The following is a 143,188-nucleotide window of genomic DNA, read 5'->3' as shown; positions in this document are numbered from 1 at the left end:
AGAGAGAGTGATATGGATACTCTCGCTCTACTCTGGAGGATACTTAATGGCTCGTGACTGGTGTGTGTCCTCTGTCTGCTGCTTTTTATAGCCGCGAGAGAGGTTCTTTCCTCCTTATTTAATTTTATCTAGGTAGTAGGTAGAAATCACATAGCCTGGAATATTCAAAATATATTCGTCTGTCGATGGAATACGTCTACCGATAAAGTGTGAAGCCACATGAATTCACATGAAGTTGTCTTTTGTTCACTTCTGTCTGAGTATCTGCTTAAATGTCTTCACTTATTTATGTCTTCGTCTTCATATGAATGTCTCCGATTATTAGTATCTTTAGGTCTATCGTCTTCTACATTGCGTGCATGAATCTTCCGCACATCAATTATTAATATTACTTATCAATACATTCGTACATATATACTATTTTTTATTTTAGATTTTACCTATATCTGACAATATCCATTATATATTTATCTGAGAGTGGAATTTCAAATATTCCATCATCAGTTTTCTTCATTTCTTCAAGTTTATCATTCATCTCCTTTCTTAATTCTTTTAGAATTTTTTATTTCATTTTTATCTTCAATTATAGTAATATTGAGGAAGAAATTGTGCTACCACCTCTGTAAGGTAATCCTACATATGTAAATTTATATATATGTGTGTGTATATATATACATATATATACATAATATATACGTATATGTATCGCATCTGTTCCCACCTCCAATAGCATTACTGCATTATGCGACCACAGCACAACCTTATGGTTTTCGTGAATGAACTGTGATCGACTAATCGCAATTCTGATAAGCACTATATTTTTGTTGTTTATTTGTTTGCATGTACTATGAGCTTCAGTTTCTGCCTTTCTGGTGTTTCCAGACAAAACAACATTGCTGTACCTACGAGTAATCATATTCTGACACACAATTCACTTGTACCTACGAGTAATCTTGCAACTAGTTTCACACATCCACCACACTGCAACTGGCAAGCTAATCCATGAACCAAGAAACAAACGGCGAACCTTCTCCTGCGCGCGGCGAAGGCAGCGGCGACCTCGTGGTCGGCCGGCAGCGGCAGCGTCCCCGCCCCCTCCCGCCCTCTCCGTCGCCCTCCGCCTCCCACCGCGGCGCGCCACCGCTTCTCCACCACCGCGAACCGCCTTGTTAAATGAGTAAAAGGTGGGCTCGTGGGATCGCAAGGGCGGGCCAAACCCGAATCTCCACGCGGGGAAAAGCTCCGGGCTGAGGGTACCTGGAGAAGTCTACGCTGTCGTGCGGCGTGAGGATCCAGATGGCGCGGACGCTGCACCCGCCGCCGCCGCCAGACATCGGGGCTGGATGGGGAGGGGGAGATGCCGTGACGAAGCTGATGCTCCCTGCTGCGGGACGGAGGAAGACGTCTTTGATGGGCCCAGCTGAAGTGGCATAACGGCCCAATACTGCTTTTGTCCAGGCATCCGGCCCATGAGGCCCATCTGCGAGCCTACGCCTCCAGGGCTCCGTCGCTCTCGTTTTTTTAACACTTTTGTGGGTATTTTTCTTAACTTCATACGTTATAACAGAAACACAAATATTATACGTGGTAACATCAAGCTTAAATTTAAGGTATGAAGATGTAATATACTGGAGTATTGTTAAACGAATACGTCGGGAGCGATATCGTAGTTTCATTTTAGATGGGATCTTATAAAAAAATTATATGCTAATTTTTCTCATAATGTTTTTCATTTATTTTTATTAGTAAAATAAGTGACATATGCATAACCGATAATGAGGTGGTGAAGCTATAGGATGAGGGTGGATAGTAAAGGTGGATAAATTATTTGAATTTTATAAGTTTTTATTAGATGGAAAGAGTGCATGAAAAGAGAGTATGCAGGAACCAACTCGTATTTTATATAGTAGAGATTTTATTTTTATTTTTTAAAAATAATACATTATTTTAAAAAATAAAAAATAATCATCTATCATGCTACCACAGTGTAAAAATTAGGAATCAGACAGCGGTAGCACGAAAATAGGTATTTTCGCTCTCCTATAAGGCAAATAGTCTGGCAGTGACACATAGCTTAGTTGCACTGTGATACCACGACAAATTAATTGTCGCTCTTCCAATCCGCATCTTCTAAGATCATCTTCAAGGGATTCCCATCAGGGACCAAATTTCCTTTACGAATGGATTTTCTTTTCCTTTAGCGCTTCAACAGTTTTCCTTCACGGTTCCCGTCACGAAGGGATTCCTAAGGTCATTCTTTTTAGGATGGGATTCTCTCTCCTTTCCCTTCACGAATTTCTTTAAAAGAAAGCTGTTGAAGATGAGAAAAAATAAAAAAAATTAGAACATTAAAAGAAAATGGAATGAAAAAAATATAGTTAGAGATGATCTAAACTCCGGCTTACGAAACCCTTTCCCTTCCTCCAGTCCATTCGCCATTTCGCCCTCTCCTCCGTCCTATGTTGTCACTTTCAGGGTTCTGCATCTCCGGCCACCACTTTCTCCTCCTTCACCGTAAGCCAACTCGGATGACCATGCTTTCGCGGGCTTGCGGCACAAGATTTGGGTGGCTAACTGGCTATTTAGCTTCACTTCACACACATATAACAAAAATCTCCGCGTCATGACGGATTAGCACTCGATATTAGTGCAATCAATCAGCTAATCAGCCTTCGTGTACGTTAATGTAGGCTAATGAGAAACCAACATGTTTGTAGCGAAAGATAAGCGATCGCAGGGAGAAAGATAAGAGTTTTATGCGAATTAGGATCATGCAATGACATAAAAAGCTGGTTTGCCCGAGTGGTTAAGGGGGAAGACTTAAGATCTTCTGCACTGAAGTGCGCGTGGGTTCGAACCCCACAGCCAGCATTATTTATTCCCTTGCATTTTTTTGTTAAATACCCTTGCATTTTTTTGTTAAGCTTTTAAAGTTTCATCTGTTATGTTCTCACTAAATCTTTGATTTTTTTAAATTTGAAAGTGTTTTTTTGCATTGAGCGTAAGACACTGATAAATGCTGGCAGACCACTTTAAAATCAATATTTGGCTCGAGGAAACTATAAAATCAATGAGTGGTACGTGAAATGTCTAATTGTAATTTTCATAAAATTGTTCAAGAAATAAAAACTTCTTCCTCTCCACCCGTTACATGGACATTTCGGCAGAAGAAGGAAGACCGAAGAGAATGCAAGAGCTCCTGCCAGTTTTTTTTTAAAGTTATTTTGGATATATTTTCAATGTCGTTTCTCTAAGACTATAAAATAATATTTTAGTTGGGCTAGTGTGTCGTTGCAAGTTGCCAACATTTTGGAGTTTTCGTGAGGTAAATATCGGTAAATATTTTAGCAAATGTCAATAAACTGTCTTGTAGCAAAAAGTTACCAGTTTTTTTGGGCACTCAACGCCTCAACCTGTCATTCATGATATGTACGGAATGATATACAGCACCACTCTGTATGGTACCAATCACATAGTTATTAACTTCGCAATTGCTCTCTCCGTTACATATTAAATCAAAATATAAGGCGTACATGCGATTTAAATGGCCACTTGTTAGTTCCCAATTGATTATCAACAAATCAGCACCAATACAAGAGGAACTCTCCAATCTTAAGCACTGGATACATGTAGTAGGGGTATAAATTAGGGAGAGTTAGTGTTATAGATTGGGAAAAACATTTAGATTGGGAGGAAAAAGCAGGAGTTGGGAACGGACAAATCAGAGTATCGGGGAAGATAGCATGGGGAAGAAGAAAAGAGTCGTTCCGTGTTTCCTATTCATCGATATCATCTACGGCTGATGGTTGGCTTCTTTTGTAGCGCCCCTCTCCTGATGGCTTGGCCCACATGACCGTTCGGTTGGTCCACATGGCAACCTGGTCACAACCACTTCTCTTTCGCCGAAGTTATGCTCCCTTTCTATCATTTCTGAGTACATTTTTTAATGCACTGGTTTATTAGTGTTTTTATTTTCGGTTGGTATGGTCCAAAGTATTTGGGTGTGATAGCTTAGTAACACCTTAATAGTTTAGATAAGTTTGGTTCAGCTTACAAATTTTCACGCTCTAAATATACCATCTCCAAGTTAATCTTTTTACATGAAATGATAACGGAAATATAAAAGATGTGCTATACATATACAGGCTCGTCTCACAGGTGGGCTAAGCTATAAATGAATTTTGGAGGTGGAGTGTTATAGATAATATCAGAACTCTTGCTGCACAAATGCATGCGTGTCGGCCCGTGGATGGGACATGATATGATCATGACACCGAAGAGAAATCATATATTTGTATGTCGTGTACATGGTAAGCTGTCCAGAGCGTTAGCCCTGAAGTAGAGAATGTAATACCTCGATCTATTAGTGTTTCTGGTTTCAGAACGTAAGACGTAAGTGTTCTGATGTGATGGATTTAGTCTCACCTTGATAGTTTAAATAGATTAGAACCAATTTATAAGTATTCACACTCTTTTACATGTGATGTCTTATTTTTCGCGAGCGTTGTGTCAACGAGCGCGACGAGGACGACATCGTGTCGGCTCAGCCCCATGCTACCGGAAAACACGTGGAAGCACTCCAGCTCCGACGTCATCTCTGCCACGCTCCGCAGCTCCTCAACCATCCCCACTGCCACCATCAGCTCTGCCACCGCCAGCCTCGGAAACATCAGTGGAGAGGAGAGGCCCGTCCTCAGCAGCGTGATGACGAGCTCCACCACGAACGATCAGATCCGCAGCGCCTTGATCTAAGGGCAGGTGTACGTCGCCAGCACGCTGACCAGACGGTTGACTAGGTCGGCTTCGCTGACGCCCGCGCTAACTGTTGGAAAAAAATAGTACTTTTAGATTTAATTTAATTTAATTTTTAAATATAACATGAACCGAAATAGAGGCAAACAACACAAAGTATTAAATAGAGGCAAACAACACAAATACTTCGATGAGCTCCGACGAGTTTCGATGAAACCCGATTAGCTTTCTGAGAAAGATTCTGATAAGCCCTTTAAAATGTTATTGATTGCAGTGAACGTATCTAGAAGTAGCACAAGATGCAGATACCCTGTGATGACGATGTAGTAGATTACGATGAAGATGACATAGAGAATGCAAATCGCGATGTGCAGAGGAAGCAAATTATGAGTAGTCACGCTGAGCGCTTTCTAAAAATCTTATTCTCCCTCTCTCGGTACATGATCTTAAGAGAGATAGGTTCCAAATACCTGCTTCCCATTCGTCGGTGCATGCCAAAGCAGCAGGGTGGAATAGACTACGTGCGACTGCGTAGCAGAGAGAAAATAGGCAAAACTCTAATTGTGCATATGCTTTTGTGGAGATGAGTGACAACTATATAGAGATAATTGCGTGATTGAAACGTGTCACGATCAAACTCGGTTACACGCTACAATCATATTCTTAACCGACACAATGCTAGGCAAGTTCATGCCATAGTGCACTATGCATACAGGCGCTAAAGATCCTAGGTCCTAAAGGGGTCAAAACTGTTAAGGGAGATCAATGTGCAGCAGTCAAGTGCTACAAGAAGAGACTGGATATGGCTGAACACTTTTTTTGGACGGTGACTACCTCCAGGGGTACAGAGTCTAAGAGTCAGAAGCATCAAGCTGCCATCAAAGCCAAGGACTCCAAGCTCGTGAGCCTTGATGATGCATCCAAGTCCGATACCGCTGCTAAAAGTGAGACCAACGACGGTGCCAAGGACAAAAAAGCTGATGGTGGTGTCAAGGTAATGTCCCTCGACCCGTTTGAACCAGCCAAGACAGTGAACATAGGGGTCGACCTTGATCCTAAATAGGAACTCAAGCTCATTACTTTCCTCCGGGCAAACCAAGATATGTTTGTGTGGCAATCGTCTGATATGCCTAGCGTCCTTATGGAGGTGATCGAGCATCGACTAGTTGTGGAACCCGACGCCAAACTTGTGGTGCAGAAGCAGTGAAGATTCACAGAGGACAAAAAATAAGCCATTCAGGAGGAGGTCGGTAAACTCCTAAAGGCAGGCTTCATTCAAGAGGTTCGTCATCCCACATGACTCATGAATAATATCCTCATTAAGAAAGCCAATGAAAAGTGGAGAATATGTGTCGATTTCACTGACTTCAACAAAACTTGTCCCAAGTATCTCTTTCCTCATCCTCACATCGACCAAATTGTCTACTCTACGTCAGGTTATACATTGCTATATTTTCTATATGCCTATTCGGGGTATCACCAAATTAGCATGAGAATAGAGGATAAAGAAAAAGCTACTTCTATTACTCCCTTTGGTGATGCTACTTATCAACAGTATATTCAAAATTGCTTACAACCCCAAATTAGATGCAATGTTGAAGTTTATGTCAATGATATTGTAGTCAAATTTATAACTAAAGATGCATTGATTGATAACCTTAAGGAAACATTCGATAACCTTAGGAAGTATTGTATGATGCTTAACCCCAAGAAGTGCACATTCGCCATACCATCCGCCAATTTTATCGGTTTCCTATTGTCAAGTCGAGACATTAAGGCCAATCCGGGCAAAATCGAGGCTCTCAACCAGATGTAGTCACCTCGATACTGAAGGAAGTTTAAAAGATGATAGGATGCATAATAGCTCTTAGTCGATTCATCTTCAAGATGGGCGAGCAAGGGATGCTTTTCTTTAAGCTACTAAAGAAACAAGACCGATTCAAGTGGACGAAAGATGCAGCTACCCCACAAGTTGTAAGCACAGTCCTAGTGATCGAACGGGAATGTCCCAAGAAGAAGGCCAAGATCCAAAAAGCCGGTTTACTACGTGAGCGAAGTTTTACACGATGTTAAGCTACAATACCCGCAAGTGCAGAAGTTGTTGTATGCAGTCTTGATGTCTTCCCGGAAGCTATGACATTATTTTTAAGCACATAAGATCACTGTCATGACGACGTATCTGCTGAAGGGTGTTATACACAATAGGAAGACTACTGGATGATTCAAGCTCAATAAGTTTAATGTGGATTATGCACCACTTACAAGCATTAAATCAGTAGTACTAGCAGAATTCATTGCCGAGTGGACAAGTATTGAAGAAACAAAGCCAAACATATGAAGCATCTAGGCTCCTAATTTGAGTTTTAGTAATTAATGACAATATGTTATTTGTGGACTAACATGTTTAATTGAGTTATGAAAAGGTTAGTCCCAAGGATGTTGCAAAGCAAGAAGAAGCGTGTTTGGAAGATATGCAAATGGCTAGCTCAAGGCAAAAGTATAAAATTTAGGGAATTTTATTTTACCTATCAGTGGTAATTAGAAAAGAGAAATGACGAGATTGATAGAATAAATGTCGTACTATTAAGAATGATTGATGTACGATTTCTTGATATATCAAAAGTGCCACAATTGCTCAAGGATGCATTATATCTAGAATGAGGATTTTAGTTTGAGAAGAACCGAAGAAAAACTACCACTGAGAGTTTTTGTGTAGTGGCGGTCTCACCACCAGGTGTGGCTGATACGACCGCTATATTAACAAGGCAAATTTTTCCAAGTTCTTGAGTGGCAGACTGATTGACAGGTGTGGCCGGTCTGACCTCTGTATAAACAAGATAGAATCTTGAGAAGGACCTCAGTCCTAATCTGACTGAGGGTGTCCCAGTCTGATTGCCAAGGAACAGAGAGTTTTAGATTCTCTGCTCTGACTTGCGGTCTAACTACCGAGGCTAGCCGATCTAACCACCAGGGAACAGAGAGTTTTGGTACTCTATTCTAGGCTCGCGGTCTGACTGAAACAAGTGGTAGTCTCACCACCAGCTAAATTTTTCTCTGTTCTCAGAGTCATCATTACACCTTTTATAGTTGTTGTATTGGTGGCGGTCTGACTACCATATGAACTACGGTCTGACCGCCAGATGCCCAGAGTATTCAAACTTTGGGCAACGATCATATTTTGAGTTGTGGGCTATAAATAGACCCCTTGGTGGTTTAAAGAGGTAAGCAAGCACCTCATTTATGAACTCTTGAGCACTTGCCCTCCTCCTCCTCTCTCTCTCTTGTCTTAGTGGTTGCACATTTGAGAGTGTGAGAACATCCAGTGCGTTGCATTGTAGCAGTTGAGCTTTGTGGCACTAGTGATCCTTCAAGTAAGCATCGCCAACTTGTTACTCTTGAAGGTTGCCGCCTTCTAGACGGTTTGGAGGTGATTGCATCGTTGAGCCATTCAAATAAGTTTATAAAGGAGCTACGGTGGTAATTGTGAAAGGCTTTGAGCACGCCTTGTCAAATCGGTATAGTGCTACTCTAGTAAAATCTAGGTATCGAGTAGTTTATTATTCTATTCTGGCTTAAGATTAAATTACTCGGTGTGAGCCCTTTCTCGGTGTGAGAATTGCATACTTGATAGAAGAGCAGTTAGAAACTTGAATTCACCTCAATGTAGATTATGGGTGATCGGCAAATCACCGATACCACGGGATAAAATTCGGGTGTTATCTCTTGTGCTATTTATATTCATGCAAGTTATCTTATGCAATTTATTTTTCTAGAATATAAATTATTGAATGTCACCATAGGATTGTAAACCTTGACATAGTTCTTAGTTACTACATATTGCTCTAGTGATCTCTAGTTAAATTCCGTAAGTTTTATTGATCACTGAACAACTAGTTTTAAAACCAACTATCCACCACATCTAGTTGATATCCTAGATCCTACAAGTGGTATCAGAGCCCATGAATCTTTTTTATAGCGTATTTAACTATCCCAGAGTAAGATTATGGCTAGTGATACTCATGTCAATGTAGGAAAGCCACCGTTCTTTGAAAGGTCAAACTATGCCTATTGGAAGGCTGACCATCTATCTTAAGGTTATGTGTGGTAAGCTATTGGATAAGGATTTTGTAATTCTTGATCCTACTAATCTTACCGTTCAAGATAGGGATAATACTCTTGCAAACGTTCAAATTATGAATATTTTTTTATGATACTTTAGATCTTAATGAGTTTAATCATATTTACAAACTTGAGACCGCTCATGAAATTTGGAAAAGACTAAAAGAAATCCATGAAGAGACAATTATGGTTAATGATGCAAAACTCTTTGTTTACAAAGGTAAACTTGAGAAATTTACTATGTTACTAAATGAAAACATTATCGAATGTTCAATCGTTTGAACAACATAATAAATGAACTCAAAGGGCTTGGAATGAATGTAACCGATGTTGAATTATCTCATAAATTTCTCAGAGCTTTACTTAATAAATATGACACTATTGTGACTTTGATTGTGAGATCCAACTTGAAGGATACAAATCCAATGCAAATCTTGCTCCAATGCAGATGTTGAGTGAAATCCTCACTTATGACATTTTGTAGAAGTCATAAGAAGATCTTCATGACAATGCCACTGATGACAAGAAGAAAAATATTGTCTTCAAGGCTCAAGCATCAAGAGACAAAGATGATCATGAAGGGAGTGATGATGAAGATGGTGATAAAGAAATGGCTCTCTATGTGAAAAGATTTAAGAAATTCATGAAGAAGAAAAGATATCAAGATGGATATAGTGAAAAGGAACAATCTTCCAAAGGGAATCCCTTCTAAGAAAAAAGATATTTTGAATGTTATGAAAAGGGACACATTACCACACATTGCAAGAACAAAGAAGAAGAAAAATATACCAAGAAGAAAAAGGAGAGTGATGGCAAGAAGACATTCAAGAAATACTACAAAAATAATAAAGATAGCTAAGCATGTTATGCTGAGTAAGATTCGAATGCAAGCTCAAACTCCGACTCCGATGAAGAAAAGCTATCTCAAAAGAGTCTTGCCAGTATAGCCATCAAGGATCCACATTCACTCTTCTCCACACCTTATTGTCTCAGGGCAAAAGATGGCTCTAAGGTACTATGTGATGAATATGAATATTTATATGATGATCTAATTAAGCTAATAAATGGTTTTGATGACTTCATGAGCAAAGAAAGAACAAATTTTAAAGAATTGAAGAGAAACACACTTCTCTTTAAAAATTCTATGAGGAGCTAAAGACGTCTCATGTGGGTCTAAAAAAACTCATGAGATACTTAAGAAAGCTCATAACTCTCTTATTGCTCATGAAACCAACAAAACTAAAGTGAGTATATCTTACAATATTCTAGATGATATGTCTACCTTGCATGATGATTTGCTTACTTTGTCTAAAGCTATATCTTGCAATGATACTTTGGTTATTGATGAAAATAACAAGTTAAAAAAGTTTGAAAAACTAACCAATGACCTAGCAAAATGCTATGTTGGACAATCCAAAATTATACAAGTCTTGGATAGTCAAAGGTTTTCCATCAAGAATGAAGGATTTGGGTATATTTCCAAGAAGGGTAAGAAAGTATTCATCCATCACAAAACTATTTTTGTGAAGGGTGGTGGTTATTGCATAAAAATAAGAAAATCGGGCATGTTGAAAAAGATTGCAAAAACATTAAAGATAATTCATATGCATCTTTTGATTCATGCTATATTCTTAAGAGATATTCAAAGGTAGTGTTAAACCTAGATTTGTTGGCACTTCTATAATTGATGCTAAAGAAAATACCATTTGGATGCCTAAAGCCTTGGTAACTAACATTCAAGGATACAAACAAGTTTGTGTATCTAAAAGAGTTTAACTTTGTTTTGTAGGTAAACTACAAGTTTGATGGGAGACATTGGATACTAGATAGTGCATGCACTTAATACATAATCAGAATCAAAGGATGTTTATATCTATAAGCAATGATGGGTCGAAATATAACAAAATCATTTTTGGAGATAATAGCAAATGAAAGGTAAAATGAGTAGATAAAATAGTTATCTCAAATGATTTGTTTATTTCAAATGTTTTAATAGTTGAATCTCTAAAATTTAATTTACTATCCGTTGCTCAATTATGTTATATTTATCTTTCATGCACTTTTTCTCCAAATGATATAATAATATCTAGCATGAAGGATAATAGTGTAGTTTTCAAAGGCTTTAGATATGGAAATATTTATCATGTTGATTTCTCTTCTAATGATGCAAGCTTAAGCACATGTTTATTTACAAAGTCATTAAAATGTTAGCTTTGGTATAGAAGGTTTGATTATGTTGGTATGAATCAAATAAATCATTTGTTAAAGTATTATTTAGTAGTAGGGTTGAAGGATGTGAAATTTGAGAAAAATAAACGATGTAGCTCTTGTCAAGCCAGAAAGCAAGTAGGAAATTCACATTCGTATAAAAGCTATATATCAGCCTCAAGACCATTGGAATTATTACATGTGGATCTATTAGGCTCAACCACATATGTAAGTATTAAAGGTAATAGCTATTGTCTTGTCATTGTTGACGATTTTTCTAGATATACTTAAGTATTCTTTTTACATGATAATACTATTGTATTTAACACTTTTAAAAGTTTTGCTAAGAGGGCCGAAAATGAATTTGAGTTCAAAGTCAAGAAAGTGAGAAGTGATAATGACTCTAAATTCAAGAATACAAAGGTTGAGGATTTTTTTTGAAGGAAAGGGAATTAAACATGAATTCTCGGCTAAATACACTCCAAAGCAAAATGGAGTAGTTGAAAGGAAAAATTGGATTCTAATTGATATGACAATATCAATGCTTTCAGAATATAATGTTTCAGACAATTTTTAGGTTGAAGCCATTAATACCGCATGCCATTCATTAAATAGTTTATATTGTCACCGACTATTAAAGATGACTCTATATGAGCTCCTTATTGAAAGAAAACAAAATATCTCATATTTTCAGGTATTTGGATATAAATGCTACATTCTAAAAAATATTATTATTTATTAAAATTCCAAAGAAAGTGTGATAAAGGTTTCTTACTTGGTTATTCTTCTAATAGTAAAGTCAATCATGTCTAGAACAAAAACTTCGGTTTGGTTAAAGAGACACATGATGTTAAATTTAACGAAACTAATGGCACTCAAGAAGTGCAAGAAAATTTGGATGATGTAGGTAATGAAGGCTTAAGAAGAGCTATCAAGAATATGTCAATGTCAACCCAAAAGTTAAAGGTGAACAAGAAGATGATCTATCTACCTCAATTCAGGCCATTCCATCTACTTCCACAACAAATGATCAAGTTCAAACTCATAATGTGAAAGACGAGGAAGATCAATCACAATGAGCTACCACTTCATCAACTACATCACAAGAATCGACAGTTCATCCAAAAATTCACCATGATATTGCCAAGGATCACCCCATTGATCAAATTATTGGTGACATTAGTAAGGGTGCTCAAACTCATTCTTGTGTTGCATCATTTTATGAACATTATTCTTTTGTATCTTTTTTTGAGCCTAACTGTATAGAAGAAGCACTTAATGATCTAGATTGGGTGAATACAATGCATAAAGAGCTAAACAACTTCACCCGCAAAGATATATGAGAATTGGAAGAAAGACCCAATCCAAGAGATCAAAATATGATTGGCACAAAATAGGTCTTTCAAAATAAGCAAGATGAAGAAGAAATTATTGTAAGGAATAAAGCAAGATTGGTTGCACAAGGATAAACTCATGTCGAAGGTTTAGATTTCGGTGAAACTTTTGCTCCTGTAGCTAGACTTGAGGCTATTAGAATCTTGCTTGCATTTGCGTCATCTCATAGTCTTAAGTTACATCAAATGGATGTGAATAATACCTTTTTATATAGTAAAATTAGTGAACTCATGTTTGTTGAACAACCACCAGATTTTGAAAATCTTAAAAGACATAATCATATGTATAAACTCTCTAAAGCTCTCTATGGCATTAAACAAGCCCCACGTGTGTGGTATGAGAGACTTAGAGATTTTCTTTTTTCAGGAGGCTTCAAAATTGAGAAAGTTGATACTACTTTGATAATTAAATCTACTGCAAATGATTTCTTTGTATGTCAAATTTATGTTGATGACATCATTTTTTGTTCTACTAACCAAGATTTTTGTGAGAAATTTGGAGAAATGATATCTAGGGAATTTGAGATGTCTATGATAGGAGAATTGAGTTTCTTCCTAGGACTTCAAATCAAGCAACTAAAGGAAGTAACATTTATTCCTATAATTATGAAGTTGGAGAAGACGCATCGACAGTTCAGTGTTAGTCAAACTAAATATGCAAAAGATTTATTGACAAAGTTTGGCATAGAGGATGCAAAGCCTATCAAGAATCTTATGGCGACAAATATTCATCTTGATCTTGATGAGGGAGGTAAACTAGTAGATTTAAAGTTTTATAGATCTATCATAGGTAGTTTTTTTATCATACTACATTTATCATACTGCATTTAGAGTTGATATCATGTTTAGTTTATGCATGTGTGTAAGATTTCAAGCATCACCTAAAGAATATCATTTAATGGTTTTTAAGCATATTTTGAGATATTTGAAATATTCTCCTAGTATTGGGCTTTGTTATCCAAAATGTGCTAAATTTGAATTAATCAGATATTCAGATTCCGATTATGTGGGTTGTAAAGTAGATAGAAAAAGAACCTCTGAAAGTTGCTAATTTCCAGAAAGATCGCTAGTTTTATGGTCATTTACGAAACAAAACTCCATAGCTCTTTCTACCACCGAAGTGGCATATGTTTCTGCGGGTAGTTGTGCTCAATTGCTATGGATGAGACAAACTTTGTTAGATTATGTAGTTAAGTTTAAAATTGTGCCTCTTTTGTGTGATAATGAAAATGCCATGAAAATAGCTACAAATCTGGTCCAACACTCTAGAACTAAGCATATTGATATTCGACATCATTTTCTTAGAGACCATGTGAGAAAATGCGACACCCTAGTAGATAGTGTGAGGACCGATGATCAATTGGCGAATATCTTTACCAAATCTCTAGATGCGAGTCATTTTTGCAAATTGAGAAATAAACTTAATATCATTGACTTCTCAAATATTGCTTGAAACAATAGTCACATGATGTTTGTACATTTTTATGTTCTAGCATCATACCATCAATTACATGCTCATATTCTGTACGGTAATTTCTCTCTTGAACAAGCCAAATTGATGTACAATCTTGATTTGAGATACTCCATCTATGGTTATAATTGAGTTGTGTTGCTGGTGGAGCTATCTCTCAAAAGATCATATGTTATCTCAAAATCCTACTTCCTAGCTCAATCTTGAAAATTTGGAGTTCTCTGATTCCAGCGGTCTGACTGCCAGGTTGCCGGTCTGATCGATAGACTTATACATAGAGATTTCGGACTCTACTGCTCCAGCGGTCTGACCGCCCCAAGTCGCTGTCTGACCGCCAGTTCCTAATCTGACTGGGATCAACTCTTTTCTACATTGTCTCTTTCCTTCGGTCCCTATCCACTACAAAAAGTGCACGTGCTTTCTATAACCTGCTCTCTTGTGCGCTCGGTGCCAGATCCCACTCCTTCGTCCACGGTCAATTCAAGAGCATTCCTGGTCTCACCGCGAACTCCTCCGTCATGGCCTCTCGGTATTTTCTCCTTTCCTCTTCTTTTCTATGGATTTTAAGGCTATTCATGCTTAGGGTTTAAAAGAAAGGATCTATCTTTTGAGGCATGGATTTGAGATAAAATTGGTTGGGATGGGTTTGCTAGCATCTAAATTAGGCTATCTTCAAAGTTTGATCGGTCAAAACTTTGAATTCCTTCAAAGTACATCAATTTGGATCTGAAATGTGCTCAGGATTAGACCGCGGGATGTTCCGGTCTAACCACCAGCACGGATAGTAGAAGTTACCTTCGTCGTTTCATCGTTTATCATCATTTTTCTTTTTCTAATACCTTGTGATATCTCATATGATCTGTGGGAGTGGAATTGGTCAAAAATTTCACAAGATGTTGGCTAGCCATTCTAAGCCAAAGAGAAAATTGGTGGAATCAGATTCCGATGATGATCCTCAGGACTCCGACTGGATACCCCTACAAGGAAACATTGGTGAGGAATCCTCATCCTTTGTTGGGAATATTAGTGATCATGATATGGATGATGCTAGTGATGATGGTGTTGAAATCAATTATCAAGCTTATAGAGGCTATAGAAAAACTTGGATTGTTGCTGAGTATAATAGAGCTAGAATTTTTATCAATATGCTCTAGATAATGATGCAACTCAATCTTAATTTGATATTGTGGTTCAACAAGATGCTTTTTATGATCACATTCTGAAAAAGAACATCTATGAGCAAAAGTGGATTGATTGGAACTATGTGAGAGGACAACACAATATGAATGGTCTTGCTATGTATTTTCAGGAGTTAGGCCTTTATGAGTTTGTGAACTTCAAATGTGATTGGAATGCTACTATCGCAATTCTATACAACTGTTGAAATTTCACATGGAAGTCAGAAGATTGAATGGATGACTGGATCCTGGAAGTATGAAGCTTCATTTAGGGATTTTGCAAGTGCTGTACGAATACCCTATGATGTTGTATATGGATCCATTGATGTGAATCATGAAGATTGTTTGGTTGATGATGTGTGGAGCACTTACTACGAGTCACTAGGGGTTATTTCAAAAGTCAGGCACAATGATTGGGTTAAAAGTGTTACCTGCAACCATCAATAAGAATCACTTTTGCTCCTAAAAGTGGAAACAGTGATGCCATTTGTGATCACTGTTAGAACATCATCGATCATATTATGAACAGACGCAAGATAGATGTGATCAAATTTATTCTGAAGGCTATTGATGATACCACTATGAGCATCACACCAAATTTGTATTTCGCTCCATATATCATGTATCTTCTCATGAAGTCCAACTTTCACCAAACCTCTTGTGAGACAAAGCATATGGGCTATAGAAATTTCAAGGTGAATCCTAGTATTCTTCATAGAGGTCAGGGAAGTCAAGGTGTTCCTTCAGCTCAGGGAGATCAGTATAAGAAACATCTTCCTACTCAGAAACCGCCAGCTCCAGAGCCAGTTCCACCTCAGTGGACATCTCTAGTTGGATTCTTTGATCCCTACATGAAATCTATCCAGTAGGGCTTTCAGCAAAGCTTAGACTCTTTCCAAGCAAGCTTCCAACAGAACTACTATCATTCTTGCTCAGGAAGACATTGCAGCTCTCAGTACACAAAACCAGAGCAATAAAGTACCACTCTAGTGAAATTGAGGTATTGAGTAGTTTATTATTCTATTCCGTCTTAAGATCAAGTTGCTCGGTGTGAGCTCTTTCTCGGTGTGAGAATTGCATACTTGATAGAGGAGCGGTTAGAAACTTGAACTTACCTCAACGTGGATTAGCGGTGATTGGCAAATCACCGATACCACGAGATAAAATTCGAATATCATCTCTTATGCTATTTATATTCATGCAATTTACTTTATGCAATTTATTTTCCTAGAATATAAATTTTTGCATGTCACCCTAGGATTGCAAACCTTGACATAGTTCTTAGTTGCTACATATTGCTCTAGTGATCTCTAGTTAAATTCTGCAAGTTTTATTGATCGCTAAGCAATTAGTTTTAAAACCGCATATTCACTCCCACTCTAGTCGGTATTCTAGATCTTACAATGTGGCTGAGGATAATTGGATGCTCTTCTTTGATGGATCTCTCACTCTTCAAGGCTCGGGAGCTGGCATCATGCTCAAATTGACTACCAGCGACAAACTCAGGTACATCATTCAATTAGAATTCAAAGCTTCCAACAATGTTGCAGAATATGAAGGACTAGTAAACAGGCTTCGCATAGCTATGTCACTTGGAATCAGCAACTACTCGTGAAAGGGGACTCATAGCTAGTCATAAACTAAGTGCAAAAAGAGTAAAAGTGCTTAGACGGCAACATGACAGCTTACTTGAATGAGGTGTGAAAGCTCGAGAAAATGTTCGAATGATTGAAAGTCACGCATATTCGGAGAGGCGAGAACTCCACGCTGATGAACTTATCAGGCTCGCTTCATCTCATTCTCCAACACATGCGGGAGTCTTCATTGAGAAACTCCTCAAACCATATGTCCTGACAACCTTGAGTACAAATGCTACCCAATTTGACCAACTGTCTGGTTGGGTCAGCGAGGTAGAATCCATAGACATGGAAGCTGCACTACTCGGACGCTAACCAACTTGTACGACCCCATTCCGAGCCTATCTCAAAGGTCGAGAAATCCCTAACAATGATACGTCTACAGAGAAAATTGCTCATAAGTCCAAGCTATACGCTCTGGTAGATGGCAAGCTCTACCGAAAGGGTGGTAATAGAATCTTAATGTAGCGCATCACTCAGGAAAAGGGCAATAAAATATTTCTCAATATCCATGGAGACACGTGCGGTAATCATGCATTTTATCACACCTTGGTTGGAAAAGTTTTCCGTCAAGGATTCTATTGGTCGACTATCCTACAGGATGCTTCTAAGCTAGTTAAAAAGTGCGAAAGCTGCCAATTTTTTGGAAGACAGACCACTCGACCAACCCAAGCTCTGCAAATAATTTCTCTTTCTTGGCCTTTCTCCGTCTAAAGCTTGGATATCTTGGGACCGTTCCCAAGGACCCAAGGTGGTTTTAAATTCCTATTTGTATCTATTGACACATTCGCTTAGTGGATCGAGGCCGAACTCGTAGGAAAGACAACCGCAGAAGCGGCTAAAAAGTTCATGAGGAGCATAATTACTCGATACGACATCTCGCATCGGATATTACAGACAATGGTAGCTAGTTCAGAAGCAGAACTTTTATTGTATTCTGTGAAGAATTTGGCATCAAAACTTGTTTCGCTTCAGTAGCACACCCTCAAAGTAACGATCAGGTTGAGCACACCAATGGTATAGTCTTGAAGGGTATTGAGACTCGGGTCTTTGATAGGTTAAAAGCCTACTCAAAACGCTAGATGAAGGAACTTCCCTCAGCACTATGGACCGTTCGCACCTCAGCTAACAAAGCCACCGATGAAACTCCATTTTTCTTAGTCTATAAAGCAGAAGCAATGCTCCCGACTGAGTTGCAGTTCGGATCGCCTCGAGTGGGAGGTTACTCGAAAGAGGGGAAAGAGTAGTTGCAAGCGGATGATATCAATCTACTTGAGTAGTATTGTGATTGAGTGTCCATACAAGTGGCTAAGTACCAACAAGCGTTGCGTAGATCTCAAAGCCAGAAGATCCATCCCAGGAAACTCACTGCAGGGGACCTAGTCCTATATAAGGTGCATAAATAGGCTAGTCACCATTATCACCTAAGTCGGAAGGACCCTACATAGTAGTCGAAGTCACTCAACCTAGATCAATGCGGTTATCTACTCCAAACAGTGAAGTACTCGAAAATTTGTGGAATATCGACTAACTCCAACAATTTCATTTATATATAAGGTAACTTGAAGGTAAGTCGATTAAATTCAGTTAGATTACTAGTCTATTACATACTTTTTCTTTTCCTTCCGACCTGTGTGGCTAGTGCAAAGTTGATAGAAAGGATTCGTCTAGCTCTTGCACACAGTGAAGGTCCTACTTACCCTCGAACGAGTCGAGGAACCTTTTTTGCTCCTCCTTGGGGCGGCAGCTGATTGCCCTGCAGACCGACCGTTGACTAGCATAAGGGCCAGGGAGAGTGGCCGAGGCGAAGACCCTTCCCACGCTGGAGTTGTTGATCGGTGTTGGCGATGATGAAGGACCCTGCACGGGATGTGGAGACGATCTGGCAGTTATCGATGGAGATGACGATCATGCTTTCTTCACCATCGGAGGCTTGGGGCTCCATCATCGAAGACCTCAACGGCGGCATGGTCGATGATCTTGTGGAGATAACCACTGTCTTCATCTCCCTCCTACGAAAGCTTGCGTTGTTGGCTCCCGCATCGCTCGCTCCGTGACATCACATTGAGGAAGCACCGGAGGTGCCAGGTGAAGGGTCGAGGACCTTCGATGGATATTCTATTCCCTCTTCTCTTAGGTCTCTCACTTGATTCCTCCTTGTTTGAGGAAACAATGATGACTCTAGGCGGAACCATGGCCAGAGGTCTTGAGGTGAGAGATCCCACTTCTTCGGTTTCTGGACATTGCTCGGGAGACGACGGTATAGTGGAGGCCATGGTTGCAAGTTCCACGAGTACTACTAAGTAATGTGCAGGAAGAACGGGAGAAGATTGGGATGAAAGCGAACGACTTAGGTTCCCCCCTATTTATAGTCGTGGAATGGGTTGAACGGAATGGTTTGGAGCCGTCAAGATCCAATTACAATGGTTGATTTGGGATCGCCTCGGGTGCGCGTTGTTCAAAGCTAACGCGTCGGGCAGAAGCCGAGACGTCACCAAGGCATTATGGTGCATCCAATCTCTGTGTAGAGGGATGTTGCCTCATTATGGCAAGTCAAATCAAAGGTTACAGTGAAAATGAGTATGAAGGGGAATGGATTTTAATGTTCACCTACCCGACTATTTGACTTCGTTCGATGACCATGACCTAGTTGCAGCCATACGCTCGTAGGTTTACGCCTTCGAGCATATGGTCAAGAATAATGAGTTGATGCTTACGCTCTACTCTTTGTCTTGGTTATCACATCAAACAAACAGACGGAGGCTACATCACGCATTTTTATGCTTATGTTCTACTCTCCGTTCGATCCAGCCATCGAGCAGATAGTCGAGGGCTACATCATATATTTTCGATGCTTATGCTTCACTCTCTGTTTAATTATCATGTTAATCATAGGGCTAGAAGTTACATTGTTTAATGTTAGTGCTTATGCTCTATTTTCTACTTGATCCAGTTATTAAGCAAAGAGTTAGGGGCCACATCAGGTATTTTTTTATGCTACAAATCTACTATTTGTCTTGATTATCACATCAAACAGAGAGTCAACGAATACATCGTATACTTTCGATGATGCGACTTTACTCTCCAGTCGATCTAATCATCGAGCAGAGAGTCAGGGGTTACCTCATATATTTTCGATGGTGCATGTATATTCTTTCTTACTCTCAGATCGGGGAATCTTCTTCTCGACCAAAGAGTTGGGGGCTACATAGTAATACTATATTATGTAAATACATATTTTTTTGCAAAAGTTTATCTGGCTATGCATCGACTACATTAGATAGAACCTGTGGAGGCATGTGTTGGGTCGATGACGGACAACTACACCTCATAAGGCATAACGGCATCAAAGATTGTCAGACATCTCACGCCTAACAACCCACAAGGTTATGAAGTTCTAGTCGGTGCCATATTTGTTATGTATCAAGTTCATGCCTGCACTTTGGTTGAATACGCAAGTCGGTTAAAAGTTTGCAAAAAAATCATCATGCATCTCTTTTTCTTAGTTTTGCACTATCTTTTCCTTTCCTTATTCTTTCGGCTACTTCAAGTGCTTACTCGAGGTTCAATGCATCTAATAACTTGTCTAGTTGAGCTTTCAGGTATCAACAGATATTCAATCAGTAAATTTCAAGGATGGTTATAACACATACTATTCAGTATTGCGTCTACTTATGTTAACTCTATTTCATCAACAAGGGAATAGTGGTAAAAGCATACTAGACAAGCAAAATAATAGTAGTGTTTACAGACATCCCTAAACCATGGACCAAGATTCAAATGTTTCGAGTCAAGAATCTTAGAAAATCAGCTAGAGAGACTACCCTCACTTTTATCGTCAGGCAGTCTGAGCGTTAAGGACTCGACGAAGGCAGGGATCAAAAGTTTAACGCTTTGAATGATATTTTCTATCTCCTTTGTGGCACTCGAACCCCTCTAGCACCACCGACGTGTCGAGGTTGGGGTTGTAGCTCTTGAGGAGACCAAGCATCATCTCGGCATTGATGGAAGCTGGCTGATTCATGTGGTCGAGGTCTAGTCCCTCAGCTTCTGAAACGTTGTAACCGCAGTGTCCCATTCAACAGCCATAGCGTCTCGATTAGTTTTTGCTTTCTTCAAAGTGCTTATGAGATCTTCCAGATATTTATCCTTCTTCGTGATAACTTTCATTACGTCGTCAAGAACAACGTTTTTGTTCTTTAAGTAGGACTCGAGAGCTGGGAAAGCAAACAAAAATAATTTATCATCAGTTGCCCTATGTTTGAATCACATACTAGTGATCTACGAGAAAAATGATCGTTAATTGTTTCTTGGCAAGTGGCAAGTATGACATCCTTCTCTTCAAGGGCCTTCTGGTAGCCAGGGTAATCGATTGCTGACCGCTGATCTTTGGCGATCGCTACTTGAGCGCTAACCATTGTAAGCATACCAGTCCATGCCTCAATTTGCAACTTCATGGCCTTTGTCAAAGAAAAAGCAAAGTTAATGCGGTCGAGGAGTGAAGCATGAGTTGTATAATAAAGGCATAAAAGTTGATTACCTTGACTCGAGTCTCTATCGCTGCCCAAGGATCGACAACCGGTGGAGTCACAAGAGCCTCATTTGCCTTAAGCTTCGGGTTTAGCTTGGGTGCACTTGTAGGAGGTGGCCCTACTCGAGAAGGTGATGGTGGCTTGATGGGAGAAGTTGGAACTAGTTGACTGGCTGAACTACTTGCCGTTAGTTCCTCTGACTTCTCTAGGCATGACGGTCTGCAATCAACAGGATAAGGAAGGGAAAGGAAGCCGGCAAGTCAAGATAAGTGCTCAAGTCAAACCTTTTGGTGACTGGAATACTTGAAATGATGTTCGACTTCTTCCTCTTGGTTGATATTTCCTTCCTCATCATACCGGCAGTTGGATTTGGTTGTGTCAAAGAAGCGACATGGGGTTAGATGAAGTCAAGGTGATCATTGCTTGTAAAAAACCATCCCACAATGATTCATCATTATTCTAGACTTATCGAGCAAATACTTAGAAAGAATGACCAATGTAAGAAGGGCAACTTGTTCGAGTTACCTTTCTTACCGAGTCATCAAAGGAATTGTGGTTGTCTCCTGAAAAGAAAGGCCACACATATAAACCTAACGTCAAATGGTATGTACTTGATAACCAGAGTAGAAGATAAATAGGTGATCACTTGAAGACTTGATTTTTGTACCAGTTGACTTCTTGTTAGCATGCACTTGAGGGACGATGGGTCAGATGGCAGAGACAATTTCCTGGATCGAGGAGACCCTTTAGACTCTGGCTCGACTGACGCTTTCCCCTTGTCCTTAGCCTCTTCGTAGCAGCACTGGGTGCGGGGTGAGGGCTTCGTTTGTCGTTGGCACTAGAGGAGGAGGTATCCTCGAGAACAAGTACCTCAGTCGTTTGGATGTTGTCCTCTTGAGGGAAGGTTGGAACCTAGAACCATATAAGTCAATCAGGTTGAACAAGCAATAATCAACATTACATGCTTACTCAAGAAGATTCTCACCGATGGTTGAGGATTCATGAGGGAGTAGGGCTGAATCGAGCATGGTTGTGCTTCTTCAAAAAATAATTTGCTCAGTCGAGCTGTAATATCTTGCAGGGACAGGGTTGAAAAAGACAGAAGAAAGTGTCACTCGAAAGAGTTCGACGGCGACAATAGAAGCAGCAAATGCTATCTACATCTTACATCCGGTCGTTTCCCGAGAGCTCTAACTGTCTCCAGCATAATCCCATGCGAAATGATTCCGTGCTTTCAAAGGACACGACCTCTGACTAATGAAGTCTTTGGCCACATGCTACCTGGTTAAGCCACTTTATCTAAGTTCACCGATATTCTTGACATAATGGGCAGTGTGGTCAGACTCACGGTGCTTCATCGACCAGGACGAATTTGGTTTGGGGATGGAGGCCTTTAGAAACTAAGGGAGAATTGACTGGGTTGGGGTTAGAGATGTAAAACTAATGTTTTCCCAATCTTTTTGTCAGGAGGAGGTTAACGAAACTAGGATATAGGAATTCTTCATTCCATTCCGTAGCTGGAAACCACAGCCTCCAACACTTTTGTTCTCAGTATTCCTCTTCAGATGATAAAAGTACTAAAACAAATTCAAGCTCGGCGCGATACCGGCGAAGGCTTCACACAAGTGGACAAATGCACTAAGTATGGTGATCGAGTTCGGATTCAAATGGTGAAGCTCGATTTGGTAGTAGTCGAGTATGGTAAGAAGGAACTTGGAAGGGGGAATGTTGAAACCACATTGGAAAAGTGATTCAAAAATCACAATTTCATGATCGAATTGGCAGGATGGGAATTCCTCACCAGATGACGACCTCCAGTTGGCTAGCTTGCGAGGAGGAACGATTCCTTCGGCCTCTAGATTCTGGAGTTTTGATTCTTGCATAGTCAAAATTGACCAGATGTCAGTTAGGAGCCTCATCTCGTCCAATTGCTGGGGAGAAGCGTCGACGGCATTTGCGTCGAATTTCTTCTCAGGCGAGGAAGGAGTAGCACCTTCGCAGAGGGGTTGGAAGTCATGGAGCTAGGTTTCTTCGCGGCGGCGCATGTTTGGGCGGAGAAAGATGAGAGCTTGAAGAAGAAGGCTGGCGGCAAGAGGATGAAAGAATGGCTATAGTCCAAGTTCGTATTGATAAATAGCCTAGTACTTACCATTTCTTTGGCAACTACTCCCGTTACCGTGGCATCTCATTTGGTGTGAAAGGTGGGATGATGGCATTACACGAATCTTTGCACGTCCATCCGCATGCATTAATTGCGCTTATACCCAATGGTTCAATTTTTGGAGATTTCTTTTTAACTCTACTTAGAGTTGGGTGTCGATCAGTCGAGTTTTCAAGCCTTTCTTGAGGCTCGAGTGCAGACAATGGTAGGGTGCTCTACTTAATTGTGTTTCCACTCGATACTCAAAATATGACTTTCTTTGATCGATTCTTTCGACTACAAGCTTGATCCATCTTACTCGACCAAGCTTAGACTTGGCAGAACTAGAGTGGGCGCTTGTGGAAGCCCTCCCTGCTGAGCAGAGTTAGGGGGCTATTATCGAGTATCTAAATATATGATATGCACATATATACACATAAGGAGTACACCATATACAGATTGTGTACATCATACACATCTTTAACCAACTCCAAATGTTATAGACCTGAATCTACACGACCTGGTATACTTGGGGAAGAACCTATACTGGGAAGGTCTCAATCAGGTTAACCGACTCGAGTACAACTAGTATCCAGGATGGATTCGGCTGCCTTGCCTTGGCCAATAAGACAAATAACTCCCTATCGACTACGAATGGATCCAAGACAGCGCCAAAACCCTTAAATAAGGCGGGGACTCACACCCCAGGAAGAGGACGAATGCATACTCAACTCGACGCAAATAGCACCAAGACCATAGTCATCGAAGATACTCGACGACTTCAACCTTAGATTAATTTAGGATCCGGTCCATTGTAATAGGTTTAGCCACATTGCTTGTACTCGAGGTAGCTATATATACAACATCATCCACATATGACGTAAGGTATTACTCCGCACCGGGGTCTTGAACCTGTCTACATCGCGTATTTTATTTTCTGCTCGATCTTTGATCTCAAAGGTACCTAATTCAGTTATAAATATATTATCAGAAACTAATATTTAACATAGCTTTTAAAGTAAGAGTAGCGTTAGAACGACAATCTTCTGAAAGTGCTGTTAAGCTGGACTATAAACTTTGGAAATAGAACTGAAAGTTGCAGCAAGTTTTGTCAAAACGAAAAAAATGTTTTCAACAATTTTTCTGAAATCTCCAAGAATTTTTAAAGCCATTTACTATTTTTTTAAATTTTAAAATTACTTCATCCTTTGGGCCAGGTCACCGTGTCACCCAAAACCTAGAACCAAATTTGACTAGGGAACGATTTTAACTGTTAAGAACTGAAAAGTGAGCAGTTTTGTATACAAGGGTTGAAAATCAAACCGATCTCATAGTTGATGGCCGTTAAATGGTATTTTCCCTTGTTAAAATGGTATACTACGTTAAAACATTCTGCAATCTTTGTGACTGGATTTTTTTTTAAAGACCAGGTGACTGAAAATGTTGAAAAGGGTTTAAGTTACTGAAAAGAAGAGAAACCTAAAACCAAAAAAGTAGAAAAATGTATGATCGAGAAAACCAAGGAGAGAGGCCGACGGCGACCACTCGTAAGCAGCAGCCGTTCCCGGCCCCTCCGAAAACCCCAATCTTGTCGCCTTTTACGCGCCTCCCCCAATTCCATCTCCTAGCCAACCCAATCGCCTCCAAAACCCCAGGCAAAACCCTCCATTTCCGCATCTCCCCGCCGCCCCCCTTGCCCTTTCCCTGGCCGGTGGGGCTCCCTTGCCCTCCCGCTCTGTGCGTTCCTCGCTTCCTGCGCCGCGGCGGCGGCGGCGCTGCGCTTCTTTCGTTCTTGGGCTGCGGCCGGGGTTCATCCGGCTGTTTCTTGGGCTACGATCTCACCGTGGCTTGGTTTCGTGCGCCTTCTCCCTTTGCTGGTTGGCTTGTATGAGCCCCGGGTGGCGGCGGCCGCGGTGATTCTTGGAGGGGATGCAGGCCGCCACGGGGAGCGTCTCCTGGGTCGCCGCGCAGCCGTCCGTCCTCGGGCGGTTCGGCGGCGGCGGCGCGCCGTCCGATCCGGCTCGGGGGACGGCACACGGCGGAGGCAGGGTCCGGGGGGTCGGCGTGGCGCGGTGCTGCGTGCAGGAGAAGCGGCCGCCGCGGGTGCGGAAGACCAAGGAGGAGAGGAGGGAGTTGGTCGAGTCCTTCATCAACAGGTACTGAACCGATCTCTCTTGCGCTGTCGTTTATCTTTCATACTAGTGGCTACGTTTGTTGGCCTTGCGTAGCACACGCATTACCTCATGGTTGCTCTTCTTGCGTTTGGATTCCTGCGTATCTGCAGTGGATTATAGATCGACAACATTTTATTTGCATGCTCACTCCGATTGGTACTGAAATGAAGTAGCCAGTGTCTCCTATGGGCAGTAGGGGAAAACCACCGTGTTGGGACTCTCGTATCCAGAGTTGGTCTTCGTTGTGATACTGCATCGAGCCATTTTTACCTAAAACATAAAATCTTGATTAATTTGTTTTCTCTATACGAGTCGTGGGTTTCTGGAATGTAGAATTTCACTTTTGCCTGTCTGTATGTAATTACTTGTGCATATTTTTTTTTATTGGCGTGGTAACCCAATTGACATTGTTATTGTTCTGTTCCAGCTACCGAGTTTCAAATGATGGAAAATTCCCGTCAGTTAACCTTACACATAAGGAAGTTGGAGGTTCATATTATATAGTTCGTGAGATTGTGAGAGATATCATCCAAGAGAACAGAGTTCTTGGTCCTGGTGGTTTGAATGCTACGACGCTGAGTTTTGAAGATTGCACTGCTTCTTCGGAGTTATCCATGAAGCATGAATTGGGCCAAGACAATGTAGCGATCTTAGATACTTCTGATGGTAATCAAGCTGGGAAGGATTCTGTGTCCAAAATATCCAACAGTGAGGAATTAATTTCATTGCAAAGGAATGCCATCAGCGCTCAAACACTGCTGGGATCATCTAATATAATAGAGACTGGTGTTCTGAATGGTGCTGTCCTAACTGGAAATGCAGCAGGTACGACATGCTTGCATACAAGCCTTGAGGAACAAGATGAAGTTTCATGGGAGAATTCAAGAGAGATGGACCTGAACAGTTCTGAAGAGCAAGCCCCTTCATTTTCTCATGTTTCTGATTCAGATAAAGACATTGTGCTAGACAGTCTGGGGGATGCTCATGAGGGGACAGCCAGTAGTGTTGCTGATGGAGTTATTCTTTCCCCAGAACCTTGTGCTATTTATGAAACAAATGGTGCACTTTTAAGAGAGCATGGGACATTACCTAATGATAGTCATGGTGTCACAACTGATAGTGACGTTAGTGAAGAACACCTCCTGGCGGAAACCAATGGTGTTCTTCAAACAAGTGTATCCAGTGACAATGCCCAGATCATAGACGACCAGTTCAGTTCTACAATATCTGCTGATCCAATGGATGGTTTTAACTCGAGTACAAATAGTCCAGAGACTGAAGACACAACCAAAACTGTTGAACTGTCTAAAGTACACAGGTTGCAAGATGACTTTGAGCAATCATTGCTTGATGCCAGCCTTCATGAGCAAGAAAACTTAGAAAGTCCTGACTCTCATCCATCATTGGGTACAGAGGTTAGTATGTCGTTTTTCTTTGAGAATTTTGCAATATGCAACATCTATATTTCAAACAACATGTTATCTCTCTGCGCCCATCATGTTTGTTGCAATATGCAATAGCACCAAATGGCAGAATTACAGAAGTGATTGGTTTGATGTGCTTGTGGCAGCATAACTTGTTGGTGCGTCACATTACAACCCACAACTGGATTTGTGCCCTTCCATTCATGTGTAGATAGCTTCTCGTGATGGAATCTGCTGTTAACTGATGTACAATGCATTCCTCACTACACAGCATGTAGAGCATGGGCATAGAGATTTTTATAGAGCTATTTGTCACATGCAGCATGCATAACTTAGTTATGTTGAAATCTGGAAATTTGGTTCTTGTCCACCTTTTTAAGCTGTTTTAGAGCAAGTAGCTCAATATTAAATCCCCCCATTTGCTGCTAGAGTTTGCCAGAAATGGTAAAGTTATTCAACGGAAATGCATAGTACGCGTATATTTTTTGGGGTACTTTTTGTCTTCACCCCGGCCCCTCAGTGACAGGTGTGAGAGAATTTAAACAACTCTTGTATGGTGTTCGTTGTGAGAGAAATTTTGTTAGACATTGGCTGGTTATATACTCTATTTACTTGATTTCAACATATCCACCTCATACTATTCTGCTTCTCTATAGGGATTGTTGCAAATGGAAGACAAGAACAGTGTTTTACAGGTAGATGAAAGTGAATTGAAGAAATCAACGTCTGGGTTCACAAAGGAGGAGGTCGAGGCAAGCGATGCAAGTCATGAACAAGAAACAAGCACCACGATCAGCAGGCATGCACTTTGCCTTCTAACTTTGCGTTGCATACTTACTGTTTATAATTTCCTTCATACATCACAACCGGCCACAGTATATTAGGTTAGTCAATGTTTCCCCATGTTTTCTTCACAGTGCTTATACATTAAAGTTAGAGACATACATCATTACACCCTGTAGAGGTATTGTTGGAACCATTACATAGAATTTGAACTGATTTGTAACTCTGTTCCTCATGAGTGCACCCCAGAACATTGTAGTGTTATATATCATGTAGTTCATTCCACAACCATTCTTAGTTTAAGCAATGTGGGCTTCGGGGCAACATGTTGAAGATCCAAATTTAGCCCGAAGTAATTACAAAATGACATGCCAGCAGGTGCTCCATTATTGTTAATTGAACTGAGCTCAGGCGGGTCTGCATTTCCTGTAAGATCATTTGTTAACCTTTTAGTTGGTGCATTGTTTGGAGGCATTACGGTCTTTAGGACCAAATTCACAATTTTATATTTCACCTTAGGTGGTGGAATTGAAACTCATATCTGTGTATCAAGAACCTAGAAGTATTTCTTTTTAGTTCGGTACATTTGAGTAGATGGCACTTTTTTAATGTTTGAATATGCTGTTCCTCATTCTGGCCTGCAGGAGAACTTCGAAGGCGCAGCAGAAGAAAGAGGAAAACCTATTTTGGCTTGTCCTTAGAGCGTTTGTTATTGCTGTATCCAAACTCTGGACAAAATGAGTGCGCGGAAGATGCTCCTTCATGTGGATTTGTTGCCTGAGAAGCATCCGCCTTACTGGAAAACGAGAAGCTTGCCGTGAAACTCCTTTTTTTTACGGGATGCATATAGTTGCTGTTATTTTGCTGCAGATTAGGTTGCTTGTTAGAGACTTGTTGCTCGAGTTCTGTAGCTTGTAGTAGCTTTCTATTGTAGGCGTTATCATTTGGTCAACTCGCGGTGCTGTGTGAAGTCTAAATTGTACCAGCAGTTATGGCGTCTTTTTGTAAAAGAGTTGAGATCTGTGTTCCTTCTCTGAAACTGGTAGTGCTATTCGTCCGCTTGCTTACTGAGTTTCATTCCAGTGAAATTTTAGTGGGGATTTGCCTTTCATTTGGCTGGTGGTGAACTTCTGTGACTCCCTTGCATCTGATCTTCGTGTCAACGCTTATGAGTCATGAAGCAATGCTGATGCGAATTAGTGCTGTTGACCGACGTTGAATTCACAATGGAATCACAAACTCCAGAAATGAAATGAGCATCCTTTGGCAATCCTTGGGATCTCAATGTCCTGCTTGTGCAGTTTGTTAGGAAGTGCTGAGCAGCGCCTAAAAAGTTAAACAGGACGCCAACTACAACGAAATTTGACCGTGTTAACTTAGGTGTTGAATCATCTGAAGGCAGAATGGCTAACTATTGTGGAAGTAACGCGGAGCCTACGGACTTGCCACTTCTTAGACAGAACAATACACTCACTGTGCAATTTTTACAACTAGAAACTACACATGTGTTATACACGTGAAATCAATCTAGTATATAGCAATCTGAAAAAAAGAAAAATGATAGAAGATTAAATATATTTTTAAAATGTATGAAAGATAGGTATTTGATGTTTAACATAGAAGGAAAATAATAGTAGATTAAATATATTTCTGAAAGGAGAAACGTGATTCAATTTTACATTGTGACTGTTTGATTAACTCGGGTGGATAGTGAAAACCATCCAGACTTGTCGTAACTAGTGAATTATATAGGAGTATCAATCCAGTATATAGCAATTAAAAAAAGTATATAAGATAAATAATAAAAGATTAAATGTATTTTTGGTATGTATTGAAGATAAATATTAGACATTTAGGTATAGAATGCCAATAATAGAAGATTAAATGTACTTCAGAAAGGAGAAATGTGATCCAACTTTGTACAGTGACTGTTTGATCAACTCGGATAGATAGTGAAGATCATCTAGATCTGTCGCAACTGGTGAATTATATAGGAGTATCAATCCAGTATATAGCAATTCAAAAAAGTATGTAAGATAAATAATAAAAGATTAAATGTATTTTTATAATGTATTGAAGATAAATATTAGACGTTTAGGTATAGAATACCAATAATAGAAGATTAAATGTACTTCAGAAAGGAGAAACGGGATCCAACTTTGTGCGGTGACTGTTTGGTCAACTCGGGTGGATAGTGAAGATTAGCCGGATCCGTCACAACTGGTAAATTATATAAGAATATAAATATATAATTGTCATAGGGTTTTTGAAACAACAATACATTTGCAGGGATTTTGTTGGGATTGAAACTTTTTCTATGAAGCGTTCCGAATTGCAGGAATGTTTGAAGAAATTCTGTGCTAAAATCGTCCGCTATCCTGAAATTACTGTTGTTTGCTGTCAGGATGCCCTTTTTGAGACAGAACAATCCAGTCGTTCCCTATCCTTTTCATTTACCCAGGAATGCAAACACTACACCCAGCGTTTGCTTGCTATTTGCATTGTACTTAAAAACTGCAAACACACTAGAGCAAAATTCACATCGCATCCTGAAACATTCCTTCAACTACTAACACACCTCAAGGCATCAATGTTGAAACCTCACCGATTGGGTAATTGCTTGTCAATCTCAACAATCTCCTTGTTTCCTCATCCATCGCCACCTTATCCTGCTCCATCCGCTCATCAATTATCAGGGGCATCAGCTCAGCTTTTGCGTAAGTGCGCAGGACCGAGTTATATATCTCAGTCGTGACATACCCCGCATCCCGAAACATGACCAGGAACTTCTCTGCATCTTCAATGTCACCTGTCTTCTCAACCTCAGAAAAGATTGTCGTGGCGAGCTGATGGTTAGGCTCCCATTTCTGCAAGCTTGACAGGGCATTCTTCAGGCATTCAAAGACTTTGTCCATCCTGTCATGGCTGAGATAACCCCAAACAAATAACTCCCAGGTGCTATAGCTGGGCTTGACTCCTTTTTGCACAATATGATCAAGAAAACTCTCGGCCTTTTGTATCATGCAATTCTTGATGTAATATGAAAGGATTGTGTTTGGTATCCTCGAGTCACGTGTCCCCGAAGCCGATTCCCATTCCCTGTAAACACTCTCTGCTGCTGTGATATCGCCAAACCTCGTGAGTGAAGTAAGCATGCACTTGTATTCGGTGTCGCTGAACTTCCTGAAGATTTCTCTCATCGTGTTCCATACCCTGTCCAAGTTACCTCTATCCGACAGATTTGCATACAGGGTGAGGAGCGACGAGTATGCGGCTCGCTCTTTCCTGGAGGCCCTCTTCTCCATCTCCACCAGTGCATCTCTCCCTTTGACATGAAGCCCAGCGTTGATGTAAATGCTCGCCAGCATGCTGAAGGTCATCCAGTCAGGAACAACCTTGTCACCCATCATTAGATCAAACACCTTCTCCGCGCTCTTCACGCTGTTCTTCTTCGAGCAGTAGGTCAGCCATATGTTGTATGTGACGAGGTCTGGGACGGTGTACCTCCTGAGCTCCTTGATCATCTCCGGCACCCTCTCGAGTTCGCCGCTCACCATGTAGAGCGACATCATGTGGTTGAACGGGAGCGCGCAGGTCAGGTACCCGGCCTCGGCCATCTCTGCTAGCATGGCCTCAGCCTTGTCCCGCGCGCCATGCTGCACGTACGTGTGCAGCAGCGCGTTGCAGGTGGACGGCGCCTTGGCCCGCTCGGGCATGTCCTCGAAGAACTTCTCGGCGCTGGCGAGGCCCCGGACCTTGGCGACCAGGTCCAGGTGCACCGCGTGGTCTCCCGGGAGAAGACGCATCTCCGGCTGCGTCCGCATCCACTCGCAGATCTGCATTTCGGCATGGATGCAGTCAGGTTGGCAATACATCGAGCAGGTGGTGGGCGGGAGCAGGAGCTACGGCGAGCGGCGGTGGCGAGGTGCGGGTGGGTATACCTCGAGAGCATGCTTGAAGCGGCCGTACTTTCGTAGCTCCCGGACGACGCGGTTGAGCTGGTACTTCTGCACGGTGCGGCCCTCCTCCGCCCACCGCCGCAGCACCACCACCGCACTCCGCTTCGGGTAGATGAGCTTCAGCAGCCGCTTACCCAGCGTGTCCCCCCTTCCTGACGCGGGGCCCGCGCCTCCTCCTCCGCCGCCGACAGAGGAGGTCACTGGGGCCGCCGTGGAGAGCAGCCTCGCGGCGGCAGGGGGCGCGAGCCGGCGGGCGAGCATGGCTTGGTCGGCTGAGGCTTCCTTGCTTCTGGAGCGCTAACGGGACGGGAGGGCCCATATCCTCCTAACGCCATTAATGGGCCAAGGCCCACTAAAGCCCAAATCTTAAGGCTCATAAAGTTGCGGAGGCCCAACTCAATCTCGGCCCATCCAAAATAGAAGTGGAATCAGTATAAGATCCGACAATAGTTTTCAGCTCTTAGATTGATTATATAAAATTAATTCTTTAAAATAAACTAGATACTAAAAATAAAAAAATCAATTTTCCTTAATTCGCTTCATTTATATAATTATCTCCTCCGTATGGTTTATCTTACAGAATGACTTTTAACTATAAAATTATTTTTTATAAAGAATCATTAAAAAAAATTTAAATAAGAGAAGCTCTACCCTGGCCTGTAGGCGGCGAAGCCCTTCCTCTCAAAAAGGACGGCTAAGCCTTTACCCGAAATCCGCAAATTGTCCAGGGCTTTTGCGTAAAAGCTCCCACAGCTGTACTCCACAGCGCCCAGGACTACAGGCCCGTCGAGTACAAAATCCTTTTCTCCCAGGGACCCAACCGCAAAAGTCCCACCACCATCCTCCTCGCCCGCCGTGCTCCTCGCCCGCCCAGGCTCCACGACCCCCCGCGCCTCCAAATCCAAACCCAAATCCCACCAAATCAGCTCCGAATCCTTCCCAAATTTCCCCAAACCGCGGCCAAACCCCACCGCACCCACCCCCCGAATTCGCCTCGAATCAGACCGACGCAGCCCATCTGGGCTTACGCCTCCTCCTCCCATGGCGTTTCACGTCGCGTGCCCCATCACTTGGTAAGCGCTCACACCCCTGCCCCCCCTCTCTCTCTCTAACACTCTCTGGCTCGCGGGCTGACGAGCGGGCGGCTTCTCTCTCTCTCCTCTCTCTCTCTCTCTGCAGCAGGAGGGTGTGCGACTGCGAGCTAGGGTTCGGCGCGGCGTCGGCGAGGAAGCGGGGGGTTGCCCCCGCGGCAGCATGGGCGGACGCGGCGGCGACGCTCGAGGGGTTCCTCGCGGATCCGTGGTTGCTGCGCCCGGTCGGGGCCGCGGCGGAGGGGGAGGCATATGGATCGGCGGCAGCGGCGACGGTGCAGGTGGAGGTGCCGCCTTTAGAGCCGCCGCCGGATGAGGGGGAGGACGAGGCGTGCCGGGCGGCGGCGCAGCGCGGCGCGGCCGCGGCCGAGGACCTCGCCAGGCGGTTGGAGGGCGGCGCCTTCGGATCGCCGGTGAGCGGATCTCTCTTCGTCTCCTCTCCTCGCGCGTGGCTGCTTTGCCTTCCGGTCTAGGGTTTGCACTGAACTGCTTGCTGTCGTGGGTGAATTTCGTTGCGAATCAGCGTGGTTGCGTCTCGGGCTTTTTAGCCTGTGCAGCATTGCGCGGATGTGGAGGTAAACCGTGACGTTTTGTTGTGGATTCGTTGGAATTCTGGACTGGGATGCGAGGAAGGTATCTGATGTGCGCAGAAATCATGGGCTGTTGTACAAGTTTTCTACTTTTTGTTTTGAGGTTAATAGGACTGTGTACTCAATGCAAGAATGTTTCTTTTCGGGAGTTCTGGGCAGGGTTTAGAGCTGGGATTGGTTCATGTGGGCAAACAGCACCATCAGTGGTTATTCGTGTGTTCATGCTCATGCACATTGTGGATGCCCATGCTAATGCCATTTCTGGTGTGGCCGTGCAGTTGTGTTCACTATTACAGGCAGAATCGACGATACCATTTGGGTTATCCATGAGTCGGGCCGCTTATAATGTGTAGTTCTGTGAGTTTGTCATTGGTCTGCGAATTTTAGGGTTTTGGGTTTAACGGTCAAGTTGGTAACGTGTTACGTTTTTTGCGTTACGGATTTACGAGGATATATGAAGCTAGTTTTTAGTGCCTGTTGAGCTTTCTGGTTTTCTAGATGATTTTAGGCTTCCTACACTATTAAATACAAGGTGATAGTGTGAATATTTCCAAACGGTTACATGCATGGTGACACGTGGAATGAAAAAAGTGTTGTGCTTGAATCATGTGCTCGAATGCATGCACGCGTTTGTGCTGTTGTATTGTTGTGCATGGTGCTGCTCTTAGACATTACCTGGGCCTGCATATCAGGAACGGTGGAAGAAGTGCTTCTGGAGAGTCGTGGAGTAATATAGCCATGTAGGATTTTGTGCTACAAATAACCGTGTATGTTGCTATAAATGAACCTAAGCTTTAGAAATGGACCCGTGTCTCGCGGAGCTTCTCATGTACACTACTCATGCTGTATGCCTTGATGGCTGTATATAAGACTTTCCTTGCAGTTACACAGATAGTTCCTCTGTTAGACACATGAGTACATGAGTTAATAACTTATTCCCTCCGTCCCAAAATATAGGGCGTATTAGGATTTGGAAAAGTCAAACTTTGTAAATTTTGACTAACAATTAGTCAAATTATACACATATTTTAATGTACAAAGGTTGTATCAATATATCCGTATTTCACCTTTTAATACGATATTAATTTTGTAGCAATTGATAATATATTGCAAAATAAATTAATGGTCAAAATATACTTTCAAAGACTTATCCAAATCCTAATACGCCCTATCTCCAAAATTCACAAATAAATTGGTTTAGGACTAGTAAATCGTATTAATAAGAGCGTAAAGGCTTTCATTCTAGAATTTTTTCTAAAATACAAAATTCTTTGTATTTATTGATGAAATTCTAATGTTCCTAAATTCTTTTGGAAGGAGGGAGTAACATACAAGTAGTTTGTTATTTTCTAGCTCCACTTTTTATAAGGTCTTAATGATGGCTTTAATTAAGTCAGTAATGAGGCAGTATCTTATCGGTATCTGCATATAGACTGTTGTTGTATCATTTTTTTTTGTCTCATCAAATGAAGCAGTTATGCTTAATCCTTGGATACTACTGCCTCCAATCGTCTTGGCAAGTTCCAGTGCCACATAAATTTAGTAGCCAATAAGATCTTTTAGGTTTTGGTATTTGCATCTTTAGTTGATGCCAATAATGAATGCTACACTTTCCATGCTGCTGTATGTTTTGTTTCCATCTCCTAATATGAGAAGGTCCTCGCCCTTGCCCCAGGAGGCAGAAGGAGATGAAGAAGATTGGGACTGCAGATATCAAGGCAATGCTTCTGTCAAGGTTATGTGCCGTTTATGCTTTTCAGGAGAAAATGAGGGCAGCACAAAAGCTGCGAAAATGCTTCCATGTAAACTCTGCAACAAAAGATACCATAGGAATTGCTTGAAAAGCTGGGGGGAACATAGAGGTAACACAGAATTTCTCCTAGTACTTTCTCTTCAGCACATACTTTCTTGTATATCCTCTAATAAATTTATGTTCCATCTAGATCTTTTTCACTGGAGCTCATGGGTCTGCCCCTCTTGCCGCAGCTGTGAGGTCTGCTCTCTCTCTCTCTCTCTCTCTCTCTCTCTCTCTCTCTCTCTTTCTCCATCAGAATTATCCTTACCTTATACTCTCGTAGTAAAGAATTAGTGTTATTGAAGAATGTGCACCAAACTATTTTACCTTTGATAAATAATCCAAGGGTATGTAGATCAACCGTATGAAAAAACATGATTAGTTTTGTCTAATTTAAGATACAGTACCTCTCCGAATGGTTGTTATCTTATCCCATAATCCCATATTGGGTGCAAGTAACCTTTAAAACTTTAACAGCTAATATCCAGAAGAATATCGAGATCTGTCACATGAAAATAATATTGACAGATTCATCATCAAAAGTAGTTCTTTGTATATGGTATCTTCAACATTTAACTTACAATTACAGAAAGTAATGGCCAAAAGTGTGTGTTAGAGACCATATGTCCATATCAATGTCCAAACTGGCTAGTACTCTAGTCACAAAAAAGTGATGTTTTGGGCATGAACATGCCCCCCAAGACACAATGTTTTGACTACTAATTTCTGTTATAATATATTTACAAATCATAGCAAAATTATATGATTATGAAACTATTTTGTGAGACAAATCTACTCATAGCCTTTTCAAATGTTCAATCTCATTATAGACAAATTATTGATGATCAAAGTTCTGATAAGGTGACTGCACACAACCCAAAACATCGTTCTTTTTGTGATTGGAGGGAATACAAGAGAATGGATGTAGTGAAATAATTGAACTAGTCTGTCAAAGACTGTTAGTGTCCAAAATGGCATTCAATTGTTACTGATGAGTATGTATGCATGTACAAACTTGGAATTCTTTGGACACCAGAACCATTGCAAGAAGTATTGGTTAATATTCTGTTTCATTTATGTGCTACTGGTCAATTGAAGTTGACATACCTTTTGAGTTGAGGTTAGTTGCTGCAAAAATGTAATGGCTATTTTACCAATATTTAAAAAGGGGGGAGGGGGTGGCATCAACTATGGTTATGTTTGCCGTGGACTCCTAAGATCAGGAATATGCTTGATCTGATCATGTTAACTTCAAAGTGCTCTTCACCCCTCTTCTTTATACACATGCTCTGTTCTTTTTCATGTTATATTTAAATTTGCATCTTCAACTAGCTGTTTGGTGGTGCGTTTATGTGCTTTAGGCCTGGACCTGGTTGGTCCCCTCTTCCTTTGTCCTTCTCTTTTTTTACGTTTTTGGGGGGTGCGCGTCGTGTTCTGGCGATGTACTTTGGTTCGTTTTTGACTCCTTAATATAATGATGGGCAGCTCTCTTGCTGGTTCAAGAAAAAAAAAATTGCTTCTTCAAAGCATAGTACTTTTGTTACACAATAACTGCCACCCGCTTCTGTACCTGTTTTCATGTAACATGAATACTTGCCATCTATATAGGTGTGCCGACGGCCTGGTGATCCCAATAAGTTGATGTTTTGTAGAAGGTGTGATTGTGCTTATCACTGCTACTGTCAGCAACCATCACACAAGGTACAACTACTGTGTACTTTCCCCCCTCCGCCACCACCCTATGTCTACAGATTGCATCTACGTCTGTTTAGTTAACATGAACATTGCAGAATGTTACCAATGGACCATATTTATGTCCAAAACATACGAGGTGTCACAGCTGTGGATCTGGTGTGCCTGGGAGTGGCCATAGCACAAGGTATTGATTCAAAGATTGATCTTCTTAACAGGCATTTACACCTGATGTCGTATGCTCTTCTATAACACTATGAATTCGGATCTGCAGGTGGTTTTTGGGGTACACGTGTTGTGATGCTTGTGGACGATTGTTTGTGAAAGGAAACTACTGTCCGGTTTGCCTAAAGGTAGCACCGTTTCCTATTACCTTTTTCCAGGCATAAGTACTTTGTTTTCTGCAGTGAAAGAATTTATCTTTAGCTTGTGTAATTTATCATGTACTGTTCACTCTCAGGACATTAGAATTTTATTGTTTAAGGGCATAATGGTTTTATGCATGAGATAGTAAAGTAAGTTATTTGCTTATAGTTCGAAGTCCCTTTGACTGAGACTTGGTTTCTGTTTTTAAGCGAGAATAAATGAAGCAGTCATGGTTCATATATACCATAATATGTTGCATACTTTTTCATTTTATTGACTTATGTTTATATGCTATTTTCTGTTTGGGTTCCCTCCCTTTTCAGGTTTATAGAGACTCTGAAGTAATACCTATGGTTTGTTGTGATGTTTGTGAAAAGTGGGTGCATATTGAGTGTGATGGCATCAGGTCTGTATGAATGTGAACCCATGTGTTTGTTTGAATAATTACTCATGTTTGTTGCCTTCTGTGTTTCTACTGCATGCATTACCATTTTTTCCCTTCTGTTCTCGGGTGGATGACTTACCGTCGTTCCATATATTTATGCAGCGAGGAAAAGTACCAACAGTTCCAAGCTGACCAAAACCTCCAGTATACATGTGCAGCATGTCGTGGGGAATGCTCCCAGGTGTTAATTACTTCTGTCATCCTCTCTCATTGCTATATTGTGTGCTATCTAACACACCCATTTTGCTATCTTTCAGATTAGGGACACTGAAGATGCAATTCGGGAACTCTGGAAGAGGAGGGACATTGTTGACCAAGATCTTATGGTTAGTTTACGGGCTGCTGCTGCACTGCCTTCTCTGGAAGATGTCTCACCATCTCATCCAAACTCGGATGATGAAAGGCTTGGTGCATATGTATTGAAAAATGATGGAAGAAATACTCTAAAATTTTCATTGAAAAGCAGCAGTAGTAAGCCTCCATCAGATTCACCTGAGCCAGAGAAGGTTGTTCTCAAGAGCCCTGGGTCGAATAAGAAACATTCCAAAAAGAAAGGCTGTCAGGGTAATAAAACAGTTGATGGCCAAGATGAAATATTTTTGGAGAGAAGGAAATCAAATAGCCATTTGGGAGATAAAAAAACAGATGCTAATCATGCTATGATTTCTTTTAAGAATGATGGCAATGCGTATATTTCATCTTCAACTCGAAGTTCAGAGAAGAACTCTAAATCATCATTCACTAAAGCTGTTGTAGACAATACTGATATGGTACCCAAAGTCAAGATTAAAGGAAGTAAGGTTCCAAGTTTGCATTTCAAGGATGCAGGCGAGGAAACTACTCCCAAGAGTGACACAGGGAAAGGTACCAAGTTGGTTATCCATCTTAGTTCGCGACACAAAAGTAGGAGTGGCTCTCCCAAGTCTGAACTGTCCAATTCTCAAAGAGAGCAAGAGCTGGGTTCAACGCATGGTATGTGCCCATTTTGTTGTAGTTTGTGATTTACCGTTTTTGTTTGCCGGCCATAATACATTTGTTGGCATGCACAACCTTAAATTTCAGGGGCTAGTACTTTCAGCTGCTTACAAAGGTGTCATGTGGGGTTTTAAATAAATTATAATGACCTTTGTGCCACTTTTATGACTTGCATATGGGCAACTGTAGAACTAAAGCAATTTTGTGGGAATTCCGTGGTTTCCTTTGGAATGTGTTTCTTCTATTGTTTTGATTCAACTTCACAATGCATTACGGTTTTGATTCTCAGTAAATTATCACGAGGAAAAAAAAGCAATTACAAGGATCCACAAAGTTGAGTCTTAAATACCAGCATCTTTTTAATAAACACAACGAATAGCTTCTGTTAGTCCATAAGTGGTATGCAGGGGGGCTGTTGCATGACTTCATCTATTAGACTAATAAATCTCCGTTCTTAAAGATGCTGCCATGCTGGGCCACATGGTGAGCCATATCATTGACAGAATGTTAGTGGTTTGATCATTCCAACCTATGTGCTTGATAATCTGATTGGGTGCTTCTACCCATTTGACGTGTTGGTGGGCATAGGTTTTTTCACCACAGCCTAAGATCTTTTCCCTCCCTTGTGTGCAAGATTTTTCACCACAGCCTAAGATCTTTTCCCTCGTGGCGGTGCAGCAGTAGTTTTAAACCCTCATTGCGTAACATGTGTTTCATGTCTCTTATGCACTGTAAGTTTAGGTAGTATTGCTGTCTTCCTGTAACCGTGCTGTTCCCATTTCTGATTTATTTTCTACCTGTCTCTTCACCTGGTTTTATCTTCTGTTTGTACCTGTGGTGTCCTTTCTTTTTAAATTCTGTATTGAATATTGATTCCACTTTAAATTAGTAAGTTAAATCCTTGCTTGATGGTCGGTATGCTAATAAATTCTGTATTGAATATTGATTACATTTTAAATTAGTAAGTTAAATCCTTGCTTGATGGTTGATAGGCTAAGAATTCTCTTAGTTTGGTTTGAACTTGTTCCCTTGATTCTGTGTTGAGGATTAAATTACTTAACCACAATTGCCTCTTTCAGGAGGGAAAGTTGATGTGACAAGCCAGCTGAAAAGCTCAAAGAGTGAGATAAAAGAAAAAAGTGTAATGAAGCTAGTTAGAGAGACTGGGGTGCAGCAAAGAAATAGCCTTTTGGCAGATCTTGGTACCTCAAAAAGGCATGCAACTGGAAAAAGGAGCAATGCTATGATTTCTGGAATGGAAAATGCAAATGAAAGCGGTATGAGAAACAGATCATTTGGACATAAACAATCTCTTGCTAGTCAGCTGAACGAGAACCAGGGAGCTGCTGCTTCATTTCCATCCGGCTCTCCTGATAACTTGAAGCCATCATTGCTCAAACTTAAATTTAAGCGTCCCCATTTCGAGCAGCCAAACACCAAGGCCTCTCAACCAGAGGGGCTAACCACTTGGGCTTCTCAGCAAGAGGAGCCGTTAAATGTTTCTAAAGGCCAGAGATCAAAGAGGAAGAGACCTTCGATGGATAAGGTGGATGGTTCGGACGGCAAGTCCACCAAGAGGCATCAACAGAGCGCAGATGATGAAGCAATGGATGCAAACTGGATACTGTGCAAGTTGGGAAAGGATGCGATCGGAAAGAGGATTGAGGTCCATCTAGCTTCTGATGGCAAATGGTTAGTTCTCCCTCTGACCTATTTTCTTATTATACTTTTAACATTATCCTGGCTAAGCCTATGTACATTTGGTTCAGTAGTAATTCTTAACTTCATCTTGAGCTTATCAACAGAAATGGCATGCCTCAGTCACCTGTACTGCTTGCTGAAGTATTTGCATTGCTTTGGCCTTAGGCCCTGTATATCTCCAGTAACACAAATTAGTTTTTGTTTTCTTATAACCATTCTGAGTAAAATCTTTATATCCCTCGATTATGGAACTTGCATAGCGGAACAGTATTGCTTAGCGCACTACATGCTATGTATATCTGATTGTGTTATTGCTGATGATTGAAAAGGAGAAACAGATGACTGAAAACTATTCTTCATCTGGGCAGGCATCAAGGGGTGGTGTCGAATGTCATCAATGGCATGCTTTGTGTTCAATTAGATAATGGCAGATCTGAGAATGTGGAGCTGGGAAAGCATGCCATTCGCTTGATAGCTCAAAGATCAAAGGGCGGAAAGCGATGAAACCTTTTCCATATGAAGCATAGACCTGTTCTCAACTCGTTGGCATGAATGTGGCAGGCAGAGTCCTCCAGGTTGGCATGTGAAGTGCAGCAGTGCGACCACTGCTGTCCATGGGGGGCTCTCTGCCCCGCCGCCTTTGCTGACTGGACGAGGCATGGAGCGCAACGTCACTGGTTTTTTCATGTTCGTTGTGTTTGAAGCCCATTGGCTTCCATTAGATTCTGTTAGCGTAGAGAGACCGATAAGGTTTTAGGGTACCATGGATGTAAAAGAAGCGGGTAGCATGTCAGGATTGTCGAGTGTACACGTAGCTGTCAAATGAGTTTCAGAATAATTCGTTCGTGATAATGTGTGGTGTTATTGCTTGACCAGTTTGTCCGAGATTTTGTTATCATGTTACATAGTGAGTTGTTGCTAACTACAACCCAGAGGCTCTGTTCGTGAATCTAGAAAGGTGACTCACGCGGTTTTCTGGGGATTTACACATTTTCCAAATGGAATTTTTCGAAATGATGTTTTCTGGTAGGCCTCGTCACATTCTGCACACTGAAAACTGGTTCGGTCTTTTCCCCACTCTTGGGATATGATTTTAGCGATGTATTAAAACACACCCGGAGCTCTCTGGGCACACGGGGATATCGCTGATCAGGATGTGAACAAGTCGCGTACACGTTCAATCTAGACAGTTCGGATGTGAATAGTGTGGCAATTGAGCTTACAATCTATCTCCTTTATGGGGCAAATTGCAGCAAACTAGTAAAGATGACTAAAGATGACAATGTGTCTAAGACGTGGCGCCGGGCTACACCTCACATTCCTTTTGTTTTAATTTACATATATTAATTTTTTTGATTCCTTTTGTTTTAATTTACATATATTAATGGATCAGATTATATCCCAATCGTCTTCAATCTCTATCTAACGGGCCCTGCACGTTTCTTCCTCCGACAGCATCGACAACAGCTCTCTTCTCCAAGCGCGCAAGCTCGTTGTCATGCCCCTGTCTACCCCCACTTCCTCTTAGTCCCCGGTGGCTTCCCCACCATCAGATCTGCCTCCACCGCCTCCACCGCACTAACCGGTCTATTTTTGAGCTCCCAGCCGCCACCACTACCCATCGGTCATCCTTTACCACCTGCAACTGGCAGCACCCCTCCTCACCGCTCCGCTCGCCATCCATCAACCACCTCCCAGGGCCTCCCTTCTAAGCCCGGGAAACACAACCCTGATCCGGCAACCCTCCTCCCCTAACTCAACATGCGAAGAAGCTCACCGGCGCCGATGTTCAAGCCGTCGATTTCAGTGGACTGAAGCCTAGTAAATACGTATATTATAATATTTGTGATGGCTGTTTACTCATCTTAAAGTCACGAAACAAATTGCATTACTTCTGAAACTTACCATCGCTTTCATTATTCCTCCGAGAAACAAACATCACGAACTACTACAACTTACGAGAAAGCTATATATACCAGCAAAACACCCAGGAAAGACAAGCCATACTAAATTATGAACTAACTCTGCGTTTTCTTATCCGGCGTCCACTCATAGATTTTAACGTTTCGCTGTCGCTGGGTCTCCACTCACACAACGCATTTGGCCATTGCCCTCTCTCGCAAGGGATGCTGCAGTCGTAGCTTCTTGCCGCCGTACAACTCCACGGTCATGCTCTCGAGCACAGGCACCGGCGGAGCTTCATTGGGGCCATGGAGGGCCATGGCTCCCTCTATTCTTTAAAATTTGTCAAATAAATACTTAATGTTACTAATCAAACTCAAGTAAATACTGATGTATCTCCTTTTATTTGAGCATGTGCTGTTAGATTGGTCCCCTCTTGAATCTCATCGAAGCTCTGCCACTGAGCACAGGCGCTCCGGCGATCTCATAAGCCGGACCAGGCTTATTAGGTGGTGCTCCGATGGCCGGAAGCCGGTGATCTTCGCCTCTCAAAGGTGCTCCAGAGAGATGATCTCGTCACCCCAGCCATCTTCCCGGTGGCATAAGCAATTACCATTGGAGCATGGAACGCGCTACAAGTAAGATCAATGCAAACAAGAAGGTTAAGGATTTGACTGAAAAAAGAACTGAGTATATTGGCATATGTTGATATTTGATAGTTTATGATTTCTAGCCTGCGATGGCTGTCTTATCTTAGGATAGACTTTTTGTCTTCCAAACCTTGCACTCTATTTAATCCGTCCTTGAGACTTAAGTAAAATATCCAACACATTACATAAATCTCTCTCGTTTACATGGTATAACAACATGTTTCGGTCCTAGCCTCCACTGCACGTTTCCGCATCGCGCCGCCCCTGAGAAGATCAATCCTATGATCTTTGCCGAGGGTAGCACCACCCATAGTTGGGGTTCGCACCGTCGATCATGTTGATCGGCCTCTCCTCTGGATAGTTTTTCTTTCAATATGTTGATTGGTTTTTCTCTCTCGCTGGTTGCATGATCAATGCTTTCTTTTTGGTTTTTGATTCAAGATCAGTTTGAGTCGTCCACCGCCACACGTCGTCCTAGCGCGCCTTCATGCGCCACTATCCGGCTGCCCTATCCGCTCGCCTCCATGCGAGCTCATCATCTTCACCACTATTTGGGATGTCCTCAACACTGTTGCCACCACGTACACGATGTTGCCCGATCCTCAAGGGTTAGACGATTTTGATCTGCACAACATCGTCCATGACCGTCATGTCCTTTGCGCCCCTTGGTCTGATCAACCGATCGAGCGCACGATGACACGGATGGTCCCTCCTAGGATGCCCATCCATGAGCATTCGTGCTACGCAATGGAGCACCAAGACTGCTACTGCGAGTCCCTTTGGACCACAGTATTGCCACATGTGGTCAATGCCATCTGACTGCCGTGCAAACCTTCCTAGCCATGGCACCACAACTGATGGCTCCCACCGCTGCATCATCTTCATCTCCGTTCCCGCTCATCGATGACTCCATTGGCTTTTGCTGTCTCGCCTCCTCAGACGCAACATCACCATCGTCGTTGGCACCGGTCTTCATCACACCGCTTGGGTTCTTCTCCGCCTACGTCGAGCACCATCGCGGTTCTTCTTCAGGTTACCGGCTTTTCCACTTCAGGCCGTTGGTTCCACCATACCTTCAGTCTCCGCCGACCACAACTTTGTCGCTAGAGTCACAGTCTCTTCCCCGACTATACTTTGTCTACTCCAACAGCGTGGGATGCACGGGCACACCCCTCTTCACCGCTCTATGCGTCGCAACTGTCCCGAAGGCCTCTCTGCTAGCCGCTCCGACATTGGCGTATGGTTTGTGATGGATCCTTTCTTTGCACGTTCGGTACTGGTAACACTGATGTGTGTGTTCATCCCCGACACGTCACTGGGCCTGAAAAACGCTATGGGACGCCTCGTCTTCAACTACATCGACCTTGGCATCCACATCTCCCTTAGTGGCGATTGCGTCACTATCTTCTTCCCTGGTGCATTCTGGTGCATTCTTGTGCCCCAGTTACATGGCTAAACAGTTTGCTGAACGAGATTACCAAAATACCGAAGAAATTAAGGTTGGTTGACATCAGCAAAAGTATAAGCATGTGATTTATGTTGTGTGTTTTTTTTTTTGAGAAATCATACTAAACAGGACAAGGTTTGGCACAAGGCTCATCAGCTCCTCACTACCGTCCCCATCTTTTGGGTGGAGCTTACACTTTGATCAATGCTATGCGGTAATAAATTAGATTTGATACGTAAAAATAATTTTAATTGATTCACCATTGAAAATACTCTGATACCGTTTCAAACTTAATACTAAACAACAAGCAAATTGGAGCAGAGACATAAGAACAACGTTGATCAAGCCTCTAAGCATATATTAATTAAGAGCTTTTTTACTGTCCATTAGAGAGGAAGCATGTTAGCTACTGTTAATTATACTCCATACATTTCTTTTTATAGGACATATTAAGATTTGGAAAAGTCATTCAATGTATATTTTGACTATAATTTTTTTCAATATATTATCAATTGCTATAGAACTGATACTTACTAAATGATACGTAAAATACGAATCTATTAATACATCTTGTGTACACTAAATATATACCTAATTTGTCTAATTGGAGATCAAATTTTATAAAATTTATTTTTTTAATGTTAGTACGCCTTATATTTTAAAATAGAGGGGGTAGCACATTCGCACCTACTCGTAGAAAACGAGGTGCTGATAGTAGGATTAGGAGATGTCGTTGGTATAAAATTTAGTACCTCCAAAGACCGTCTGTTAACTAACTGGTGTCTGGTGAAGGCATGCATACCTGATACGGCGCCATCTTCACTTCGAGGCTGAGATCCTCGCCGCCGCGTCATCGTTCACCACCTGAAGCAGTTCGCGACGTGCAGCGCCTGGAGCCCCGGCGCGTCCAGCGTCGCCAGGCCGCCAAGGTGATCCACCAGGAGCTCCTCGAGAGTGGCAGCGATGACGAGGCGGAGTCAGTGTTACTTAACACCCGTGTTTAAATTATTTTGCCGAATTGGAAACTCTGAATCCGAGTCGGATTCTGACACCCATATCAGATTCTAAATTGTATTTTATGTGTCTATTTTTTTTGCTGAATCGGATACATGAGTTCGAGTCGTATTCTGATACCCATGTTTGTGTCCAGATAACACTGGAAACAGTGCACTATGTGCCGAGCCCGCGATCGATGTGCTCGAGCCGGAGGTGTCACATACACGTGCAGCAGGAGGTGGGCAGCAGCCAGCAAGTGACCGAGGTTTCGCTTGCCGGCGCTACCAGGTTCGATCCAGACTTGGCTGAGGAGTAGGTTGTGGAGCACGCGGAAGGCCCCAGCACTGGCGGCGCGGATAGTAAGGCTGCCATTGCCCAAGGATAGGCTCATCGACCCGGCCCTCTCGGAGAGGCAGGAAGCTCGTCATCCTCCTCCTCTCGGTGTTGGAGACTCAGAGCCGGTGCGACAACAGATGGAGCTCCTTGATGCGCTGGACGCTAGTTGTGCCTTCGAAGAACATCCACTCCGCACGACACATGTGGTCGCACCCCCAACACTTCCAGTAGTGGCGCCGAGATCCTCATCGAGGAGATTTCGTAGCATGCCTTGGCGCCAAGCACGCGGAGGCCGGGCGCGTCCATGTCCAGCGATTGTTGGTGTTGATCTCAGCAGACATAAACCGCGAGTTAAGGGGGATCCCGAGAAAATAATCCTATAAGACCTGATCTAATATATTTGAGGGTTTGACTCAATTTATTGTGTGACACGGGTATTTTATTTCTTTCTTTGTTATCCCATCTGTGATTTTCTCCGACTCATCCATATGTTTTATTATAACTTATGCCACATGTCGTACTATGAATTAAATCTAGCCCTTAAATACATTAGACCACGTCTAGTAGGATTATTTTGCCCACCTAGGTGCCTTGATTGGAGGTGGAACCAACAATTGCAAAGCAACAACATAAAAGGGGGAGCTGGCACCTCACTGAACCAACATCATCTGAGGTTTGCCTCACCCCTGTCAACAAAAACTCTAACCGATCTAAGGAGGCATGAACGATGGAGCGAAGACCGCTGCCGCTTCATCAACCCCGTCGACTTTAACACTGTTGTCACCACGAGCATGTCCACACTGATGAGGATGTCTTCACTGCCGGTCATCGCACATGCTACACACCATGTCGTTGCTCTACCCCGATGGATCTTCAAACCTAATGGCATCTTCTAACTCGGGCTAGCTCTAGATTGAACCCAATTAGCCCTTGGGTCTGATTGATTAGCACTAGCTAATGTCAATTAAGCACTAATTAGTCATGTTTAAGCTCTAATTGCTCACAGTTTAGTGCTAATTCTTCTCGGTTTAGTCTTTTTTCATGATTAAGCTAAGGTTAAGGCTACGGAAGTTTGGCTTGGATTAGCATGTAGAAGGAGGGTATTAGGCGATTTTATGAAACCATAAAAAATCCAAAATCCCCGAAACCTTAGATTCAAAATCTCGAACCCCGAAACTCTAGGTCAAAGCGGTGGTGGTTTACTTATATTTTTTGAGCTTTCCTTGTCACTGACGATGGCATTTCCATCAACAACAAACACACCTCCTTGAGTCCTCATGGACATCGTGCTTGCGCACAACATCACCGCAGCAGACTTCCTCAGCTTCTCACATGTGCGCCATCACAAGTGCCACTGTGGATCCGTTCGATGGGGCCATGTGTGATTTCGGGTCACATGTGCATGTCGGCAAGAGGGCCCGCGGCAACGCTGCCTTGCCGCCACTTCACTCCAATGCTCTCCCTCTCTCATTGCCAGCTGCACATCTATCAGAGGTAGGGAGGGAGAAATGGTTAGGGTTAGGGTTTCAGGGGTGCGACGAAGGGGTTTTGTTTGAGAGATTAATGTTGGCCATTGATCTTCATCAGACAGCTGGCATTGTCGCACACTTCTACGGGCCAAGATGAGCTTCATGGGTTGTGCTCACGTTAGACCGGGCTGACACTATAACAAACACTCCACGAACTTCATACTGATGAACTCGAATGCTCAAGATGGAAGTTATGCTCACTTGCTCTTAATCTTCCTATCTTTCAACCCAACTCACTTTTCTTCTTAAATCACTCACTAAATTGGAGTGGGAAAGAGTTCTTTTAGCTCTAAAATGATTTTCTTTTGTGCCCCGTGCCCCCAGCAACATCAACAAAGGATGGGATGGGTGAGGGGTATAAATACCTAACCCCAAAAAACTAGCTGTTACACATATGAAAATGTGGACTCTCCACAAAAATGTAGAGTCTCCGCAAAAATTTTCGGACCCACCGGACTTTAACACAAGAAGCCATTATTTCTAAAAAAACTAGCCGTTAGACCTGGAATTTGCAAACCCACTACAAAAATGCGGACTCTCCGTTAAAAAAGTGCGGAGTCTCTGCAGTTTAACAAAACAGCTCAGGTCACCGAAGGGAAAATGCCATAACTTTTGATCCCGAAGTCCGATTTCGACGATTTCAGACTCTATGGAAAGCTTATTCAGAGGACTACACATCCCAACTGAATTCATGATATTAATCTCATAGGATAAAACTAGGAACTCTATGAAATCCAATTCGGATACTTCCACACTTTCCACACTAGACTCCTAAAGCAAACTCTCACTTTGGGCATGGTTAGAAACTCTTGAGCACTAAGATATGAAAATTAGCTCTATGTTGCATCCCTCTTAATAGTGCGGCATACATATACTCAAATTAAAAGATAAAACTCGTTAGAATCACATTTGAGCCTTTAAATACCTTCGAGTACCGCTTCTTTCTTCAAACTTTGAGGGTTCCCAACTTTCATATAATTTTTACTCCATCTCTTATTGATTCTTCATATGATTGATGAGAATCATTCATAGCTTTCTATAGCCTCACATGGTCCATTGGCGCAAAGCCTTCACTAGATCTTCACCACCACCTTGATCCTTCGATGCCAAACCATTTGCTTGCCCTTTGCCACCGAATGGTCCATCGCAACCAAGTCTTACTTGCCCTTTACGTCTTTCCATAGAAAACTATTTTGTATATGATATTTTCAATAAATTCAATTTATCATATATGGAGTCCAATCTTATTCTTCTCTCTAGGCATATATTAAATACATTCTTATGGATCCTAATCCCAACTCACCCTCAACTATAAAGCACATGGATTAGTCTATAAAAACTAATTAACAATAGCATACCTTTAGTTACTTGATCTCCATAAGTAACTTAGCCTTCATACTTCAAGCTTCTTCTTCTTATGAGCATCACTAAGATCTTAATGACTTTGATGCAATTCTTTGAACTCATGACAATTCTTAACTAATCCATACTTCTTCATTTATGCCTCTCGTATGGAATAACCTAATAGTAATTCTCAACATAATTGTTAGTTCATATGTATTATCGTTAACTTACCCGAGCATCACTTAGAGCTCATTCATCTTGATACATATCTGTTCTCCATGCATCATCTATTGAACAACCTACTAATAAATCTCAACACAATTGTTAGTCCATAGGTATTATCATTAATTACCAAAACCACGTATAAGGACTAGATGCACTTTCAGTCATCAATAGTAAATATTACGTAATAAATAGATTTCTAGTGTAAAAATAATTCTAAAATAATAATAATCAGGAAATTATTTTCTGATAATATTTAATAATGTTTATATGTTTATTTAATTTGGTTTAATAGTTTTAAATAGTTTTATAATTCAAAAAAATGCTAAAAAAAATCCAGAAAATCATATATGGCTTTTGTAAAATTCTAGAAAATTTCTAGCAATATAATTTCATATGTAGTTAATTTTGTTAGTCTAGTTTTCATCTTTAGAAAATCATAACTTGTTCAATGTAGCTCTGTTTTGACCCGTTCTTTTGCTGGACTATCCAAAAAAGTGTGATCTTGTATGTAATGATGTTGTTGTGTGATTTTTGGTTCTTTTGGATCTTGATGTTTATGTGTTGTTGTTTTTCCGTGTATGTTGCGAGTAGATACCAACGTTCAAGAGGAGCTAAAGGGTCTGCAGGATCAGGATTTTGAAGACCCAACTGAGTTCAGTGAAGCTAAGTTGTGTTCTTGATCATATTTATCCTAGTTTTTTTAAAAAGTTTTATTTTATAAATATGCATTCTAATAATATGTTGGGAATCCCATGAGTTAGGTTTTACCCTAGTTTTTCCCTTATCATCCTTGTCGCTATAGTGTGGTTTTGGGTTTGGAAGGATAGATGATGCTTAGCCTTACTTTGGGATGGAAGTCATGATAATTGTTCCACAAACATGATGATAGTCCTATGAAACAATGATTAAATATGATGGAATAATTTTTGTAGCAACTTCGTATAGGGATTTGAGCATGTGTTATGATCGGTAGGTGATGTACGGTTGGGAAAAGTGGTAGTCTTGCTCAAATCTAAGGATCGGTTCGTGTGGTGACCTTTCTGTGTTTACAGTATAACCACAAATATGGTATGGGACGGGGCTAAAAAAAGTAATTTGATTTACTCTTAGCATAATGTAGACCATTTATTGGTACGGAGAATGGAAGGGGTGGACTTCCTTTGATCCGTAAGGCGCAAGAGGGGGCTTCCGTTGTTGAGGTGGAATCACACAGAAACCTTAGTGGGTAGACACGTGCTGAGAGGGGCACTATAAAGGCTTTGTAGTGGATTCCTAGCGCACACCTTGGTAGTGTGTAAGAGTTTTTCGTTGGCCAACGGATCATCGGCAGAATGGGAAGAAATAACTTGTGGGTAAAGTACAACCTTTGCAGAGTTAAAACTAAATATTCAGTCATGCTCACGGTCACGAGGGGCACTAGAAACCTACCATGATTATAACTTGATGTTTGGTTAGTCTGGTCAACTGTGATGGTGGAATCATAGTTGAGGGTTATCAGTCATAGTAGTGGGAACTATGATTGAGGCGTTCAACTTTAGTAAATGGAACTTTAGTTGAGGTGGTCAGTTGTTGGTTAAGTCAATATGGATGGAATCTTGAGGTGGTTTGTCATTCACTTTATTGTTATTGTTTTTCAAATATTTTTACTTAAATGTTGTTTCATGCAAAAGAGTCATTTAGCCATATTCTTATTAAATCCTTCATATGCATATTGTTTCCTTCACAACTTGCTGAGTACGATAAGTGCTCACTCTTGCTATCACCAAACACTCAGTTAAAGAAGGTATCAAGGAGTACGCTGAAGGTAGATCGTTCTAAGATGCTTTCTATGTCGATAATGCTTATGGAAGAGTCGTAAAGGATTAGAGTCTTCATAGTTTGTTTAGTTCTGCTGTAGTTTATTTGGTTCTTCAACCCTTGAAGGTCATTCGTGTAAGACCGTTTAATTCAATTAAGTATGGATATTGTATTGATTATCATCAATGAAGTAAATATGTGTTGGAGTTGATTCCTAGGCTCAGCACATAGATGAGATTGGTTTGTTTCTTGAAGCAGTCTCGATGATGGAAAACGAAACCGACCTAGATCCAGATCTGACAGGTGGACTCATCAAAATTTTGAGCACCGAATGATCCACTATTGACATGAATGAACGTTGGATAGATCGTCGGACTAAAGTCCAGAGGATGTGAAATTGAGCCGATTTAAAGATATGAGTAGCGGATGGTCTAGTGTAGGACCGTGATGAACGCTAGACCATTTTGGGAAAAGCACTGAGTTATACACGTCGGATGTTCTGACGATGAGAAAAAGAATATGCCGGATGATTGCATAGAGATAAGAGAAAGGTTGAAGGATCTCTGCATGCAAGATGTTCTGGTGATGATAAGTTTGAGAACATCGGACTATTCGGTGAAGAGAGAAATATTTTGCTGAACTAAAATCTCTCACATAGTCCAAACTTCAAATAAAACACCCAACAAAAACACATATTTGGACCAGATTTGAGTGAAAAACTTACCCTCTCAAACACTCATTTGAAAATATTTGCCAAAAGGCTAATGTATACATAGATTTCGTAATAGGCAATAAGAAGCAATAAGGAGGGGAGGGAAAAACTCCAAGGAAATGTATGATCCATATTGCCTATGAACTTAAAGATTGAGTCTTTAAATTCTCTAGGACATTACCCAATTGACATTAAGCATAAACATTGATTTAAGTAATAGATTTGTATGTTCACATTGAGAGCGAACAACATTTTCAAAGAGTGATATTCTTCTTTATGATCTTTCTACCGCAAATGCACATGCAATTCAAAACAAATGCATAAACGTATACATGAGTGCAAGCTATGTGATAAGTGAATGCATAACATAAAGCAAATATATCTTGTCATATTACTTCCTTTCTCAAGCTCATTCATGATGAACCCAACTACATGCCTTGAGTGAAACTAGGGGGCCACTAACTCAAGCAAAACCTATGTTCACCATTATTTTGAAAAGGTTAGACAAGCACCTAGCAACTATACAAATGAAATGCATCTATATGACAAGGTATCACATGATGTTAGTAGCATCTATCACATTTAGTTCACTTCGCAACCTACAAAATGTAGCTTCATCTAGTGGTTTTGTGAAGATATCTGCTAATTGATCTTCCATCCTTACCCCACTAAGAGAGATATCATTCTTAGCCACATGATCTCTAAGTGATGGCGGATATCGATGTACTTTGTGCGAGAGTATTGAACATGATTGTTTGCAAGTTTTACGGCACTCTCGTTATCACAAAGGAGTGGGACCTTCTCTAGACAAATACCAAAGTCCAACAAGGTTTGCTTTATATAGAGGATTTGAGCACAACATGCTCCAGCGGCTATGTATTCTGCCTCTATAGTGGACAAGGCCACAGAGTTTTGCTTCTTCGAACACCATGAAACTATAGAACACCCTAGAAAATGGCACCCACCCGATGTACTGTTATGATCCACACGATATCTGGCAAAGTCCAAATCCGAGTATCCTAAGAGTAAGAAACTAGCGCCTTTTGGATACCATAAGCCTATACTAGGTGTATATTTTAGGTATCTAAGGATCCTCTTAACCGCGCTAAGATGATACTCCTTAGGATTACCTTAAAAATGAGCCGACATAAATACATTAAATATAATATTAGGCCTAGATGCGATAAGGTAAAGAAGTGACCCAATCATAAAATGATAAAACTTTTGGTCAACCGGTTTACCCTTTTCATCCATGTTTAGATGTCCATTTGTAGGCATGGAAGTCTTGATTGGCTTGCAATCATCCATCATTAACTTCTTGAGGATGTCCTTCGTGTATTTTTCTTGATGGATGGATGTCCCTTCCTTCAATTACTTGATTTGAAACCGAAGGAAGTAGTTGAGCTCACCAATCATCGACATCTTGAATTCCTTAGACATCATGTCACTAAATTCTTTGCACAACTCATTGTTAGTTGAACCAAATATTATATCATCAACATCACTAAATAAGCATGTGAAGCCTAAATCACATAGTTAAGCTATGGAAAGCAAATTAAAACTAAGAGACTCTACTAAGAGCATATTAGAGATAGAAAGATCGTTGGAGATTGCAACATTACCCAAAACTACTACATTTGCCTTTGAGTTATCACCAAATTTGATTTTTTTTATGATCACATATTTCATCTTCTAGTAAGGTGAACCTCTTTACATTACCGGTCATATATTGTGTTCATCCACTATCAAGCACCCAATGCTTGCCACCGGCTTTGTAGTTCACCTACACATAAAAAATTAAGTTTGTTGTTTAGGTATTCAAACAAGTTTGGTACCCTTGGTGTGAGACATAAGAGTTTTAGGCACTCAAAATTACCTAGGAAGCTTGCCCTTAGCTTGAGTGCCAATAAACTTTGCCATAAATTTTCCACTCTTAAGATTATGCAACAATAAATGATTTTCATTGAAATTGGAGTTGTAGATAGGAGGCAAAGTAGGGAGGGGTTGAGTAGAAATTGGACACTCCCTTATGTGGTGTCCGGTGACCGCATAATGTTTGCAATATGAAATAACTTCCTTGATGAAGCAATTCTTGATTTTCGGTGACTGGTGATGTTTTCCACTAGGTTGGGGAAGCACCCAAGATCTCTCTTATTGAAGTACATCGCATTATTCATGAGGATTTCCTTGTTCTTATATTCTCCCTTAGTCAACTGGACCACACACGAATTGAGACTTGTAATCTCATCTATAAGCTCTTACTTTCTTGCATGGTTAGTCTTAGAAGATGCAATAATCATGAAGAAGAGCTTGATAAATCAAGAATATCTTTACAAGAAGTAGATGGATTGACCTTAACAATATCAATGTTAGCCAACTCATTAGTGCTACGATCAATGGCAACATAAGCAAACTCAAGCTCTTGGTATTTGCACTTCAAATCAACATGCTCAAGTTTAAGCTTCTTGTTGCTTTATTAAAGTGACTTGCTAGATGCAACTACTTCATCATATTTTTTGAGCAAATCATTGTACTTAGCAAGTAACTCATCATGGCTAGAACTAAGCTTAGCATGCATATTTTCTAGGGAATTGAGTTTAGCTTTTTGCTTCTTGATGATAGTAGTATAGTTATTTATGAGCTTGGATAGATTGTTAGGTGAAAGACCATCATCATTACTACTACTATCATGTTCCTCGCTACTCACATTATTGTTAAATTTTGCCATGAAACATATAGTGGTGAAGGAAGTGGTGGATGCTCATTGGTGATGGAGAGGCCCGCGAATTTCTTGTCTTTATCATTACTTGAATCATTACTTGAGCTCTCACTGGATACCCATTCACCAACAATGTAGACTTTGCGGTCTTCACTATTCTTGTTGAATAGCTTGCAAGAATGTAAATGCTCAAAGTAAATGCGGAAAAGTAAAGTGATAGACAAGAAGACAATGGATTTTTTTCCCGAGATATCGAGTAGTTGGCACTCCCTCATAATCTTTGTTGGAACATCCACTAAGGATATCGCTCTCACTTGAGTCACCAAGTCTCAAGCACTCCCTAGTGATAGCCGCTTCTCCATCTCCAGATTGGTGAGCTTCAAACCAAGCACAAAGCTTCTCCTTGGGGTTCCCACAAGAACTCCAAGAGCTCACCAAGACACTTCCAATCACCAAGACTGGCTAGGTGTTGCTAACCACCAAGAGTAACAAGCCAATAGCTTCACTTAACCCAAATTAAGTCTAGACTATAGTTAGATGCACACTTGGTACTCTCCTTGCACTAATGATATCCTTAATCTTCAATTAAGAACTTTGCAAATCACTTTAGTGCACTCCTTTGCATATTTATCACATACTAAGTGTTTCAGCTCTTCTGAATGGCAAGGTTACCCAACTGAGATGAAATGAGGGGATATTTATAGTCTAGAGGTCCAAAACTAGCCGTTGCCTAACCACCCATATTTTTCGTGAACACCAGATGATCCGGCGTGCATAGGCTCCAAACACCGGATCATCTGATATGTATCGTCCACCCAAACTAGCCATTACCGTACAAAATCCTCCGGTGAAGCCTCCGATACATACACCGGACCATCTAGCATGTATAAGATCATCTTCCAGTGCACCGAAGGAAATCCCTCTAGACTTTACTCCGATGAAACATCCGATGTATACGCCGGACCATCTGGCGTGTACAAGCATGAAGACCATCTTCTGAAAAATATTCCGGTATAGCCAACTTTACACTGTCGAATTATCCGGTGTGTACAAAAGCACCAAGACAAAAGCTTCGACGTGTATAAATACCTCAGCACCGGACCATCTGACATGTAGAGTTTTTCCAGAACTTGTCCAATTCAAACTTCATTAAGTCCTATCTTCACTTCAACTCATCCATGGACTTCTCTGACCTACCTAGTGATTAAATTTTATGAGTGCGCATCCAATCAAATATAGATTCAACTAGGTCAAACTACTAATCTTAGCCCTCTTTATAGTACAGTCAAAGAACAAAGAAAGAGAGCATATACTACTCTAAGTGTTCATCATCTCCTTGTGACACTTAGAACTAGAATGTCCTTAATCTTGACGTACACATTCTTTGATCGTTCATTCAATCAATGAAGGGACCAAGATCACCTAGCACCATTGTGAACTAATTTTTTAATTACCCTTCAAAGAAAATAAGTTAGTCACAATGATATGGTTGTTCTTAATCACTGAAACACTTACCACTTACCTAGGGGCCTAGATGTTACACTAGTGTCTGTGATGGGGCGATTAACGTGATCGAGGGGCGTGGCTGAATGGGACCTGCAGCTAGCGATCCTGATAACCTTGTGGACCTATCGAAAGATATGGTTGAACGTCATGCTCAACTCACTCCTAGAATTGTGGAGCCCACTGTCCAAATGCTCCTGGTTCATCCATGCCTAGACCCCCTATCTAATTTAGTATGTCCTTCTATGAACAAAAAGGTTCATTGGATTAGACACATTTTTGTAACCTAAAATTGCAGTAAAAGAAGAGTTGCATTATCAAGAACGTACCTCTAATGAACGTGCCTGGTCTCTATGCACTGGGTACGTGTCATGCACGTGCACATGTGGGACGGAGGCTAGGTCGGTGTGTATGTGACTTGGATCCATGTGCGAGCCACAAACCAAGTCAGGTACTCAGCGTAAACCTTGTTAGAGTGCTACCGGTCCTTATCCATGATGTCTTCTAATGCCTACTCCCATTTTGGGACCATCGGTTGCACACATGCAAATGTGCTTGTGGAATGAACCCCCTTGCGTGTCAACCTGCATAAACATAATCACATGACATATGGTTCGACAACGATGAAGTTGAAGAGGTAGTTACAGCGTACGTGCCTGTTGTAGGATCAAGGATACCGACTAAAGGGGGGCAAATAGGCAGTTTTAAAAACTAATTGCTAAGCGATCAGAAAAACTTGCGAAAACAAACTAAGGATCACTAGAGCAATAAGTAGAACAACTAAGAGCTATGTTGAGGTTTGCAAACCTAGGGTGACATGCAACAATTTATAATCTAGGAAGATATATTACATGATGTAAATTGAATGAAAGTAAATAGCTCAAAAATAAAGTAAATAGCTCAAAGATGATACAAGAGATTTTCCCATGGTATCAGTGATTTGCCGATCACCCCTAATCCACATTGAGGTGAGTTCAAGCTTCAAACCGCTTCTCTATCAAATATTCAATTCTCACACGAGAAAGAGCTCATTCTGAGCAACTTGACCTTAAGCCGAAATTGAACAAGAACTATTCAAAACCTCGATTCCACTAGCTAAGCTCTTTACCGCTCCGGCAAGGCGTGCTCAAACCTCTCACAATCATCATCGCGGCTCCTTCACAATCTTCCTTGAAGGGCTCGACAGTGCCACAACCTTCAAGCCGTCTGGGAGGCGGCAACCTCCAAGAGTAATAAGCCAATGATGCTTGCTTGAAAGATCACAAGTGCCTAATTGCTCAAACTCTTTGAAATTATGCACTAGTTTCTCTCAACCTCTCAAATATGCAATCACTAAGCCAATGGAGAGGGAGAGCAAGGGCAAGAGCTCATGGTGTTATATTTATGTGCTAGAGTCAAGAGAGGCATTCAATGAACCAGCCATGCCCTTATTTATACCCTTCTACACAAAAACTGATCGTTACTGTGGTTCTCACAGTTTTGCGCAAGTGGTGGTCAGACCGTAGCACAAATGGTGGTCAGACCGCCCCAGTACAACGGCTACAGACAATGGTCGAGTTTAATTCTGACACAGGCTGACGGTCAGACCGCCGCCCTTCTCGGTTAGACCGCTAACACAAAAACCTTCTGTACGCGCACGGTTGGACCGGCAAGATACCGACAGCCAGACCGTCACAATCTTGGCGGTCAGACCGCCTGACCCCGCGATCAGACCGCCCATCGAGTAGAAGTGTTCCAGAGCCTCTGTTCCTTGGTGGTTAGACTGTGAGATAATCTGGTTAGACCGGGCAAGAGAACAAATCTAAAAGCTACCAAAGTAATACAGCGGTTAGACCGCCTGAAGGGCTGGTCAGTCCGCCACTCTCAAGAAAGAGCATGACTGCTCTGATTCATATACAGAGGTTAGACCACCAGCACTCAGAAGCTCCCAAGGTAGTCTTTTCGTCGGATTTTCTCAAACTATAATTTTCACCTCTATGTGAAATGCAAGTTTGAGTAATTTTGGCACCACAGAAATCTTAAGTAAACACACATCAAACCCTCTTAATAGTACAGCATTTATCCTATAAATTCGGTCAATTTTCTTCTCTAAACACCTTTGACCGGCAAAACAAAAATCCCCTATAGTATACCTTTGCCTTGAGCTAGCCATTTTCATGATCTCCACTCATACATCTTCTAGCTCCGCAGCGTCTTTGTAGCCAACCTTTTTATAACTCAACCAAACAAGTTAGTCCAGAAAGATATATTGTTATTAATTACCAAAACACGAATTAGGGGTCTAGATACTTTTAATCTCTCCCTTTTTGGTAATTGAGGACAATAACTCAAAGAAGTGATGTGAATAAGGTTTTGAGCCTACTTTTAGCACAAGGCATAAAGAAGACTCGATGATGAATTTCTATAGCAAGATTTTCAAGAGAATGAATTTTGAAAGAAATCTATTCTATTAAAAAACTTATGTTAAGGTAAGCTTCCCCTACATATGTGTCCATAAGATTAAGGAGAAGATAAATGGCACAAGATAGAGATTTTAATGCAATTTTAGCGGAGTTCACCTTGCTTTCTTGGATCCGAGGAAGAGAATATAACCAAAGACATTTCCAATATAAACATATTATTTCAACTCATTCTCCTCGAGATATCCAACAGAGTTAGAACGTATGATCACAACAATTAAACATAGTTCAACATGGTACTAATACAAACAAAAATAAAGAAGTACATAGTTCATCATGCAACCAAAATAAAACACTTCACTTCCAACACTTCTTCTCCCCCTTTGGCATCAAATACCAAAAAGGTCTACTCATCCCGTGGAGGAGGTGGAGGAGGTCTTGGATAGACATTATAAAAGTGCTCAGAGAAGTTGTCAAAGCGGCTAGAGAGGGTGTCAAACTGATGATGCAGATTCTGCCGTCCAAGAGATATGTTGTTATACATGGCAGTCAACTCTTGGTTCTGAGTGTTCAATGCTACAATATCTTCACGAGCAAGAGCAATAGCATTCTGAGTGGCATTAATGATTGGCTGATAGAAAGACTGGGGAGGATTAGCCTTAAAAGAGGCAAACTACTGCTGAATGCTCTACTAGATGTTGTGCTGAATGGAGGCCATATATGGATCAAAGAACCCTGCCGGAGGTACCCACTGAGGGGGAACTAGTTCTGGAGTAGGCTGAGGTGGAGGAACATAGTGCTGAGGCTCATCATGCTGTCCTCCCTGAGCTGCATCCTGACCTCTACGCAGAATACTTGGGTTTACTTTGAAAGGCCGGTATCCCAAATGCTTACAATCACACGAAGATTTCCGAAACTTTGTCTTCATAAGAATAAGGGACATAATGTATGGAGCATAATAAAGATTCAGAGTTATGCTCACCGTAATATCATCAATGGCTTTGAGCATAAACCTGATCACTTTAATCTTTCTCCTGTTCATGATATGGTTAATGATATTCCAATAAAGGTCCCTAATAGCATCACTGTTACCACTCTTTGGAGCAAAGGTGGCTCTTGCAATTTTGTTGATTGTAGCAGGGAGCACCTTTAAGCCTGTAACCATCCCAAGAGTGACTTTAGGGACAACCCTCATTGGTTCATAAAAGGCACTCTAAACTTCCTCTGTCAAGCATTCTTCATTATTGATATCGATAGTGTCATAGACAGTATCAAAAGGAATCCTGATGGCATGAGCAAAATCCCTGAATGAAGCTTCATATCTCCTAGATCTAGTCATCCACTCAATTTTTTGAGAATTGTGAGAGATCTCAACAGTAGTATAGAACTGTTGAATGATTGTTGTATTCCAATCACACTTGAAATTGACAAACTCATAAAGGCCTAGCTCTTGAAAGATATTAGTTAAAACAGTCATGCTAGATTGATTTCTCACATAAGCCCAATCAATCCATTTATGATAAAATTTGTTCTTGCGTAGGATATGGCCATAAAAAGCAACATGTTATGTCATGGTATAAAAATGAGGTAGAGTTGCATCATTATCAAGACCATACTAATATATATTTCAGGCCCTAGTATATTCAATTGAATTCCAATTTTTCTTATGCCAAACATAAGCCTAATAGTTTATCTCAATATCCTCATCACTAGCATCATCCATATTGAAATCAACATTACCAGCATAGGATGAAGCTTCCTCACCAATATCTTGTGATGGCATCCAATCAGAATCACCATGATCACCCTCTGACTCTGAATTTACTAATCTTCTTTTACCCTTGCCCCGACCAGCCAACAACTTTTTCATCTTCCTTCTAAGATCACTTCCTCCTCCACTGATCATATGATATATCACAATACATTAGTTAAAGTAAAAGATTGACACAAGATGAAAAACAGAGGAAATCTGGCTCTGCTGCTGCTGGCGATCAAACCGATGAAGGCTGCGGTCAGACTGTCGGTAGGCAGACAACCCTCCTTTGATCAATTTCATGAATATTTGAGGCAAATTGAATTTCCAACCCACCAAACCTTGAGAATAGCATAACAGAGATGCTAGCAACAAATTCCAATAGAATTCATCTCAAATCCATGCCTCAAATTATAGATCACACCCTTCAAACCCTAAGCACTAAAAGCCTTGAAAAAGATGGTAAAAAGGGGTAGGGATCCAAAGATTACCAAGAGGCCATGAGAGAGGATTCCGTGGTTAGATCGAAGAAACTCTCGGATCGACCGGGGACCAAAGATTTTGTCTTCCTTGAGTTTCCTACCGAGAGCACATTTTTGTTGAGAGAGAAAAGAAGATGCTCGGTGGAAGAAAAAGATGGGGATCGAAAGAGATAAGGTCGACCTGGACAAAACCTTTGGTGGTAGTTAGACCAGGACACGGGGCGGTCAGACCGCCAGAGTCCAGAGATACCAAACCTCTCTGTGTAGATCGACGGTCAGACCGGAGAGAGAGCTGTGGTCAGACTGCTGGAACATGAACTTTTTGATCTTTTGGGGATTGAGCTTTAAAGAGAGATGCGAGATAACATATGAAATTTTGAGATGGAAAAAGAGAAAGAAACAAATGTAACAAGTCATAACCAAGATTATTGAAATATAAACTTGAATTTAAATATACAACAAATTTACATATTAAAAAAGAAATAAACATGAACAAGATGAGCATGTAAAGCAGTGAGAACAAATGCTAGATCACGAAAATGCATAAACATCATGTGTCTAATGTTTCAAGCAACATTTGAGAAGTCGATGACATTAAGCTTATTTCTCAATTTGCAAAAATAACTCTCATCTAAGGGTTCAGTGAAGATATCCGCTAGTTGGTCTTCGGTCCGAACATTGTCTACTAGTATATCGTCTTTGCTTACATGATCTCTAAGGAAATGATGGCGAATATCTATATACTTGGTTCTAGAGTGCTGAACTGGATTTGTGGCTATTTTCACGTCACTCTTGTTGTCACACAAAAGAGGCACTATTTCAAAAATAACACAATAATCTAACAAAGTTTGTCTCATCCATAGCAATTGAGCACAACAACTACCCACGGAAATATATTCCGCTTCGACGGTAGAAAGTGCTACGGAGTTTTGTTTCTTGAATGACCATGAAACTAGCGAACTATCAAGAAATTGGCAACTACCGGAGGTGCTTTTCCTATCAACTTTGCTACCTGCATAATCGGAATCCGAATATCCGATTAGCTCAAACTTAGCACATTTAGAATACCAAAGCCCTATACTAGGAGAGAATTTTAAATACCTCAAAATGCGCTTAACGACCATCAAATGACACTTTGAGAGATGTTTGAAACCTTGCACATATGCATACACTAAGCATGATATCGGGCCTAGATGTGGTAGGATAAAGTAAACTGCCTATCATGGATCTATAAAGCTTTAAATCTACCAGTTTACCTCCCTTATCAAGATCAAGATGACCATTTATTCCCATAGGAGTCTTGATAGGTTTTGCATCTTTCATACCAAACTTTTTCAATAAATCCTTCAAATACTTTGATTGGCTAAAAAAAGTTCCATCATTCAGTTGCTTGATTTGAAGTACGAGAAAGAAACTCAATTCACCAATCATAAACATTTCGAATTCTTTAGACATAATTTCTCCAAATTCCTCACAAAAATCCTTGTTAGTAGATCAAAAAATGTATCATCAACATAAATTTGACAAACAAAGAAACCATTGCCCATAGATTTGGTGAACAAAGTAGTATCAACTTTCCCAATTTTAAACCCTTTGAAATAAGAAAATCTCTAAGTCTCTCATACCACACACGTGGGGCTTGTTTAATACCATAGAGAGCTTTAGAGAGTTTATAAACATGATTGGGCCTCTTAGGATCTTCAAAACCGGGAGGTTGTTCAACAAAGGTAAGTTCACTAATTCTACCATTTAAAAAGGCACTTTTCACATCCATTTGATATAACTTGATATTATAAGATGAATCAAAAGCAAGCAAGATTCTAATAGCCTCAAGTCTAACTACGGGAGCAAAAGTTTAACACTCAAAATAATTATGAGTATAAAATACTCAGCAAGATAAAGACATTGCATGTATAAATAAACTTGAATTATTCTAATATCAAATTTTTATTATTTATTTAACTCTGCAGAGACTGTCTAATCACTAATATCACGTCGAGCTGTACCACGACGGGGCCTGAGCTTTTCCTATGAACAGTTTCAAATGATACTTTCAATGCACGTGCCGCACCATACAGGTGAATAATATAGTCCCGGCTACATGACTAGATCTTTCACTAGGCACTCCCAGTAACTCAAAATGTATTGACTATCCACGTCAGTATCCACTCTACCATTAGTGATTGAGAACAGTATCAATAATTGATTGAACATATGCATTTCTATTCTAGAAATACAAACATTAATTAAAATGTAACATCAAACTGCAATATTAATAGATAATAATTCATAATAACGGGAAATGCAATATTAAAATATAAAAAGACAGTAATTCTGATATAAATATGTTACTTTAAGAGGGTGTGAATGCAGCTTGCAGATAAAAGTATAATAATAATAGAGTATGGTGCCAACGCAGCTTGCTAATAAAAGCACGATATAAATAAGACGGGTGTTAACGTAGCTTGCTAATAAAATCACGATATAAATAAGACGGGTGTTAACGCAGCTTGTATATAAAAGCATGATATAAATAAGATGGGTGTTAACACAGCTTACCTCTTACTAGAAAACCAATATATAGCGCATTTGCCCTGATATGAAATTTTGGCAGAACCGACACTTGAAAACCGATGTTCATATATATCGATGGAAAATCCGAACTATAACTTGACAGAATATCTGAACTATAGTTATCTATAGGCTATAGCACCATAATGGTATACTAATAATCTTGACTAATACTAATATGTAAGTGCAAGAGTGTTGTATTAAGAAGATTTGAGTGGATGTGTGAGTGTTGAAAGGAGACTTGCTTGTGTGTATGCATGGCAGTAGTAGGTGACTTGCTGTATTTATAGGTGTAGTTGGCTTGGCCTTACGGAAGCTCAAACATTAGTTAAATCTCTCCATCCTGATCCTTGGCTTTTGATTGGCCCTCACGTCAAGTAAGTAGTGCTGGTGGAAAGTGAAATTCTGTGGCTCATTGACATGGCCCCCACATGGAAGTGGCTAAAGTTGGCTATCCGACATAGCAAAATTCAAAGGGTAGCTGGCTGATACAATGAGTTGTGTTGGAATTGAATACAAGACACTAGTTTGGTAAACTATTCTACAAGAGATATGCCTTTCCTATGGCTACTAGTAGTTTTGCATGCAGAATCTTGTGAGTTGGTGTACTGTTGCTGATGTGGATGATAAGTGAGAGTGAAATTACAATGTGCTGGCTCATGTGGAAATATATAGCTTGAGCATTATCTGTATGAGAAAAACAATGAGTGCGTTGTATGGTTTATGTTTGGGCCCTCCATGTAAAAAAATCTGAAGTACTACATTCAACCTTATCCAATATGATTGTAGATTATTTCTAATATGCATGTCAGATGGGCCATATATAGAATTTTGCTTCCATCGGCTGCAATCCTTCCTAAGTACTAAGTTAATATATGGATCAACTCAAGTATCATAATTAATTAGCTAAACATCTCATTTTATTGTATCTAATTATGTTGTTCCTCATACATGTCAACAGCCACCACATCACAATACAACACATTAGGGTTTTGCCCCTCTCTCTCTGCGGCAGCGTCTGTGATACTCAATTGTTGCTCTTAAGATAGGGGCTTTTGGCGTGAGTTTTTCGGACATAAGTGTGCGTGAGTCTTCAGACAACGGGCTCAAGCTACCTCTATGAGGCGATTTCTTTGGAGCTTCCTCTGTGGTGTGATTTCTTTGGGGCTTCCTCTACAACGTGAGCTTCCTCTGTTGGAATCCTAAGAGGTTAGTATTTACCTTCTTTAGCTCCAAATTTGTAGATTCACAACATCATTGCTTCAAAAAATTTGAGCTTATGTTTGAGATTCTTTATATATGCATTTGACGATTGTGTAATTGTGATTTTTTGCTCTCTTTTTCACAGATTTATTTGGCTTAGAAAGAGAATTCTGCAAATTTGACAAAGCATCAATTTGTTGTCATTTTATAGGTCAAAACCATTCCTTCAAAATTTTTGACTTAATTTGGAAATCGCAGATGACCGACCGAAGTTGGATGTACCTAAAGAATCCTACTTGTGATGAGTTTCTTAATGGCATATATGGATTCATATGTGTTGCCAAGGCAGATATATTGAACAAGAAAGAAAAATTTATGTCTTGTCTATGCATTGATTGCAAAAATGAGAGTTTCAAAAGTCATAGAATATACATGCACACTTGATTCTGCGTGGATTCATAGAGAACTATACATGTTGGACCAAGCATGAAGAAGAAGGCATGAATGACACTGATGGTGATATGTATGAAGTTAGTGTTCCTAAGTATGATGTGTATGAATTTATTCTTGGAAGTTACGTCAAAGATATTGTTGATGACTTCATAGACCAATGTGATGATATTCTTGATAATTTAGAGTAGATGGTCCATAATATCGAGGGGGATGATGAATACAATAATGGAGAGTTTGCTAGATTTCAAGAATTTATGCGGCAGTCCAAGGAATCATTATATCCAGACTATGAGGAGCAATACACATTGTTGTATGTGCTACTCCTACTTTTAAAATTGAAGGCAAGCAATAGTTGATCTGATAAGAGTTTTACAGCATTATTACGTCTGTTAGCAGCATTGCTTCTCAAAGGGAATCTGCTATCCACATTCATGTATGAAGCAAGGAATATAATTTGCCCTTTAGAATTGGAAGTGGAAAGAATTCATGTTTGCAAGAAAGACTGTATTATTTAACGTTGAGAGTATGCAGACTTGCACGAGTGCCATGTTTGTGGAACCCTCGATAAAAATATCATAATGATGGGGGTGATGCATGTATGAACAAATGACCTCCTACAAAAGTGATGTAGTATCTTCCTATAATTTCTCATTTAAAGCGTTTGTTTGCCAACCAAAAAAAGATGCTAAATTGCTTTTCTGGCACAAAGAGGGCCATAAGAATGATTCAAATCTATAACACCCTGCTGATTGTGTGTAGTGGCAAAACATATATATGTGTAGAAGAAGAGAGGAACATTAGGTTTGCTTTGAGCACGAATATAATTAATTCATTTGGTAACATGAGAAGCAAACATAGCACCTAGGCAGTAGTTTTGTGCCTGTACAATCTTCCTACTTTGCTCTGTTAGAAGAGAAAGTGCCTTCTGATGTCAATTTTAATCTGAGGTCCTAAGCAACGTAGCAACATCGATGTGTACCTCAGACCATTGGTGGATGGATTTAAAATACTCTGACCAGAAGGTGTCGATGTTTGGGATGACCGACGACAGACGAGTAGAGAGAACTTGTCGACGCGTGGCCATTGGAGAGCGTGAAGCGGAGGGGCTTGACTCGATGACACGTCGATGGTGAGCAAAGACTGGAGGTAGGGGATGGGATAGAGGCAGGGGTAGATCCATCATGTAATCATTGGTGCTACTAACACTAGATAAAACTCTAAGCATAATTAGCAAATACACTTATAAATAAGTAATGATCCTATGTTCTAACATGAGTGACACCAATAATATTTTTTCCTGGATCCGCGACTGGAGAGAGGAGAGGTGACGGATGGGGAATGAAATGGCCGATACCCTCAGTCCAAACCCTAAACCAAAGTGGGGCAGATGGGCCCTAGGCGTGGGCGAAATTCACTTTCCCACCTCGCCGCGCTACCGAGCTCCATTGCCGTGATGCACGTCTCACAGCCTAGGCACGTCCAAGAAGTGTCCGGCCGTGACAATTAGTCCGTCTTAGACCAAGTTTTAGCCATCTAGCTCTAAGTTTAGGCTCTAAACTCGATGCTAACCCTTTAACTCGTTTAGACGACGCCTAGATGTGCTAGGCGAACATTGTCTATATAACACAACAAGTGGCTTGAATGGACCCAAATTCGAATCAAATTCTTCCACCAGATCCGTTCATAGCCGCAAGCGGATGGCCTCCTAGTTGCAAGAATTTATTTAGACTGGTCGCCATCCATAGAATATGTCCCCCTTGGCATCAAGGTATCAACATAGAAAGGTCATCTGTCATTGGGTTGCCGGATGCATTTTGTAGTCCTGCAAGAATCGGCTGCAATGGCCTTGCAGGTCGTTCTCGGTGTTTTCCAGCCAATGAAACCAACGGTTTTCTCCTAAGGTACTCACGTACCTGATTGGCATCTTGCGTCAAATAGAAATTGGCGAAGGTTGGTGCCGCCTCCTGCTGCTGGATGGAGGGTGTCATGTCACATCTCGTCAGGAATTGATAGGACTTCCAAGTTGCCGTCTTGCAATTTTGTTTGGAAACCTCGTTATATCATGCAGAGGCGCATATATGTATATATATACACACACTTACACAACTATACTTATATATCATATAATATTTATTGAAGACTAGAGATATGAAAGGTTAGGGATTGATAAAGTCGTCACATACGGCTTGTTATCGACGGATCCTTAGTGAGACAGGTAAGGAGTAAATGTAAAGTTTGATCTTTAATAGGTAGAAGTATAACCGCATTTACTAACTATTCAAGCTAATGTTTGATTCTATGCCATCTTGCAATTTGGCTGCCGTCTTGCAAGAAATCTATGTTCCAAATTGACCAGTGGTGCTTAATGGTGGCTTGGATTCTTTCGGTTCAAGGCATCCAATGCCCAAATTCGTTACATATAGATAAGCAAATTCGTTATATGTTCTCTGTATGTCCAAAACATACCCCAAAACTTGTTAATTTCAGGTTGTCACATGCAAAATCGCAAGTTACAACGCACGTCATTTCCGTACTCTAGCCAAATGTGTTAAAGTTTGATTTCACATATCCTGGGATTCAGGGTTTATTTGGTTTGAGCCCCAACACCTCCGTGATCAATGCTAAAATATGGGTGAAAAAAATATTATTTGGACTGTAGCCTTACCAATTCATGGGCAATACCAAAATGCAGAAGAAAAAAAAATACTTTTCGGATTTCAACCTCTAATTTTTATCAAAGTTACGAGCATGTCATATAGTACCCACATACCAGTGTTTATTTTTCTGATGAAACATTCTCAAGCGAGATCTTATTTTATAGATTTAATTATAAGAAATGTAACGATACAAACGGACCTTAATTTGAATATAATGTTCAATAGATATGGCAATTTGAATCTCGTTAATATATGAGTTTTGAAATCCGTGTATAACTGACATTGTAGCTTTGGTTAGGCAGCCAAAACTCGGGCGAGCATTTTGCTCGCCTTTGTTCTCGCCAGCATGCAGAATTGAAATGCTCAGACGTGCCAAAAGTTGGAGGCCATCCAAACGGCAGTTAATTATCTAGAGCGTGCTAAAAAATTGATGAGATTAATTGGAGCTACAAACCAAACGTGTCCTTAATCCTTCCGTGCATCAACAAGATGTCCAATCTGGGTTTATCACCCATGTGTAAAGTGTTGTACTAAACGGTGGCATAATTTCTTTTAGAAAGTATACGTTGTCAAACTTCTAGAAATTTGAGCATCCTTATACGCAAAAGTGTCTGGATTTGGTGTAGAATAATATTAAAAGATCATCATTGCAAGTACAGGAAAAATTTATCCATACATACTTTTTAAAAAAATGGTTAAATATATATACTAAAAGATGTTTTGGAGGTGACGTTGGTTACTGTGTGAACAAATTCGTCGTGAGCAGTGGTGACTCTTTTGTGACTAAGTCTTTTTATTAGCATCAGTTAGGTTACAGTTTGCTTCTTATAGCTACTGTTTTGGTGTGATACCTTTTATCTGTAGTTTTTATCTTTTTCGGTTATAAATTTGTTGTTACAAAACACCTAGTGACGCTGGTTTTATTAATTGAAATCGGGGTTCATCCTCATGTCAAAAAACATATTCTAAAAGGAAAAAAACACTTTCCACCTTTAAACTTAACCCTAATTTGTTTTTAACCATTATCAATTATAAAATTGTCCAATCTACAATATTAAACTCCCAAACCATCCAAAACACAAGGACCTTCAATTCAACCTATCGCTCTAAAATCTAAACCGCAGTAGTTTTTTTCCATTTATGGCTCTAGAACCCACGGTACCGGGTTGATTTGCATTCCATGTTGAATCCTCATCATCAAAGTTTGGTTCACTGCCACGCAAAAGAAAGACCCATTATCGTTTAAAATGAGGACTGCGTGCTTTCCAGACAACTTAAAAAGATTCATAATTCGCTGTTCAAAGTTGACAAGTAGACTTTCTTAGAACCTAGTCCAGCAAAGAGAAACAAGCCTGGAGCTGGAGTCAACCATGGAAATTGCAGTGGAACGAAAAGGAAAGAGCAGGTAGGGTGAGGTGCAAACCGGGGAAAGTGAAAGGCAAAAGAAAAGGACGATGCCTTGTTGGAGCCCGGGCCCGCTGCCGTTCCGGGCCCACTGCCGTCCCGGACCCAGACCAGATCCACTGAATGCCGACGCGGTCAAAAAAAAAAAAAAAAAAAAAAACTAAAAAGACAAGGAAAAGTCGTATAAAGCCCCCGCGGCCTCGTCGTCGCTTCCCCCACCGATTCCCTGCCCTCGTTTGATCTGCCCTCCTCCTCCGGCCCAGCGGCGGCGCCGTTGACCCGCCCGCCGCCGCATTCTTCCTCCGCGCCGGGTTTTCCTCGGTCCAGATCCAGGTATTCTCCTCGTGCCGCGGCGGCGCCTCTCGTTCTTCCTTTCTTGCCTCGCCGGCGCGTTCGCTCCCCACCCCCCCCCCCCCCACCACGGGACGCGTGCGGCACTGGTGCGGAGTGGAGATCCGTCGGGGGCCTGGGGGCTGGGTTGGTTTCTCGTTCTGCTTGGTCGGGTGGCTGGCCCCCTTGCTTTCCTTGGACAGTAAATTGATTATTTGCCACTGAAAAGATTCTTGCTTGGACGAAATGCTCGTTTTTTTTTTTATGCGGAATCTTTCGCTCTTTTGCTCTGCGCCCTGAAATCAGAATGCTTGCTTCTCTCCAATCCGTGCAGTTTGCGGAGATTGGGATGGTTCTGTTAGTAATCGGAATGTGTTTGCTTGTTTGCTTTGATCCTTACTGCTCTTGCTTTCGTGGACAGAGCGTGAGCAAGGTTGAACCTGCCCGTGATTACGGCGCTGTTCATGGTAAGTTGGTTAGCTGGTAGTATATCTACGTGCTTGCACGTGCGTGTGGTAGCTTGTTTGTTACGGTGCGCGTGTGCGAGCACATGTTGTGATGCCAAGAAAGATCAGATCACGTCCCATGCCTAAGTGGCTCCTGATCTTGATAAATTTGATCCTGTAAACAGGGTGAAGAGGCTGTTGACTTCCGCGTGGAGAGCGTCGCCTTGGAGTCCAAGGATTGCCGACAGCATGCCGTGGACGCTGGCGATAAGACGGTGAGTTGGATGAAAAAGTTGTTTACATCAACTTTGGTGCCATTTCAGTTATGCCTAAATGCCACTGGTGCTTTTTGTCAGTTGCTGGGGATGTCACTTGTATTATGTTACATGCAACTGAGAAAAGACGATTACTAGCAAGCCTGCCGTGACTTTGATGTCTTTCTAGACTCAGAACATACAGTCATGCTTTGTAGCTTGGAGCACGAGTACCCTCAGCTATCTTGAGCTGAGTTACTCGTTTCTCTTTCAAAGGAGAAAGGCAGTGTAGGCACAATATATGATGCTGCATGAACTTCTTGTACCAACTCCTACTCAGAATTAGCTAAGATTGTCTGCTTGAACCATGCAACCGGCTGGTACCTTTGCTAGTGTGCAGTTAAATTAACTTTGCTCGTGTAACTGTTCATTGCTGTTTATTTTAGTAATGGATACTCCAAAGCTAAATTGCAACATCATTGTCTCCCTTTTGCAGTATGTTATCGGCAGATCAGATGATGACTCCAAGTCATCCATTGACATTAAAATTCTGGACAAACTAACTCAGACTTGGTATTGGACTTTCATTTTGCTTGTGCACTCTGCTTTCACTCTACTTTTTAGTAGTTTCTCACTTGTATCGGTTGTCTTATGGCAGGGTTGTACCTACAGTACTTGGGACACAGCCAACCAAATCACACTCTGCGGTTCTTGTAAATGACGAGAATATACTGATTATTGAAAAGGGTGTCCCCTTGAATGATTCCATCTGGTTCCTTGAGGTAAAGACTAGCAAATTGATACTAGATCCATTTATTAGGATTATTCTTCTTATCATGTTGAGAGGGAGGAATTTGTTCATCTTTTTCAAGACTCAGAACCAAGTAAACTGGATACTCTCTTGGAAATCTTAGTAATTGTTTTCTTGGTGTGGTCTCCAAAAACTGCCATACAATGTTGTTCCTTCTGTAAGGACATGATGTACTTTTGGGCCTTACCTTAGTGACAAGACAAATGTATATTTATATTGTCACATAGTTAAGTTGCCTAAATTGTCATGGTAATTGGCATGGTGCATTCAACAAGTTTGCTGTTCTGTTAATTCAGAATTGCATATTTCTTTCTCTTTAGATGCTTGTGCAGGGGACCTTAATGATGTTTCTCTGTGTGCTTCTTTTCAAGAGGCCTGTGGATGTTAAAAAATGTCTTGTTGCTTCTTGTGTGGACTTCTCTTTATGCGTTCACATAATTCACCTAATTATGTTGACACTCTGCTGCTTTATTTATTTCAGATAGACACTCCCTTTGTTAAACAGCAGCGGAAAATCAAGGGCACAGAAGTTGTTACTTGGAGCAAGGGGGTAATTGGCGTGGGCCAAAAGCCAGTTGTGATTAGTGGACCTTCTGGTGTTGGTAAAGGGACATTGATTGCAAAGTTGATGAAAGACTATCCGTCAAAGTTTGGGTTTTCTGTTAGCCACACTACAAGAGCTCCAAGGGAGAAGGAAATAGATGGAGTTCACTACCACTTCACAGAACGAAGCAAAATGGAGAAAGATATTAGTGAGGGTAAATTTCTTGAATTCGCTCATGTTCATGGAAATGTATATGGCACAAGTATTGAAGCAGTTGAATCTGTTACTGATGAGGGGAAGGTAAAACTACTACACTCTTTTCATACAAATTTCTGAAAGGTGAATTACTTCATCTTTCCATTGCTTTTTCATTGAAGAGGTGTATTCTCGACATTGATGTCCAAGGAGCTCGATCTGTGAGGGCTTCTTCTCTTGAAGCAATATTCATCTTTGTATGCCCTCCATCGTTCGAGGAACTAGAGAAGCGCCTTCGGGCACGGTATATCTGTAGTTTATAAAATGTAGTGATAGGCTAAGCTCATGTGATAGATTTTTTCATTCTTAGTCATATAACAAGACAACATGCTTGATTCACACTCTGGTCATACAGGGGTACAGAAACAGAGGAACAAATCCAGAAACGACTGAGAAATGCTCGGGCTGAGCTTGATCAGTCCAATTCACCTGGTCTTTTTGATCATCTGTTGGTAAATGATGACCTTGAAACTTGCTATGAGAATTTGAAGGTAATTCACCCTGCTCATTTGGCTACATAAGCTTTCTTTTCCTAAGCTTTTTGAATGCAAGACTCCAGTCATGTTGCTCATCTCTTTCTAAATAATGTTATTGCAACCTGCAGAAGTTGCTTTCTCTGGATGATGACCAGGTAGATGCAGATGATTTTTGTAAGTTTCATGAACTTTCTTACTTCCACTGTATGCTGATGCTTCAGTTTGTTTTCTGATAGTGAATCTCATTATGTGTCAGTTACCAAGAATGGTAAAGAAACTGCAAGTTACTCTACTGTGTCCAAAATCGACTCAGAAATTTTGTTGCAATCTGAGACTAATGGAGCGGAGAAAGGAACTACAAGCTTGTATGTCATATGGCCCTTGTTTTTCCTACAATTTTTGTGCTATTAGCGGATGATTTGATGCTCACCCTTCTGTATTTGAACTTTCCCGCAGGCTAGCGCTTGATTTGTCATCTGTCTCAGGAGGTGCCCCTGGACGAACAAGGGGACTTAAGATACGCTCAGTTAACTCCTTTTGACAATGGCTTAAATGGGCATTTAAGATGACCCAAAACATTCTTCCAAGTGATACTTCAAAAGTGCTGACTTGAATTTTGGATCAATTCCCATGAGATGACAGCTCCAAAAACATCTTAGCTACGAAAAAAGGAAACAAACATGGAATTTATTTCCATTTGTTATTCGTTTGTGCCAGAACGAGGTGAAATCAGAGTGAGGAATTGTACCTTATTTTTGAGGGATTGTGTACTTTACTGCTGTTGAGAGATTTGTTCGGATAATATGATGGGAGCCTATCTAATTGTTCCTGTGTTCTAAATAACCTTGAGCTCATTGCTGGATTATGTTTTGCTTTTGTATTGACTCCTCTGGGTTATATTGTGCTTATCACTTAGACTCCTGAGATCTGTGGTATAGTATTTGTAACCTCGGGAGCCAAGACAAGCAAATGCTAAGTTAGAAATTGCTAGTAGGCTCCCTTTCTTCCTGCTACATTTGTCTTAAGATTATCATTTGTTTTGTTGCTATCTGTTTCAGAGTCTCATACATCCTGCAATTTCTGAACTGTTCCTTAATTCAAGAAATCTAAATTATAATCCGAGGTTAATATCTTTTTAACAAATGTTAAATAGTGCTTGTCTATTGTGATATAGGCGGAACTCGTTTTACGTGTAATATTGCAGAAGTACTGACATGAATTTTGGATCAACTTCTATTAGATAAACATAAGAAACGTCTTAGGAAACGGGAAACAAAAAAATGGAACTTATTTTTCCATTTGTCATTTGTAGGCTCTGTCGTAGTTCTTTGTAACAGAATGAAGGGAAATCATAGTGCGGGATTTATACCTTATTTCTGAGGAATTATGTACTTAATCGTTGTTGAGAGTCTTTATTAGTGGAACAAATGATGACTATATCCTCCTCTCTCTCTCTCTCTCTCTCTCTCTCTCTCTCTCTCTCTCTCTCTCTCTCTCTCTCTCTCTCTCTCTCTTGTCGGGTCTAAAGCACATTGCTGATAGATGGTGCACTTGCTGCCTTGTTCTTCACTACGATTTTACTTTCTTTGTGGTGTGTCCTAGCTAACTGAAATTCGTTTCCTTTCCTTGCTACTATTTTTTTTTTTGGGGCAAGGGTCAGAAAATACGGCTTAGAGCCCAAAATTGGCCTTAATGTACCTCGTCACTTTCAAAAAGTATTTAAAATAGCATGACCTAGATACCAAAACCTGTCTTATTTTGAATGGCTTTTGCCCTTTTCCTCTTTTGTGGTTGAATTACTCAAATTATTATGGATCGAAGTCTGTTCGTTTTTTTGGAGGTTAAAGAGCTTCGGTAAAGTACATACCGTGATTGATATCATTTCACTCCTGACTGATCTTTTACAAAATGATATTGCAATTATAAAGAGCTACGGATTAGGGTATCATCGTCTTTGGCGCAATCACAGGAGATGCAGCAGATTCCAGTTGCATCCCTGTTCCGGAGCCTACAATACTACAGGGTTGCTTGCAAGTATCAGCAATCTCTGCATTCCTATGGTCAACCAAATATAGGAAAATGAACTGTAATAAATCATTCGTTAACAAACTTCAATTTGCAAGTCTTCATAACAGACAAATGATTGGGGTAGTTCAACTAAACAACTGTTAACATCCTTTTCTTTTACCTGATCTTCGCAACTGGGTCAAAGGTCAACTGAAGCCCTTACATGGCTTGGTTACTTGACCTATCCTTCCATTGGAAGTTCACATTCAACACATATATTTCATGCCGTCCTCACCACATACCGTCCTCCCCCTTTCAATTCAACTACGCTGCTGCTATAGCTCTTCAGAACCATAACACACTGGTGCCATCCAATTCTCCTATCATTTCCGCTTTCGCGGCTGGTAGTTCTTCATATGGTATTGTTTCTCAAGAGTCTGCCAAGTCCTGCACAGTAACAGATAGAGTTTTTGTTTTATGAACAATTTTATTTGGATAGTTATTTCCATGAATTATGGTGGTATGCTTGAGTCTTTTTGTTTACGCCTCAGGAACTTCTAAATATGTACCGTTGTTTCTTCTTCTCAAAGAAAAGTGCTGTTGTTTGGAAGAAATAAGAAAATACTTCCAACCCAGCTTGGTTCAGAAATCTCTGTCTGCAGTCCATACCAAGAACAATTTTATTGAGCTAAAGCAGCAGTGTAAAGGTTCCAGAAAACAATTTCAAAAATAAAACGAATAAAGTACTATCAGCATGTCCTTTTAAATTTAATCCTCTTTATCTCCACTAGTGAGTCTTGTTTCAAGTTTCATTCTTTCATGGCTTCCTCCTCCTGGGGAAGGGGCTTCACATGCTATTTTGCCTAAGGCAGAAGCTTCATAATCCGTTTTATTTTATTTTCTTATGTTCCTGAAATAGATTTTCCCAAATTTTTACTTTTATTGTTAGATTATTATATCTTCAAAAATTTTCTTTCCTCGCAATTGTATTTATTTATTACTTTATGGTTCAGCTAGAATCTCTCTTATGAGTCTTCTCAGTCTTCCTTTTCTCTCTGCCATCCTGTGCTGGAGACTAACTGCTTGATGAGCAAGCAGCATATTTTTTTTCTCTCGAATACGTATGAGAGCTGCATATCTTTGTATTAAGACGGGGAAAAGGATAGTCTGTTGTAGCGACCTAGCAAGCTGCACATTTTCATCATGAGTTTGTTTGCTGCTACGTGTAGGTGCATTTGGACCAAATTACCAAAATTCAGCCAATCACTGAACTTGAAAGGGTTCGACTGGACAAGCTAGAACCGGATTTACTACTATAAGAAAGGTAAGAAGTGCTCCTCCTTTTGTCTATGTTAGGACATTGTTCTATGTGTTAACTGACCCTCATACCACACGCACGAGCACACGCACGCGCACACACACACCTGATAAAAAATGACAATTAGAAAATAAAAATAAAAATGAGATTAATGAGTAATTATTTAAAAAAATACTTTCAGACCTGTATGCAGTGTTTCCAAGGTATTTTCCCCACTTAACACAGCTTTAAAATTGCATGCAGGAGGGGTCAAGTAGCTGAAGCCAAGAACAATGGCAGAAGGTTTGATACTAGTTGTGCTTCAAAAAATTGCAACTACTTTAGGTGGAGCTGCACTGAATGTAATTATGTCCAAATTGGGGAGAGAAGGCAACATTTTACTTGAAGCAGAGAACAGCATGAAGGAAATTGAGACTGAATTCGAAATAATGCAAGCGTACATAAGTCAAGTAGATCCATACAGCGAAAATGACAAAGTTCTCAAATCCTGGCTGAAGAATGTAAGAAAGATAGCATCTGAAGTTGAGGATATCATTGACCAATATGCATTTCTCCTCGGGAAAATGGACAATGCAGAAAGCTTCATGGAGAAAGTGTTCCGACGTTCAGAAAATGTCAAGGCCTGGAGTAATATTTCTGCTCAGCTAAAACAAGTAAAAGCACGCCTTCAAAGTCTAACAACTATGAAAGAGAGATATTGCATCACAGTATCTGGACTTGGTGGTGAACCATCGAGCCACAATATCACTCGTCAGGATTACCTGTCTGATTCTTCCTACTTAAACGATGATGATGATGGGGTAATCGTAGGAAACGAAGATGAAGCAAAGAAGTTGACACAATACATAAATGATGATGATAATATGGATCGCACATTTATCTCCATCTTGGGTATGGGAGGTTCAGGCAAAACAACCATTGTGAGAAGCATCTATAGGAAACAAAAAGTAACGAAGAATTTCGATTGTTATGCCTGGATCACAGTATCACAAAATTATCATGTCGAAGACCTTTTGAGTAAAGTCATAAAGCAACTTCATAACTCAGATGAACATGGTACAACTGATCACACATATTTTGCCGAGAGGATCCATAGTTATCTCACGAACAAGAGATACCTTATTGTTTTGGATGACATGTGGAACAGAGATTTTTTGTTATTCTTTGATCGAGCATTGGTGAGGAACAAGTGCGGAAGTAGAGTCATCATTACTACTCGAATAGAAGCTGTTGCATCATTAGCTCAGCAGAACCATACTATCAGAATTGGCCTTCTTTCACAGAGAGAATCATGGAAACTTTTCAGTAAAAAGGCATTCTCAAAGCTTGGCAAGGAAACATCAACTTGCCCTCAAGGTCTTGTTCAGTGGGCAAACAAAATCTTGGAGAGATGCCAAGGCCTGCCCCTTGCTATTGTAGCCATAGGGAGCCTTCTATCCTACAGAGAAATGGAGGAGCAAGAGTGGAGACTATTCTACAATCAACTTAATTGGCAACTAACAAATAACCCAGAACTCAACTGGGTATCGAGCGTTCTGAAGTTAAGTTTGAATGATCTTCCAAGCCACTTGAGGAATTGCTTCCTGTACTGTGGGTTATTCCCTGAAGATTACCAAATACGACGGAATTGGATAATCAGATTGTGGGTAGCTGAAGGTTTTGTGGAAGATCGAGGAACAGAGACAGCACTGGAGGAAATAGCTGAGGAGTACCTCAAGGAACTTACTCGGCGCTCATTGATTCAAGTAACTGAAAGGAATGAATTTGGACGACCAAGAAGGTTTCAGATACACGATCTTGTCAGAGAAATGACACTGACCATATCAAGAAAGGAGAGGTTTGGTCATATATGTAATCAGCCAGATGTAACATACATTGGCGATGTAGCAAACCGTATATCGGTGCACAGTGGAGGCCAAGTCTATCAGCCAGGTCCATCTTCACAGCATCTGCGCTCATTTTTATTGTTTGACAAACATGTGCCAATTCAATGGATCAACACTGCTTCATCGAATTTCAAACTGTTAAGAGTCCTGTGCCTCAGATACTCCCTCCTTGAGGTCATTCCAGATGCCATAACTGGTTTATTCAATCTGCACTACCTTGATTTCTCTCGTACTAAAGTGAGGACAATAGCAAAATCAGTGGCAAGGCTCAAGAAATTACAGACATTGCATCTCAGGTTTGCCCGTGTGAGGGAGTTGACGTCTGAAATAACAATGCTCACAAACCTCCGGCACTTGTCTGTGAGTAATGATTTGTATGGCACATCGATTTCTGGCAATATCCGCAGTCTCAAGCACTTGCAGACTCTTCGAGAGGTGAAAGCCAACAAAGATTTGGCTCAAAATCTTGGGTACCTGACACAACTAAGAAGCTTGGGCATTACAGGAGTCCAACAAAGCTACAACGAAGATCTCTGGGCTTCCATCAGGAAGATGACTGTCCTTACAAAGTTGGCAGTCGCAACTTCTGGTGGAAAAGAAGTCCTTGACTTGCAAAACTTGAGATCACTCAAGAATCTTGAGAAGTTATACTTGACTGGCAAGTTGGCAGAAGGAATGCTTTTTCCAACATCTGATGGTTTTCAGAAGCTTAAGGTCCTAACAATGCGGTGGTCTGGGCTAATAAGAGACCCCTTAAGTTCCATATGTCAAATGGTAAACCTTGTTTATCTTAACCTTTATTGTGCATATGATGGGGAATCCTTGGTATTCTGTTCTGGATGGTTTCCAAAGCTCAAGCAACTCTACCTTGGCAAACTGGAGAATTTGAGGTCAATTCAGATAAATGATGGCGCCATTACAAACTTAACATACCTAGAACTTCATGAGCTGCGCAATCTGAAAAATGTTCCTGAAGGCCTTACAAATCTTAGGCTGCTTCAGCACTTGTATGCTCAAAAGATGCCAGGAGAGTTCGTGGAGAAACTGGAGGGAAGTTGCCGGGGCTTTGTTCAGCACATTGCCAACATTAAATGCATGTGATATGCTCTCTTCAGTCCTCGTAATAATTATATTTGGTTTCTGTAGTTGGTTCGTTACTCCTTGTGGCCTGTCATGTAGGAGGGTTGTTTTATTTCGGACATCTACTTTCTTGTGTACTGTTAAAAAACAGGATGCCACATTTTGTCCAATAATTTGCTAAGAGTTGTAATAAGAGAGGACAGTGACAACCAGTTCCAAATGACGACAGCCAGTCCCAGGATACTCCTAGTTACATGCCCACACTTTATTTCCCTCTCAGGGTCTTTTTGGATAGGGATTTAGACCCAAATAGTCAACATTTAGTTCAAATTTGAACTAATAATCCTAAAAAAACACTGAGGCAACGCCCCTCATTCAAACATCCCCTTTGTCTAGTTATGTTTGGAAATTGCATGATTGTAATTTCATAATCTTTATGTCCATACATTTGGCCATATCTTTAAGATGCTCCAATAACTCCATAATAAAGGAAGGGGTACAAAACATGCATGCTACTTAGAGCTAGAATGTTCATGTTATGTTCAAACTAATAAACGGTACTAAAAAAGATGTAAAGGGAACATAATTGGTAAATGCAAAATAAGTTTAAACTAATTGTTATATGCAAACAAAATGAGCTTCTAACACTAAACTGTAAGAAAGTGATCAGGACTTTCTATCCTGATGATTTGATCATGTTACTCCAATAGTTTCATCCGTGTTAACAAATCAAAATGCAAGATTTTAGGAATTGCGTTGACAGGAAAAAGTTGTTGGATGTTAATGTAGTGGACCATAATGTGACTAGTGGGTACGAAAAAATCAAGCGCCAGATGTGTATGGAATTACCTTGCAGTAGTGCCACATGTATCTACCACATCTTATATACTAGCAGGATAGCTAGCGCTTGCAGAGGGAACTTGTAGCAAAGAATTAGGCCCTATTTGGATTGAAAGAATTTCAAAGGAAAGTTGTAGGAATCGCAAAACGGAGGAAAGGAAGTTAGGGATAAGCGTTTGGAAGTTGGAATGGAGAAGAGCCGATTCCTTTACTTCGGAATGCTGTACCTAGATGCTGATTTCACAAGAAATGAAAATTCCACTCCGATCTCTGGTTTTCTTTTCCTTCGCGTATGCCCGATGCAGCGCGCATGAACAAGAGAGGAAAGAACGAGGAATCGTACCACAAGAACCTGGTTCATCACTTCCCCCATGGCAATCTCATCTCTACCGCCGCCGTCGTCGTCCCGGGAACCGCCGCCCTTCCCGCGCAGGCCTGCTCCGCGCCCCGGCGACCTGATATGCCAACTTCCCCTGCCCCGCCTCACTTTTTTTTTCACAACGGGTTATCCCCAGATTTTATTACAAAAGCCAACGAAATTACAAACAGTCTTATCCTCCGGACCGAAACATTTATAGCAAAACGGACTAAAGACAAAGTTGGAACAACTATAGCAGAACTGCCCCCTAGCAAAAACTGCCAACGAGACACAAATAGACACATCAGAGTAACCATTAAGACGCTTAACACAGCACATAATGCTAACGACATATGCTAAGACAATCCAGTGACAGGACACCTGATCATATTTACAAAAGACAACAGGAATAACAGCTAAACACCAAAAACCCTCTACACAATCTCGATGATTGCACCGGCTGGGACACTCTCCTCTCTTTGCTCTCTTGCGGCTTTGTAACATGTCGTCCTACTTCTTAAAATAGAAGAATAGTATCATCTCATACAGTGTCTGCGTTCTTACCATCAGCACGTCTTTGTGCTGATCATCAAGGAGACTTACCCAATATCGAAAGAAAAAACACACATAGCACACAATCTCAGTAGGAGATCGAACTGGTTTTTTAATCGAAAACCACTCTATTTCTCATTCTCCGGATAGCCCAAATAAAAACAGCTAAACCCGTCATATAAAAAGTTTCCCCACCAAGGAGGGAATGTTAGACCCAACAAAAATACTGATCTACGCTTTCTGGTCGACGTTAGCCCCCAATGACCAAACCAATTAAACTCCAAAATTAGCCATGGTGCATCCAAAGAACATATGGTTAGTGCTCTCAGGTTCACAACAGAAGACACATTTAGGTCTCCTTTCCACTTCCTTCTGATAAGATTATCTTTAGTAAGGATAGCATTTTGATGCACCAACCACATAAAAATTTTGATTTTCAAAGGGATTTTATCTTTCTAAATTATGTTATGATGCAGACCAACCTGAGTTCTACATAGATATTTGTATATTGACTTCACAGAAAACTTCCTAGCATTCCCTCAATGTCAAATCAGGTTTTCTATCTCAAGGGACAGCGCACAAGTCAATAGAGCATCTTTCAACCTTCTTAATTGGCACTGAAGCTCTTCATTAAGCCATCTTCTATAAAAAAAAGTTCCATTGTTTAGAAGCAGCAGTTGCCACAATCAAGTTTTGGTTATTACAAATCTCAAAAGGACCTCTAAATTTGTCACTGAATGAGACCTCACCGCACCATGCATCTCTCCAAAAGTGAGTTTTTTTCCATTCCAAATTCTCATTTTCTGCCGGCCAAGTAAAAAATTTTAACCTTTAGTAAGTCATTCCACACAGAGGAATATTTAGGGTTTGGCTTTAACTGGGATACATATTTACTGTGGATGTACTTTTTTTTTTCTACAATCTATTACCATATACCATTTTCGTTTTCAAGTTTTCACCACCATTTGCACAACAAACTAACATTAAGCTTCATGAGATTCTATATTCCCAGACCCCCTTTGTTTTGGGGTTCTTGCATGACACCTTTTTTCTTTAAAAATAAGGCACAATTTTCCTATTTATTTTCACACTTAGGGTACCCCGAGTTACCACTCTCTCACTAAACCCCCTTTGTTTAAGGCAATTGAAAAGGAACTCCCAATTTACCTTATGGTAAACCTTTTCAAAGTCAAGTTTCAACACTAAACGATCCTTCTTTTTTATTCTAGTGTCATGTAGGGTTTCATAAAGACACATAATCCCCTCCATTATATTACTATCTTTTATAAAAGCATTCTGGCAACGATTAATCAGCATGTGCATGTATTTTTCAAGTATCAAGGTCATCACTTTAGTGAAAATATTGTAGCTTATATTTAGGAGGCAGATATGTCTGTATTGTTGAATTTTATTAGCCTCTTTCAATTTGGGTAAAGGGGTAATGGTCCCATAATTTAATCTGCAGATGTCTAAATCATGCTCATAGAAATCATGGAACATATTCATGAGATCCAACTCAATGATTTCCCATCATTGCTAGTAGAACTCAATAGGTAAGTGATCAGGCCCTGGAGGAGTATTTTTCTCCATAGAGAAGATAGCATATTTAACTTCCTTCACTGTGAAAGGAGTGTTTAAGGCTATATTTTCATCAACAATTATTTTTCATCACTATCCAAGCAGTTTGCATTTAAATGGAAGAGAGGTTCATCCCGAGGACCAAAGAGTTATTTGTAATATTGAGTGGTATGAAGGAGAAGATTCTCATCACCCTCAATAATTCTATCATCCTGCTGGATGAAAAAAATAGTGTTCTTTTTTTTTGCCATTTGCAATTCTATGGAAAAACTCTGTGTTATTATCCCCTTTTAGAAGCCATTTAGAGTTGGATCTTTTATTTTAGTAAATTTCTTCCTCTTCCAGCATATGCATCGGCTCTAATTGGATCTCACTTTTTCTTCTTAGCTGAGTCTCATTTAGAATATGTTCTTCCACAAGATTTTCAAGGGCAAGTAATTCATCATTGAGAATTTTATCTTTCTTCTAGTCTCCCCTCTAAGATTATTTCCCCATCCTTTCAAATTTTTTTTAACCCTTTTCTCTTTAATTGACCACACATCCAAGTTAGAATTAGCAGTCACTGGTTTACTCCAGATCTCAACAATCTTAAGCATGAAATCAGAGTGAGAGAGCCAAGACAATTCAAAAGAAAAAGGTTTTAGTTGTCTGATTGGCTCATCACCAGTGTTCAATACAAGTGGATTGTGGTAAGATGCACATCTAGGAATCTTTTTAAGAGTCACAAGGGGAAACGTTTGTTCCCAGTTTTTACTCATGAGGACCCTATCCAATTTTTTCATAGTTGGATTCATTCTGTTATTGCTCCAAGTATACTTGCCACCAGATATAAACAACTCCCTGAGCTCATAAGAGTTTATAATAGCATTAAACATATCAGTGACTTTATTTTCTTGAAATCTTTTGTTTTTCTCAGTGCTGAATCTTAGGATGTTAAAGTCCCCACCAACTAGCAAGGGAAGAGTGTTAGCCTGACAAATGCTAGACAATTCAAGGAGGAACTGGTCCTTTTCTTCTTCCTGAGCAGGGCCATACAAAGTGACCATTGTCCATTTCTTATTAGCTTTTTTTATCAGTCACACTAGCCAGAATGTGAAACCTTCCAAAAGAGAAGGAATCAACATCAAATATATCCAAATTAACTCTACATAAGATGCCACCTGATCTACCAGAGGAGGACAACAAATGCCAAGCATAGGATTTTCTAGCATATATTTTTCTAAAGAATTTGCCCCTAAAGCTTTTCCTCATGGTTTCTTGCAAAACAATGAAGTCAGCTTGCTGTTCTTGAATCAAGTCCCTCGAGCAAGTCTCCATTCCTTTATTGGAGACCCCCTACAACTTCAAAATATTTCTATCATTATTTGTATTTTCGTTTATTAGTTGGCCTTTTTCTAAGATTCCACCTGGAGCAAATCTTGGGGGTTTCTCCTTCAGAAGTGATTTCGCCATCGAGAGGTTGGCTTTTCACTTATCTAGGACACCTACTTACCTTTTGTTTCCTGCCCCACCTCACTAGCGGCCGATTGATTTGTTATTCTCATCCGCTGGATTGAGGAGATGAGAAGGACGGTGAGAAGGAGAGAACATGTGAGGTCGATGTCTTGGAGCTCTGTGCTTAAATGGAACAGAGAATCATAACCATGAGCCACAAGGAGTGCTCAAGATTGAAGTGCAAAAAGTGACAGTGCACACATCAGTAGAAACAAAGTATTTGATGAACAAAATGTGCTGGAGTATAAGTAGAACTGAGAAAAAAAAGAGCCCAGAGCGAAAAAATATCGGACCCAGCCTAATTTTGGCCCGCCCAAATAGGTCTGTTGGCTGCTATCGGCGGGCTTGGGCATAAGTTGCAAGCCCAACCCGAAATATTAAATTTGATTATTTTCCACGTAAAAATCATCGGGCGGCTTGGCAAGACCATGGCTCAAATTTGTTGCCCAATGGGAGCTTAGGACCGCGCTTGGGCAGCCATTTTAGGTCCAAAATTTTTTGGGCTTTTTGTCAGCCATGCTCGGGTCTGAGTATAAGTGAATTATCTATCTTTTCCCATCAACTTAGTTTTTTGGTGAGTTGATTGGTACATACAACTCAATATGGTATAAGAGTAAGATGTCTCATGTCTAGACAACATAGTTTAATAAAAATAAAAAAAGATTTGACAGCCGTTTCTATTCCACATCTAAGGCCTGATAGACCCTTCACGCGAGGGGATGTTCAAATACAAGTGAATTACACTTTCTTCACTATTAGTTAGCTCTTGAGTGAGTTAGTCGATGCATGTAACCTAATAATAAACTGTTGTGTGTTTTATGTCGGATTTGCCTGTATTTGAAATGATTTAATCATACATTTTTGCACATTTCTTAAACTAGTGCTATATATACTACACTAATTATTGCAACTTGATTCATGTCTTCCAAACACCCAACTCTACCACATCTCTCTATTTTCTCAATCCTCTGTTTTCTGCCTACACTCCTTTCATATCCCTATTCCTATGTTTTCCCCAATGTTCCTGTCACACATCAAATTATGCATATTCATATTTGCATACATTTCAGAAGCATTCATAAGCATTTGGATGAATTTTTTGGAATCTTGAGTTAGTTTGAATTCAAATTTAATTAAAAAGAGAATATCATATGAAATAATAGAAATACATTTAAATGGAGCTTTACAAAGCAACTCATCTTTTCACCATATAAACCTAGGGTTAGAAATAATTTTAAAAATTAGTACACCACATGAAAGTAATATTAGTGAATTTTCTCAGATTTTTAGGAATTTATTTGAGACCTTAAAAATTATTAAATTTATAAAAATATCATTATTTGTGGAATTTTAAATTGAAATCTACACAGGCTTTTAGGGTGCAACCAACTCAAATAGATTCATCTTGAATTTTAGTTGCTCCATAAAAAGTTTCATAATTTTTGGTGCACAGGAGCACCCCTGTACAAGCTGTGAAAGAGGGAGAGAATAATCGACCACGGGTAATATTCATGATCGGGTATTGTTCATCCGAGAAAAGTTATCTTCGTCTACCTCTCGACAAAACTCCCAGAGACTGAGCTCCACGTGGCCGGCGACCATAGCAGGACTTGGGCGGTGCCCCAGCTCCTCTCCTCTCTCTGTTGTGGATGAGTACACCGAGAGCCTTATCCTTCCCCTGCTCTAGCTCTCCTGCTCCCTCCCTAGTTCTTCTCTATGAACTAACCCCCACGCCATGGCAGCACCCAGCCGAGCTACTGATCTTTTTGTTGCCAAGCTTCCCCATGCCCAGATCCACCAAGAAGGGATCCCCAAAGAGCTCCACTGTTCCTGGGGATGCTCCACCTCCTCTCGGCCTCCTGCTTCTCCTCTCCTTCGCAGCTCTCTCTGTCAGCCGCACAAAAACAAAAGCAGAGCACCACCATTCCAGCACCCCAAGCTCGAATCCGAAGCCACCAAGAACAGATCCGCCCAATCAAGCCCCAATCGCGCTTTGTAAGGTCGTGCGGAGCTTTCCCCGCCGAATCCCGCGTGAATCCCTCAGTTCCCAGGCCAAATCGGGTTTCGCGCCGTTCTTCCTCTCCAACTCCGGCTGGCGATGCCTCATTGCCGTGAATCGCTGCTGCAGCACCAGCACCTCCCCACGCAGGATGAACCTTGGGTGAGCTTGCCTACGCACTGGTGAGGCTCGCTGCTCCCTTTTTCCTCCATCCCCGTGTGCTCCCTTGCTCCAGCCACGCGCACCGAGCTGCTGCGCGCCATGGACGCCGGCGAGCTCCATGTGGCTGTAGCTGCCTTGTGCATGTCACCTTGGACGAACCCCCATTGCACGCTGAGTCCTTTGGTGCCGCCCGTTGGCCAAGCCGCCGCCGGCGAGCGCACCGTACAATCGGCCATGACTCTCTGGGCGCTCCTCGTCAGGTCAACCAGTTCGGCCCCATGCTTAGACCGTCTCCAACCGAGTCGGTATCGGGTCGGCATTCTTCCTGTTGCGGCTGGCGGGCGCCCGGACGCGGCTCCAACGGACTCGGTATCGCGTTCCACAGGGATGCGGGGTGCGACGCGTTCGGCAAAACCCGATGGCGCTGGACGAGGCATTCGGGCGAGCGGATAGGATAGCCACCAGCTCCCGAGGCGCGGAGGAAGGGGATCTGGCGAGGCGCCGCGGCGGTGAGGACGGCGGGGACGGACTCGGGCGGAAGCGCGGAAGGTCGGGGCCCTCGGCGGCGGTCCCTGCGGAGGAGGAGAGGAGGGGAGCAGATCCGGCGGAGGCAGTTCCATCGTCCCCGCCGTCCGCCGGCTCGGCTACAGCACCAAGGAAGACCTCCAGTGCAGCAACGTAAGTCCTCTCGCGCTACTGGAGACCATGCGGTGGCCGCTGGTGGGGGGGGGACCGAGGTGGGTGCATCGGCGTTAGGGATTGGGTTGTCCACAGCGCTAGGGATTAGGGATTTGTTCACTTTGCATTAGGGATTTGCGATTTGTTCACTTTGCATTAGGGATTAGGGATTTGTTCACTTTGCATTAGGGATTGGGTTGTCCACGGCGCCTCGGTTCGGTTGTGGCTGTGGCAAGCGTGTAGACGCAGAGCATGTAGCTTCGACGGCGATTCATGGTGCCCACAGGTAGTTCAGACCATGCTTGGTTGATCCGGTTATGAACTGGAACAGTTGCTTGGTTAATCTGGAAAGCACACAGTGAAGGCTTTGGTTGATCTGGAAAGCACACAGTGAAGGCTTAGGTGATGATAAGCAATGTAGTTGAATTGATATTTGCGGGCTCTGCATTCATGTGCTAGACCTGAAGATTTCTAAAATTGTGGTAGACTTGCATTTGAGCTGTGTAGTTGATAAGCAATGTAGTTGAATTGGTATTTGCTCCCTTTGCATTCATGTGCTAGACCTGAAGATTAGTAAAATTGTGGTAGACTTGCATTTGAGCTGTGGATCTGACATCATGGAGTCATGTGCTCTCCTGTCTTTGGTATGTGTATTAGTAAAAGTGTTGCTTTGATTGAGCTATGTGTAGTATGCACTGATCTTTCCCTTGCCCCTAAAATTGTGCAAACTATGTTTGGTTTATATACACATAGCTAACATTGTGCAAACTATGTTTGGTAATGCGTGCAAACTGTTTCCCCGGCTGAAACCTAATTGTTTCTTTTTGAAACCTGAGATGAAATAAAGGGCTCTCCTGGCCTAGCTGGTGTGGCTAGTGTGGCTTTGCTTGAGCTATATGCACTGATCTTTCTTATGTAGACACTGTATTTCATATATCGACACACTGTATAGAATTGAGGATACACACTGTCTTCCTTTGAGGATACACACTGCCTTTGGTATATATACACATAGCTATTCCTACCTGTTGGCCACAGTAGTGATATCCAGTTGCAAATACCAGCTGACCTGTTGATTTCGTCCATATGATCTGTTTGTGTCAGGCATATTCAATAACGCAATGAACCAGAATGCTTCATTCATTTTAGATAGTAAATAATGGTCCATATATAGTGTCATGTACCAGAATTATTGGTTAACGCAATGAACCAGAATGCTTCATTCATTTTAGATAGTAAATAATGGTCCATATATAGTGTCATGTACCAGAATTTTGCCTGCTGCAGGACACAGAATGCCATGTGTTTGTGTCATCTTTACATTTCTGCTTAATTACTGCAAGTGTCAGCATAGTGTTGGTACTGTACTATGACTGTATGGAGAGGAACATTAGGTACATGTACAGACTTCATGCATGATTGGTAGGTAACAGATTCTCAGTTGAGCCATCGGCCGCATTGGTTGTAGATGGACGCCGCTTCGCTCGCCGCCCTTGTCTCCAAAATGCAGGACCACGTCGAACAAATGGCGGTAGAACTGAAGAAAGTCGTGAAAGACAACTTGAGTACGGAGGGCACCCCTGCCGATGTGGACCTGAACCGAGCTCTCCTTCAGGTCGAGAACATTGCCGGGGAACTGGAGATGCTCGTGTTCCAAGTGGAAGATGCGCTGCAGACTGGTGATGGCCGCAAGGAAGTGTCGGAGGCCACCACTTTGCTCGAGGATGGGTCCGGTTCACAGGATGTCGACTGCAACGACATTGTTCCAGTGGATTGGAGCGGCGATGAGCTGTTGTGTGGAGATTCAGCGGACTCTATGTCAATAGAATCCGATAGGTCGTGGCGTACGCAGTGAGTTGCTCTATGTAGTCGGGTTTAATGCAGTGGTAATAAACGTAGTGTTGTGTTGTACTGATATAACGAAACCATATGTTGCTTACTGTCTTTGTGTATTGACTTTGTCTAATAAAGTGCATGGTTCATGTATTTCATAGCCTTTGTCCCATATTTCTTGTGCTGTACTGATATAACGAAACCATATGTTCCTTACTGTCTTTGTGTATTGTCTTTGTCGAATAAAGTGCATGGTTCATGTATTTCATAGCCTTTGTCCCATATTTCAGGAGCAGTATGGAGTATGCCCCTTTTCTTCGGGGTGATGAGGATGACATTCCGTGGGACGATGTTGTGCCGCCCACTCAGGATGACTTCATCGGGACGCAGCTTCCTACGTCCGAAGAACAGAACGAGTTGCCAGCGGCATGTGGTCGTGGAAGCAGTTACACTATCCAGGAGGACCTTCTGCTAGTCAAGTCGTGGCTCAACGTGAGTATGGATCCCGTGGTGGGAACGAACCAGAGTATGGGGGCTTTCTGGCAGAGGATCGAGACATTTTACTACGAGCACAAGGAGTTCCCTACCACTCGGAACAAGAAGTCTCTTCAGGGTAGGTGGACATTCGTCAACGGCATGGTGCAGCGATTCTGCGGGCACTATGCTAAAGCCCTTCGTACTAGGAGGAGTGGGATGACGGAGGCCGACACGGTATGCATCATTAAATGCGAATGTATAGTTTCCATTCAATATATGTACTGTGGCATTTAATATGATGTGGGCCAATTTCAGATTGCCGCTGCATGTCAGATGTTCCAGGCAGCGGAGAAAAGGGAGTTCACACTGATGCCATGCTGGGCCGAGTTACGCCACCATCCTAAATGGCAATCAGAGTCTTCTCGCAAGAAGCAGAGGACTACGTCATCAACACAGGAGGGAGAGACCTCCCCCGGCTGCATCGATGGTGACGGTGCGACGCCGACGCATACCAGCGGGAGCAGCCGGCAGAAGCGGCCAGCAGGCCGAAACAAGGCAAGGGACCTCGCTCGCGGTTCGGCTTCATCAACATCGGTCACAAAACCAGTGCTTGAGATGTTCGACAGGCAACTTGCGGTAAAAGAGAAAGTTGAGAAGGAACGCGCCGATCGCTTTGCAGAGCTGTTGAGGATTGAGGAGCACAGGTTGCGCCTGGAGGAGGAGCGTGTCCAACTGGAAAAGGTCAAGGAGGAGAGGCAAAAAATCAGGGAGGAGAGGGAGATCATGAGCATGGACATTTCGCAAATGGACGAGGACCAGCAGGCATATTACAAGAGCCTTCGCCGAAGCATCATCGCAGCTCGCCGAGCTGAATCTGCCCCCTGAGTTTTGGTGCCCATCTTTGCAAACAATGTTTCCTTCGCTTCATTTACTTTTCATGCAAACAGACTTTTCCTTTACTGCCTGGGACTTGTTAAGCAAACATGATTTTCAGTTTTGTCTGTTCAGTACTATGTAGTACCTACAATTTGTATTAACTGCCTGTTTTAGCATATTTTGGACCGAACTATTACATTGTGGCCGATCGGCCGAGCAAAGTCCATGGTTGCCGATTGTATCCGATGTTTGTTCAGTACTATGAAGTTTGCTGATCATTTCCTATGCGCTGTCAGAATCTAGAGGATCGGCCAATATTGATCTGTTGAGCAACATGCATGAGTGCGATACGAAACAATCTGCCGGTTTGTGTGCAAGCAAGCCTACACGCATAATTTCTTGTACACTTGGGAAAAACTGTTCGGCAACAAGCTGATGTTATTTGAACACGATGTAATGCGATGTTTGTACATTTTTTTAAACACGATGTAATGCGATACGATATTACATTTTTTTGAACACGATGTAATGCGATACGAGATTACATTTATTTGAACACGATGAAACACGATACGATATTACATTTATTTAAGGTGGCATGAGGTCTATTGTCCTCCTGCGACCTGCCACAGGTGCTCCACAATGTCGTCACGGAGTTGATGATGCGTTGGTCGACTTCTAATTTGCCCGTACCTTTCCATAAATGCTTCAAGCGGGGGGGTTGGTTCGTGAGACGGCACCGCGTCCTCGCCCGAACCCTCGTAGATGTAGTCGACAGCACCTTCCGTTCTCTCATCCTCGATTATCATGTTATGCATGATGATACACGCGGTCATTACGTCGCTGAGGATTTCTTGATCCCACAACCTCGCCGCGCCACGGACGATGGGAAACCTGGACTGCAACACTCCAAATGCCCGCTCAACATCCTTTCATGCAGCCGCCTGCTGCACCACGAAGTGTTGATGCTTCGGGCCTACTGGAGATGGTATGGGTTTCACAAATGTCGCCCACTCTGGGTAGATCCCGTCTGCAAGATAGTACCCCATTGTATAATGGTGGCCATTAATAGTGTATTGTACCTTCGGTGCTACTCCCCTAGCAAGGTTGTCAAGGAGATGAGACCGGTGCACCACATTGATGTTGTTCAATGAACCTGGCATCCCGAAGAAGGCATGCCAAATCCATAGGTCCTGCGATGCCATAGCCTCTAGAATGATAGTCGGTGCATTGACATGGCCCCTGAACGAACCGGACCACGCCGTGGGACAGTTCTTCCACCTCCAGTGCATGCAATCGATGCTTCCAAGCATCCCGGGGAACCCTCGACGCTGGTTCATATCCAGCAATCGAGCAGTGTCCTCCTCGGTCGGCGCCCGGAGGTACTCGTCACCGAACACCTCGACAATGGCCCACACGAAACGCCGCATGCTCTCGATGATGGTGCTCTCCCCTAGCCGGAGGCACTCGTCGAGAGAATCTGCAGGAGCATCGTAAGCTAACATACGGAAAGCGGCAGTTACTTTTTGCAAGGGTGACAGCCCAAGCTCTCCGGCAGCGTTCCTCCTTTGCTTGAACCACGGGTCATGTTCCTCCACCTCCCTCACAATCTTGCAGTACAAATCACGATTCATCCGGAACCTGCACGGCGATGGATCAGAACTAGTTCATCTCTCGTCCGTTCGTACACCATAGAATAGTGTTACCTGCGCCGAAAGATGTAGTCGGGGTACACTGCGGACTCAGCAAAGTAGTCGTTGTACAATCGATTGTGTCCCTCCTGATGATTCCTACAGATGCGCCGGTGCCTGGGGACGGAGCCTCCCCACGGCCCTCTGCGCGAAGCTTCGACGTCGGCATGCCATGCGGCAAGCGTCGCTAGGACCAACTCATCTTCCTCATCGGACTCCTCGGTGGAGAAGCATAACTCTCTCATGTACTGCTTCCATGCAGCACGAGGCTCCATTTCGTGGCTTGCAAATGAGAGCCCCTCTTGCACCTATATATAGTGCCCGGTGGAACCTTCCAAGAGAAGCCACTTGTGCTCCTTCCCTTGCAAGCCACTTTCTCGGAGCCTTCGCCCGCAATCTTCCGTGACCCTTCCTCCACACGATTCCTTCTACTGCAAGACCCTAATATTTATGTTGCAACAAACCAGTGCAACGGGATGCTCAGTATATGTCATCACGATGCTCAGTCCACACCAAAATAGGAAAGAGAAGATAGAGGATGAAATAACGGAGATTCTGTTGGAGATGAAGGGAATGAGGGATGCTGCAATAGTGATAGGGGATGCTGTAATAGTATTTTAGAGGATGAAGTTTTAAGGATTCTGTTGGAGATGGCCTTAGTCTCAGTGACTAGCTGCAGCTGGGTGTAAAAGTTCCACTTGTTAATTTTTGGTTGAGAAGAGAAGTTGAGAAATGGATTTATTCTTACTACCTCCGTTTTTGTTTACTTATCACCGATTTTTTACTGTAGCAATTTTGACCTTACATTTTTCCTTAAAAAAATTTATAAATAACTAAAATTTTCGTATCCCTAGATTCATCGTGAAATGTACTTTATTAGTATTAGATATTTTTAAGTATTCGTAAATTTTTCGTAGAAAAAAACAGAAGGTCAAAGTTGCTACAGTAAAAAGCTGGTGACAAGTAAACGAAAACAGAGGTAGTACAATGTTAAATTGGGTGCAGCATAGTAATAATCATAGGACAATAAATCTAGCTCAAAATGTGAAACCTCTTGTGTTAGCTTTTTTATCATACTCTACTGTATAAAAATGTTGGGAGAAGTGCTTTTATGCTTTCCGGAAACAGAGAGGCACGAATCACAAAGCATTTTCTGTCTAATTACACAGTTAAGGGTTATTAATTGTGGAGCCCGGACCGTAAGCCCATCTGGGCCTGAACCGTCCACGCAACGCAATCGCTTTCCCTTCTTTCACATGGTGCTGCTCTCGATCTTCTTTTGCCTCCCTCCCCGCCGCCGCTCCTCGTCACGTGGTGTCGCTCCTTTGCCGCTGCACGTCCTCGCCGCGTGGTGCCACTCCTCCGCCGCAGCCCTTCCTCGCCGCGTGGTGCTGCTTCGCCGTAGCCCATCCTCGCCGCGTAGTGCCACTCCTCCACCGCAGCCTGTCCTCGCCGCGTGGTTGCCGCTCAGCCGACACCCGTCCTCGTCGCGTGGTGCTGCTCCGCCGCCGTCCCTCGCCGTCTCTCGTTGTCATGCTCCCCTGCAAGGCGAGATCGAAGGAGAGTTTCTGAGCAGCCGTTGCTTTGGTGAAATCCCTTATTCCGCAATCACAGATGCACTAAAGGTTTCACTTGCTATTGTTCGTTCGATCAATGACTTCTATTGACCTTGCTGTTGTTCACGTGCTGAAACTTTTTTATTGACTTTTATAACGCTTCATTCATTAGATTAATGATGATGAGGTGGAATGTTGGATTGTGAAAGCAATAGCATGCAAGATATTGGACTGTAAGGTTGATCAGCTTAATCAGACTGTTATTGTGAGGTAGTCACCTCTCTCAAGGCTTCTCAGGCAATTATGTTCATGTCTAAGAAGAAGGAACATTTGAACTGCTGCTCATCTTTCTAACATGATAGAACCTCTAATATTCTTGGTCTTATGAGATAAAGTTAAAGCTAAGTTATACCTAACAAGTACCCAATTTGAACATGCCATTATTATCCTAGTGTTTCATCTTGCTCTTTGAGCTAGTCAGGGAGAAACTCGAGAAGACTTTAACAATAATTTGGCAATCTCGCATGCCAGGGGTCACCTGTATACATGTTCCTATGCATCATTTTTTGCTTTGTCTACAACAACTGGATAATGCCTCGTGTAAAAAAATTTGCAATGATAATTGTTCATTTGTTTACACATTGATAGTTTGGTCAAGAAATTCTGTTGAACATGAGACACCGGGAAAGAAACCGGAGTAGATAGTGCACCGGCATTTGTTATACCTTCGGTGAAGTTCCAATACGATGTGTATTATCAGCTGGAATTGTAATGGTTGGTGCCTTTGGCGTCTTTCTACAACTAATATGTAGACGGAAGGGTATAATCACTCGGAGTAGACGTGCAGTGGCTACAACAACTCTATGGAGGTTTGCTTATTATGACATGAATTGCAAATGCTTCTGCTTTGTGATTAATCACTGCGAGCACTTATTGATCGGGATGAATCATACATTTATTTTTCATCCACAGGAAAATGCGAGTACTAGTGAATCTCATGAGAGTGGGAGCAACTGTGGTGGATTCTACAATGCTGAGGAAAGAAATGTTGCTCTGGAAGAGTTTTGGAATGTAGCGTAGATGACATTTGGAAGCGAAGACGAGTGTTATAGTTTCTATAATAAGTATGCCAGGGGCAAAGGATTCAGCATTAGGAAGATTGTTGTGAGGCGTGAGAAAAAGGTTGGGGACATATTCTACATATGTTATCTATGCTGTAAGGAAGGGAGTCGAGATCCTGAACTAAGTGACATCAAGAATCGGAAAAGGAGGGAAAGAGCAAAAACAAGATGTGATTCTCCTGCTCAACTCTGCATTAGGCTTGACAAGGCCCGTGGTATTTGGTTTGTTGACAATTTTGTGGATGACCATAACCATCGTTTGACATCTCCAGATGAAACTCCGTTTCTTCGGTCTCAAAGGAAGATGATAGAATCTCTGAAATCTGAAATTAAACTAATGGAATCAATGGGCATCCGAAAGCATGTAATAATGGATATCTTGGAGTGCAGGTATGGAGGATATGATAAGGTTGGTATTATTAGGAAGGACATTTACAATTTCTCATCTAGGTATAAGAGGTCAAAAAGTGTGGATGGTGATGCAAATGCTGCTTTAGAGATCATGCAGATCAGGCGGGACAAGGATCCTGATTTCTTTTATGAGTACCAGGTTGATGCTGAAGGCCGAATGAAAGATCTTTTCTGGTGTGATGCACAGTCGCGCATGGACTAACAATCATTTGGTGATGTTGTTGTGTTTGATAGCACATATAGGATTAATAGGTACAAAATGCCATTTGTTCCGTTTGTGGGACTCAACCACCACCGCCAAACTACAATATTTGGTTGTGGTATCATAGGAGATGAGCGTGTTGAGTCATATATTTGGTTGCTTGGTGCGTTTTTGAGAGCAATGTGCCCACAGAAGCCAAAGTCCATAATTACTGATAGTGACAATTCAATGATGAAAGCAATCCGATGTGTGCTACCAGGTACCAGTCATCGCATTTGCTCTTGGCATATTGAGAAAGGTATGCTTAAGCATCTTCACCAGTCAAACCTTGAACAGTTCAGGTCATTCATATACGATGCTTGCTTACCGACTGTCTTTGAAGAAAAGTGGAAATCCTTTGTTTCAAAGTACCAAACTAGTAAGAATAGGGAGTGGCTAAATAGGATGTATAGAAAGAGGGAATTATGGGCTGCTACCTTTTATTTGACAAGTACTTTTTGGGCATGAGAAGCAACCAGCGAAGTGAGAGTTTGAATTCTCGTCTTCACCAGCATCTTGACTACTACATGTCTCCGGTTGATTTGGTAGAACACTACGAGGTTTGCATTTCTACCATGCATCGAAGGGAGGCCGAGTTTGATTCCAAAGCATCACAGTCTTGGCCTGCCACTATTACCAACAACAAAGAACTCGAAGAAACTACTGGACATATTTTTACATCAGCAAATTTTGATTTAGTCCAAGGAGAGCTTCAGATGATATGCAGGTTTGATGTTCTGGGAGTTCTGCATGAGGGCAAATGCACCAAATACATGGTGACTTCAAAGGAACAACAAGGAAAGTTGTTTTATGTTGACCACACTTTAGTAGAGTCTTTCATATATTAAATGCAGATGCCAAAAAATGGAGCGAGATGGGATCCCTTGCAGGCACATTCTCTGTGTTTTGAAGCATTTGGAGTTGAAGGAGATACGGAAGTGTTATGTGCTACAGCGGCTTTCAAAAAATGCAAAAGGTGGCCTTCCTTCTATTAGGAAAAGTAATTTACATGTTTGGACAGAGAAACAAGAGCGATATTATGAGTTGAGCGCCATAAGATCTGAACTATTTGACTTGTCATCCACTGATCCTGGTGCCTTTGAGGAGCTGAAGGAATATATGGTTAAACAACTATCAAAAAGAAGAAAGACATCCAATCGCACTCACAGGGATGTTGGTGAGAAAAATAATTCATTCTACTGGCCTAAAGGTTCGGTTCTCGATCCCGCAATTGCGGTCACCAAGGGTGCACCTAGGGATAATAAGAGGCAAAGATCATTTGATGAGCACAGGTTCAGATTATGCAGTCGATGTCGCCAACCTGACCATGATATTCGGTGTTGTCCCCTTGCAATGAAAGAAGAGTAAGTTTATCACATGTTGAGCAAGGCATCAGGGTGAAGCGTTGGATGAGATGCTTGCTTATAGTCCTGTTCTGCGATCTGTGGACCTTGTAGTGTATTTTGCTATTCACTATATTAATTGTCTAAAGTTGGATGTTACAATACTTGCAGCATGGACTAAGTCTCTTTAGTTACATTCATATCTTTGTGGCATATGTTGTTATCTTTCAATTTAGTTATATTTTTTCAGCACTAACAGTGTTTAGCTGCCAAGCAATAGTATTGGACTATACATGGCCATTTAGCTTTCCTGATGTTGTTAGCTGCATTGTGAGTAGCTGTTGGTTGGTGGGGTTGTAGACTTCTAGAGGAGTCGCAAAATCTGATTCAACAACATTTTCTTTTGAATTTACATGAAATTTGGGCCTGAATGTGATAGTGGGTTCCTTTTTAAGTATACAGGAGTTTATGTTTGTTCGTTTGTTTTCTTGAGGTTCTTTCATGTGCTGTTAACTGTAGAACACTAGAACATATTGATGTCTTGAGAAGCACAGTTCAAGTTTACCAATCTTTCTAGTTTGTTGTGTGACCTTGTACAAATGACAACCAGAGAAGTATTCACTTATCAGTATTTGGCCCGCGCTCACGTGAAGGCGAAACTGAAAGCAGGAGCGATCATCTAACCATAACGAGAAAAACAAGGAGATCGCTGAAGTAGAAATTGAGATAGGAGCTAACAAACAAGATTGAAATTCGAACTACGATACCTGGAGATAAACCTAGAGAGTTAGTTAGCACAAGCGCACAGCTATTGCTTATCTATATAATAATACATAGATGGGAACACACTAGCTCTCGCGAGTTCTGATCGCCAAGAGCGACGACCTACTGATCGGCAACAAACTAGTAAGCAATCTAACTCTCCCATTTGGAGGCATGTCATTTCCACTCCCTTGTAATACACGGTAGTTCCAAACTGCAGAATTTGTTAGCGTCATCAACATTCTGGTTTGCGAGGGCCGAATCAACATTCTGGAATTTGTCAGACATCCTAGGTCTTCGAAGACAGTCGGTAAGCAAGCATCGTATATGAATGACCTGAACTGTTCGAGGTTTGACTGGTGAAGATGCTTAAGCATACCTTTCTCAATATGCCAAGAGCAAATGCAATGACTGGTACCTGGTAGCACACATCGGATTGCTTTCATCATTGAATTGTCACTATCAGTAATTATGGACTTTGGCTTCTGTTGGCACATTGCTCTCAAAAACGCACCAAGCAACCAAATATATGACTCAACACGCTCATCTCCTATGATACCACAACCAAATATTGTAGTTTGGCGGTGGTGGTTGAGTCCCACAAACGGAACAAATGGCATTTTGTACCTATTAATCCTATATGTGCTATCAAACACAACAATATCACCAAATGATTGGTAGTCCATGCGCGACTGTGCATCACACCAGAAAAGATCTTTCATTCGGCCTTCAGCATCAACCTGGTACTCATAAAAGAAATCAGGATCCTTGTCCCGCCTGATCTGCATGATCTCTAAAGCAGCATTTGCATCACCATCCACACTTTTTGACCTCTTATACCTAGATGAGAAATTGTAAATGTCCTTCCTAATAATACCAACCTTATCATATCCTCCATACCTGCACTCCAAGATATCCATTATTACATGCTTTCGGATGCCCATTGATTCCATTAGTTTAATTTCAGATTTCAGAGATTCCGTCATCTTCCTTTGAGACCGAAGAAACGGAGTTTCATCTGGAGATGTCAAACGATGGTTATGGTCATCCACAAAATTGTCAACAAACCAAATACCACGGGCCTTGTCAAGCCTAATGCAGAGTTGAGCAGGACAATCACATCTTATTTTTGCTCTTTCCCTCCTTTTCCGATTCTTGATGTCACTTAGTTCAGGATCTCGACTCCCTTCCTTACAGCACAGATAACGTCTGTAGAATATGTCCCCAACCTTTTTCTCACGCCTCACAACATCCTTCCTAATGTTGAATCCTTTGCCCCTGGCATACTTATTATAGAAACTATAACACTCGTCTTCGCTTCCAAACGTCATCTGCGCTACATTCCAAAACTCTTCCAGAGCAACGTTTCTTGCCTCAGCATTGTTGAATCCACCACAGTTGCTCCCACTCTCATGAGATTCACTAGTACTCGCAGTTTCCTGTGGATGAAAAATAAATGTATGATTCGTCCCGATCAATAAGAGCTCGCAGTGATTAATCACAAAGCAAAAGCATTTACAATTCAGGTCATAATAAGCAAACCTCCATAGAGTTGTTGTAGCCACTGTACGTCTACTCCGAGTGATTATACCCTTCCGTCTACATATCAGCTATAGAAAGACGCCAAAAGGCAGCAACCATTACAATTCCAGCAGATAATACACATCATATTGGAACTTCACCGAAGGTATAACAAATGTCGGTGCACTGTTTACTCTGGTTTCTTTCCCGGTGTCTCATGTTCAATAGAATTTCTTGACCAAACTATCAATGTGTAAACGAATGAACAATTATCACTGCAATTTTTTTTACACAAGGCATTATCCAGTTGTTGTAGACAAAGCAAAAATGATGCATAGGAACATGTATACAGGTGACCCCTGGCATGCTGAATGTACTTAAAAGTGCCTAGAGAGGGGGGGTGTGAATAGGCTTTTCTGAAAATTAAAACTAATCAACGGATTAAACAGACGCCTGATACTCCGGTGAAGGTCGGATACTCTGGACTATCTGGTCTGTCCGGAGTATCCGGTCTAGTCCAGAGTCTCCGGTCTATACAGGAGCTCGATGTAACACACTAATTTTCAACTTTTTCCTAATAATAATGAATTTTTGTTAGAGGTGTTGTGCTAGCTCTTGAAACCCTAGAGAAAAACATTAATTTATAAAGCAAATAATTAATTTAGGAATTGTTTGTCACATTCATGTTGGAGTAGATGCATTAGAGTTTTATTGTGTGGAAAGTCCCTTTTGAAAAACCCCGCGAGGAGCCGTTTAAAAATCGTGGAAGAAATCGTTGCAAAATCCTAAATCAGAAATTCAGAAAATCCTCCCGGGCCAATTTCTCTTTTTCTTCCTTTTTCCGCCGGCCCAATCTTCTTTTTTTTCTTCCGGCCCGGCCCGCTTTTCCTCCTCTTCCTTCCCCCGGCTGCCCGCGTGGGCCGAGCCGCGCCGGCCCAGCTTCTCCTCCCGCTCGCGCTCGCCCTCGCTGCCCGTCGTTGGCGTGTGGGTCCCGTGCCGTCTTCGTCTCCGCGCCACGCCGCTCGCCGAGTCCGTCTCCGCGCCATCTTCGCGTCGCGCCACCGTCTTCGCGTTGAATCCCAACAACCCAAGCCCGAATCGGTTGCACCGTGCTTATCCCCGCGCCCTCCTAGCCTATATAAAGCCCCGAGCCCCCCTGTTTGTTTCCTTCGCCCAGATCCAATCGTCGAGTTGCGCCGCCGCCCGCCATTGCTCTCGGCCGAGCTCGCCGTCCGCTGTTGCCGCCGCGTCTCCGCCGCTTCTGAGAGCGCCGTTGTGATCGCGTGCTTGCGTAGAGTCTCCCCCGCCACTCGTCGTCGCCTTTCCGCCGCCGAAGCCCCATCCCCGATGAAGAGCCGAGCGCCGCTGAAGCCTCTCCGTCGCCGACCCCCTTCCCGAGCCGCGCCGTCAAAGGTGAGCCGTCAATCGAGTTCCCCGTGTGCCCCTCTTCGTTTTCCATCGCTCGCCGTCGTCCCCCATGCCCAGCGACGAGGTCTTCGCTTTCGCCGGCGAAGTCGCCGACGCCGTTCCCCTCCCGCCGCTGCGTCTGCCTGCCGCCGCCACCGGAGCGCTTCCCCTCGCCCAGAGCCATCAGATCTGTTCTGGACTGCCTAGATTAGATCCCGATACCCCTTCGGCCACCCAATCCCGAGCCGCCACGTGGCACCACTTAAACCCAGTCAACGCCACGTCAGCCTTCCACCTCAGCACCCATGCCGACGTGTCATCCTAGTCATCATGCCACGTCAACCGCAGCAGCCGAGTCAGCAAAATCAGCCTTTTTCAATACAAAAATAATTCCAAGAATTCCAGAAATTGGTAATTTTGCAATAAAGCCCTGAACTCTTCTGAAATTAGTTAAAAGCCCCTGTCTTTTTGCAGATTAGTCCCTGATCTTTCCCATAATTACAATTAGGTCCCTCTATTTTTGCAAAAAGGTCCCTGTTCTTTCTGTTTAATTCAAATTAGGTCCTTTTTTTTCAGATTAACCCTAAAACTTGTTTCTAGCATAACTTTCTCATTCTAGCTCCAATTTAGACGATTTTCGCCCTCCCGCGTTCGTAGCAACGTGTACTATCTTGTAGTACCTTTTTCATAGATGTTAGTTACTGTGTGGTGTACTGTTCTTAGTTGGTTTTGTTGTTTGCTTTTCCGGTGCGTGTCGAAAGCAGACGAAGAGCAGTTTGAGAACCTTCAGGACCAAGTTTTTGAGGAGTCTGAGCAGCAAGTTGGGAGAGGCAAGTGTCCTTGAACATTTTGATCCCAGTTTGTTTAAAATGCGTTCTTTTCAAACATGCATGCTGTTAATCCTGAATCCTATGTATGTATAATACCCTGTTCTATATAATTCCTTGTCGCCATGTTGATAATAGAGGATATGATGGGTAGTCATGCTTAGCTTCGCACAAAGGGAATGAAGGGTTAAGGGTTAAACATGATTAACTAATTAATGCAATTATGAGTGGGAATATTAATGATGGCAATAGCAACATGGAATCTTAGGCCTTGAGCAAAGTTGGGTCAGTGATGATGAAGTTATGATGTTGGTTTAGTCTTTGCTCAAGTAACCTAAGTAAGGACCGGTTCGTGGAGCGACAACCCAAGAAATATCATACCAACCACGAGACCTGGTATGGGACAGGCCTAGCCTATTAATTAGTGGATTCCAGTTTTTGTGCGTGCCAAACGGAAGAGTGGATGTGTGGGGACGGCAAAGGCCAGAACCATTTGGTTAATGGTATGAGATATGTAGTGGAAGGGAAGGGTGAAAACTTTCTGGAGCTACAAGGCGCAAAAGGGGGCTTCTGGGTGGTGTGAATGCCACTTTGACGGCGGTGAAACCTAGCGGGTATGCACATACTGGATGAAACTTTGTAACGGCTTTGTAGTGACTTTCCGGGCGACACACCACTGGAGTGTGTTAAGTGTTTCGCGGACACGGCAACAAGGAAAATCACGACTTGTGGGGAAAGCTGGACAACCTCTACAGAGTGTAAAACTGTTATAACAACCGTGCTCACGGTTATGAGAGACTTGGATCCTCACATGGAGCCAAGATGGTTGGGTCGTTTTGGTCTATTGGGAGCCTGATGTGGGAACTCAGGTGGAGGGAAAAACTGTGGAGATGGTTCTAGGAGTTGGAGGCCTAATGATGATGAACCTAGTTAAGTAGGTTGCTTTCATAAACTTCGTTAGTACAGTTAGCTTTTATGCAAAACTATAATTGTTATGGCCTGTTCCTTGTTTAAGCTTGCATAGAATTTTATTTCCCACACTTGCAGAGTACTAGTTGTACTCACACTTGTTGTTTTTACCCCAAATGCCGTTCAAGCGCTGCTCAGACAATGAAGGAGATCCAGATTTCTTCGATGATGAAGAGGAAGACTGCTAGGCTGGCGTTTCCCCCGGTCAAGTGCCTGTGGAAGTTGGAGTTTCGCGGAGTATCGCTGTGAGCTTTTTGTTAAAGACTTTTTGGTCTCATTATTTGTTATAGTTAAAACGTTGTAATAATGACACTGGATGTGATACACTGATGAAGTCGCTGCATGTATGAAACTTGATCCTGGCATACATGTGGTTTACATCTGGTTTTGCCCCTTTCTAAAACCGGGTGTGACAGAAGTGGTATCAGAGCCATGTTGACCGTAGGTCGCAAACCTAGTTAGAAGGGACGAGTTTCTAAGGACTATTTTGCTAAAGCAAACTAATTTTGAAAACTCTGTTATGTCTTATATCATACTTTCCTTGCTGATCCTATTTAAAACCATGCTGCTGACTCCCCTTATTTTTAAAATGATTGTAGATGGCCCGGACACGTAAGACAGCGCGAAAGAGTACTAACGGCCGCCTTCCTGCCCGACCCTTGACCCCGACTCGTGCTATGGCCTGGACCAGACAGCAGCCACCCCGAGTTCAACGATGGAGCCATGTCTACCACTCTGACGGATGTCGTGCCGAATGGATTCCCGCTAAGCTTTGGGAGATACTTCATTATTTGGGATCCGAGAAAGCACCAGAATATGCCGGAGTGAAGACGGAGTACGCCGATGCCCCTCCTGAGTGGAAAGTCGAGGTGGTGATCTACAGTTTGCTACCGGAGCGTGGAGCCTATGAGGTGACGAGCATCCATTACGCCATCTCACCAAGGGCTACCTTCGAGGCTGGAATACGTGACGCTGCGCGCCAGGCCCTGCTGGTCCTCTGCCACCGCCACAGCGACGACCTGATCTTCACGCAATTCAGCCATTACCCTCAGCGCATCAGCGGCTTCACCGATATCACCGCTACACCCGTCATCGCAGAGGGAACCACCAGGCTTGGAGAACAAACAGCACTGGCCTTGGAGCTGAGTCAGGAGTTGGATCGAACCACCGAGGAGCTGCAGTACGTCAGAGGCAAGTTAGCTCAAGCTTAGAGTGAGCTACGCAACAAGAAGCGTCACCACCCGGACTGCTGGGAATCTTCTGCATCTGAATCTGGATCCGAGGAAGAGACTCCCCGTTCCCCGCACCGTCTTCAGGCACAGCGTCGTCCAGCTCCAGCCCCTTGAGGTTTCGGCAGAAATAGGAATTGTTTAGGAGGCTGCCCCTTAGTGGTTATGAGTCGTTAGCAAATCATGTGTTAGAGAGTAGGTTGATCTGGTGGTGTTTTATGTAATGATTTGGATTTTTGTTTGAGTGAGTGATGTTTTGTGAAGTTTCTCTTCACGAATGCATCCTTATAATTAATATAATAGTTTTATTGGGGGTCTATCTCTGTTTTCCTTCTGTTGTTCTTCATAAATTCCTTGTTTCCTCATTTACTTGCCCTGATCTCAGATGGTGAACCTAAGGAACCGCGCCAACACTAATGGCAATACTTCTGACGGGCACGACAATGATAATCCCTCCCCACCACCACAGCCATCCCTCGAGCAACTTTTGGCAGTGCAAACGCAGATTCTACAAGGAGTGGCTCGAACCATGACCCAAATGCAGCAAAATCCACTCGTCACCGCCCCAACACTACCACATCAATCCCGTGACAAGCTCGGAGAATTTCAAAGGACTAAACCGCCTACCTTTTCTCATGCGATTGAACCTAAAACCCACTTAGGGGGTCTAGATACACTTTCAATCTCCCCCTTTTTGGTGATTGATGACAACACGATTAAAGCTTATAAAAGATAGTTGAAAAAGGATTTTGAATTCTAGAAGATATGACGAGCTCCCCCTAAATGTGTGCATTGATTTAGGATCGAGTTAAACTCAAATGCACATATTTTAGAGAAAATTTTGCAAGAGCTCCCCTTATATCCTAGGATCCGTGGGATGCAATATCAAGTATACAAAAGTATTCAAGATGCATATGACAAGATATGTATCACACTTAATTTAATAAATACGACAAGCATCACACTAATATGAAAGACTCTTACAAATTTTAAATAAAACACATAGTTTATTAAACACAATAGATAAGTCTCAATGTCCAACAGCAATGAAAAGATAAAGTGTCCAAAGCTAGAAAGGAAGGAAACTAAGGAAACTAAGAAACTGATCTCTCTCCCCCTTTGGCATCAAGCACCAAAAAGAGGAGAGGAACTAATCGCTGCTTTCTTCATCTTCGTCGTCGTCATCCCCACTTCCATCATTGTTGCCATCAGGAGAGGAGCTCATTGCAGGAACGTCTTCGGCATCAGAGGAGTCATCGTTAGGTTGTGCTTGAGAGCTCTCGGCAGCTGCTTGGGCTTCATCATACCAAGCCCATGGATTCTCAAATTCAATAGGTGCACTCTTTGCTTCATCTGAAGCGATAGGAGAGCAAGGCGGCTGAAGGTTCATTGAGGCATACATTGCCTTTTGTCGTTTCTCTATTTTCTTCACTTGGACATTCTGCTCCTTGATCTGAGTCGCATTGTGAGTGCACACATTAAAGATAGCTTTGAGAGCACTCTTTATGAAAGATGACCCTCGAGGAGGAGCACATCTCGAGGTGATTTTCCTTGTGCTCGGGGGAACATGAGGAGGAGATGACAAAGGAGATGGAGCTTGGATGTTTAGAGGCCTCATCTGATATGGTTCATGTTTGATCTCCTTCACGAATGTCTTCTTGGATACACGCTCAATGATTGACATGATGTATGGAGCGTACCCACACTCTTGATAGGTGATTTTGAAGTGAACACTATTTCTTCCCATAGGAAATATGCCACACTAAAGGGTGCATGATCGTTGGACATAGTGGCGAGGAGGTTCCTTGAGATGCTCTGCACTGTGGTTGCATCCCCAATTTTAGGTGCAATGTGAGTCAAAATAGTGAGTTCAAACATCTGTAGAAGGGCCTCATAGCGGTGAGTTTTCCAAACTCAACTCTTCCATGATTAAGATACACAAACCCGAGCTCTTCCAAGGTGAGTTGATGCTCGTTGTGAATATGATCCTTATGTGTATCACGAGTATCAAAACGAAAATGATGAGCAAAGCCTCTGAAGCTCACCTTGTACTGTTCTCCTTCAGTCATCCAACGCATGAAGGGATTTTTTGATCCATCGAACCACACTATGGCATAGAACTGTGCGATGACTTCTTCGCACCAATCATATTTGAAAGCCATTATATTCTTCACTTTCTTGCTCTCACATGCAGTTATAACTTCATTAAACACAGGGTCATTCTTCTGTGCCATGTAGTTCCAATCTATCCATTGCATGTGGGTAATAGGTTTCTTCTTTGTGAGAATTACCGTCTCGTAGAAGTCCGCTTGGAAATCATTCCAGAAATGGTAGTCCGTGACATTCTTTTCATAGTCAAAAGGATTTGTCATCCTCTCAGTTTTCACCTTTGACACATGCTTCATGTAGTTAACTGTCTGCTTCGGAGTATCAAAAGGTGAAGCTGTTCTGAGGGGTCTATGAAGTTTCAGAGGTCCAATCACATTATCTTCCTCTTGTTCTTCTTCATCCTCTTCTTCAGCTGCATCAGACTCAGAACTATTTTCCATAGCAATGCCTTTGCCTCTCTCTTCCCGAGATGGCATGCTACCTCTTCCCCTTCCTGTTGTCACTGGAGCCAAACCCTTTCCACATCCACTCTCATGACCTCTTATAGCTTGACTCTTGGTCCTACCTAGAGCAACATTGGAGCTTTGTGATTCTTCAACAAAGGTCTCTTCTTCAATGCGAATGCCTCTTTCGGTGGCTTGTAATGATATTGTTTTCTTGACCACTTTGCGAACTCATTCACCACTCGCATGTCCACTCCCACTATCCTCCGATTGAGCCGGTGCACTAAGCTCTTGAGCATGAGGATCGCTTTTCTGTTTCTTCTTTCGCTCAAAAGTGTGACCTTTCACAAATCGATCTCCGGCCATGACGAACTTCCTGAGATATAGAGAAAGAAGAATTTAGGAAGATGCGAAGATGACTTGATGATAGGGCTGATGCTAAAAAGCTGACATATGCTGGAGTATCTGGTGACACTGGATACTCCGGTCAGCCCGAGTCAGTCCCAAAAACTTAGGGTTTTGGGAGATTTGACCAACAAGAGTTAGATCTGGTAGAGGAAAAAGTTCTAAGAAGTATAAGGAGCTATTCTACCAAAGGAAATCGATCCTAGAGGTGGGCATTGAGAGATCGGGAAATTTTGGGAAAAAGTACCTTTTGGGGCAAAAATCACTCCGGTGATTTGATGAATAGAGATGTCCGGAGTTTCCGACCTTGGATTCGAGTGAGAAATGATGGGGGATGTTGAAACTCCTTGGTTGTTCTTCAAAATTGCCGGAGAGGGTCACTTGAGGTGAGAGGAGTTGAGAATAGATGAGTTTGAGCAACTGTTCAGGTAGAGGGGGATATAAGAATCTGGAGAACCCGGAGACTCCGGTGAAGACCGGAGACTCCGGACCTGATACTTTACCGGAGACTCCGGTGAAGACCGGACTTTTTGGTAACTGGAGTCTGGACAAGAATCAGCAGATACATGAACAGTATTAGGTACCGGATACTCCGGTGAACACCGGACATTCTGGTACCTGGAACTGTGACAGAATAGAGAGAATGCTGAAATTTGAGGAGGAATTTTTCCGGGAGATGAACGTTGGACATATAAGACTATTTTGCCAATTGTGATCAGCCAACAAGCATCATTACATAACCATGATCACAAGTAGCAAATTATGATCAAAAGATCAAAGAATCAAATAATTTTGAAAATAGCACTCAAAAATACAGTTTTTGCAAACTCCTAGCTAAGAAAGCTATAAATCTACAACAATCAAATGTATGCAACAGTTCAAGCCACATTTCGAGAATCTAGGATATTTAATTCACTTCTCAACTCGCAAAACCTTTGCTCGTCTAGTGGCTTAGTGAGGATATTGGCTAGATGTCTTTCGGTTCTCACATAGCGAATGTCGATATCCCCTTTTGTTGCATGGTCTCTCAAGAAGTGATGTCTAATATCTATATGCTTGGTTCTTGAGTGTTGCACGAGGTTGTTAGCTATTTTGATGGCACTCTCATTATCACATAAAAGTGGAATTTTGGATGTGTTGTGATCATAATCTCTTAGTGTTTGCCTCATCCATAGGAGTTGAGCACAACAAGCTCCCGCGCAACATATTCGGCTTCGACGGTGGATAGGGCTACGGAGTTTTGTTTCTTGGACGACCAAGACACTAAGGACCTACCCAAGAATTGTAAGTCCCCGAAGTGCTCTTCCTATCTACTTTGCAACCAGCATAATCGGAATCCGAATAGCCGATGAGGTCGAAGGATGACCCTTTAGGATACCATAAGCCAAGGTAAGGTGTATGAACTAAATATCGAAGAATCCTCTTAACGGCCATTAAATGGCACTCTTTTAGAGCGGCTTGAAATCTTGCACACATGCACACACTAAGCATGATATCGAGTCTAGATGCACAAAGATAAAGTAAAGAACCTATCATGGAGCGATATACCTTTTAATCCATGCTTTTTCCTTCTCCATTGAGATCAAGATGACTATTGGTTTGCATGGGTGTCTTGATAGGTTTGGCATTCTCCATGTCAAACTTCTTGAGCATGTCTTTGATATACTTTGTTTGGCAAATAAAAGTTCCTTCCTTGAGTTGTTTGATTTGAAATCCGAGAAAGAACTTTAATTCTTCCATCATTGACATCTCAAATCTTCTTGTCATGATCCTACTAAAATCTTCACAAAATTGTTGATTAGTAGAACCAAATATGATGTCATTGATATATATTTGGCAAACAAATAAATCATTATCAATATTCTTAGTAAAGAGAGTAGAGTCAGCTTTGCCTATTTCAAAGCCCTTTTTAACAAAAAAAATTCCTAAGACATTCATACCATGCTCTTGGGGCTTGCTTTAGCCCATAGAGCGTCTTATGGAGTTTGTAAACATGTGAGGGGTACTTGGGATCCTCAAAGTCGGGCGGTTGCTCCACATATACCAATTCAGAAATTAGTCCATTAAGAAATACGCTCTTCACGTCCATTTGATATAGCTTGAAATCATGGTGAGTAGCATAGGCTAATAATATGCGAATTGACTCAAGCCTAGCTACGAGAGCATAAGTCTCACCAAAATCCAAACCTTCAATTTGAGTGAAACCTTGAGCAACCAACCGTGCCTTGTTCCTTGTTACTATCCCATTTTCATCTTGTTTGTTGCGGAAGACCCATTTTGTGCCAATCACATTTTGTTTTGGTCTTTCCACTAAGGACCAAACTTCATTCCTTTTGAAGTTGTTCAATTCTTCTTGCATGGCCATCACCCAATCCGGATCATCAAGGGCTTCTTCTACCTTCAAAGGCTCCAAAGAGGAAACAAAGGAGTAAAATTCACAAAAAATTGCAATTCTTGAGAGAGTAGTTACCCCCTTTTGTATATCATCAAGTATGTTGTCCACGGGGTGATCTCTTTGGATGCTTTGATGAACACGTGGGTGTGGTACTTGAGATTGATGTTGAATATCTCCCACTTCATCATCTAAAAAGTTATTTGAGTCTTCAAAGGCTTGATTTTGGTCTTGAGGTTGTTTATCGCCTTGATCTTGAATTGACATTGATGGTTCTACTTGCGTTGAAGAAGATGGTTGATCTTGATTATTTTGAGTTACTTGTAGATTTTGTGGCTCTAAAGGCTTGATTTCACCAATTGCCATCTTCTTGATTGCTTCGCTTGGTATTTCTTCATCACCTAGCACATTAGGATCAACTTGCTCCACTTGGGAGCCATTAGATTCATCAAATGTCACGTCTCTTGCAATTTCAATGCAATCGGTGGTTTTGTTGAAAACACGGTAGGCGTAGGCATTTGATCCATAACCAAGCATAAAGCCTTCATCTACTTTTGGAGCAAATTTAGAACTTTTTGCTTTCTTATTCAAAATAAAGCATTTGCTACCAAAAACTTTAAAGTAAGAAACATTTGGTTTGTTACCGGTTAGAAGCTCATATGCGGTCTTGTTCAATATCTTGTGTAGATACAACCGATTGATGGCATGGTATACGGTGTTGATTGCTTCCACCCAAAATTGATCCGATACCTTGTATTCATCAAGCATTATTCTTGCCGACTCAATTAGAGTCCAATTTTTCCTCTCGACCACTCCATTTTGTTGAGGGGAGTAAGGTGCCGAGAATTCATGCTTGATCCCTTCTTCATCAAGAAACTCTTCAACTTGTATATTCTTGAACTCGCTTCCATTGTCACTTCTCACCTTTTTGATCTTCACTTCAAACTCATTTTGGGCTCTTCTTACAAACTTCTTGAAAATAGCTTGTGTTTCTCTTTTACCATGCAAGAAGAATACCCAAGTGAAACGTGAAAAGTCATCAACAATAACTAAACCACATTTGTTACCTCCAATACTTATGTAGGCAATCGGCCCAAATAAGTCCATGTGGAGGAGCTCCAATGGTCATGTAGTTGTCATCACATTCTTGGTGGGATGAGGTGCTCCGACTTGTTTTCCCGCTTGACAAGCACTACAAATTCTATTTTTCTCAAAAAAACATTTGTTAGTCCTAGGATGTGTTCGCCTTTTTGAAGCTTAGACAAATTCGTCATGCCAACATGGGCTAGTCGGCGGTGCCAAAGCCAACCCATGCTAGACTTAGCCATCAAGCAAGTTTTAGGCTTCACTTCATCCATTGAAAAATCAACAAGATAAAGTTTACCCTTCAACTTACCGGTGAAAGCTATTGAGGCATCTTCCATTCTAGAGACGATCACACCCTCATTAGTAAAAAGACAATTATAACCTATCTCACATAATTGTGACATGGATAACAAATTATAATTAAGAGATTTGACTAACAAGACATTTGAAATAGAATGATCATTGGAGATGGCGATTTTACCTAAGCCTGTTACCTCTCCTTTTCCATTATCGCCAAAAATGATGTTTTCATGAGGTCCTCCATCTTCTTCAAAAGAAGAAAACATACTCTTTTCTCCGGTCATGTGATTTGTACATCCACTATCAATGACCCAACTTGATCCTCCGGAGGAGTATGCCTACAAAACAAAGTTATGCCTTTATTTTAGGTACCCAAATTTGTTTGGGTCCTTTAGCGTTAGTCACAAGCACCTTTGGTACCCACACATTCCTTTTGACTACTCTATCTCTTGTGCGGGGACCAATATAGAGAGCAACCACTTTACCACGGTGGTTTCTCTTGAGCATATACGAGGCATAGAATGAGCATTGAGGAGCATGAGCCTTTGGTTGTTTTGCTTGAACCGTGTGATCAACTTGCTTGCCTCTTTTGACAAACTTGAGGCATTCCACTCCATTAATTATCACACGACCATTTGGCTTGCTCCTGTATTGGTCAAATCCAAGACCTCTCTTTAGCTTGTTATCTTTGGCTTGGATGGTCTTGTAGAGTGGATCTTTTGATTTATAGGTTTTGATGCATCCATATTTGACCAAGGCATTTAGCCTCTCATTCTCCTTTTGTTACGCTTGCAAGGATTCAACATTAGTTGTATAAGCATTTATATCAATATTGAAACAACGAGAGCATCCATTGCTAGTAGATACACTAGATAGTAAGTTAGCTTCATTAGAGTTGGATGATCCACTCTTAAGGGTATCAATTTGTATTTCAAGAGTTTTACAATTTTTATCCAAGCAAGATAATTTCTCTTGAAGCAAAAAAATTTTACTCTTAAGGTCGGCTATTGAGGAATTTGCCAAATCACAATCATTTAACAATTTCTTAACTTTCTCCTTCTCTTTAGCAAAGAGCTCCTCGAGTTCAAGGTTTCTCTCCTTTTCAAGGATGAGCAAGTCCTCTTGTCTCTCGAGGGTCTCCTCATGACTATCTATTGTATCCATTAGCTCCTTTATTTTAGCCATGACATTTTTATTCAAACCTTTAAACAAGCTATCACAATCACTATCATATTCACTATTGCTATCTAGGGGCTTGGATTGAGATTTTACCTTGCGGCTTTTGGCCATGAAGCACTTGGGGGAGTCGTCATCATCATCACTCATTAAGAGTGATTTTCTTGGTGTTGACTCGTGGATGGCAATGGTGGCGACCCCTTCATCATCGGAGTCGGAGTCAGAATTTGAATCCCACTCTTCTCCAATGTGTGCTTGACCCGAGTATTTCTTCTTGTGGGTCTTGTATTTGTCCTTCTTGTATGGCTTGATTTTATTGTCTTCCTTGTCCTTTCCTTTCTTCTTGTTCGGACAATCGACTATAAAGTGACCAAGTTCGCCACATTCATAGCATGCCCTTCTTGATGTTCTCTTCTTGGGCATGTCTCTCTTGTATTTGGAGTAGCCTCCCTTTCTCATGAATTTCTTTAATCTTTTCACAAAGAAGGCCATCTCTTCATCTTCGGAGCTTTCCTCTTCACTTGTACTTGATTCTTGAGTTTGTTTGCTTTTGCTTGCCTTGAATGCAACCTCCTTATTTTTGGAGGTTGAGCTTTGTTTGGCATGAATCTTCACTTCATTTTCTTCTTCTTCCATGAGCTCATGAGCAAGTATCCTTCCAAGCACATCTCTTGGTGTAAGCCTTTTATAGTCTCTTCTCTCTCGGAGTGTCACCAAAGTGGGATTTCTAGGAGCAAAAGCTCTAAGCAATCTTTTCACCACTTTGTGATCATCAATGTCTTCACTCCCGAGCCCTCTTAACCTAATTTGCCCTCAAGTAGCACTATCTTGGATTCTCTCACGCTTGTTGTCCCTTCATGAGCAACTTGAAGAGTGTCCCAAATTTTCTTAGCCTCCTCGAGTCCATCCACTTTATTGAATTCCTCCGGACTCAAGGCAACTAAGTAATACACTTGTAGCTTGAGCATTGCAGTGCATATTTTGCTCTTCATTTGACGCAAAGATGGCCAAATGGGCCAATCGGGCCGGCCCGGCACGGCCCGAAATCGGCACGGCCCGATTGGCCCATTTACTGTTACGGGCCGTGCCGTGCTGGCTCGCATGCCGAGCCGTCGGCCCACGGCACGGCCCAACTGTCACCGTGCCGTGCCGGGCCGGCCCACGGCACGGTCGGCACGATGGGCCCGGCCGGCACGATGGGCCCGTTCGGCACGATGGGCCCGTTCGGCACGGTGGAGGCACGATAGGCCCGTTTGGCACGACGGGCCCGACCGGCACGGTAGAGGCACGACAGGCCAGGTCGGCACGAGAAGGCACGACGGGCCCGGCCGGCACGGTGGAGGCACGTTGGGCCCGTCAGCACTCAAAAAAATAGGAAAAAATCAAAAATAATAGCTAAAAAAATCCAAAAAATAATAAAAAATATGGAAAATAAATACATAACATCTTTATTGATTGGTTGCCTCGTTAAAAACCTTTCTACTAGAAGGAAAAAAGAGTACAACCAATGATTATGCTCCGAAAATTACATGGTTTCATTAGAAACCCCAGAATTTTGCTTGCAATTTTTAATATGCTTCCTCAAGTGTCCCGTTCCATGTGAAGATCTGGCACCTATTTCTATACTGCATATATTACACTTAGCAAATCTTACCTGTTCCCCGTTAATTTCTTTGAAGACCTTTTCAAAATGTTGCCACACTTGGGACCATGCACCTGAGTTCTCGGCGTCTTGATCCATGAATTGAAATATGGAATTAGTTTCCTGATGTGAAGTGAATACTGGCTACTTGGCTAGCAAATAGGAAAAGAGAGATGGGTGGGCAGGGTGGGCAATGAGAATACATGGAGTTTGAGATGGAGTAGATGGTATTTATAGGCCACGATGAGAGGAGAGGTAGGTGGGGGTGGGGCCGCGGGGGGTATTTTAAAAAAATAAACAAAAAACATGAATAAAAAAAACTTAGAAATAATAGGGGCACATGATTAATTCTAAAAATGAGCTTTATTGATAGGTTGCCTCATTAAAAACCTTTCTAGCAAAGGAAAAAAGAGTACAACCTAGCTCAAAAAATTTAAAATTACACGTTCTCATCAGCATCTAGATACAAATTTTGGAATGATTCTTCAAGCTCAGTATTTTCTGCAGTGTGTTGCATTCGTGCTTCAGCTTGTTCCCAATCCTTTACTATGGTGAGTATTTCAACCATCTCACTTGACAGATTTGTTCTTCTCTCTTCGATTATCCTTCCTGTAAGACTGAAGGCAGCCTCAGAAGAAACTGTAGATACAGGAACCGTTAACAAATCTCGCGCTAACAGTGAAAGGACTGGATAATTCGTCTTGTGCTCATGCCACCATTGCAGTATGTTGAAGTTTTCTTGTTCGTGGCTGATAACGTCACTGTCGATGAAGGTAGTTAGCTCCCCTCCGGATGTTGGAATTCCGGTGCCCGTAGACGATCGTGACGAAGAGTCTGAACTTCTTGATGAAGAACCTGCACCAAATATTTTCCCCCACGTTGTCGTCTTCTTACTTGTTGTGGGTGCTAGTGGAGGTCGTTGCAAGCGAACTCCGCCATACTTTGTTTCATATTTACTATAAACTTCGAATAACTTAGAACGAACATTAGTATAATAATTAGAATAATCATGGCCAAGAGCATCACCTAGAATTGCGAGAACTCTACAGAAAGCTGCAATTTTAGCTCTAGGATCTAAAATAAAGGCAAAAGCGTATAACAAAGGAATTTCTTTCCAATACTTTAAGAATTTAGATTTCATAGGAACTACACAATCTCTTAAAATATTGTCATTTTCATAGTTGTTTAAATGAGTAGCAATTTCAACAATATTATGCACTACTAAACAAGATGTTGGATAATAAACTCCTGATAAACTCACAGTTGAATCATAAAAAAATTCAAGAAACTCCAGTATCCTTTCAGCAACATACCAATGCGCTTCCGTAAGTAAAGTTTGACCCCCATGCTGATGGTAATGTGTATGAATAAACACACCAAATGTGCTCTTATATGGTATAATATTTTTAAGCATCAAGAAAGTAGAGTTCCATCTCACCGGCATGTCCAGAGCAAACTTACGTGGACGCACACCCATTGCAACACAATACTGTTTATATGCTGCAATTCGTTGGTTAGAGGAGTTCACAAAAGATATTGCAGTACGAAAATCTTCTAAGTATCGCGATAACCTCTTCAAACCGGATTTTACTATAAGATTGATAATATGACAAGCACAACGTTGATGTAACAAGAAAGATTCAGCATAAGTACTAAACAACGGAGTAAGAATATCCATTGCTCTAGAATTTGCACCGGCATTATCTAAAGTGATAGAAAATATTTTATTCGTGAGGCCAAAGTCTGCAACTACTTGAGATATTTTTTCAGCAATATTTTCACCGGTATGCGCGTTGTCAATCAAGCGAAAACCTATTATTCTCTTTTCTAATTCCCAATCATTATTAACAAAATGAGCAACCACACTAAGATAATCCTCTCTAGCCCTACCTGCCCATATGTCCGAGGTCAAAGCAACTAAAAATGTACATGTTTGCAACATTTCTTTAAGTTTGCTACGACACGTATTGTAGTATTTTACCATATCCCTACTAGTTGTCTGTCTAGAAACATGCGTGAACCTAGGATTATGAGCTTGCTTAATGTAATCTTCAAATGCAGCAGACTCACCGATATTGAGTGGTAGATCCGCTCTTGCAATGAAGCGACATAGCTCTTTTCGAGCATTGGCAGAGTCGTACTCCCAATGATGAACAGAGCCGTCGGGGTTGTACTGCAACACCGTCTGCTTCATGGCTGCTCCACTCTTTCGCTTGCAACTTATGGCGTGCCTCTTCAAGTGCCCCGTTCCACCCGAGGGCTTTGCAGATAATTCATTTTTACAAATATAACACTTAGCATACCTGACACTTACCCCATCTTCCTCTTTGTAGATCCTTTCAAAGTCTTGCCAAACTTCGGAAGTACCGGCTCTTGATCTTTTAGACCCGCTGCTTGCTAATGTGTGCGCACTTGTAGAGCCTGACGATGGCACTCCTGCTGCATCACCTGGATCTGGATGTGAACCAACCGGAGGTTCACCGTCGGGTCCATCATCACCTGCAGCACTAGTATCAAAGGGGCCGTAGTCCCCTGTGAGTCCTTGGAGAAAAAAATCATGATCTATGGATGTATCATGATCACCGGCATCCATGATCAATGTCGAATGACACTACAAAAATTGCAAATATTCAGAGTTAGAAATAATCAAATAATAAAACTAATAATAAAATAAGACTCAACAACGATGCAAAAAAATCACCAAGATTTCTTCAACTTCAAGATAGCAAATCAGCAAGATGACGATTTTGGAATTGCTCGGATTTTTTTGCAACAATTCAAACTAATTTTGCCAAATTATTGCTAATTCTCACAAACTTTGAGACAAGAATGAGAGGAGGAAACAAGAGAGAAAATGGTGTTGCTGGTGTGGAATGGAAGGGCAAGGTGCTCCTCTATTTATAGGTGAAAAATGGTGATTTTTGCAATTTTTTTCGAATTTTTTGGAGCTCAAACGGTCACAAAACGGCTATAAAATTTAAAAATATCGGGTTAACGGGTTAAACGGGCCGTTCCCGGCCCGTTTAACCCGTTAACCCGCGTGCCCCCGCCGGCCCATCGTGCCCCACGTGCCGGCCGGGCCGTGCCCCCCGCGGTGGGCCGTGCCGTGCCGTGCCGGCCCGGCCGTGCCGTGGGCCGCCGCGTGCCGAGCTGGCACGGTGGGCCGTGCCGTGCCGGGCCGGCCGTGCCGTGATGGGCCGCCGCGTGCCGTGATGGGCCGCCGCGTGCCGTGCCGGCCCGGCCCGGCCGTGCCTCCTGGGCCACCCGTGCCTGAGCCGGGTCGTGCCCGTGCCGGCCCGCCGTGCCGCGCGCTCGGCCCAGGCACGGCCCGTGGCCTCGTACCGTGCCTGGGCCGTGCCTACAGTTCCGTGCCTCGGGCCGGCCCAGTAAGCACGGCCCATTTGGCCATCTTTAATTTGACGTGGGCTCTTGATCTTCATCCGGCAAGTCAAAGCCTGTGCAAACAATCTTCCAAATACTTGGATGAAGAGAGATTAAATGCATTTTCATTTTGTACCTCCAGGCGGCATAATGTGTACCATCGAAGAATGGTGCACGCCTGGAAGGCACGGAGATATAGTTACTCGAAGAATTTAAACGATCATAATTGAAAGGAACTTCACTTCCCTTTCCCTTACCATTACCATCATCATTCTTCGACGGATTATCTTTTAAACCCCTTGGGTTTCTGGATGTCGACATAATGATTTCCTCCAAGCGGTGAAGCCTTGTAGGAGGTTAGGCTCTGATACCAATTGAATGTACTTAAAAGTGCCTAGAGGGGGGTGAATAGGCTTTTCTGAAAATTAAAACTAATCAGTGGATTAAACAGATGCCGGATACTCCGGTGAAGGTCGTATACTTTGGTCTGTCCGGAGTATCCGGTCTAGTCTGGAGTCTCCAGTCTATACAGGAGCTCGAGAACAACTAAGAATTAATGGGAACAGCTAGAGTCTAAAAGGTGATACTAAATCTACTTAACAGCACAGAGCTTAAACAACAATAGACACTAGCAAGATGATCACTAAGACTAATTGTATGGGAAGAATCCCAAAGCTACACAGTTAAATTAAATTGCACAAATGAAGAGACAAGGGATTATCTCGGAGTTCAGCCACCTCACAAAGAAGTGCCTACATCTCCGTTGAGGAGCTCACAAAGAGCCGGGTCTTCTCCAACCCTATCCTCTTCTAGCGACCACAAAGATCAAGCTAGAATTTCCTTACTCAAGTTGATGTCGATTACAAACTTCCCGTGGTACTCCACAAAGATTGGGTGCTCTACGAGCGACACCTTGCCGTCTAGGAGCACAAGGCTCCAAGAGAAATGATCACAGCGAATGCTTGATGATGAACTCAATGCTCAAGTGTCTCAACTTCACTCCAAACACAATCTCACTAAATTGGCGCAAAACTAAGCACTAGAGATGTTTGGAGGGCTTTTAAATGCTTTTGGAAGGCTTTGTGAATGTGGAGCTCAGCAGCAACAACAAGCCATTAATGCTTGGGGGTGTGGGAGTATATATAGCTCACTCTCAAAAACTAGCTGTTACTGTTCTGACACACCTACCACGGAGTATCCGGTGAACACCGGAGTCTCCGGCCTAAAATCCAAAATGGTGTCAGAACGGTCACAGAACTGTTTCAGAACTAGCCGTTACGGTTCTGTTAAGTTGCTGGAGTCTCCGGTGAACATCGAAGTCTTCGGCCCTGACTTGGCTACCACATAGACATGGTCCAGAGACTTGCTGGACCCTCCGGCTTCTCCAGGTACCAGAGTATCCGGTGAACACTGGAGACTCTGGTCTCCTTTTTTTAAAAAAGAATAAATACTAACCGAGCGACCCTTGGTGGAGTCTCCCTCGGAGACTTCGGCAAAAACATTTTTTCCTACCGGAGTATCCGGTGAACACCGGAGAATCCGGCCTTTTTCCAACAAAAATAAATGCTTAACCGAGCGACCTCTGGCGGAGTCTCCCTCGGAGACTCCGGCCTAAAAACTCACCAATTACCCGAGTGTCCGGTGAACACCGGATACTCCGGACAAATAAAAATTCGGAGCCGAGCCTCTTCTGGCGGAGTCTATCTTGGAGACTCCGGCCTAAATACTGAGGACCGGAGTATCCGATGAACACCGAAGACTCCGGGCCCAGTAAACTTCTGTCTATCTTCTCGGTGTCCATGGGTGAAATAGTCTCTCAACTTATTGGTTCTAAAGGTTATCTTGAGCATTGAGACACCATGATAGCAAACAAATGCAACCCTCTTAATAGTACGGCTACCCTAGACTCAATTTCAAAAATAGAAAAATTTAAATCCTATTGAGTACTACTCATTGCTTCTCTTTTCTTTTCGAGGGGCGTCAACCGTCGTAAGTCTTCACAATTGAGACTAAGACCTGTTCATTACTTCGATAAACATATTAGTTCCTTAATCGTTTTGTCATCAATAAGCCAAAACCCACTTAGGGGGCCTAGATGCACTTTCACATGCGAGATTGCCAAATTATTGTTAAAGTCTTCTCGAGTTTCTCCCTGACTGGCTCAAAAAGCAAGATGAAACACTAGGATAATAATGGCATGTTCAAATTGGGTACTTGTTAGGTATAACTTAGCTTTAACTTTATCTCATAAGACCAAGAATATTAGAGGTTCTATCATGTTAGAAAGATAAGCAGCAGTTCAAATGTTTCTTCTTCCTAGACATGAACATAATTGCGTGAGAAGCCTTGAGAGAGGTGACTACCTGACGATAACAGTCTGATTAAGCTGATCAACCTTACAGTCCAATATCTTGCATGCTATTGCTTTCACAATCCAACATTCCACCTCATCATCATTGATCTAATGAATGAAGCGTTATAAAAGTCAATAAAAAGTTTCAGCACGTGAACAACAACAAGGTCAATAGAAGTCATCGATCGAATGAATGCGACATTGTGGGTAGATCCTAATAGTTGTATTGCCTCTACCTTGATATTCTTTATCTCTTGATCCATTGTAACCCGGTTGTCAATATGCAAATGTCAACATAAAATGAATGCGACATGCTTAGTGATAATGAGGTCACTAGTAGAAGTCGAGCGGTAGAATGTGTTTCGTTCCCGAGCTTTAGGGCTTAACAATGTTTTACCAAAATAATCATGTGATTATGATGAGTCGTAAGAATGAGGCGGGATGTGGGCAGTTGTCGGTGGATGAACACTGCAAGCGGGGATCCTGAGGGACCCCCTTTGAGATTCGGCCGGGGGGCTGATTTTGGATCTACCTCGTACGTGGGATTAATGCGAATGTATGAGATCTAGGCGGGACGGATGATCATCGGCTAGTAGGAATAAATGCACAAGGGATTTAGACAGGTTCGGGCCGCATGGAGGCGTAATACCCTACTCTTGTGTGTCTGGTGTGCTATTAATGCTCTTGGAATGCCTTTCTCTGGATCTCTGTGTTACAAGGTTTTTTGGTCTATCTATCAAGTCTCGAGCTTCGGTCTTCAAGTGCCGGTCTCTCTGAACTTGCTGAACTTCTAACTTTAGCCTCAACCTAGCTTCAACTTAGCTTCCATCCTCTTTTCTACGAAGTGCTCCCCCCCTTTTATCCTATCGGGGGAGGCTCGGCGTACCCAGATCGGGGGCACAAGTTCTCGTAAACTATAAACGGAAAACAACTATTATGGGTCTACAGTTTGATGTTACAGGGGTTGAAAATGCGCCCTTCGGTCGGTCCTGTCGGTCATTACGCCCCAACTTTAGCAGGTGCAGGGGGGCCCACCGACCAGCCGCTGATATCCCCGCATGCTCGTCCGGTCAGAGTAGATCTGACACGGTCTAACGCAGCAGGGTGACAGGCGATACGTCTCGAGCCCATCGACGATATCCTCAAGCCGTCTTCCTTTATGGGGCCCGCAGGGTGACGTGCGATGGGACCCGTCGCATTAATTGTCCCCACGCCTTCCTGCCAAGCGGTGGCAGGGACTGACATACTCGGTACGACAGGCGTGGGGGGGAGTGGTTGGATGTGACTGGCCATGCTCCCTTTTAAATGCAGCATCGAGCTTCCCACTGATTGAAGAAATCTTTGCGGGCCTTGCAGTTTTTGTGCCCATGCTCTTAGTATAGTCCAAGGAGGACCGAAAGGGCGCGTGCCCTTCCGACTTTCGAGGAAAGTGATGATGAAGCGGGAGGCGCGCCTGGCAACCGCGTGGATCAAAGGAGATACGCCTCGCATATTGCACCGAGGAATGAGGCATTTGAACTCCCTACGATAGAAAAAGGGAAGGGGCAACGAACCGTTACCCCCTCATTCGCCATTCTTGCGGTTGCCATTTCATGCCTTCGTCTTTCTTGCGCACTGGGAGCCTTCTCTCCAGCCCTCAGCCGTTGGTCGCGCTCTTTTGGCATTTCTTCATCCTTCGAGCGGCCGGGAAGAAGAAGGGGTTGGACGAGGCAGAGGTCGTGGGTTGCTGCAACTTCCGCCTGCAGGTGGGATTCGGCGACGCCTACATTCTGTAGGTGTTGCGTGGCAAGTGGGACGACTGGTGCCGGGACTGGGTCTACGTTGACGTTAGCCCCCACGACCGCCTCTCACTGCCCCGATCACCGGCGGAGCCCAACAAACCGGTCTGGGAGGCCGCCCTCGTGGAGGATGCTCGCCTCCGCCTGGTGCTGAACCATATTGAAGACCTGCGTCGGGCGGGGCTTACCTCGCTCATGGTGGTCGCCGACTTCCTGGACCACCGGCTGGCCCCCCTGAGGGAACGCACCCGCTTTGCTTGGATGTACACCGGGCCTCATGACCTGACGAGGACCTGCATAGGCGAGGACGGGGACCTCGATGAGGGGGCCCTAGTTGAAGACCTTGCTTGGGCGGTCCTGCCACGTGAGGAACTGGCGCTTTGCGCAGACCCAGCCCTGGCGGCTCTGCAAGAGTCGATGCCGGCCTTTGACGCCCAGGGGCCGGTTGACCGCCCGGGGCGCCGAGACCCCGGGACTCTGCACATCCCCGAGGTGGACGATAATGGAGGGCGGGCCTCAGCCACTGACGACAGCAGGCTGCCGACCCAGGGCGAGAAGGGGAAGCGTCCCCGGGTGTTTATACCCCAACCGTCCTCGTGCTCTTCGTCACCATCACCTTCGCGATCTCCGTGCCGAGGACCACGGCCGACGGCAGGTGGTGCGACGGTTGGCGGTCGAACTGGCCAGTCTTCGGGAGCAGGTTCCGGGGCGGAGGCTGGCTCCAACTCACAGCGGCCCTGGGGCTAGAGCCCGCCCCCGAAGAGGAGCAGGCCGGAGCCCAGGCCACAGGCCCCAGAGTTCCAGATCCCGCAGTCCCGATGGTGGTACCGCGGGCCCAAAACCACATAAGCTCCCTTTTCTTTCTCGAGCTCGTTTTGCCCATATCTTGGCTGGGGGTTAACCTATTTTTGTTCCAGGCCTCCCAAGGACTCTGTAGGAGGTCAGACGTCCCCAAAGCAGCCGAGGCCTTCCCCTGTCCCTGAGCCAAGAGCCCCGGTCGGCTCTGAGTTGAGAGCCCCAGCCGGTCCTACCCCGAGCCCTCCGACTGGGGACGAGCAACCGGCTGCAGGGGAGGTTGTCGCGACAAGGGTGGCATCGGCGCGGCCGCTATCGGGGTCCCCGAGCGCCTCTATTGAGAGGGCTCACAGGGGACCCAGCCCTCGGCCATCCCCTGGCCAGGCCCCGGAACCCCTCCCCGAGGTGCTGGGAAGTGCCCGGGAGGTCATCAGGCGGCTCGAGGTGGCCGTTGCGACGGAGCGGGCCGAGCTCAAGAAAGAGCGCACAGCCCTAGTCGACGAAAGGGGACGGCTGGAGGAGGTCCGCAAGTTGCTGGAGACCCACGTGGCCACGGCTCGCTCAGCCTATGAAAGGTCCATGCAGGAGCTGGTCGTGGAGCGGGAGGCATCGGAGGAGGCACGCGATGAGGCCGTCGCCGTGCAGGAGAAAGCCGACTGCCTGGGACGGCTCGCGGCGGAGTGCGACCAAGCATCGAGGAGGCATGCCAGCGAGCTGGCCGCTCGCAAGGAGCAACTTGCCCGGCGCGAGTAGCAGGTTGCCACACGGGAGGGGCGGTCGTCAAGTGGGAGGAAACCGTGCAGTCTGCAGAGGCGGACCTCTGCCGCCAAGCCGATGACCTCGAGTGCGGACGTGCCGACGTTCTCCGTCAGGAGGAGCAGGTTGCACTGCGTGAGACAGATGCCGATTTGGCGTCGTCAGTGCTTGCCGCCCGGGAGGAGCATGTCACCAACCAGGAGGCCAACCTAACTGCCCGAGAACAGGCTATCGAGGCCCGGGTCGAGCAACTGGAGCAGTCCCGGATCGAGGTGGCTGCCCAACGCCAGGAGGTACGGGCCACGAAGGACGTCCCTGCCAGCACCGCTGACAGCAGCAGTCTTGAAGCTCGGCTGAAGAAAGCCGAGGAGGAGATTGATGATGTCCACGAAGAGCGGACGAATATGAAGGCGATGATGCAGGATATCCTTCGGCGGGCGTGGGACTCCGTGGGGGCAGCCAGGCTCGGGCGTGTGTCTTGTGTTCCCAGTGGCTGGAAACAGAAACACTAGGCCATCTCGCCCTTGGGTTCTCAGAGATCGCCCGGCACCTTGAGGGCCTCCCTGTCGCTCTCCAGGAGCTGGCAACCCGGGAGGGGCGTGCGCTGGCCCAAGGTGTGGCCGAGCACATTCTTGCCTGCTATTGCAGCCGAGAACCCGCCTTCCCGCTGGAGCCAGCTCGGCAGGGAGTGGTTGAAGCAGAGGAGGCCGCCGCCCGGGCAGCCGTTTGCGACGTCGCCACCGAGGTGGCAGAATTCTTAGCCTGTAAAAAGTTAGGGTTTTTGTTTTTCTGAAAGTTGTAAATATGGGAGTGATTCCCTTCTGAATGGTTCCTTTCAATATAACAGAAAGCATCCTTGGAATCGAACTCCATTTTGTGCTTATTTTTCCTTGATGTTGTTTGTTCTGATGCCTCGGGAAGCACTGGCCAGACCGAGCACCGACAGTTTATCCTTGGGAACAAGGTTGTCCCGGCCACTCATGTTCGAGCAGCGAGACCACCCGAGCGTCTAGCCCCCGAGCCCTCGCGTGGGATCTGGTGCCGAGGGCGCACAGCCCCCGGGCACTTGCAAGTACGCGGTTGCTGAGTCAAAAAGACACAGACGGACATAAATTTCTTTGCTCAGGAGACGAGTCCACCTGGCATGGTACACGCCACAACCAGTGAACGCTTTTCGCACTGCAACCTCTCAAACAAATAGACCGGAGACGCGCGTAAGTGGAAATGCAACCAAGAGTCCCCACAGTTCGGTGGTGTCCAGGGTAGGACTAACCAGGCCGAGCACCGACAGCCCGCCCTCGGGGTCTAGGCGGTCCCGACCACTCATGTTCGAGCAGTAGAACCACCCGAGAACCCCAGAGGCTCGGTAGTGCTCGGGGTACTTCCATGCCGGTCGGGTACCACAGCCACCATAAAGGACCTAGGTCAGCCATCGCCGCCTATGCGATACACTGACTACTGTTTGTCTTTGTCGTTCTGGAAAAGCGAACACGAGGGCGGGGTTTTGCGCGCAAGGAGACTGCCTCGCCGAACATATTAGCATACGAGGGTCCTGAGGATAACTCGGGAACAATAGTTTATTGCGTATGTATGAAAGGAAATTCATATGACTTTAGTGACTCACCGAGTAGGTTGTCAGCCTTCCGGCCGACCAGGCTAGGAAAGGGTAGATGCCCTGTGCTCGGGGCACCTGGGAACATGGATTCCCTTGTGCAGAGCGTTTAAGCCCCCCAGGACATCCTTTTCGCACCCAAGCACTGCAAACCCAGTAATGGAACCAGGGGCTAGGTGGTCCCAACCACTCAATTCGAGCGGTAGGATTACCCGAGGACCCTAGAGGCTCGGCAGCGCCTTGGGCACTGAGGCCTTTGTGCTCGGGCTGCTTGGTTCTCGAGCATTTACCTGTCAACTTAAAATAGGCAAAGATTCTTTGCTTGGTGCGCTCTGTTAGTGCGGTACTCATTATAGCATGCTCTCATTTTTGACCCGATACCTCTCGAATGCCCGGACCGACGAAGTGTACAGACAGAGACATGACCATAAGGTCCAATGGTTCGGTGGTGCCTGGGGTAGGACTGACCAGGCCGAGCACCGACAGCCCACCCCTGGGGTCTAGGCGGTCCCGACTACTCATGTTCGAGCGGTAGGATTACCCGAGAACTCCAGAGGCTCGGTAGTGCTCGGGGTACTGCCATGCAGTTGGGCACCACAACCTACCACAACAGACTTAGGTCAGCAATCACTGCCCGGGCCGCATACCGACCGGGATCCATTTTTATCAGCGAGGAAATGAGAGAGAGCGTGTTTTCCTCGCACGAGTCGAGCATCTCACCAAGCAGATTAAACATATGGATTCCAGAGGAAAAACTCGGAACAAGAGTAATATGGGAGTATATTAATGATTTATACAGAAGTGATGAAAATAAATGGCAAGTGCTAACTTACGTGGTTGGTGGCAGCACCCGGCCAACTTGGGCAGGGGGGAAGGCCCCTGACCTAGTTGGCCCGAGCACAAACACGCCCGCCTATGGATAAAATTTGTGTAGATGCTCGATGTTCCACGCGTTTGGGAGAGGCTGCCCGTCCTCTGTGGCCAGCCGAAACGAGCCTTGCCGCGGGGCATTGGTCACGATGAAGGGGCCTTCCCACATAGGGGAGAGTTTATTCTTTCCTTCGCGTGTCTGGGCACGTCGGAGAACTAGATCCCCAACTTCGAGTGACCGGGCCCAGACGTGGCGCTGATGGTAACGCCTCAGGCTCTGCTGATATCTGGCGGCTCGGACGGCGGCTCATCGCCGACGCTCCTCCAAGTGCTCGACGTCATCGCGTCTTCATTGTTCCTGTTCGCCCTCTGAGTATGCATTCACCCGAGGCGAGCTGAGCGTGAGCTCGGAGGGGAGGACCGCCTCGGCACCGAAGACGAGGAAAAAAGGCGTTTCCCCGGTGACCCAGCTTGGCGTGGTCCGGTTGGCCCACAACACAGCGGGTAGCTCATCGATCCACCCTTTCCCATGCTTTGCCAGCACATCGTAGGTCCGGGTTTTGAGCCCCTTCAGTATCTCGGCATTTGCGCGCTCGACTTGTCCAATGCTACGGGGATGAGCAATAGAGGCGAAGCAAAGCTTCATCCCGAGGTCCTCGTAGTATTCCCCGAATAGGTGTAACACCCTAATTTTTCTAATTCTAAAATTTTCTCAATATTTGTTAAAGTTCAAATGAGTTTAAATATTTTATTTAAAAAGAGAGAAAACCCTATTTTATATGAAAGAAGAAGAAAATGACATAGGATATAAGTGAATATTTTGCATTCATGCTGAATTAGGCAAATAAGATTTTATTTGATTTTTGATGAATTTATTTGAAGAGTTTTTACCTGGATTTTGAATTTGAATTTGGTTTTGAATTCATAGGAAAAAGGAAAAAGATTAAAACCTCTTCTGGGCTGCCTTTTCTCTTTTCGGCCCACCTTCTCCTCGGCTTCGGCCCAGCCGCCGCCGACTTCCCCTCCCACCTGGGCCTCATCCCAGCCTCGGCCCAGTCGCGCGCGCCAGCCCACGCGCCGAAGACACCGCGCCGAGCCGTCCACACCTGAGTCACCGTCATGCGGGCCCCGCTCGTCAGGTCCTTCTTCCTCCTTCGGTCGGATTCCGACACGAACTCAAACACGCGTCGGCCGCCGCCTTCCGATTCGAATCCGAGCCGTCCCGAGCCTTAGAGCTTCACATGATTAGATGGTGCTCACGGATATGAGAGACTTGGATCCTCACATGATTAGATGGTGGTTTGGTTTTGGTTCTGGTACAGGGAGTACTAGATTTTGGGGTTTTGGTCGCCAATGCTTTCGTCCCGCTGTCGTCATTTAGATGATGTCATTTAGGTTAATTTTGAGTTTGCTTAGGTAAAGTCTTTTATTGTAAGAGGTGAACGTTTAATTGAATAAAGTATTGCTTTTGTTACTTCACCTATGATGTCCTTATGTGTGTTAAACTTCCTGGGCACACATAAGCCGCACTTGGTTTTGACCGTTAAAACCGGGTGTGACAACAGGGCACTTGTGAACTGGGTGCCATTGTCGGTGATAATCCTGTTCGGGACACCGAAGCGACTTGTGATACCGCAGAAGAATTGGATCGCCGTGTTCTTGGTAACCTTGGCGACTGGGACCGCCTCCGGCCACTTGGTGAATTTGTCGATGGCAACGTAGAGGTACTCATAGCCCCCTATTGCTCGGGGGAATGGACCCAAGATGTCCAGCCCCCAGATAGCGAAGGGCCAAGATAGGGGGATGGTATGAAGAGCCTGAGCTGGCTGGTGAACCTGCTTTGCGTGGAACTGGCATGCCTTGTAGCGCCGAACCAGCTCGGAAGTGTCCTGGAGGGCTGTTGGCCAGTAGAAGCCTTGCCGAAAGGCCTTTCTGACCAGCGTGTAGAACGATGCATGGCCACCGCACTCACCCTCGTGGATCTCAGTGAGGAGCTCACTGCCTTCTGCTCGGGTGATGCATTTCAGGTGGACACCGTCCGTGCCGCACCGGTAGAGATCCCCATCTACAATGGCATAGCATTTGGACTACCGTGCAATCCTCTCTGCAGAGGCATCGTCCCCGGGAAGGATGTTTTCTTTCAAGTACCCTCGGATCTCGTCGATCCACGAGGATTCTTGAGGACTACCGGCAAGCGTAGCGCACTCACCGGGCGGCGGCACCTTGATGGGACCTCCCACTGAAGGTACGGCCTGGGTCCCCCCGACTAAGCTCGAGGGTTCCCCTTCATCCTGGTCGGCAGGCAGGACGGATGGCCGTGTGAGCCTTTCTTCAAAGGTTCTTGCCGAGACGAGGGCCCGGGCGGAGACCAAGCGGAAGAGGTCATCGGCCAGAGCGTTGTCGCGGCGAGGTATATGCCACAACTCCAGGTCGTCAAAGTGCCGCTCCAACCTCCTGACTTCCGCCACGTACGTCGCCATCTGCGGATCTGCACACTGGTATTCCTTGAATACTTGGTTGACCACCAATTGGGAGTCACCTTTGACAAGCAGCCGCCGGATCCTGAGACCCACCGCTGCTTGGAGTCCAGCGATGAGGCCCTCGTATTCTGCCATATTGTTTGTCGCTCGGAAATGTAGCTGCACGACATACTGGAGTACTTCACCTGTCGGAGAGGTGAGCACCACTCCAGCCCCCGCGCCTTTCAGCGTGAGGGAGTCGTCAAAGTGCATGACCCAGTACCCGGGCCCATCTTGCCCGGGGTAAGCGAATAATTCTTCATTGTCGATCTCGGGGACCGGCGTCCACTCTGCCACGAAGTCGAACAGAGCCTGGCTTTTGATTGCGTGGCGGCTGATGAAGTGCAGATCGAATTCTGCAAGCTCGACTGCCCACTTGACGATACGCCCAGTACCTTCTTGGTTCCGCAGGACCGGTCCCAGTGGGTATGTGGTTACCACCGAGACCATGTGCGTCTGGAAGTAGTGACGCAGCTTCTTGGAAGCGATGAGCACTTCATAAAGCATCTTCTGTGCTTGGGGGTATCTTGTCTTGGCGTCTCGGAGGACTTCACTGACGAAGTACACCGGTCGCTGTATCCGGCAGGCCCCGACTGCGACCTCGCCTGAGGGCTTGTCACAGCCCCCGAGCTCACCACAGTGGTTAGGGCCTGCCGAGGTCCCAGGCTCGACTCCATGGTTGGGAGTGGTCCCGAGCCTTGTAGGCTGCTCGGGGGCGGCCGGGAGCTCAGACCCAGCACCTTGCCCCGAGCACTCATCACGCTCCACCACCAGTACCATGCTCACGACCTGAGGAGTGTCCGAGACGTAGAGTAATAAAGGTTCTCCCTCGGCGGGGGCCACCAGCACAGGCAGTGAGGTGAGATACTTCTTCAAGTCTTGGAAGGCCTTCTCGGCCTTCGGTGTCCAGTCGAAACGATCGGTCTTCTTCAACAATTTGAAGAGTGGGAGCCCCCGCTCCCCGAGCTTGGAGATGAAATGCCCCAAGGCTGCCACGCACCCAGCGAGGTGTTGTACCTCTTTGAGCCGAGCCGGGGGACGCATCCGCCCGATGGCCCAGATCTTTTCGGGGTTGGCCTCAATTCTGCGACTGGAAACCAAGAAGCCGAGGAGCTTGCTGGCGGGTACCCCGAATACGCACTTCTCAGGGTTAAGCTTCAGGCACATGGTGCGGAGACTATTGAAGGTCTCGGCCAAGTCTTCCAGCAGGGTGGCCCGTTCTCGGGACTTGACCACGATGTCGTCGACATAAGCTTCGACGTTGCGACCAACCTGTGTGTTAAGGGTAATGCGCACGGCCCCGCTGGAAAGAAGACCCAGCGTTGCGCAAACCAAAAGGCATAGACATATAGCAATAAGTCCCCACCGAGGAAATAAAAGATGTTTTTTCTTCGTCCTGCTTGGCCATGCGAATTTGGTGATAACCCAAATTTGCATCAAGAAAACACAAAATATCACACCCCGCAGTGGAATCGACAATCTGGTCTGTGCGGGGTAAAGGGAAAAGATCTTTTGGACAAGCCTTGTTAAGGTCGGTGTAGTCGACGCACATCCACAGCTTGCCGTTGGCCTTCGAGACGACGACGGGGTTTGCTAGCCACTCCGGGTGGAGGACTTCTCGGATGAGGTAGGAAGGTGACGAGCGTGCTTTCCTATTTGTCGCTCAGGTCACCATCGATTCTGGTGACCTGGGACGGGTCTTCGTGGGGATGGAGGCATCGGTGGCGAGTTGGGGTTTGGATGAAGAGGGTCCCGGGCCCCCGGAGTGTCCATCGACCTCGGCCTGAGCAGAGACCAAGGCCGAGTATAGCTGCTCGGCGTAGGAGACGGCGCTGTCAGTTTCGGCGGGAGGAGATGGGGCCGGCCAGGCCCGGCATCTTGATGGTGAGGTAGGTGTAGTGTGTTGCCACCATGAACCTGGCGAACGCCAGGTGCCCGAGGATCGCGTTGTAGGGGAGAGGGACCTTCGCGACGTCGAAGACGACGTTCTCCGTCCGGAAGTTGTCTCGGCTCCCGAAGGTGACGGGCAGCTCGACCTGCCCGAAGGGTAGTGTGTGTCCCGGTGTCACCCCATAAAAGGGGAGGGATGGATTTTGGCGATTCAGAGGCACCTGCAGCTTCTTGAACACCTCCTGGGACAGGAGGTTCAGGCCTATACCCCCGTCGATCAGCACTCGGCTGACCATCACATTGCAGATGGTGGGGGACACTACCAGAGGCAGTCACCGCACCCCTGCAGTACTTGCGGGATGGTCCGTCTGATTGAAGGTGATCGGGGTCTCCGACCACTTGAGGGGCCTTGCGGCCGCAGCGCCCGAGGTTGCCGAGCACACCTCACGCCACATTGTTTTGACGCAGTGGCGAGAGGAGGGCGTGTACACGCCTCCGTCGATGAAGGCGACGGTGTGCTCGAGCTCTTGAAACCCGAGCTCTTGATTTTCGGGGGCACCCTTGTCGTCACCACCCTTGCGGCGCTCCACGATGCCCTTGACAGACCGGCACTCGATGAGGTCGTGCCAGTCGGTTTGGTGGATTTCACACAATTTCCCCGCCTCGGGCCTCGCGGGAGCGGGCTTTTTGTCGACGGCCGCCCAACGTGCCAGCCTGCGGGTGGCGCCTTCCGCCGGAAGGATGGGGGCAACGTCACGCTTCTTCCTCTTTTTCTTTTCCCATTTATCGGAGCGGGAAGGACCTGCTTTGTCAGCTGCGGGTTGCTCGGGGCGCGGGACATGCCACGCCTGAGCTTCCGCTGCCTTGGCGCACTTGTCGACCAGCGTGGAAAGCTTCGCGGTGGTCTCGATTTCATGCGTGCCTAGCTTCTCGAGCATCCGCTCGTTGCAGACATCCTGCCGGAAGGCGACAATGATGGCGTGGGGGGTGATCCACGGGATGGTGTTGCGGACCTGGCTGAAACATTGTATGAATCGCCTCAGCGTCTCCCCCTCCCGCTGCTTAACGGCATGGAGGTCGCACTCCAGGACGGGGCGCGCGAAAGTGCCTTGAAAATTCGCCACAAACTGGTGGCACAGATCATCCCAGGAGCAAATAGATCCTGGGGGTAAGTTCATAAGCCAAGAGCAGGCAGAGCCCCTCAAGGCCACATGGAAGTAGTTGGCCATCACCTTTTCATTCCCGCTTGCCACTTGGACATCGGTGGTGTAGATTTGGAGGAACTCGACGGGGTCGATGGACCCGTCGTACTTCTCCGGTAGTTCTGGTCAGAACTTCGTGGGCCAGTTGATCCGACAGAGCTCGCTGGTGAACGCACAGCAACCCGTGCCGTATCCCACGGCACCGGCTGTGCCCTTGGGGGGTGAACGACGGCGCGCCGGGGAACCCCGACGGTCGCAGGATGGCATAGAGGAAGCTTGGTCCTCTGCCTCGGCCTCACACCGGGACTCCCAGCTACACTTGAGGGTGACGTGCGCATCCTCGACGGCCCTCTGCTCATTGAGGTGCAAGTGGAGGTCCTGAGCTCCTGTTGTGACCAGGGGGCAGCACTACGTCTGGAGCCCCCCCGACCGGTTCTGCCGCCACTCGAAGATGGTCCGGCTCTTGTTGCACCGTGGTGGGAGGTGGCATGAGAACTTTCGGCAAGTACTTGCCGGTGAGCCGTGCCCACCAAGTCGACAACCTCCCGCAGCCAACGGCCCTCCGGTGTTTCCCCCGCTGCCTGGACAGGCGGGTGCCTAAGGAGTGCTTGCGCCGCAAGCAAGGCACTCCCAGGGCTGGTGTCATCGAAGGTGAGTTTACGTCATAACAGCGCCCGGCATTGTCCGGATGCCGACCTTGCGGCAGGGACGATTGCCGCTTGCTGTGTGTTTGCCGGCCCCCCTGCGGCGGCGACGGCCCTGCTGGGCCCAGCGCCATTGTCCCCGATGTAGGGAGGCACTGTATGGGATGAGTGCTGACGCTGCTGAGGATCAGCAGGAGCCAGGGCCTCCTGGGCCATGTTTCCATTTCTTCGCTCGAGTTCGAGCCAGTGTGCTGAACATGATGTCCGCCCACCATTTTTCCTGCAAAAAATGAGGCAGATTCAGGGATGCAACCCCCCTACCTGGCGCGCCAGCTGTCGGTGGATGAACACCGCAAGCGGGGATCCTAAGGGACCCCCTTTGAGATTCAGCTAGGGGGTTGATTCCGGATCTACCTCGTACGTGGGATTAATGCGAATGTATGGGATCTAGGTGGGACGGATGATCGTCGGCTAGTAGGAATAAATGCACAAGCGATTTAGACAGGTTCGGGCCGCATGGAGGCGTAATACCCTACTCCTGTGTGTCTGGTGTGCTATTAATGCTCTTGGAATGCCTTTCTTTGGATCTCTGTGTTACAAGGTTTTTTGGTCTATCTATCAAGTCTCGAGCTTCGGCCTTCAAGTGCCGGTCTCTCTGAACGTGCTGAACTTCTAACTTTAGCCTCAACCTAGCTTCAACTTAGCTTCCATCCTCTTTTCTACGAAGTGCTCCCCCCTTTTATCCTATCGGGGGGAGGCTCGCCGTGCCCAGATCGGGGGCACAAGTTCCCGTAAAACATAAATGGAAAACAACCATTATGGGTCTACAGTTTGATGTTACAGGGGTTGAAAATGCGCCCTTCGGTCGGTCCCGTCGGTCATTACGCCCCAACTTTAGCAGGTGCAGGGGGGCCCACCGGCTAGCCGCTAAATATCCCCGCATGCCCGTCCGGTCAGAGTAGATCTGACACGGTCTGATGCAGCAGGGCGACAGGTGATACGTCTCGAGCCCATCAATGATATCCTCAAGCCGTCTTCCTTTATGGGCCCCGCAGAGTGACGTGCGATGGGACCCGTCACATTAATTGTCCCCATACCTTCCTGCCAGGTAGTGGCAGGGACTCACGTACTCAGTACAACAAGCATGGGGGGGAGTGGTTGGATGTGACCGGCCACGCTTCCTTTTAAATGCAGCATCGGGCTTCCCACCGATTGACACCTCACCGTGGAGCCCTTGCGGGGTTCACCGGCAAGGGGCTTCTCAGGTCCTCGGGGAACTCTGGGTACTCGGGGACCAACTGTCCTTGGCCCCAAGCACCCCCTCCCGGATCTAGCTCTTCTCGGGTCCTCGGGGAACTCTGGGTACTCGGGGACCAACTGTTCTTAGCCCCGAGCACCCACTCCCGGACTTGGCTCTTCTCTGATACTCGGGGAACTCTGGGTACTCGGGGGCCAACTGTTCTTGGCCCCGAGCACCCCCTCCCGGGTCTTGCTTTTCTCGGGCCCTCGGGGGAATGATCCCCGTGGGATTGTGCCACGTGACACTGTGCTGTCTTGGTCTCGGGACTCAGGAACCCCTGGTTCCCGTATCATCGACAGCAGTGTTAGGGGTAAGTCGGGAGAGGGACCAAGGTGCCATAGACCGTTTGCATCATTTAAACACTGATTGTTGATACCGTTAGTTTAAGCACTTATCCATACTTTCCTTATATCCGAATATGGTAAAGATGAGCCGAATACCTTTTGTAGCTGTGACCCTTTGGTTTGAACGTCTATGGTATGAGAGGGAGAGCTTGTAGAGGCACTTGAGGTGACCTAGAAGTTGACCTAAGTGACCTCCACACCAAGAGGCACACATCCAAACGATCAGAGCTTAATTGGGAAAGGTTGTCACGAGTACCCCCTCTTGCAATTTGATCGGTTGTATGAGTTGTATGGTCTCAGGTCGTGTGGGTAAAGAAGTACCCTGCAAAGTGTAAAATCAATTCAAATCATCGTGCTCTCGGTCATGAGCACGCTTAATGTCCATCTGCATCAATCGTAGAGTTTCCGATGATTAGGTGAATGTGTTGCATTGTATGTGGTAGGTTGGGATTAGCTCGTGTATTTTAATGTTGAGAAGAGCATGTTCTTATGTTGGTTATGTTTATGCTTATGTTCTGGATAGCGTAAGTTTGAGTTATGTAGATACTCATATGTTTGTGTCAAATGCTTTTCACTTAATTCAATTTAACCTTGTGGTCTACTCTTTGCTATCCTAATTGCATAATCCTTGGAATCAGGCTTATATACCCAAATGAGTAAGTTTTGCAAGTACCTTCGTACTCATGATACTATCATTGAGTTTTTGCAAGTGATGATGAATTAGTGTATGACTACTTCATGCTCGCCGATGTCAATGATAGGAAAGATTAGCGGTGTGCTACTTGTGGTGACTTCGGTGGTGCCTCAGGGCAAATGGTATCACCTCTTTTGCTATTTTTAAATGATATTTCCGCTGTGTAGTAGTGATAATGTGCTTGGTTATGAACTTATTGTATTTTGCTAATTCTAGCACTTGTTTGATGTCTTTTTAGAACCCGAGCTTGTTTATTTGGCTTTCATTCTTTAATTTCAGCATGTAGTACTTTTAAGATATTGAATTTGTAATGACTTCAAGACTTGTAATCTATTTAAATTACTTGCTATTTATTATATCTTATATGATAAATCATATTATAAAAGTGTGTGTTCTGATCTTGGGCATAAAACACATACTGAGACTACAGGAATTGAATTCGTCTGAATCATTTAGTGGTCGTGATTGTTGCTTTGAGATGTGGGTTAGCATGTGCTACGTTGAGAGATAGGCGTGTGGTAGCTCTTATCTTATTGGACGATAAGCTGATTTGATTAATTTGAATACAATTTAGATAGATCTCACAACGTGGCTATCAGATCAATGTATAATGAAGTAGCCTAAAGTGCTTAGGATATGTGATAAATAAAATATGTCAACCTCACTAATACAACCCACTAAAGTTTAATTTTATATTCTAAGTATATTTTATTTCTTGTCTTGTCTTAGAGCTATTTCTTGCCTCATGTCTTGTTAAAATATTTAACCTTGATCTCTAACTCATCTTTTTCTTCATGGGTTAAGGGAGAGTTGAAAACATTATTTATTTTGGTGTTTTATTAAAGACTTGTGACTTATCTAATTCTTGATCTAATGTTTACATTTCACCTCATCTCGGTATTGGTCCTCTCCCTCATGTTTCATGCTTTTCCTTCTTATGATGTAATGGTAGGATCAACCGACAAGGAGAAGACGCGATGAAGGTGGAATGAGGAGAATGAAGACGCGATGAAGGTGGAATGAGGATAATGTCATCCATGCTAAGGATTCAAGCTAAATTAGTAGGGTATGAATCACGATTAATTAACTAAATTTAGTCAAACTTAACTAATATGAATTAGGAAGTAGTTAATTATTCATGAACTCATAGTATGATTAATTCACTGGTATGCCCTATTATATAATGACTTTACGGATTGCTCGTTGTATGCCTTTATGCATGAATGATTAGTATGGCTGCACCTAATTACTTTAATTGTACATAAACTTGTTTCTTTAATTGTGCTATCAATATATCTTTTGTTGCATCGACAAAAAATTGGCGACTATGGCAATGAGGTACGTACATTTCGCCATGCGACAAATGTCATGGCCGCTTGATGTATGTGTGATGGGATGTGAATACGTTGGAAATGGTGTATGCATTGTCCATGTAGTGTGGGTCACATGGAGGCCGCTCGTGCATGTTCTATTTGGTAGGAGGGGTCATGTATGAAAGTTAGTCAATATATTTTGATTGTGAATGCTCTATGTTTTTGTTGGGGAGAGAATGAGAACAAGAAACAATGTGTAGCTACGAACACGATCATGTTCATATATCTCATTTTGCACAAATATGTTCATGTTGGAAATCTGTGGCCACCTACATACATGTTGATATATTCACTACCTTGTTGCTCCAAAGTTCTGTTCAATGATTTTACTTTTGTTATCCATCTCTCTGGTCTCTAACTTTGCTTCAGCGACGGGATGAATTCTTCTTAACTTTCATTTCACAATCATGCATCTTGTTTCGGTGCTCTTCTTTTCCTTCATAAACAAGAGTTGATATTTATTTTCATCCAAGCCTTATCTACTCCCTTACTCTTAAGTTGCATGTCGATCAATTGTGCCGAACTTTCACAGATCGAATCATTCCGAGTGCACAAAATTTTATTAATGCTCTATCCTTCTTTCATACTTAGTTGATGGACCTGAACTTCTTTATTTGACTCTTATCCTTTAATTTCAGCATGTAGTGCTTTTAAGATGTTGAACTCGTAATGACATGAAGACTTGTAATTTATTTAAATTACTCGCTCTTTATTATATCTTGATGTAATGAAGCGTGTTGTATGGTGTGTATTCCATCTTAGGCATAAAACACATATCAGACTACCAGAATTGGATTCACCTTAATAATTTAGTGGCTACGATTGTCGCTTTGAGATGTGAGTTAGCACGTGGAACGTCGAGAGATAGGCGTATACTAGCTCTCATATTATTGGATGATCGACTGCTTTGATTAATTCAAATACAATTTGGATGGTTCTTATAGTTCCAAATGGACCCAAGTAGTAAAGCACGATAGGGATACGAGGTGGGTGGTCTCAGGCCCAAGCTAACATAACAAAAGGCAATAAATAGTTTATATAAGCTCCCATGCAATCGATATTCATACATAGGTAGAACAATGGAATAATTTAAGCAAGAGTAAAATGCACTGGCAGTCCTCAAACTTATTCTGGTGTGTCATTTAGGTCAAAGAACTCTAAAAATGCATTTCTAGACTATTACTATTGTCAAACCATGTCAATCAGATCCATACCGGTTCAGAGGGGTCCTGACACTGACGTGGCATGCCACGTGGTGCCAGCATGGACGTGGCCTCTCTCTCTCTCTCTCTCTCTCTCTCTCTCTCTCTCTCTCTCTCGATCCAGTGTGAGCTGAGTGTCCACTTATCCAATCCCACAATATGGAATCTGAGACTGACCTCCCGAGCTAAGCTCCCAATCCCCTCCACCTCCGCTCCATGGCAGCCACCTTGCTCCCCGTCACCTCCCCTCCTCCACCACCTGTGGCTGAACCACCACTTAACCCCCTGACCTCTGCCACAATTCGCTTCCTCACCACAGTGGGCCACCACACCACCGCCCTCCATGTGCTCTGCTCCATGGCGGTCACGTCGTCTTCTCCCTCTCTCGATTGCTCCACGCTCTAACCAGCCGCCATGTCTGTCACTGCACTTCGCTCTCTCACGGCCATCCACTCCGTTCACAACGTCGCGCTGCGCCGAGACCTCCTCCATGGTCCCACATTGGCAGTTGCCAACAAGCTACTCACCGCTTACGCCCACTGCTGCAACCTTCATGTGGTGTTCACCCTCTTCGTTGCGATGCCCAACCGCGACATTGTCACCTTCAACTCCCTCACAGTCGTGCTCTGCCTCTTCCACTTTTGGCTCCTAGGGTTCGATGCACTATGCAACATGATCGAGGAGGGCCACCTACTCACTTCATTCACCCTTATCAACATCCTGCTCACATGGTCCCACCTCGCCAAGGACCCCCGCCTCGGCCACGAGGCCCACGTGTTCACGCTCCAGAATGGTTTCCTACATGATGATGAGTGCTTCATGTTTAACATGCTACTCTCCATGTACACATGTCTTGGCCTTGCTGATGACGCGTAGAGTCTCTTTGGCTCTGTCGGTGCTGCTGACATGCCTGGCGGTGGCGTTGTCACATGGAACACCATGGTTAGCCTACTCGTGCAGAGCAATTGCTGTGACGAGGCCGTCTAGGTGCTCTATGGCATGGCCGCACACACCGTGCACCTGGACGGCGTCACAATTGTTAGCGTGCTTCCAGGTGCTCGCAGCTGGAGATGCTCACCCTAGGTAGGGAGATGCACTCCTACGTCCTTAAGGAGCCTAACCTCGTTGATAACTCCTTCATCTCTAGCACATTTGTGGACATGTATGCCAGCCACGAGCGAGTGGACATGGTGCTGCAGCTACTCGAGATAGGTAGGTACTTGTCTCACCTTATTGGCCTGGGTCCTCTTCACTTGTAAACTCCCAAGCCCTGAAATTCTCGATCGTAAAGGACTTAGGCACTGCCTGATGAAGTCTCCAGCGAAACTCCACACCGTCAATCGCCGCTCTTTCAGATCCCAGATCTCGGTGATGAGGGTCCAAGTTGTGGCAGTGGTGGGTGGTGAATCCATCCAAACCACTATTGGAAGCGGTGCAAGTCCCCGATATGTAACTCTGGGTGGGGGAGTTTGGCATTAAAACCACCTCTTGTGCTACCCCGACCAGGAGCTCTTGATGAAGAAGCCGATGTATTCTATCGACTTCCTTTCACAGAGATGAATCTGGCACCATCGACGACCCTACCCAAGAACTTCTTCAGAACCTAGAAGTAACGGAACATGCCAAGGGGGGGGTGCACACCCAGATACGCCTCACTAATGTGTGAAAATGCTAAGCATTATGATGTAGTTGGGATCAAGGTGGATGAGCTCGATGCCATAGAAACTAAGCACGAAGAGGAGGAAGATGGAAGGGTGGAAACAGAAGCCGCAACGGAAGAAATCGACGAACACCGCATCCCAAGTTGTGTGCGGACTAGGGATCTCTTGACCTTCCGCTAGCGTGCAGACAACTAGAGTTCACGAAAGGATAATCTTGTTGTGCTCTAGCCGGACCAACACCTCCTCTGTGACGTCTGACACCACCCATGCCGGAATTGCAGACTTGATGGTGGCGGAGGTGGAGGCGTCTTGTTTTTCTACTTTCATGCCGCCCATGATGCCCGGAAGGTGGGGAAGAGAGGTTAGGGTTTTGATGGCAGTTGCAGGCACAAGATGAGAGATGAAAAAGGCAAAGGCTCAATGAAGACGATGACGGAGAACAGAAGTGTCGCACGAGCCACCTCGGTTACTGTTTATACAAGGAAAGAGAGGTGCTTAATGATCCTCCAGCTAGCATGATAATGATTCTGATTACAACTTGGGGCCACGATTTTCTGCGCCTGCATCTTGTCGCATCTAATGCTTGGAATGTCTTTTGACGCATGCGGGAGCAGTTGGAATAGAACCCCAGGGAAAGTGGCGCACTACCCCATTGGACGTGCACAGTTTTCAAACGTCATCATGATCCTCTATTAGGGAAAGAAACTCTTTACCACTACACGAAATATTCACTGCAATAGTTCAAATTTCAAACCCGGCCAGCAAAGAGTCTTTTCTCCCTGTTGTTTCAAAAGGTTTGAATGATATTTTTTGGATGACTCATAATTCCTACTTGAATGGAATACCTACTTGGGAGCTTACATAAGTACCCATAGGGATTCGAAATCTCAACTAGATGACCCAAGTACTTCTGGTCACTTGACTAAATGTAAAGTCCTACATGGGAACCCAAGTTATCACTCGAAAAAATAGCCTGACATAATGTTTCTCTTTGTTGGGCTATCCATCGTACCCTCATTTCACATACTGATGAGGGCTCGACGATGGGTAGTATAAAACTACCATATACGAGTGTCCTATATGTATACAGATCCCCTAGTGTTTCATGTATTCTTGAAGCATACGTCCATGTCTGAAAAAGGAATCCTTAGACGTATGCAAACCTGTAAATAAAGAAATCTATCTCTAAGAATAACAGAATCCTACTCGAAAATAAGTTCGAAGGCTACACGACAATCCCTATATATATATGGAGCCAAGAGATCCTATGGAGGACAAGTCCATTGAATAAGCAACAAGCCAACAAAAGCCTTAAGCGCTTCATGAGACCCCAGCCTTCTGTACTCACGATCTACATCAATATATCGCTGAGACTACGCACAAGAAGGCCTCTACTACGTTTAAGCCCCATCTAGGTTAGCCAAAAACCCCTTTATAATCAGTCTCGAAGATCAATACAAGAACATAGAACGTAGACTATTATCTTTCTGGAGGTACGATCCTTTATAAATCTCTATTTTCCAACATACGATTACACTAAAAAGAATATCACATATTTTATTCACGTATTTCTAAGATCAACGATTTACTAACAGTACACTTACATTGTACAGGCTATGCCCTATTAAATAAGGGTCGTTAGGGCAAACATAGGGATCAAATACAATCCATCATGCATATTAACAATAGAAGAATTAGTGCACAGATTCCTGCCAAGTCATAGCAATGTAAACAAATCTCTAAAATAGAATAATCAACATGCACGGGACTGTGTGAGGATTTGGTGTTACCAAAAATAATCCTCATATACAAACTGCCTTGCATGCTGATGGGGACATTCTCGCTATATTAGTCTTTGCTGAGGCAATAGATGCTATGATTTGGTCTAACACTGATGCCAGCGGACGCGTCGGCTGGTCGGTAGGATAGCGATGGGTGTTTGATCGGGGTATTGTGAACTTCCACGCAACCCAAACAAAAAAACACACACACAAGGGGCATCTGATCTAGTGAACGGTAGTGGACGTCTTCTTACACTTTGTTCTAAGAATAGTTTGACCGTGTTTAATGTTTTTTCCCCCTCTAACTGTTTGTTCAATTAAAAACTTTACGGTCAGCAGTTTTGGATAATTTTTTGGTGGCGAAATCACTTGCAATATTTCCGTCGAAACCGAAAATTTGGTCATGGCCATTGATCAGGAGTCAGTAGGGCTGCTAAATTGCTAATTCGCGCGCGCAGGTGAAGTTGTGCACGATAGGACATGACATTTCAGGAAGTACGACGTTTATCCATTGAAGTTGTGGCCAGATCGATCTGGTTGTGTGTGTATGTGTGTATCTGTGTAGAGACAGAGATAGAGATGGCGGTGACGACTCCTTACCGGCCACCACGCTCTCTCCACCCCCAACAATTACATCCTTGACCCGGTTTGAGAGAGACGGGCAGGGGAAAGAGAGAATGGTATGCATGCGCACGGAATAGAAGTTTCGGTTTTTTTAGCTGATCGAATGCGCATATGTATGATTGTTTGCCTCGCTTGCCACGCGGTGGAGTAGAAGTTTTGATTGATCAGCAAAGTCATGAAAGAGGTAATATACTTGGAAGTTGATAGCACTGCATTAAAAAGAAGTCAACTAGACGCGTGTGGATCGACCCACTGATAAGGAGTTTATGCGTCCTCAGTTCCGCTGCCGTCTCATCCCCATCTCGTTCTGTTTGTTTGCTTCTGTTTGTCTCTACCCTCAACGATGGAAATGAGCACCTCTGAAAACCAAAAGCAGTTTCGCATTTCTCGCTTGTTTTTTTAATAAGGACCTAAGTTCTGTCTTGATAAAAGATCTATTTATTGGTGCCAGGATCAATTCCTGACTGGCTCGTACCATTCTTGGTGACTTGCCAACCTAGCTAAGCTCGTTTCCCACACGTCTCGCTTGTCGCTAGCCATACTTCGTCTTCTCTTGCTGGTCCTTTCATTCAGGCTTTGTGCTGCCCGAAAAGACCCGGGAGGGAGACCTGAAGGCATGGTCATGCTTACATGGAAGCTGTGCTTGATTGTGGTGCTCCCAGTAGTCGCCGCCGCGGCACTACTGGTAACCCTTGCCGTCTGCATATGCCGCCGCCGCAGAAACAAGGACGCCATGGTGGCGGCGGCGGTAGGAGGCGGGGAGAAGGTCCAAGAACCACCGTGGTTGGCCGGCCTCCGGTCGTCGAGGCCGCCGCCCGACCACCCGATGTCGATCAACCCGACCATGACACGTAGCCCGACGCCGCCCTCGCCCTCGCCCTCGCCCGCGCCCTCGAACGCGCCCGGACACCACCGCTCGCACTCCCGCGCCAGATTTTCCCCCCTGCGGCCAGGCCGGCCGGAGCGTGGCAGCGCGAGGCCGGAAGAGCAGGCGGTGATGGAGGATCCCCTCGCGTGTTACTCGCCGGCCATCTCGGTGCTGCTGACCGAGCTTGACTACGAGCGGCTGGAACCGGCAATAACGAACGACTTCGGACGGGAGTCCCTGCTGTGCCGGCGTGGTGGGCCCTGGCAGGTCGTGTTCACAGACAAGAAATTTGTCGACGACAAAGGCTTGCTCACCACTGTTACCATCAAGAGGTACCAGTACCACCGTACTTTCAGCGAGAAGGAGTGCAAGCGTATCCGTGAAGAACTCAAGGGGAAAAAAACTCTACAACACAAGAACCTGGTCAGGCTGCTCGGTATGAGAACTGCCCTTGTCTTCCTTCTTTCTCCCTATAACCCCATTCATGGCCTGTGTGGATTAGTGTCGCGGCAAACGGTATAGACAGTGGGAACAGTTTTTTTAAACAAAAAAATGAACACACACATGTGTAATTGATAAAGCAGAAATAGCCACCTAATTTTGCATGCATCAAGAAGAACTCAAAACTAGGTGATTTAGGGCTCTAAACGTGCATCCACATTTTCGATCAACTAAATTAGTCTTAGTTCCTGACAATAGGTACAATTGATTACTCGCGTTTGAATATATGATTATATATACATTTCTAGTACTCCCTCTCCCTCTCTCAGAACCGGATATGTTCATAAAATTAGGACGGATCGTCAATTTAACAAGCTCAATCTCTCTTAGTAGTTACTTAAACAAAACAAATAATTCATATATTTCCACGGAATAGCTGAGTTATTAGGCTGAAATGTCATTCAACAGAGCTCTTTGGTTCCACTATTTATAACGGTTAAGCTGAATAATAAAAAAAGCTAGTTAGGCTCTGTCTCCTCGGTTGGGTCCTATATGGGTTGACCTTTTTGTTGCATGGTAAATATGCAATCCATCTATTGGAAATTTCCCTCTAACAATTATTTGGACGTTTGACCTTTAGTATATGTGAAAGGTATACGGACTCATTGTGCGAAAACAATATCGTTGTACTCCTCTTGAAAATTACTTGCATACGCGTACATGTTGATGATTATTTAGCTCTCTACAGGGTACAGCTTGGGCAAAGGGCGATTTTATCTGGTTTTCGACTACATGTCCAACGGCAACCTAGAGCAACACCTTTTCCCCAAGGCCGGCGGGCCGCCGGGCTTGTGCTGGCAGCACCGCTATGGCATCGTCAAGCATGTCGCCCAGGGGATCTACCCGCTTCACGTGAGCAACGTGACGCACGGCGGCCACGGGTCGATCAGCGCGTCCAGCATCATGCTTGACCCGTACTACACCGCGTACATCGACGACCACTTCAAGTTCTGGCCCGACCAGAGCAGCAGCGCCTCCATACAGGAGGAAGGAGATGCCGCCTTGCAGGCAGACATCGCCGACTTTGGCGCGGTGGTCCTGGAGGTCGTGTGCGGCCGGCGCCGCGACGCCGCTGTCGTCGTCGGGAACGCAACGGCGCCCCTGGTTGACTGGGTCTGGACGCTGCACGGCGAAGGGAACCTGCTCCACGCCGTGGAACAGAACGTGGCGCTGGACGACGGGTTTAACCGACGTCAGGCGTCAAAGCTCCTGCTCCTCGGCCTCGCGTGCAGCCATCCAGACCCGAAACTGAGGCCGAGTATCCATGATGTGCGCATGGTCTTGCTAGACATGAAGCCGATGCCAGAGGTTCCTTTGTCCAAACCCACACCAAAGCAGCATCGGTGAACACAATACAAGCGGTCGATTATACAAGTGAGTGCACATGCATTTTTCAGTTTTTATCATTCGCACGCGTCCATGTGTTGAAATAACTTGACGCTATCGAAGTGTGGTGTTGTAAATATACTAGTAATTGCACACTTGTTATGCACGTGTTGATCAACTTGGATGAACGGTCTAGATTGTTTAGATCAGTTATAACTAGTAAATTATATAGAAGTATGGATATTGAGATGGTGAAATGTAATGTTATGGCCAAGAAGTTCCAGAGGGATCGGAGAAGAATGGTTCATGTTTTTTCCACTTGCAGATACCTCTTCTATTACTCTCACACCTAAAATCCACTATAATCCATCGATTAATCTTGAACATATATGATCGCAAAGCAGGAAACCCCCGTGTGATTTTACTGAATCCGGGGTCCTCAACGGTGTCGTGCCACCATGTTTCACTGTGATTTGGTTCGGATTGGTCTGGGCGCTCGACGGCATGTTCCTAAAGTCAGCCAATGTTGATGGGAGACGGACACAGCAAACAGAGAGATGGGGAGAGGGATGTGCAGATGGATTACTCATCAGGCAGCGAAGAATAAACAGTTATATTGGGATGAAATTAATCTCAACTCCTTATCAGTAGGTCCATACGCGTCAAGTTGGCTTTTTTTAATACCGTGTTGTCAACTGCCAAGTATATATCTGTTCATGACTAATTAGCTGATCAATGGTCATGACCTATTCCATGAACATTGATGATAGATAGTATAAAACTATTGTATTTTAATATCGAAAATTTATCTAAGATCTTTTAGGATTTTTTTTATTCTCGGGACATATGCCCATACATGAAAAGGGAACCTCTAGATGTATGAAAATTGCCCATAAGTTTTCAAAAATCTCATAAACAGGAAAGTTTATATCTAAAGAATAACAAAAAACAAGTCTAAAAACCACATGATAACCCCTATATATACATAAAATCAGAGGATCCTGTGGAGGACAGAGCCATAAAGATCCATTGAAGCCCATTCAAGCCACACAAGCCTACAGAAGCCTCATGCATTCTATCCTTCTTTACTTTTGATCTACATGAGCAGCTCATCAAGACTACACTCAAGTAGCCCTCAACTAGATTTAAATATATCTAGACTAGACATGACCCCCTTATAAATAGTCTTGAAGATCAATACAAGACAAATAGGATATTGAGCTATTATCCTGAGGGAGGCCTAAACATATATAAATCTGTATGTTCATCATGTGATTCGGCTACAGGAATTATCCATATATCCTTCACTTATTCGTAAGACGGCGATTCACAAATCGTCGATAGCTGGTGCCTTCTGTGGGGAGGATGACCAAAGATAACAAATCCTCAACACACAACATGTCGCCGACTCCATCTAGTTGTTCACCGAGAACCAGTTTCTCGAATGAGGGGTTCTAAGATAACTTTACCCTCTTGATTGGAAAGGTCCCAGTGGTCGATCGAGTGGATCTCAATGACAACCTTACTGGCAATGACTCCAGCGATGAGGTAAGTTATTTTATGGATTAGTGTGCAAAAGATTACGACATCGAGCTTGAATCGCTCGGTGACCAAGACGATTTTGCAATCGATGTTTGCTACAAGTCGGGATCTTCCCCAAAGTTCTGACAACATGGATTGATGATGTACGTACCCGGTGATCTCCTTTGATGACAAATCCATGATGGATCTAGACTTCTCCTCTACTGGAGATTACACCTAGAAGTCTTTGCCATTGGAGACGGGGGTGCTGCTCTGTCCAATCATGATGACAATCTCGCAAAGATGGGGGACCCTGTTGCTCTCGCTACGGGAAACAAGAACCAACCTCTACTGATGAAAACTACTCCATTCCCAAATCCCAACGAGATCAATGATCTCGTGTTTCCTGACAATTGATTGGGAACCTAGCATTTTAGATTTGCAGCGGCTTAGAGACTCCTCCTTCTACACGAGGCCCTCCGACAACCCCCTACTGCAGATCTGTCTACCCCTGACATCAAGGGCTGTATCAACTTGATGACCGATATGACCAAAGAAGCTATGCTTCAGGCCGAGAACAATCATCAAGCAACAGCTGGAAATAGCTCTAATCGGGGGAAGTCCAATGCTGATCCTTCCTGCAATGACTCAAATATGAAAAAACGTAATCCCCGAAACTAGACAAGTCGGGAAGATAATCAAGCTACTCACCGCCGCAAGACCTCATTGATCAGGGATCACCCCATCAACAATTTGTGTGAAGTCATTGAGCAGCGGAGACACTCGAGGACCCCTAAGGA

General features: G+C 43.6%; 9 protein-coding genes, 1 long non-coding RNA gene, 1 other non-coding gene and 1 pseudogene across 12 annotated transcripts; 6 read left to right on the top strand and 6 right to left on the bottom strand.

Annotated features, from left to right (window-relative positions):
- Positions 1-1,402, bottom strand: part of LOC133905901 (AP-5 complex subunit mu-like) — a 10,654-nt pseudogene extending 9,252 nt beyond the window's left edge.
- A 1,386-nt stretch (positions 1,403-2,788) lies between these two features.
- On the top strand, positions 2,789-2,871 carry TRNAL-UAA (transfer RNA leucine (anticodon UAA)). The gene has a single exon. It is a non-coding gene; the product is annotated as a tRNA-Leu (tRNA).
- Positions 2,872-24,999: 22,128 nt separating this feature from the next.
- On the top strand, positions 25,000-28,923 carry LOC133906326 (uncharacterized). The gene is made up of 4 exons (XM_062348195.1): positions 25,000-25,587; positions 26,033-27,020; positions 27,686-27,828; positions 28,457-28,923. Exons 1-4 carry the CDS (start codon positions 25,361-25,363, stop codon positions 28,551-28,553), a joined length of 1,455 nt encoding a protein of 484 aa, XP_062204179.1. The 5' UTR covers positions 25,000-25,360; the 3' UTR covers positions 28,554-28,923.
- Positions 28,924-30,013: 1,090 nt separating this feature from the next.
- On the bottom strand, positions 30,014-32,081 carry LOC133906707 (pentatricopeptide repeat-containing protein At4g02820, mitochondrial). The gene is made up of 2 exons (XM_062348680.1): positions 31,754-32,081; positions 30,014-31,648 (listed from the first exon to the last, which is right to left on the bottom strand). The coding sequence occupies exons 1-2, from the start codon at positions 32,030-32,032 to the stop codon at positions 30,392-30,394; spliced, it is 1,536 nt and encodes a 511-aa protein (XP_062204664.1). The 5' UTR covers positions 32,033-32,081; the 3' UTR covers positions 30,014-30,391.
- A 501-nt stretch (positions 32,082-32,582) lies between these two features.
- On the top strand, positions 32,583-41,348 carry LOC133905924 (uncharacterized). The gene is made up of 12 exons (XM_062347736.1): positions 32,583-32,844; positions 32,951-33,275; positions 35,128-35,314; positions 35,396-35,445; positions 36,856-36,948; positions 37,038-37,126; positions 37,214-37,292; positions 37,629-37,711; positions 37,853-37,931; positions 38,008-38,722; positions 39,805-40,417; positions 40,795-41,348. The coding sequence occupies exons 1-12, from the start codon at positions 32,813-32,815 to the stop codon at positions 40,928-40,930; spliced, it is 2,481 nt and encodes an 826-aa protein (XP_062203720.1). The 5' UTR covers positions 32,583-32,812; the 3' UTR covers positions 40,931-41,348.
- A 27,334-nt stretch (positions 41,349-68,682) lies between these two features.
- On the top strand, positions 68,683-72,508 carry LOC133905830 (guanylate kinase 1). Its single transcript, XM_062347604.1, has 11 exons — positions 68,683-68,841; positions 69,260-69,305; positions 69,470-69,559; positions 70,035-70,111; positions 70,197-70,320; positions 70,831-71,193; positions 71,271-71,392; positions 71,504-71,639; positions 71,753-71,798; positions 71,881-71,989; positions 72,081-72,508. The coding sequence occupies exons 2-11, from the start codon at positions 69,303-69,305 to the stop codon at positions 72,163-72,165; spliced, it is 1,155 nt and encodes a 384-aa protein (XP_062203588.1). The 5' UTR covers positions 68,683-68,841; positions 69,260-69,302; the 3' UTR covers positions 72,166-72,508.
- Positions 72,509-73,696: 1,188 nt separating this feature from the next.
- LOC133905831 (uncharacterized) lies at positions 73,697-79,264 on the bottom strand. The gene is made up of 2 exons (XR_009907705.1): positions 79,099-79,264; positions 73,697-74,078 (listed from the first exon to the last, which is right to left on the bottom strand). It is a non-coding gene; the product is annotated as an uncharacterized LOC133905831 (long non-coding RNA).
- On the top strand, positions 74,804-78,187 carry LOC133905829 (disease resistance protein RPM1-like). The gene is made up of 2 exons (XM_062347603.1): positions 74,804-74,955; positions 75,193-78,187. Exon 2 carries the CDS (start codon positions 75,222-75,224, stop codon positions 77,934-77,936), a length of 2,715 nt encoding a protein of 904 aa, XP_062203587.1. The 5' UTR covers positions 74,804-74,955; positions 75,193-75,221; the 3' UTR covers positions 77,937-78,187.
- A 10,430-nt stretch (positions 79,265-89,694) lies between the features above and the next one.
- Positions 89,695-90,533, bottom strand: LOC133906027 (uncharacterized). The gene has a single exon (XM_062347828.1). It carries the CDS (start codon positions 90,394-90,396, stop codon positions 89,695-89,697), a length of 702 nt encoding a protein of 233 aa, XP_062203812.1. The 5' UTR covers positions 90,397-90,533.
- A 5,440-nt stretch (positions 90,534-95,973) lies between these two features.
- On the bottom strand, positions 95,974-98,999 carry LOC133906026 (protein FAR1-RELATED SEQUENCE 5-like). The gene is made up of 3 exons (XM_062347827.1): positions 98,700-98,999; positions 96,306-97,326; positions 95,974-96,101 (listed from the first exon to the last, which is right to left on the bottom strand). The coding sequence occupies exons 1-3, from the start codon at positions 98,997-98,999 to the stop codon at positions 95,974-95,976; spliced, it is 1,449 nt and encodes a 482-aa protein (XP_062203811.1).
- A 12,828-nt stretch (positions 99,000-111,827) lies between these two features.
- LOC133905724 (uncharacterized) lies at positions 111,828-114,107 on the bottom strand. 2 transcript variants are annotated; one of them, XM_062347487.1, is made up of 3 exons: positions 113,464-114,105; positions 112,110-112,248; positions 111,828-112,032 (listed from the first exon to the last, which is right to left on the bottom strand). In XM_062347487.1, exons 1-3 carry the CDS (start codon positions 113,984-113,986, stop codon positions 112,023-112,025), a joined length of 672 nt encoding a protein of 223 aa, XP_062203471.1. In that variant the 5' UTR covers positions 113,987-114,105; the 3' UTR covers positions 111,828-112,022. The 2 variants fall into 2 exon arrangements, with proteins under 2 accessions (XP_062203471.1, XP_062203470.1); XM_062347486.1 differs by having other exon boundaries at positions 111,828-112,248; positions 113,464-114,107.
- A 24,514-nt stretch (positions 114,108-138,621) lies between these two features.
- Positions 138,622-141,022, top strand: LOC133905750 (L-type lectin-domain containing receptor kinase VIII.2-like). Its single transcript, XM_062347513.1, has 2 exons — positions 138,622-139,476; positions 140,230-141,022. The coding sequence occupies exons 1-2, from the start codon at positions 138,789-138,791 to the stop codon at positions 140,886-140,888; spliced, it is 1,347 nt and encodes a 448-aa protein (XP_062203497.1). The 5' UTR covers positions 138,622-138,788; the 3' UTR covers positions 140,889-141,022.
- The last annotated feature ends 2,166 nt before the right edge of the window (positions 141,023-143,188 follow it).

This window comes from Phragmites australis, chromosome 23 (assembly GCF_958298935.1).
Source record: "Phragmites australis chromosome 23, lpPhrAust1.1, whole genome shotgun sequence".
NCBI classification, from domain to species: Eukaryota; Viridiplantae; Streptophyta; class Magnoliopsida; order Poales; family Poaceae; genus Phragmites; species Phragmites australis.
Note: the sequence above shows the minus strand (reverse complement) of the source record. Positions and strands in the feature narration are given on the sequence as shown.

Excerpts from the sequence above, each read along its gene's own strand:
- LOC133905924 (XM_062347736.1), top strand. The coding sequence starts at position 32,813 with ATGGCGTTTCACGTCGCGTGCCCCATCACTTG. Across the intron at positions 35,446-36,855 it reads CCTCTTGCCGCAGCTGTGAG|GTGTGCCGACGGCCTGGTGA; the intron begins GTCTGCTCTCTC and ends CCATCTATATAG. Across the intron at positions 38,723-39,804 it reads AGAGCTGGGTTCAACGCATG|GAGGGAAAGTTGATGTGACA; the intron begins GTATGTGCCCAT and ends TGCCTCTTTCAG.
- LOC133906026 (XM_062347827.1), bottom strand. The coding sequence starts at position 98,999 with ATGGCTCTGGGCGAGGGGAAGCGCTCCGGTGGCGGCGGCAGGCAGACG. Across the intron at positions 97,327-98,699 it reads AGTGGCGGGGGAGACTCTAC|GAAACTGCGAGTACTAGTGA; the intron begins GCAAGCACGCGA and ends TTTCATCCACAG. Across the intron at positions 96,102-96,305 it reads AATCCGATGTGTGCTACCAG|TTTGGAACTACCGTGTATTA; the intron begins GTACCAGTCATT and ends CAAATTCTGCAG.
- LOC133906326 (XM_062348195.1), top strand. The coding sequence starts at position 25,361 with ATGCAGGCCGCCACGGGGAGCGTCTCCTGGGTCGCCGCGCAGCCGTCC. Across the intron at positions 25,588-26,032 it reads GTCGAGTCCTTCATCAACAG|CTACCGAGTTTCAAATGATG; the intron begins GTACTGAACCGA and ends GTTCTGTTCCAG. Across the intron at positions 27,021-27,685 it reads ATCCATCATTGGGTACAGAG|GGATTGTTGCAAATGGAAGA; the intron begins GTTAGTATGTCG and ends GCTTCTCTATAG.
- LOC133905829 (XM_062347603.1), top strand. The coding sequence starts at position 75,222 with ATGGCAGAAGGTTTGATACTAGTTGTGCTTCAAAAAATTGCAACTACT.
- LOC133905830 (XM_062347604.1), top strand. Across the intron at positions 70,321-70,830 it reads ATTCCATCTGGTTCCTTGAG|ATAGACACTCCCTTTGTTAA; the intron begins GTAAAGACTAGC and ends TATTTATTTCAG. Across the intron at positions 71,393-71,503 it reads GAGAAGCGCCTTCGGGCACG|GGGTACAGAAACAGAGGAAC; the intron begins GTATATCTGTAG and ends CTGGTCATACAG.
- LOC133906707 (XM_062348680.1), bottom strand. The coding sequence starts at position 32,032 with ATGCTCGCCCGCCGGCTCGCGCCCCCTGCCGCCGCGAGGCTGCTCTCC. Across the intron at positions 31,649-31,753 it reads GCTTCAAGCATGCTCTCGAG|ATCTGCGAGTGGATGCGGAC; the intron begins GTATACCCACCC and ends GCCGAAATGCAG.
- LOC133906027 (XM_062347828.1), bottom strand. The coding sequence starts at position 90,396 with ATGAATCGTGATTTGTACTGCAAGATTGTGAGGGAGGTGGAGGAACAT.
- LOC133905750 (XM_062347513.1), top strand. The coding sequence starts at position 138,789 with ATGGTCATGCTTACATGGAAGCTGTGCTTGATTGTGGTGCTCCCAGTA. Across the intron at positions 139,477-140,229 it reads GAACCTGGTCAGGCTGCTCG|GGTACAGCTTGGGCAAAGGG; the intron begins GTATGAGAACTG and ends AGCTCTCTACAG.
- LOC133905724 (XM_062347486.1), bottom strand. The coding sequence starts at position 113,986 with ATGGATGCCGGTGATCATGATACATCCATAGATCATGATTTTTTTCTC. Across the intron at positions 112,249-113,463 it reads GGATCTACCACTCAATATCG|GTTCTTCATCAAGAAGTTCA; the intron begins GTGAGTCTGCTG and ends TATTTGGTGCAG.